Source organism: Electrona antarctica, assembly GCF_951216825.1.
Source record: "Electrona antarctica genome assembly, chromosome: 17".
NCBI lineage: Eukaryota > Metazoa > Chordata > Actinopteri > Myctophiformes > Myctophidae > Electrona > Electrona antarctica.
Genome location: NC_136798.1, coordinates 10,377,872 through 10,497,871, shown reverse-complemented (window position 1 = coordinate 10,497,871; position 120,000 = coordinate 10,377,872). Strand labels below are relative to the sequence as shown.

The window sequence follows — 120,000 nt, the reverse complement described above, 5'->3', positions numbered from 1 at the left end:
TATTTTGTCGTAATCGAGTACGTGTCTCTTGGTTACCTCTGTTGCAACTGTTACCTGTCTTGTCTAACCAGTAACCAGACTGTGATTTTGCCAGCAGTTTCCACCTGTGTCCTCTTAAGTCCTCCAGCCTTTCCCAGTGTTGATTGTCAGTTGTGTTCACCTGTGTCCAGTTAGCCCTTGTCTATTTATATGCCCTTGTGTTTTCAGTTCTCCGTTGGTTCATTGTCACTGTGAGTTTATGTTAGTATTTGTTCTTGACTCCTCGTTGCCTTGTATTTAGACCTATGGCCCTCATTTATCAATCGAGTGTAAAATCTGCCCCAAATTCGAGTGTAGGATTCGTAGTACACCCACGTCGGGTCGGCATTTACAAAGTGATCGCAGACAGCTGTTTCTTCCTTAATTTCGTTCCGACGTTAATAAATGTGACGGCTGAAATCTATCTGGCACGCCCTATAAAATCTAGCCTCGCCCTCGTTTTTGCGACATGAACAACTGCAATACGACCTGGAAACCATGGTTACAGGGGAAAAAAAGTTTCACCTGTCAAACGAAGTGCACTTTCTGACAATGCGCAGGATTCGTTTGAATCACAGCAAAGCTTTCTGGTGTGAATGTCACCTAAGTTGCCTTGCTGCCCCCTCCCATACACACACACAGACGCACGCAACTTGTTGTATCTTAAATAAATAAACCTGCATGAATTAAATAAAGCTGTAGGACTACCCTGTCTGTTTCTCCTCTCGCTTCGCTTCCCTTGCTTCCGCCTCACCGCACGCACGCATGCACGCACATATCGCAATTTGCAAGCAACTGTCACTGTGTTGTTAGTTGTATATTAAATTATTAAAGTCTTTATTCATTTAATATACAACAAGATATATTAGTGAACGAAAACCTGAACCTGTGAACCATGAATTATATAACAAATAGGCACGCACACACGCTGCAGTTTTGCAAGGTGCATCTCCTGTCCTGTAGTCTGTCTCTCTCTATCACGGTGGTCCGTCCGTGACACCGTGACCAATTGACCATGCACGTTCGACGACAGTCTATTTAAATTGCCTCGCTGTCAACTGTCAATTATATGAATATTGCAGCCAAAAACCATAGCCTCATGTGGCACTGGACAGTGGTGGGCTGCAGGCTGGCTTAGCCTATACTATCTCCGATGCGTTCCCACTTGCGCTGGCACGGCACATTTGGCATTCGAGCGACGCGAGGAGGAGATTGCGCATACTGTAACTCCAGAAAGACATCGGCCTGCTGTAGATTAGGCTACAGTAGGCTACCCATGTTGGGACTCTCCGCGCTGCAGCAGTGCACTATAGGCTACTCTCCAACGTCCCGTCATGGAAATATTTCAGCACAGACAGCCCAAATCCTCACATGTATGCGCTCATGCAAAACACTGTTTAAATGGCTTACGCATCTAACTTGCAACATTGTTTTTAAATGCGCGATTTTAATTGCTTGCTTGTAAAGTTGGAAATCTCCTACTAATTTCATATGACACAAAGACACATCTTATATGTATTTAGCCCATATATACCTATACAGTTTTATATAAACATTTTAGGAGTGAATACATATGTTTAGATGCCTGTGACAGCCTCTCAGCTGGTCAAACAATGACAGAAAAACAGGTGAGGACAAAGCGTACGACAGCTCCCGACCAGACGTGGTTTTTGTCTTGGCTCAAGTTCAAAATCAAACGTTGGCGCAAATGGTAAATGCCGAAAATTGCGGTAATTTCGGCGTACACCCATATTTTGGCGTACGCACGGTTGATAAATGAGCTAGTATTTTCCCTTTGTTTTTGTTTTTTTCCTTCGTTGTGTTCTTTCTGACTGCCTATAAGTGTTTTGACTTTTGCAGCTGTACCTGGACTTTGATTGCTGCCTACTCCTCTTGGTTGGTGAAATAAATACTTTAATTTGAACTGTCTGTCTGTCTTGACTCCAACCGTGACACTCCAAATATTGTAGGCTACTTTTACTCCACTACATTTATTTGAAGACTTTAGTTACTAGTTACTTAGATTTTGATTAATACAAAACATTAACCACTTCATTTAACCGTTGAGTTTGTAGATGTGCTATTTTCAAAAGATTTTTGAGTGGTGCAACCACTCCATTATGGAGCTTTGTGTGTCCCTGGCTGGGTCTGCCCTAGCACGAAAATAGCGTTTGGTTGGTTTTCACAACCAAGTGTCACACGCGCACACACACACACTTTTGGGTCTGACTGTACAGTACAGTGACGGTACAGTACAGGGACCCCCTGGGGACCCCCACACGGTAACTCTGTAATTTCTTGACCGTTTGGGACGCGGGGCAGCTCGCCGGAATCGGGCCGGCGCCCTGGGAGCGTTCCTGTGGGTCTGGAAGTTCCGGGGACCCCCCGGGGACACCCACCCTGAGCACCACTCACTTCAAACGGGTGTGATTTTATACATTTGAAAACTTGAAACAGGACATTCTGCATAATGAGTAGCCTACTTTTGGAAGTACATTTTGATACCAATACTTTACTCAAGCACTTATTTTTACTCAAGTACATTTTTGAATTCTGGGCTTTTACTTGTAAGTATTTCTATATTGCAGTATTGATACTTTTACCTAAGTAAAGAATTTGAGTACTTTTTCCACCACTGATTACAAGGTATACGTTGACTAGGCTAGACTGGATAGAATATACTGTAAAGACTATTACAGTATAATATACTGTATAAATATTATTTTATTTGTCATGTCTCCCGTCCCCTTAAAAAGGTTTTTTGTTTCATGCTTTTTACAGATATGCATTCAGTGCAGATACTGTCAGTTTATGCATTTTCGGTCAATAAAAACCTCAATCAACGATCCAAATAATATAATGGAGGGCTCCCAAGATGCTATAATTACCCACAATTTTAACAGTAGGCTATAGCCGCCCACGTTGTAGGCCTATCTGCTTTAGCCCAGTGGTTCTCAAATGTATTCATGTCAAGGATCCCCAAAATGATATGTATTTGGCTGCAGACCCCCATCTAAAAAACATTATAAATATACATTTTCAAGATTTTTCAGAAATAGCTCATCGCTGCACAAAGTGACGTATGATCTTCTAGATCTGCTATTTTTTAATAGCCAAAGTATAAAATATGGTTAGAGTGGTTAAAATGATTATATTAGCTCATTTCGCTGGGGACCCCCAAGGTTTGAGAACCATTTCTTACTGACTCTGTCCAACAGTGACTCTGCAAAATGTGTCCTGAATACAGCCAGAGGTTCTCATTGTGCTCGACTCCACATTTAATCTACAGCTACATCATCTCTACGTTTTCTCTACTGTCACATAATGCAGACAACGTTATGTCTAAGATGGCACGTCCTGTTTTTTGAAGGCTTCTATCGATTTATTCAAATATAGGTCGATGGAGGGACACAGGAAAGCAAAGTCACAGAGGAGGAGCAGACAACCAACACGGGGGACTCTACTGACGACGTTGCACTCCGGTAAGCCCCTTCTCAAATGTTCTCTATTTGTATTGCTAGCGTGCAACAATTGCCAACAAACGTGTGTGAACCCATGCCCCCTCAAAACAATGTGAGTACCATTATGCTCAAAAGAAGTGCTGGCTAAATCAACTCTGTTGATGGGAAACAGCTAGGAGATCGTGCTCAACAAGTCAATCTAAACTTTCCTTCCTTTTTTTTAAGCCAGTAAAGCTTGTTCTCCTATTCAGAGAGATGAAAGACACGTCAAACTGTTCAAAAGGGCCTTTTAAGTTGGAGCATTAGCCTATACCCGTGCGTGCGTGCGTGCGAGCGCTCGCACATTCACGCGTGTGTGCGCCTGGGTGTATTTTGAGTCTGTCTGGCTGTGCAGTGTGCATGCATGAAGACATCCGTTCATGCATTAACGTGCGCGCAGGCGTGCACATATCACCTTGACAAAGAGTGCGTGCAAGAGAGAGAGAGAGCTTCTCGCCTGGCGGTCAAGGAGACAAAAAATCTCAGCGAGTGGAGGAGATTAGACACATGCATTATCAAGTCTGGATGAGACAAGCCGTGCACCCACTGATCTCTCTTCACTTCACTCCTAATTAACTACACAGGGCTGGCAGAGCAGACAGGCTGAGGGGAACAGGGGAGGGAGGGTTTGACAGGCTGACGCGTGAAAGAATGACGAAGCAGACAGAGGGGAAAAGGTGGGAAAGACTGAGAGTGAAGGGGAGGGTGTCTACCGTCTAGGGAATACTCAGATCTACAGAGAGAGGGGGCTACTGGCTGGAGAGAGCAAGAGTGTCTGTGTAGGTGGTCGGATGCGTGCATGCGTGTGGAGGGGGTAGAGAGACAGAGTGGGGACACAAAACAGAAACGACGAGAAATATGGCGCGAGAGAGGGTGAGACATATGGAGACAGAAAGATGGAGAGCGAGAAAGAGACATAGACAGAGAGGGAGGGAGAGAGATGGAAACGGGGACAGGAGTGATATATGTGGACGTTTAATTTGTCATGGGGGAGGGTGTCGCCAGTTGGTGTGACTCAGCATAAAAATCTCAGTTTCTCTCTTTCCCTCCATCTCTCTCTCTCCCTGTCTTTTCTCAACCTTCTAATAAGTCTTAACTCTTAAGTCATCCTACCAAACACGTGACGCACGCTATTAGAATGTTTTGTCGTTGCTCTGAAATCTTGTCATGACACAGCGCTAGTCTGTATCATTAGCCTGTTATCGGCAATGAACGTGTGATTGAATATACAGTCTCATAAGATAAGTTATCCTCAATAGGAATTAGTCATGATTATCTGTTCATAGATCTGTAAAGAAAAACGTGAACTCATCATCATGTACTGTAAAACGACAGACATGACAAGGCCATTCACAAATAGCACAACTTCTTCTGTAGCTTGCCCTTAACATTCTGGGTTCGTTTCATCCCACTCTGGTCATGTTCACGTACGGCACCGGGCCGTTGTTTGTCTGTGTTCAGGGGCAAGCCCTGTGGAAAGAGTCATATCCAATCTGTTGAGGTATTGATTGATTGGAAGCTGTGGCGACATGAATAAGCGTCGTGCCGAAGGTTTTGTGTCCAGGGATGAAGGTGGCTGTCGGAGGCAACATCGATCCACATTGATCCAGAATACTCAATGGACTCTGATTGCTCTTCTTCTGTCTTAGCTTTATTTGAATCTTTTTAATACGTTGTTAAGCCACAGAGAGACAAAGATCATTTCAGGAATACAGGAGGATTGTTGGACACACGTGAACACAATATACAGGTCCGAATATACACTTCTATATAGCCAAAAATAGGAAATCATCATTTCCTCAATCAATCAGGTAAAAAGGGAGAAAAGAAATACAGTGAGGGGGAAAAGGGGTGGGTGGGGCATTCAGATTTTACGGGGGCCAGTTTCGAATTGCAGCCGTCCCTAAGTGCCCTTTGAGAGCAGTTTTGAAGGAGTCAAGGGATTTGCATGTCTTAATGACTGTTGGTAGGGCGTTCCACATTTTGGTGGCAAAGGAGCGAAATTAATTTTGTCCCTTGTTTATGCAACACTTTTTAATACTTGTGAGTCATCCTCCTCCCCAAGCCCCGCAGCTCCCTGTATTTACACTCTGTTGTTTGGAATATCAGAGTGTCAGGGCAGTTGCAGCAGAGCCAGATGGTGAAGAGAAGGGGGGAAATAAAAGATGTAAAATGTAGTAAATATTTAACAGGCTGGCCGGGGGGTAATTGCAATTATAAGACATATGGTGCAAATATTCACATTTGTGAGCAGAGCGCTTGTAGGCCGGCCAACATATGATTCCAATTTGATTGAAATGATTGGACGTTTCGTACTTGATATATGCTGTTTTTCTGTCATAGTTCTAGTCGGCGAAATCAACACTGCTTGGGATCACTGGAACAGAATCCAAATTGCCTCCTGGCTATAGCTGTACTGGAGCAACACACAACAACCTGAACAACAAAATCTGAATATTTTGTTTTGTGCGCACTCTTGGCTGTTTGCCCTGCTGCATGACTACCTCTAATGTGCCTGGTGAGCAGAGAAATGCAAAGAGATCTCATTCAAAACAGGAAAGGGAAACACGCTTTTAATGACAATTCCAGGGGCTAATCTATCAGACTACATACATGTATTGGACTATAAGAAGAACAAGTGATGGTTAATATAAAATGTTCAATTAGATAGATAGATAGATAGATAGATAGATAGATAGATAGATGGATGGACGTACGGATGGCTATAAGATACAGTAGATGGTGTAGTTTGATAGTACTGTACGAAGCCCCCTTTCTCTGCTCCCATGCTCTGTCCTGTATAGCACCCTTTTTTCTCCCCTGTCCTCCACTCCTTCTCCTCATCAGAATGTGTGTCAGACTCTGTGTTGTCCTATGAGATGAGGTTATAGCCAGGTCAGGGTTGGCCAATCAAGTCTGCTACATAACTAATGACAGCCCTTTCGCTCCTCGGTGTGCGTGTGCCTGTGTGTGTGTGTGTGTGTGTGTGTGTGTGTGTGTGTGTGTGTCCCAATATCTTTGTTTTGGGTGTCTGTGTTCAAACATGTGTGCGCAGGTGCCTGTGCACACCAGCGCGCGTGTGCACATGTATCAGTGTTGGTCACAGTAGAGTAATCTGTCTTTGTCTTTGTGGTAGCTCATTTACGTGTGTGTGTGTGAGTGCATGACGGTGCATGTGCGTGAGTGTGTGTGTGTGCGCGTGTGCATGCAAATGTTTCATCTCAGCAGATCGAACACTAGATTAGCTGCCAGTATCTTGCACCTGCCTGTTGCTATGGAAACTGGGTATCCTCTGTGCGTCACCTGTGTCCATGTTTGGTCTGTCTTCCTGCTACTACCCCCCGTCTTTCTCTCTCTCCTCCTCCCCCTCACTCTTTTTTACTCCATCCCTTCCTCTCTCTCTCTCACTCACTCTCTCTCTCTCTCTCTCTCTCTCTCTCTCTCTCTCTCTCTCTCTCTCTCTCTCTTTACACCTCGTTGCTAACAGACACACACAGTTGCAGCACAATTTATTGTACTTAATAGAGCATACATGCAATTATATTGTGCACGCACGCACGCACACTCTGAGGGAAAAAGTGAGATACTGTAATGACCATGTATAGGATGTGAAGGGTAATTAGGGTGGTTAGCAGGGCGGACGTGAGGGGTTGGACATCAGGTACTGTAGCCTTTATATTTCCAGTGCTTGGGGGGATCTTTGTTCGTCTGCATCTGCTGAGAGAGGTGGTTGGAATACTGCTCTTCTCTGTATAGTTAATATAGTTAAAGCCTGTACTATAGGTTATGTCCAGTAAGAGCATGTCCAGTAAGAGCAATAACATGTTATTGTCATTGTTGACTCGTTACTGGTGCAAACGCGGCAATACTACGATACTAGTAAGCTTTGACTTTTTACTGGGACCAGTTTTGAATTGCAGCCACCTGTAAGTGCTCTTTTAGAGCACTTACAGAGATTAAGAATTCATACTTCTTTATGACTGTTGGTATGGGTATTCCACATATTTGTGGAATGTGTGTGGAATGCATAAAGTGGACACGATTCCCACCATGTGAATGTGAATTTAATTTAATTAGGTAAGCTTTGATGAGAGGTTGTCTGTGATTCAAAAAACAAATGTGTTGTCAGCCATGATTATGCACCATCGTCTCTGGGGCTTTAGAACACGACAAAGCCAGCAATCGTGACACGGTGCAATTTGTGGCTGGCTGGTGCATAGCCCAAAAATGTGCATGCACAACACACTCACTCAGGGATGCCTGCAGGACAGATTCGTTTGGGACAATAGGGCGCCGGCTATCCCAGATCAGAGACACTGTCTGGGAGTGAAGTAAGGAGAGAGGGGTTGTGGGTGGTACGCAGAGAAAGAGAGAGGAGAGGAGAAGAGACAGACAGACAGACAGACAGAGAACAGTAGACAGAAATTTATACCGGTATACAAAAAAGACAATTAGAGACAAGGAGAGTGAAAGACAATTTTCTAAATGTGATGATTGCGCGCGCACGCACGCACGCATGCACGCACACCAGTTACAAAGACTGCAATAAGATGGGTATAGTTCTCCTCTCCTCTATCCCCTCATTTCATTGATTTAGTGGTGCAGCACTTCAACAGGCAACTCTGGCAAAAACAACTCCACCTCTGCAGTGGCAGGCTGGTTTTGGGAAATACCCTCCCACACGGCGTGCTCCCAACGACCCCGCCCACCCCCTCCTTACTTCCCTTACATCTCATCTGAACATCCTTCCCCTCTAGCTCACTCTCTCTCTGACTCGCTCGCTTTTGATGCACATGAAACCATATGCCTGTCACTTCTACACTTCTCCGTGGAGCATTGGACGTGACATCTATATCATAGATTCTATGATGTGTTCTAGGGCTGCAACTATCTATGATCTTATTAGCGATTATTACATCGATTTTTAAAAATAAAAATGGCCAACATACAAAATTTTATCGATAATGAATCGGTTATTTATAGATTAGCTTTAATTGTTTTATAATCGATTTGGTAGATTAGTTTGTGTGTGTGTGTGTGTGTGTGTGTGTGTGTGTGTGTGTGTGTGTGTGTGTGTGTGTGTGTGTGTGTGTGTGTGTGTGTGTGTGTGTGTGTGTGTGTGTGTGTGTGTGTGTGTGTGTGTGTGTGTGTGTGTGTGTGTGTGTGTGTGTGTGTGTGTGTGTGTGTGTGTGTGTGTGTGTGTGAGAGAGTGTGTGTGCATCTCTTCTCCACTCACCTTTAAGCTCTTTCTTTGCCCTTCATCATTAACAACTTGCAATACAATGCTACCACCTCCCACCCACCCACCCCATGCTGCTCTCTCCCTCATGATGTGTGCTCCTCCTCTCTCCTCCCCCGCTCTCCTCCTCCTCTCTCCTCCCCCTCTCTCCTCCCCCTCCTCTCTCCTCCCCCTCTCTCCTCCCCCTCTCTCCTCCTCCTCTCTTCCCCTCCTCTCTTTCCTCTAGTTGCACATTTAGGCTCCTTCACCTTCCTTACAACAGTGATGTGATACTATAGGTACATGTGTATGAATATTGGGCAGGATTAGGATACTGTAATGCACTGTGTTGTTTGGTTCTGTGCAGTGCAGGGCAGGCTATACTGTTGTATACTATATTATTCATTATTGATGCTGCTTTTTGTGATGTTATTCTTTGTCTGTCAAGGCAGAATATAGCTGTGCCATTCCACTGAACACTCTGACACTGAAATCACAAAGGAAACATTTGCTGTAAGAAAGCAAGAGTGTAACGACAGAAATATGCCCCAAATTCTGAGTCCTCATCTGAGCCCTTGATTATCTTTATTTGATTATCTTTATTCTATATTCTCAATAGTACATGATCGAAATAATGGGGTGGCAGTGGCTCAGGGGTAGACTGGCCGGTAAAGTGTCCGAATGGGAGGTTCCCAGTTCGATCCCGGCTCACCCAGAGTTAGTGTTGAATTGTCCTTGAGCATCTGAACAGTGAACACTCGGTTACAATAATACGGTAAAATGTCCCTTGTTCATTTGCTGTCACTCCTTGATGATTGAAATGTGGCGTGATGATTCAAACAGCCAATTACTCTCTCTCCCTCTCTCCGTCACTCTACCTCTTTTACATAACATTCATCTGTATTATTTATAGGCTTATCAGAAAGCTTCCACAGTTGCACACATAGCGTTTATATTTTATGACTGTGTTTTCTACTTGAAGTTTGATTAAAAGTGTCTGTCTCGCTCTAGGGTCCAACTACCATTGAGATATTGGCTACACGACTGAGGGTGAAAGAGTGCATGCAAGCATACGTGCGGGTGTGCGTTCATGTTTGTTCCCGCGCGCACATGCGCGCGCGCGCGCGCGTGTGTGCGTGTGTGTGTGTGTGTGTGTGTGTGTGTGTGTGTATTTGCTTGTAGTGTGTTGTGTGACTGTGTCTCTTATGTCTCATCTTCAGATACAAGTATTGTTTAGGTAGTTTAAAGCTGACACTGCAGTAAACAGCCAAATTCAAATTGGGAACAAAAGCTGGAGCAAAAAACATATTTTTCCACTGTCAGTGGTCTCATCATTATTATAAAAGGATCTGCCTTTGCAATGCAAATTGCCTCAGACATATATTAGTATGGCTATGTGAGGCTAGTAAATGGATATACCATAGCATTTTCAATCAAAAATAAACAACTTGTGCCACTGTTGAAGATACACTGGCATTTGGAACATCTTTCTGTTATCTTGTGCTTGGCATTTTGGTTAGAAGGAAAGTGTCTGTTTTGGCTTTCCAGGCTTTCCAGGCACCGCTCGGTTGGACTGGACTCTTGATATGGCTTTCTTCCACCGGGAACGTTCCATGACCACCTTGTGGTCGATGCGCTTTCATGTCAGCCAACATCTCGTCTGCCAGGTATTCTTAGGCCGGCCACTGGGTCTTGTCCCCTCTAAGTTAATCCACATACAGTATACTTTCTTCACCCAATCTACGTGTCCGTACCATCGCAGTCTGCCTCTCCTCACCACTATGGCCTATGGCTATCTACTGTATAAGACACTGTAAGACGTTTACTGGGCATACTGTACAAACACAGATGATGATTTTTCACAATTAAAGTCCCTTTGTACTCCATTTGTAATGAAAAACAACACTTCAATTTTCTCTTTTGTGCGGACAAAATAGTCAATGAAATGCCTGATTTATACTTGGTAGCACAGCACCGAAAATAGTAGATCTACAAGCTCACAACGCGCTGCATTGTGACACTTTATGGTCTTGTCAATAAACTATTGGCGCGCAACTAAGTAAAAAATCATTCTAAAAGGCGCAGTTGCAACCAAACCTGTAGAATACTTTTTTTTGGGTAAGTATTGGCAGGGGTGGAAAAAGTACTCACATTTCTTACTCAAGTAAAAGTATCATTACTGAAATGTAGAAATACTCTGTTACAAATGAAAAGTCTAGAATTCAACTCGCTATGCAGAATGTCCCATTCCACAAGTTTTCAAATGTATATTTTTTTTGTGTGAAAATAGCAGATATAGGGTAGATAAGGTAGTTAATGTACTGTATGTTTTGTAATAATAATCAAAATCTACAATGTAACTATAGTTATAAAGTTTTCAAATAATTGTATTTGTGTGTGTGTGTGTGTGTGTGTGTGTGTGTGTGTGTGTGTGTGTGTGTGTGTGTGTGTGTGTGTGTGTGTGTGTGTGTGTGTGTGTGTGTGTGTGTGTGTGTGTGTGTGTGTGTGTGTGTGTGTGTGTGTGTGTGTGTGTGTGTGTGTGTGTGTGTGTGTGTTAGGCTGCGCAACAGTGACACTTGGTGGTGAAAAGAACGCTATTTCCGTGCTCGGACAGACCAGCCAGGGACACACATTGCAATGGAGTGGCTGCACCACTCAAAAACCATACCTTAAAACTGTATTTAGGTACAGTACTTGAGTAAATTAACTTAGTTACTTTACAGTTTACACCACCGAGTATTGGTCTGTTTTTCTGAGCCAAGTTCCAACTATTCTATTCTGCCTCTGACTGTGAAATTCAAATCAATATCCTCATAATAAAAGTCTCAGGCCTGCAGCAAATTGGAATCTATAGCTAAGGAGATCTATGACACTGCCAGGGCTGCACTAATGAATGATGAATCACAGCAATGCACAGTAACTCCTCAGACACAAACACCCTCAAATGACCACACACACATAGTATAATATCACCACTGTCGGGCAGAAACTTTGTATCTACATATATATCTTTATGTTTTTTTTTTTCATGAATGAATGGCCTAATTTGTGTAGTATGACATTTTCACCCATAATGACATGCCCAAAATAGGTTGTTGAAAGTGGTTAAATATGTCTGAAATGAAAGCATTAACAAAAGCTTGTGAAAATTGAATGAGGAAAAAATAATAATAATAATGATTTAATCATTCGGTCTATTTTTCAATTTCCCGTTTTTTTTTTTTTAGCAACACACACATGTGCACAAATACATTCGAACGCACATGCGCATAGATTTGAAGAACATCGTATCTTACTCGACCCAAGCACACGTGCATGCACATGCACACGTTTGCATGATATACAGTTTGTGAAAAAGCTTGTGAAAATAATAATAATAATAATAATGATTTAATCATTCGGTCTATTTTTCAATTTCCCGTTTTCTTTTTTTTAGCAACACACACGTGCACAAATACATTCGAACGCACATGCGCATAGATTTGAAGAACATCGTATCTTACTCGACCAAAGCACACGTGCATGCACATGCACACGTTTGCATGATATACAGTTGGGTGCCACCGATAGTGTCCCTTATCATTTGACCCATTTAGGCCTGACCGCAACATTTTAAAAAATCCTTCTAAATCCTCCAGTTTTCTGAAATAAATATTTTCACGATTTAAAAAAAATAAAGACCTACAAGCTCGTAGCGCGCCACTCGGTGGCGCGCTTTGAGCTTGTAGATCTGCTATTTTTCAATAGCTAAATTATAACAATGTTTAAAACACCAAAAGGGGTTCCCGCCCAAAATGGGTTAACTGTCCTTTTGCGCAGATCACGCAAACCTCAGCAAAAAGAAAAGGACAATATCGATGGCCTCCAACTGTACATTCAGTCAGTCATGCCAGCCATTCATCTACCCCGATGCAGCACTACCATATCCTGCCTACTGTATTTAATGACATTGCCCCTTTGAGGCAATTATACACTGGAAACGCATGCAATTAACTTGCATTGCGAGTGGATTTCCTTCAAAAGACTGAAGATAAAGAAACTTTGCAATACTTGACCTGACATTCAGCCATGAGATCATTTTTCTGAACTAAAGCTCTGACATCAGCAAAAATAACAAGAGTTTCTGGTTTTGATTTTTTTATTGACCTAAATGTAAATGAAAGCAGACTTGGTGGTGGTGGGTTGGCACAATGGGGCAGAGCCAGGGGCTTGTTTTGGGGAGTGCTTGTTTGGAGAGCCTGAGTGCTGAGTAATCAATGCTGGCAAATTTTTTGATGACATGTACAGTCGGCTCAATGAATGAGAGGAAAGATTGAAAAAAATATTTGATTTAATTATTTATTTCAAGTGTAGTTTGAATTTAGGTAAGCAAGGTGGTTAAACTATACATTTATTGTTATAGTTACTGTACTCTACTGTGCTCTGTACTGTATTGTAGTGTACTGTGCGGGGGTCTCCGGAACATCCAGCCCCCCTGGAACGCGCCCAGGGGGGCAGTCCGGTTCCAGCGAGCAGCCGTGCGTCCGAAACGGTCGAGAAATGACAGAGTTACTATGTGGGGGTCCCCGGGGGGTCCGTGTGGGCGTCCCTGGAACGGCCCAGGGCTCGTACTGTAGTGTATTCTGTGCCACTTTACTCTGTGCTGTACTCTTATGTTCTCTTCCTCCCACTAGCTTTGCCTCTCATCAGTCCATCACACCCATCCTCTGAGTCACTCCTCCCCTGCTCTCTCTCTTTCTCTCTCTCGCCATCCACCCCTATATACTCAGCTCTTAACTCTCCTCTCATCCTTCCTCCTTCCCTTCTCTCCATTCCAGTCGCTCTCCTGTTCCCTGCTCCGAGTCTGGGTGTAGTTATAATAATGAATGTCTAGTCTCTCTGGGGTTGGTTGGCTATTTGTCTCTCTTTCACTGTACAATGTCCCTTTTGCTGCGTTTACACGGGCAGATCATGCAAAAGATACAAAGCTACACAGTGTATTTGTAGCTTTTGCAGCAGCTACAAACGTCTGATGCATGATCTTTGCATCTTCATGTCGCTGGCTTCCATTGACAATGAATGGTAGACTGTAGCTTTTTGTGTTCCCTCCTCCTTTCCTCCTGCCTCTCTCATTGCTCTCATATCCTCAGCCATGCATCACCTCTCCCATCAATCCATGGCGTGGTCGTGGTTACATGTACCTATATTTACAGATCTCCTGTATTTTTGATTGTAAGTGTGTCCTGCACAGACCTCGAGGACACTGCAATCTAATTGTATCTGCCAGTGGTGGTGCTGATAAGCGCACGTGTCAGCGCAGTGTCGGGACATGTTATCCGGTATTGTGTGTTCCATGTGTTGTTAACCCATTTACACTCTCTCTAGGTCGTCCTCAGACGAGCCCTCCATCGTCGCTTCCAGTCGTCCCGGTTCTCCATAAATCTGGCCAGCTCGTTGGTGCTTTGCGCTCCTGCGTCTTTCTTGAGTACGTCCTCTTGATCGATGCCCATGTGTTGGTTCCCACAGCACTACTTTGCTGGCTGGCAGTTCTTGATGTCTCTGGCATTGTCCTGCTAGTCTCATTCTCCTGGCTGCTACTTTCTGGCTCACGCTTGGTATTCCCTCATACAGGGTATTGTTGGTAACATGTACGCTCTTGCTGATGTTATACTGCATGCAGCATTCTGGTGTAGCACCCGTCTAGAGACTTCTGCAGGGTTGGCTTCAGGGTCCAGTATTCGCTGCCATGTAGGAGAACAGATTCCACCGTTACATAGAAGAAGCTGAGTTTGATTTGTCAGGGGAGATTGAAGTTCCATACACTGGTCATGCCATTCAGGGCCCTCCATGCAAGTGCCTTCCTCACTTTCAGATCCTCCTCGGTTGAGTTGACCCATGAGCCCAGTAAATCATGACAGTTTTCTGAAAAACCTATGTTTCTGTATCAGTGGTTCTCAACCTATTTCATGTCAAGGACCCCCATCTGAAAATATGTTGTTCCAGGGACCCCCCAGAAGCAAATATTTGAGTTAAAAACATTCGCTGTATTGAGTATTGAGTATATTCAAAGATTTGCACACATTTTCACTAAAAATAGCTACAAGCTTGTATATCTGCTATTTTTCAATAGCTAAAGTATAACATAATGGCGCTTAAATCACCAAAAGAGATTCCCGTCCTGTATGGGTTAAGTCACTCCCTCTAAAGGCACAGGTGTAAACAGTGGATTGAGTAAACAGTGAAAACGCCAGGACGTGATTCCTCTGTTAATTTGGTTTAACCGTAGGCCTACAGTCGATTCAGTAGTGCATCGGTTCAAATTACAAACTCATTATCATTAATGTAATGTAATGAGATGGGATGTAATGTAATGGGTGGCAGCGGCCTTGACATGTAATCTAAGAACGGGCCAGCATGCACAGGTGCCATATTGAAGCTCCCTCTTTTAAGTTTTCACCGACTGCACCCACCACCCCATCCATTAGTACATCAACAAACCAAAACACTGCAATGTAAAGTTTACTAAACAGCACCACCCCGTGGTTCCATTGAAGAACTGCAACTGCTCGGACAGCCATAATTTTACAGGAGCAGCTTGGCATTTTTGCACTGGTTTTCAGGAACACAGGGATGACAGTTGACACACAGACAAATAAAAGTCTCAGGCCTGCAGCAAATTGGAATCTATAGCTGGGAAAGCTAAGAAGATCTATGACACTGCCAGGGCTGCACTAATGAATGATGAAATCACTGCAATGCACAGTAACTCCTCAGACACAAACACCCTCAAATTACCACATACACAGTATAATATCACCACTGTCGGGCAGAAACTTTGTATCTACATATATATCTTTATGGTTTTTTTTTCATGAATGAATGGCCTAATTTGTGTAGTATGACATTTTCACCCATAATGACATGCCCAAAATAGGTTGTTGAAAGTGGTTAAATGTGTCTGAAATGAAAGCATTAACAAAAGCTTGTGAAAATAATAATAATAATGATTTAATCATTCGGTCTATTTTTCAATTTCCTGTTTTCTTTTTTTTAGCAACACACACATGTGTACAAATACAGTACACACATTCAAACACACATGCGCATAGATTTCAAGAACATCGTATCTTACTCGACCCAAGCACACGTGCATGCACATGCACACGTTTGCATGATATACAGTTGGGTGCCACCGATAGTGTCCCTTATCATTTGACCCATTTAGGCCTGACCGCAAAATTTTAAAAAAATCCTTCTAAATCCTCCAGTTTTCTGAAATAAATATTTTCACGATTTTTCAAAAATAGCAGACCTACAAGCTCGTAGCGCGCCACTCGGTGGCGCGCTATGAGCTTGTAGATCTGCTATTTTTCAATAGCTAAATTATAACAATGTTTAAAACACCAAAAGGGGTTCCCGCCCAAAATGGGTTAACTGTCCTTTTGCGCAGATCACGCAAACCTCAGCAAAAAGAAAAGGACAATATCGATGGCCTCCAACTGTACATTCAGTCAGTCATGCCAGCCATTCATCTACCCCGATGCAGCACTACCATATCCTGCCTACTGTATTTAATGACATTGCCCCTTTGAGGCAATTATACCCTGGAAACGCATGCAATTAACTTGCATTGCGAGTGGATTTCCTTCAAAAGACTGAAGAACCGTTGCAATACTTGACCTGACATTCAGCCATGAGATCATTTTTCTGAACTAAAGCTCTGACATCAGCAAAAATAACAAGAGTTTCTGGTTTGGATTTTTTTATTGACCTAAATGTAAATGAAAGCAGACTTGGTGGTGGTGGGTTGGCACAATGGGGCAGACCCAGGGGCTTGTTTTGGGGAGTGCTTGTTTGGAGAGCCCTGAGTGCTGAGTAATCAATGCTGGCAAAATGTTGATGTAATGCCAAGCCTTGACTTCTGTTTTATTGTGTTGTGATAGTTTGTAAAAACTTCAATAAAATACTTTGAAATGCAACACACAGTGAGTGAGAAGAGGAGAGGATTTATTTAGCTTTAGTTACTAGTTTTCGACATGTCAATGAATGAGAGGAAAGATTGAAAAAAAGATTTGATTTAATTATTTATTTCAAGTGTAGTTTGAATTTAGGTAAGCGAGGTGGTTAAACTATACATTTATTGTTATAGTTACTGTACTCTACTGTGCTCTGTACTGTATTGTAGTGTACTGTGCGGGGGTCTCCGGAACATCCAGACCCCCAGGAACGCGCCCAGGGGGGCAGTCCGGTTCCAGCGAGCAGCCGTGCGTCCGAAACGGTCGAGAAATGACAGAGTTACTATGTGGGGGTCCCCGGGGGGTCCGTGTGGGCGTCCCTGGAACGGCCCAGGGCTCGTACTGTAGTGTATTCTGTGCTGTACTCTTATGTTTTCTTCCTCCCACTAGCTTTGCCTCTCATCAGTCCATCACACCCATCCTCTGAGTCACTCCTCCCCTGCTCTCTCTCTCTTTCGCTCTAGTCTAGTCTCTCTGGGGTTGGTTGGCTATTTGTCTCTCTTTCACTGAACAATGTCCCTTTTGCTGCGTTTACACGGGCAGATCATGCAAAAGATACAAAGCTACACAGTGTATTTGTAGCTTTTGCAGCAGCTACAAACGTCTGATGCATGATCTTTGCATCTTCATGTCGCTGGCTTCCATTGACAATGAATGGTAGACTGTAGCTTTTTGTGTTCCCTCCTCCTTTCCTCCTGCCTCTCTCATTGCTCTCATATCCTCAGCCATGCATCACCTCTCCCATCAATCCATGGCGTGGTCGTGGTTACATGTACCTATATATTTACAGATCTCCTGTATATTTGATTGTAAGTGTGTCCCCACAGACCTCGAGGACACTGCAATCTAATTGTATCTGCCAGTGGTGGTGCTGATAAGCGCACGTGTCAACGCAGTGTCGGGACATGTTATCCGGTATTGTGTGTTCCATGTGTTGTTAACCCATTTACACTCTCTCTAGGTCGTCCTCAGACGAGCCCTCCATCGTCGCTTCCAGTCGTCCCGGTTCTCCATAAATCTGGCCAGCTCGTTGGTGCTTTGCGCTCCTGCGTCTTTCTTGAGTACGTCCACATATGTTAATGTGGGACGTCCTCTTGATCGATGCCCATGTGTTGGTTCCCACAGCACTACTTTGCTGGCTGGCAGTTCTTGATGTCTCTGGCATTGTCCTGCTAGTCTCATTCTCCTGGCTGCTACTTTCTGGCTCATGCTTGGTATAGGCCTATCTCACAGCCAGCACTGTTCTTTTGGCAAATCTAAGTGAGCAAATATAAGACTTCCGGGGGACGATCTCTTCAAAATAAGAGTACCCTCTAGAGTATTGAAAAAAAGATTAATTTGCACATTAAAACTATAAATTAAGCATTTAAACGATGCTATAGGACACACATTATGTTTCTGTGTAAAAATAAGTAATAAGTAATGTTTCTGTGTAAAGATAAGTAATTAAAAAGTTATCTAAATGGATAAATGCTATTCACTGGAGAGCATGGACTTTATAAAGTGGACGCTGGACAAAAATCCCTGCTATGTTTCGACTAGTGTGACATACGCACGCGTCCGGGGAGACCTCCTCTACAACACCACACTGTCCGCTAAGCAGCAGAGGTGTAAAACAAAAATTGGCACCAGGTCACAGGTCAAAAAATGTCCAAAAAAATCCCATTTCCAGACTACAGTGGACTAAAGTGGACGCTGGACAAAAATCCCTGCTATGTTTCGACTAGTGTGACATACGCACGCGTCCGGGGAGACCTCCTCTACAACACCACACTGTCCGCTAAGCAGCAGAGGTGTAAAACAAAAATTGGCACCAGGTCAGATGTAAAAAAACTTTAAAAAACTTCCCATTTTCAGGCTACAGTGGATTAAAGTGGACGCTGGACAAAAATCCCTGCTATGTTTCGACTAGTGTGACATATGCACGCGTCCGGGGAGACCTCCTCTACAACACCACACTGTCCGCTAAGCAGCAGAGGTGTAAAACAAAAATTGGCACCAGGTCAGATGTAAAAAAACTTAAAAAAACTTCCCATTTCCAGACTACAGTGGACTAAAGTGGACGCTGGACAAAAATCCCTGCTATGTTTCGACTAGTGTGACATACGCACGCGTCCGGGGAGACCTCCTCTACAACACCACACTGTCCGCTAAGCAGCAGAGGTGTAAAACAAAAATTGGCACCAGGTCAGATGTAAAAAAACTTTAAAAAACTTCCCATTTCCAGGCTACAGTGGATTAAAGTGGACGCTGGACTAAAATCCCTGCTATGTTTCGACTAGTGTGACATATGCACGCGTCCGGGGAGACCTCCTCTACAACACCACACTGTCCGCTAAGCAGCAGAGGTGTAAAACAAAAATTGGCACCAGGTCAGATGTAAAAAAACTTAAAAAAACTTCCCATTTCCAGACTACAGTGGACTAAAGTGGACGCTGGACAAAAATCCCTGCTATGTTTCGACTAGTGTGACATACGCACGCGTCCGGGGAGACCTCCTCTACAACACCACACTGTCCGCTAAGCAGCAGAGGTGTAAAACAAAAATTGGCACCAGGTCACAGGTCAAAAAATGTCAAAAAAAATCCCATTTCCAGACTACAGTGGACTAAAGTGGACGCTGGACAAAAATCCCTGCTATGTTTCGACTAGTGTGACATACGCACGCATCCGGGGAGACCTCCTCTACAACACCACACTGTCCGCTAAGCAGCAGAGGTGTAAAACAAAAATTGGCACCAGGTCACAGGTAAAAAAACATAAAAAAACATCCCATTTCAAGACTACAGTGGACTAAAGTGGACGCTGGACAAAAATCCCTGCTATGTTTCGACTAGTGTGACATACGCACGCGTCCGGGGAGACCTCCTCTACAACACCACACTGTCCGCTAAGCAGCAGAGGTGTAAAACAAAAATTGGCACCAGGTCAGATGTAAAAAAACTTAAAAAAACTTCCCATTTCCAGACTACAGTGGACTAAAGTGGACGCTGGACAAAAATCCCTGCTATGTTTCGACTAGTGTGACATACGCACGCGTCCGGGGAGACCTCCTCTACAACACCACACTGTCCGCTAAGCAGCAGAGGTGTAAAACAAAAATTGGCACCAGGTCAGATGTAAAAAAACTTTAAAAAACTTCCCATTTCCAGGCTACAGTGGATTAAAGTGGACGCTGGACTAAAATCCCTGCTATGTTTCGACTAGTGTGACATATGCACGCGTCCGGGGAGACCTCCTCTACAACACCACACTGTCCGCTAAGCAGCAGAGGTGTAAAACAAAAATTGGCACCAGGTCAGATGTAAAAAAACTTAAAAAAACTTCCCATTTCCAGACTACAGTGGACTAAAGTGGACGCTGGACAAAAATCCCTGCTATGTTTCGACTAGTGTGACATACGCACGCGTCCGGGGAGACCTCCTCTACAACACCACACTGTCCGCTAAGCAGCAGAGGTGTAAAACAAAAATTGGCACCAGGTCACAGGTAAAAAAACATAAAAAAACATCCCATTTCAAGACTACAGTGGACTAAAGTGGACGCTGGACAAAAATCCCTGCTATGTTTCGACTAGTGTGACATACGCACGCGTCCGGGGAGACCTCCTCTACAACACCACACTGTCCGCTAAGCAGCAGAGGTGTAAAACAAAAATTGGCACCAGGTCAGATGTAAAAAAACTTAAAAAAACTTCCCATTTCCAGACTACAGTGGACTAAAGTGGACGCTGGACAAAAATCCCTGCTATGTTTCGACTAGTGTGACATACGCACGCGTCCGGGGAGACCTCCTCTACAACACCACACTGTCCGCTAAGCAGCAGAGGTGTAAAACAAAAATTGGCACCAGGTCACAGGTCAAAAAATGTCAAAACAAATCCCATTTCCAGACTACAGTGGACTAAAGTGGACGCTGGACAAAAATCCCTGCTATGTTTCGACTAGTGTGACATACGCACGCATCCGGGGAGACCTCCTCTACAACACCACACTGTCCGCTAAGCAGCAGAGGTGTAAAACAAAAATTGGCACCAGGTCACAGGTAAAAAAACATAAAAAAACATCCCATTTCAAGACTACAGTGGACTAAAGTGGACGCTGGACAAAAATCCCTGCTATGTTTCGACTAGTGTGACATACGCACGCGTCCGGGGAGACCTCCTCTACAACACCACACTGTCCGCTAAGCAGCAGAGGTGTAAAACAAAAATTGGCACCAGGTCACAGGTCAAAAAACATAAAAAAACTTCCCATTTCCAGACTACAGTGGACTAAAGTGGACGCTGGACAAAAATCCCTGCTATGTTTCGACTAGTGTGACATACGCACGCGTCCGGGGAGACCTCCTCTACAACACCACACTGTCCGCTAAGCAGCAGAGGTGTAAAACAAAAATTGGCACCAGGTCAGATGTAAAAAAACTTTAAAAAACTTCCCATTTTCAGGCTACAGTGGATTAAAGTGGACGCTGGACAAAAATCCCTGCTATGTTTCGACTAGTGTGACATATGCACGCGTCCGGGGAGACCTCCTCTACAACACCACACTGTCCGCTAAGCAGCAGAGGTGTAAAACAAAAATTGGCACCAGGTCAGATGTAAAAAAACTTAAAAAAACTTCCCATTTCCAGACTACAGTGGACTAAAGTGGACGCTGGACAAAAATCCCTGCTATGTTTCCCATTTCCAGACTACAGTGGACTAAAGTGGACGCTGGACAAAAATCCCTGCTATGTTTCGACTAGTGTGACATACGCACGCATCCGGGGAGACCTCCTCTACAACACCACACTGTCCGCTAAGCAGCAGAGGTGTAAAACAAAAATTGGCACCAGGTCACAGGTAAAAAAACATAAAAAAACTTCCCATTTCAAGACTACAGTGGACTAAAGTGGACGCTGGACAAAAATCCCTGCTATGTTTCGACTAGTGTGACATACGCACGCGTCCGGGGAGACCTCCTCTACAACACCACACTGTCCGCTAAGCAGCAGAGGTGTAAAACAAAAATTGGCACCAGGTCACAGGTCAAAAAACATAAAAAAACTTCCCATTTCCAGACTACAGTGGACTAAAGTGGACGCTGGACAAAAATCCCTGCTATGTTTCGACTAGTGTGACATACGCACGCGTCCGGGGAGACCTCCTCTACAACACCACACTGTCCGCTAAGCAGCAGAGGTGTAAAACAAAAATTGGCACCAGGTCAGATGTAAAAAAACTTTAAAAAACTTCCCATTTTCAGGCTACAGTGGATTAAAGTGGACGCTGGACAAAAATCCCTGCTATGTTTCGACTAGTGTGACATATGCACGCGTCCGGGGAGACCTCCTCTACAACACCACACTGTCCGCTAAGCAGCAGAGGTGTAAAACAAAAATTGGCACCAGGTCAGATGTAAAAAAACTTAAAAAAACTTCCCATTTCCAGACTACAGTGGACTAAAGTGGACGCTGGACAAAAATCCCTGCTATGTTTCGACTAGTGTGACATACGCACGCGTCCGGGGAGACCTCCTCTACAACACCACACTGTCCGCTAAGCAGCAGAGGTGTAAAACAAAAATTGGCACCAGGTCAGATGTAAAAAAACTTAAAAAAACTTCCCATTTCCAGACTACAGTGGACTAAAGTGGACGCTGGACAAAAATCCCTGCTATGTTTCGACTAGTGTGACATACGCACGCGTCCGGGGAGACCTCCTCTACAACACCACACTGTCCGCTAAGCAGCAGAGGTGTAAAACAAAAATTGGCACCAGGTCAGATGTAAAAAAACTTTAAAAAACTTCCCATTTCCAGGCTACAGTGGATTAAAGTGGACGCTGGACTAAAATCCCTGCTATGTTTCGACTAGTGTGACATATGCACGCGTCCGGGGAGACCTCCTCTACAACACCACACTGTCCGCTAAGCAGCAGAGGTGTAAAACAAAAATTGGCACCAGGTCAGATGTAAAAAAACTTTAAAAAACTTCCCATTTCCAGACTACAGTGGACTAAAGTGGACGCTGGACAAAAATCCCTGCTATGTTTCGACTAGTGTGACATACGCACGCGTCCGGGGAGACCTCCTCTACAACACCACACTGTCCGCTAAGCAGCAGAGGTGTAAAACAAAAATTGGCACCAGGTCAGATGTAAAAAAACTTAAAAAAACTTCCCATTTCCAGACTACAGTGGACTAAAGTGGACGCTGGACAAAAATCCCTGCTATGTTTCGACTAGTGTGACATACGCACGCGTCCGGGGAGACCTCCTCTACAACACCACACTGTCCGCTAAGCAGCAGAGGTGTAAAACAAAAATTGGCACCAGGTCACAGGTAAAAAAACTTCCCATTTCCAGACTACAGTGGACTAAAGTGTTTTACACCTCTGCTGCTTAGCGGACAGTGTGGTGTTGTAGAGGAGGTCTCCCCGGACGCGTGCGTATGTCACACTAGTCGAAACATAGCAGGGATTTTTGTCCAGCGTCCACTTTAGTCCACTGTAGTCTGGAAATGGGAAGTTTTTTTATGTTTTTTGACCTGTGACCTGGTGCCAATTTTTGTTTTACACCTCTGCTGCTTAGCGGACAGTGTGGTGTTGTAGAGGAGGTCTCCCCGGACGCGTGCGTATGTCACACTAGTCGAAACATAGCAGGGATTTTTGTCCAGCGTCCACTTTAGTCCACTGTAGTCTGGAAATGGGAAGTTTTTTTATGTTTTTTGACCTGTGACCTGGTGCCAATTTTTGTTTTACACCTCTGCTGCTTAGCGGACAGTGTGGTGTTGTAGAGGAGGTCTCCCCGGACGCGTGCGTATGTCACACTAGTCGAAACATAGCAGGGATTTTTGTCCAGCGTCCACTTTAGTCCACTGTAGTCTTGAAATGGGAAGTTTTTTTTATGTTTTTTGACCTGTGACCTGGTGCCAATTTTTGTTTTACACCTCTGCTGCTTAGCGGACAGTGTGGTGTTGTAGAGGAGGTCTCCCCGGACGCGTGCGTATGTCACACTAGTCGAAACATAGCAGGGATTTTTGTCCAGCGTCCACTTTAGTCCACTGTAGTCTGGAAATGGGACGTTTTTTAAGTTTTTTTTACATCTGACCTGGTGCCAATTTTTGTTTTACACCTCTGCTGCTTAGCGGACAGTGTGGTGTTGTAGAGGAGGTCTCCCCGGACGCGTGCGTATGTCACACTAGTCGAAACATAGCAGGGATTTTTGTCCAGCGTCCACTTTAGTCCACTGTAGTCTGGAAATGGGAAGTTTTTTTATGTTTTTTTACCTGTGACCTGGTGCCAATTTTTGTTTTACACCTCTGCTGCTTAGCGGACAGTGTGGTGTTGTAGAGGAGGTCTCCCCGGACGCGTGCATATGTCACACTAGTCGAAACATAGCAGGGATTTTTGTCCAGCGTCCACTTTAGTCCACTGTAGTCTGGAAATGGGAAGTTTTTTTATGTTTTTTGACCTGTGACCTGGTGCCAATTTTTGTTTTACACCTCTGCTGCTTAGCGGACAGTGTGGTGTTGTAGAGGAGGTCTCCCCGGACGCGTGCGTATGTCACACTAGTCGAAACATAGCAGGGATTTTTGTCCAGCGTCCACTTTAGTCCACTGTAGTCTGGAAATGGGAAGTTTTTTTATGTTTTTTGACCTGTGACCTGGTGCCAATTTTTGTTTTACACCTCTGCTGCTTAGCGGACAGTGTGGTGTTGTAGAGGAGGTCTCCCCGGACGCGTGCGTATGTCACACTAGTCGAAACATAGCAGGGATTTTTGTCCAGCGTCCACTTTAGTCCACTGTAGTCTTGAAATGGGAATTTTTTTTATGTTTTTTTACCTGTGACCTGGTGCCAATTTTTGTTTTACACCTCTGCTGCTTAGCGGACAGTGTGGTGTTGTAGAGGAGGTCTCCCCGGACGCGTGCATATGTCACACTAGTCGAAACATAGCAGGGATTTTTGTCCAGCATCCACTTTAGTCCACTGTAGTCTGGAAATGGGACGTTTTTTTAAGTTTTTTTACATCTGACCTGGTGCCAATTTTTGTTTTACACCTCTGCTGCTTAGCGGACAGTGTGGTGTTGTAGAGGAGGTCTTCCCGGACGCGTGCGTATGTCACACTAGTCGAAACATAGCAGGGATTTTTGTCCAGCGTCCACTTTAGTCCACTGTAGTCTTGAAATGGGACGTTTTTTTATGTTTTTTGACCTGTGACCTGGTGCCAATTTTTGTTTTACACCTCTGCTGCTTAGCGGACAGTGTGGTGTTGTAGAGGAGGTCTCCCCGGACGCGTGCGTATGTCACACTAGTCGAAACATAGCAGGGATTTTTGTCCAGCGTCCACTTTAGTCCACTGTAGTCTGGAAATGGGAAGTTTTTTTATGTTTTTTTACCTGTGACCTGGTGCCAATTTTTGTTTTACACCTCTGCTGCTTAGCGGACAGTGTGGTGTTGTAGAGGAGGTCTCCCCGGACGCGTGCATATGTCACACTAGTCGAAACATAGCAGGGATTTTTGTCCAGCGTCCACTTTAGTCCACTGTAGTCTGGAAATGGGAAGTTTTTTTATGTTTTTTGACCTGTGACCTGGTGCCAATTTTTGTTTTACACCTCTGCTGCTTAGCGGACAGTGTGGTGTTGTAGAGGAGGTCTCCCCGGACGCGTGCGTATGTCACACTAGTCGAAACATAGCAGGGATTTTTGTCCAGCGTCCACTTTAGTCCACTGTAGTCTGGAAATGGGAAGTTTTTTTATGTTTTTTGACCTGTGACCTGGTGCCAATTTTTGTTTTACACCTCTGCTGCTTAGCGGACAGTGTGGTGTTGTAGAGGAGGTCTCCCCGGACGCGTGCGTATGTCACACTAGTCGAAACATAGCAGGGATTTTTGTCCAGCGTCCACTTTAGTCCACTGTAGTCTTGAAATGGGATTTTTTTTAATGTTTTTTTACCTGTGACCTGGTGCCAATTTTTGTTTTACACCTCTGCTGCTTAGCGGACAGTGTGGTGTTGTAGAGGAGGTCTTCCCGGACGCGTGCGTATGTCACACTAGTCGAAACATAGCAGGGATTTTTGTCCAGCGTCCACTTTAGTCCACTGTAGTCTTGAAATGGGACGTTTTTTTATGTTTTTTGACCTGTGACCTGGTGCCAATTTTTGTTTTACACCTCTGCTGCTTAGCGGACAGTGTGGTGTTGTAGAGGAGGTCTCCCCGGACGCGTGCGTATGTCACACTAGTCGAAACATAGCAGGGATTTTTGTCCAGCGTCCACTTTAGTCCACTGTAGTCTTGAAATGGGAAGTTTTTTTATGTTTTTTTACCTGTGACCTGGTGCCAATTTTTGTTTTACACCTCTGCTGCTTAGCGGACAGTGTGGTGTTGTAGAGGAGGTCTCCCCGGACGCGTGCATATGTCACACTAGTCGAAACATAGCAGGGATTTTTGTCCAGCATCCACTTTAGTCCACTGTAGTCTGGAAATGGGACGTTTTTTTAAGTTTTTTTACATCTGACCTGGTGCCAATTTTTGTTTTACACCTCTGCTGCTTAGCGGACAGTGTGGTGTTGTAGAGGAGGTCTTCCCGGACGCGTGCGTATGTCACACTAGTCGAAACATAGCAGGGATTTTTGTCCAGCGTCCACTTTAGTCCACTGTAGTCTGGAAATGGGAAGTTTTTTTATGTTTTTTGACCTGTGACCTGGTGCCAATTTTTGTTTTACACCTCTGCTGCTTAGCGGACAGTGTGGTGTTGTAGAGGAGGTCTCCCCGGACGCCTGCATATGTCACACTAGTCGAAACATAGCAGGGATTTTTGTCCAGTGTCCACTTTAGTCCACTGTAGTCTGGAAATGGGAAGTTTTTTAAAGTTTTTTTACATCTGACCTGGTGCCAATTTTTGTTTTACACCTCTGCTGCTTAGCGGACAGTGTGGTGTTGTAGAGGAGGTCTCCCCGGACGCGTGCATATGTCACACTAGTCGAAACATAGCAGGGATTTTGTCCAGCATCCACTTTATTAAGTCCATGCACTCCAGTGAATGGACTTGGGCACTCCAGTGCATGGACTTGGGCATTTATCCATTTAGATAACTTTTTTACGTTATTTAATTACTTATTTTTACACAGAAACATAATGTGTGTCTTCACAATAACTGTAATGTAATAACAATACTAATAATGTAATGTAATAATTATTTAATTAACCACGCTTTTATTCTGAAAGCAACCGGATGTCTTAAATTTGCTAGCTCTCTGGCAGGAAGTTCTAGATTTGCCAAAAGAACGGAGCCCTCACAGCCCGCTTTCCACGCCCACTTCCGGTAAATAGTGGTGTCATTTAACATTAGCATTTACACGTTTTTTTCTCTGGAGAATCTAAGTACATTTTCTAATGTAAAAATGTGACAGACCAATATTATTATGAAGCAAACAAGATGGTAAATCAGCTCGAACAGATAGAACAAACCTTACCTTGAGAAAACAAAAGTTGTAGACTTCTTAAATTAACTCTGTTAACATGTAGCGTCTATGGAGTGACGTCACGCTATCACCACTAACTCCGAAAGGGGGCGTATTAAGGGGGCGGGGAAATTCTGTGAGATAGGCTTATTCCCTCATACAGGGTATTGTTGGTAACATGTACGCTCTTGCTGATGTTATACTGCATGCAGCATTCTGGTGTAGCACCTGTCTAGAGACTTCTGCAGGGTTGGCTTCAGGGTCCAGCATTCGCTGCCATATAGGAGAACAGATTCCACCGTTGCATAGAAGAAGCTGAGTTTGATTTGTCAGGGGAGATTGGAGTTCCATACACTGGTCATGCCATTCAGGGCCCTCCATGCAAGTGCCTTCCTCACTTTCAGATCCTGCTCGGTTGAGTTGACCCATGAGCCCAGTAAATCATCACAGTTTTCTGAAAAACCTATGTTTCTGTATCAGTGGTTCTCAACCTATTTCATGTCAAGGACCCCCATCTGAAAATATGTTGTTCCAGGGACCCCCCAGAAGCAAATATTTGAGTTAAAAACATTCGCTGTGAAAGAGTATATTCAAAGATTTGCACACATTTTCACTAAAAATAGCTACAAGCTTGTATATCTGCTATTTTTCAATAGCTAAAGTATAACATAATGCTTAAATCACCAAAAGAGATTCCCGTCCTGAATGGGTTAAGTCACTCCCTCTAAAGGCACAGGTGTAAACAGTGGATTGAGTAAACAGTGAAAACGCCAGGACGTGATTCCTCTGTTCATTTGGTTTAACCGCACAGTCGATTCAGTAGTGCATTGGTTCAAATTACAAACTCATTATCATTAATGTAATGTAATGAGATGGGGTGTAATGTAATGATGGGTGGCAGCGGCCTTGGCATGCAATCTAAGAACGGGCCAGCATGCACAGGTGCCATATTGAAGCTCCCTCTTTTAAATTTTCACCGACTGCACTGCACCCACTAGTATCCATTAGTACATCAACAAACAAAACACTGCAATGTAAAGTTTACTAAACAGCACCACCCCGTGGTTCCATTGAAGAACTGCAACTGCACGGACAGCCATAATTTTACAGGAGCAGCTTGGCATTTTTGCACTGGTTTTCAGGAACACAGGGATGACAGTTGACACACAGACAAATGAACCCCCCACCCGCCCTCTCCACCCGCCCCCTCCCCCCAAAATAGCACAAGCCTGACATTTGCAGCTGTGTTTGTCTGTTTTATGTTTACATTTTGTCAGCAATCCAATCCATGCGTATATCCTCTTAGGGATCTATAAGATAGTTTCCCATTCTCAAAATGTAGTCCTGGGTCCCACAGGTGTCCTTGACGGGGGTTCCAGGGGGTCCCCAGCTAAATGATTCATAGTTAGGAACCAAATGGACCCTTGAAGATCTTTAACTCTGAGAGCGTACAAATGGAACCAAATGGACCCTTATGGGTCCATAATATATTCCTGTGTCTCTGTGGTCACTTGCAGATTGACTGTGTGTGATAAGTGTCAGAGATGAGCTGACACACCAGCATCAGGCTCCTCTGCTCCTAATTTACAGTCCGCCTAAATAGCCGATTCACAAGATCACAATGCATCGCAGCGCAGCGTGTTGTGAGCTTGTCGATCTTAGAGTAAGTATAAATTGGGCTTAAAAGCCTCAAGCTTCCTCACTCTCTTCACTCCTCTCACTGAAGAGGACAGGAAACCATATACTGGACCTAAAAAAAATAATACTGAAACTATGCCGAAACAGAAACTACATTCTGCCCAGTGTTGATCCTGTCAAAGTTTTGCTTGCAGTGTTTTGTATTTTTTTGTTTGTTTTTGTTCGGGTACTGTGCAATCATTGCAATGTCTTTCCTAGTTCTGTTGTGAGTTGTTGTTGGAGAGCATGTGACACCATGAGAACACAGTATTTTCATATTCTTAGAATGCTTTACACAGGGGAAAAAAAGGTCTACACATTATTTGTCTTGTATAAAGCTATAGCATAGCCCCTTTATTCCAAAGTCATTCTCCTTATTATTGTTATTCTCTACTAGTGATAATTAATTGATGACTTGTAGCTATGGCTATCTTCAATATACAATTGGCAAAAGACAAAGTTTACATTGTGGACAGACTAGACACTGTTGACAGCTTTGAATCTGTTATTCCTCTCTCCTGATCACTTGGAGACACACAAGTGGAATGTTACACATGGTGCCGAATGGCAATTCACTATAAAAATGTTGCCTAATGATGCCTAATAGAGCCCAGCGAGTAGCAGTAGCCACACGCTAGTTTATACTAGCCTGTGAAAGCAATTGGTTTCAATGGTAAATTAATGTGGCAATGCTATCAGGCTTCACTGGGAAAGCTGCAGTATGTTTCACAATGTGACACATACCTGGCAATTAACCCATTTTGACCTGAGATCAGATTCTAAAAATGTCTTCTACATCCTGACAGTTCTCTGAAAAAGCTATGTTTCTATGTCAGTCGATTTTTCAAAAATCCACTCGGCTCTATGAGCTTGTAGATCTGCTATTTTTCAATAGCTAAAGCATAACATAATGCTACACAAAAGGGGTTCCCGCCCAAAATGGGTTAAAAGCCATCAAACGGTCACCAAAATATCATCATCATCATCATCATTCTCACTCACAATGAACACGTCACTGCTTCTGCTCTAGTCTGTGGCCTCCGGCTGCTCCAGGGATTTCCTCTGGATGTTTCTGTTGAAAGGCATCGTCAGGTCATCAAAGTCCACCTCATAGGAGAGATGCTGTCTCCGAGTCTCCTTCTTGGCTATCAGCTGGCTGGTGGTGAGAGGTCTTCTCCACACCTGAGAGAACGAAGGAGGGAAGAATGAAGGAGGGGACGTTGACAAGGCGTTTTTGTTTCGTTTGATTGTTAACCACTTGGACCCCGGCATCCATATTCTGGGGGGAACATTAGCCAAGAATAGCTTGGTTATCTTTGGCAGAGAGATTTGTGTAGACTGAAAAAAGCTCCCTGGGATTCTAAACCAAAGGCAGCCCATGTTTTTTTCCCAGGCGACATATTGCACATACAGTATGAACATATAATGCTCTTAGAGTTACAAATGGATAAGGTACAGCAACACTACACTCAGTGTCCTTAACTTTAACATAATGATTGAAATGCATATTTCCTTCCCGTGGGATCTGTGTGTTGGATGATTACATACTAGTGTTGCTTAGGCGTTTATTTTTTATTATACATTAATATTACCTTTACAGTATGTGGGTTTGACAAGTCTGACAGACCGTAACTAACACATTCATCAGGTGAAGAAACCTGACTTGGTGAAGAAGCACCAGACTTTTCAAATATAAATGATTATTTGATTATTTTCACATGCATTGTTAATGGATTTGATTTGTAGATACAGTAGGAAATAGAAACCGTACAAATGTAACCAAATGTATCTGTATGGGTCCATGTGGTTACATTTATTACACATTTACAGTGTAGACTCTAGTGAAGACAACCCAAATGTCGTTGAGGCCTTACCGTCTTTGGCACAAAGGTGATGTCCACAGCGTTGGTTTTGCCACCGGTGATCCTGGTGTTGTGTGGTATGATGCTCTCCGACAGGGAGGCGACCCTGTCTGTCGTGGCAACGGCTGTGGTGGAAGGCACCGGCGCTGTGGTGGAGGGCACCGGCGTTTCTGTAGCAGCTCTCTGTAAGTGACGATGAGGCAAGGAGGACGATAGCAGAGATTGCAGTCATGAATCATAATTCTTTACAATACATAATTTTCGACAGCTTAATTCTTAATGGATTGATTTTGAGGAACACAAGAATTGAATCGAACATTTTAAATATAAGACAGTTTTGACTTGAGGTGCAACACAATATGTGTAATATTATTTTACAAACTCATGATGTTTCGTTACAGTATACTGTGTATATAGGTCACATAGTTAACACAGGTGATCAGCATCAATAATAATGAGCACGAGGTTGACAAGTGACAGGAAAGTATGTACGCTTAACCGTCATTGGTGTGATTTGACACTTCCTATCAACGAGGCCAAGGCTGAAACAGTTCAGAGGCGGAGGAGCATAACTATTGGGCTACTTGTTATAGAGTTTGAAATAAAAACAATATCCTTTGTCTGGTCTTCAGTTAGAGCAGGGGTTCCCAAACTGTGGTGCGTGCACCCCTTGTGGTGCGCGAAAGCCCTCTAGGGGGTGCGTGACATGAAAAGGGTAATGGCGGGTTTTATGGGATTATTTAACACAAACGGCAAGATCCTGTAAAACCCTGTTGTAAGGAGATGTATAGAGCAGCTGTGGGAGTATACAGCATCTGTATGTCTCTCAGTGCAGTGATATTCTGTCATTATTTGGCATAATCCTATTAAAAATGTATCATTTTCGGCGAGACTGAGCGTGGGGGGGTGCGTCAGCTAGGTCAGGAGGTAAGAGGGGGTGCATGGCCAAAATAGTTTGGGGAGTCGGGGACCGCTGAGTTAGAGGTACTACACTAGCCTGATTCAAAGTAATTTCCTTGTGTGAGCCTTCAACAGAATATACTTTTTTGAGAGATTCCACTGTGTGTCTGTATGTGGTTATTGATATCCCAAACATCAGCTTCTGTCAGCTGTAACACAACACATCTCGGCTAATTTGCTTACAAGTCGCTGAGGCTATAGAGTAACAACTGTGTATCTCTTTACGGGCTTGGATTTCTCTCATGGTGACAAGGGAAGACAATTATACACAGGTCGAGGCCGACTTTGAAATATGGGACTGGCTCAATGATTAATCTGATATAGTGTAGGGCTGGTGGTCGATGAAAACACTGCATTTATAATTTAGTGAAATAGACAACATTCCAAAACTGGATAATTTGTGTGTGTGTGTGTGTGTGTGTGTGTGTGTGTGTGTGTGTGTGTGTGTGTGTGTGTGTGTGTGTGTGTGTGTGTGTGTGTGTGTGTGTGTGTGTGTGTGTGTGTGTGTGTGTGTGTGTGTGTGTGTGTGTGTGTGTGTGTGTGTGTGTGTGTGTGTGTGTGTGTGTGTGTGTGTGTGTGTGTGTGTGTGGGGGGGGGGGGGGGGGGAATACTTTTATTCAACACCTTTTTAAAAGCTCTGCAGATATAATATAATTTTCTTATGTGTTTATATGAAAATGTTATCAACAGGTGAATGGGTTTAATTTGGTGTTGAGCTCTTTAGGGATCATGTGACATATGATGATAAAAGAAAATAACTTTACACAATTTTAGCACAATTCTAGCAGCAGTAGTACATTTTCAGTTAGAATAATTTGATACTGTTCGTCTATTCTCCTGTCATCACATCACCACATTTTCACCTCGGATGGCCATGGTGGGCATCAAACCCTAAGGCCGATGGCGTTCAGTACCTTTTCTTTAGTAGTGGCTGGTCTGACTTTGGCCTGCTGAGGTTTGACAAGTTTCCCCCTCTGGTTCTCCTTGGGTTTAGGCAGAGAATCCATCTTGTTTTTGACCAAGCTAATGATCCTGTGGTCTGCGTATACCCTGGCGATGTCCAGGCAGTTTTGCTCTGAGTGGAAATGCATTCAGTCTGTTTACAATTCATAATACATTCATTCTGATGCAGTCAGTGACTGTTAGTTTTCTGTATCTGTAATAATAATACATTACTAATAAGTTAATAAAGAATGGCATTACACTAAATGTATATTTTCCAGTGGACACCGTTTTGACATTTGCGATGTATTGCTGCCAACCTTTCTTGTTCTCGGCCGTGACCCTTGCCCCCGCCTTGATGAGGAAGTCCACACAGCAGGGTCGAGAGGTCTCAATGGCCCTCATGAGGGGCGTGGCTCCGTTGAGGGCGGGGGCGTCCACGGCAGCGCCGGCCTCCAATAGCAGTTGAACGATGTCCACTTGTCCCGCGTGGGCTGCGTGGTGGAGGGGCGTCCAGCGGAACTGGTCAGTTGCATTCACGTCTGCCCTGTGGTACACAATCACAGTCAGCATCAAGGTTAGCCTGATCTTGAGTCATTCAAAATGTCATCTAGGTTTAAGTTATTTGATTTTTGTATATAAAGTTTTAAGGTAAAATACTTGTGCATTTTCCTTTTTGAACTGTGCCAAAACAACCACAGACAATGTAAATACCACTCGGAAACGGATCTGCTTTGGATAATATTAGATTTAGCCAACGTTTTTAAACTGTAGTCCATGGTTTATAAAATATAATCTATGGCTCATGGTTTATTAAAACTATGCTTTCCTCAACCATAATTTAAAAAGCAAACCCAGGCTTTAAACCATTAAACACCCCCCAAAAAATACAGCAGTTCCCGTCTCACCCTCGTCCGAGGAGATACTCGGCCACCTCATAGCTGCCACTGGAGCAGGCCACCATTAGCGGGGTCTTGTAAAAGAGATCTTTAATGTCCACGGGGACATCCTGACTGAAGGCCAGGTCCAAAGACTCCAGGTCGCCCGACTTCACGCAGTAGTTGACGTTGATGTAGACCTTCTGTGGCTCGTCTATATACCAGGCCGAGTCGTCCTCTATGGGGTGCGACGGCGGGTGGTCGCGGTCGAACCGGCTGAGGTCGGTGTGTTGCTTGTACGTCTCGATCATGAAGTGGGGCGGCCCGCCATCCTGGCGCCGGTGGATGTGCTCAGGGGGGACGGTGCAGATGGGCAGAGGCAGGGTGAATTTCTTCTTTTTCTTCCCTCCCTTCTTCCCTCCTTTCTTCCCCCTCTTCTTCTTTGGGGCATAGGAGGAGATGAGGAAGGCTTTCTGGACGTACTTCACGCCCTTGAGGAAGTCGCTGATGTTGATGAAGCCCTCCCTCCGCCTGTCATGGGCCAGGAGGACCGTGTGGAAATGATCCGCGTCCAGTGGGGCCATCAGCTCCTCCATCACAGAAATAAACTTCTGTATGGAGACCATGTCAGACTTGTCGCCGAAGGCGTTGCGGAGGGCCGTCTCGTTCTCGTAGGACCAGTCGTGGAGGTTGAGGGCCCAGGCGGCAGTGCCACTGGGTTTACTGGTCTTCCACTGCAGCCTCTCAGATTTCCTCAGCTCCTTGGATGCAGCTTTGTGACCCGAGTCTTTAGCAATCTGACGCGGCAGCAAACCCTCATTGTTCTTCAATTTGGGGTTACAGCCTAAAACATGGAGCATGATTTGTCATGGATGAATAAATAAATTGGATAGATAGGAAAATATTTGAGTATCTGCTAATCTTTTGATTTATAATGTACATGTACTGTAAGATGTAATGAATACGATTCAAACTTGCAATATGCAACTCACATGATAGATGTGTATTAATGATAGAACAGAATGGAATAGGAAATTAACCCATTAAAAGCGGGAAAGCATCGGTGTAGTTTTATATTTTATGAGTGTAGTGTCACGATAAAATAAAATGGCAGATATACAAGTTTGTAGATCTGCTACTTTTGAAAAGTCGTGAAGATTTATGCTAATCTTTGAATACCAATATATATTTTAAAGCAAACATTTTTAACTGAAATATTTGCTTCTGGGGGTCCCTAGAACAAAAGGAAACTGGAAAAACAGAGGTCATAATGGGTTAAATGTGTCTGCATCACAGGCACATACAGAATACTGTAAGTGCAGCTCCTAGTGATCATAGAACACTTCACAGCATGGAGAACACTTTAAATTCACATTGAAATTCAGCACTGTACCTCTCTGGGCCAGGAACTTGCAGCAGTTTGCATGGCCTGCGGTGGCAGCATAATGGAGGGGTGTGTTGCCCTCTGCACTAATCACACCCATATCTGCTGAGTACGCAGATAGAACCTGAATCACCTGGAGCAAAAACAGCAGCACAGGGCAACGGTCAGCTAGAGGACGCTGGATTTGAACACAAGATCATATGACTTTGGGCGAAGGGGAAAAGGAGAGGTTCGATAAAAGCCTTTGAGGAAGGACAGAAAACTCTCAGGTCCCGGGCCAATAGAGTCAGTGTTATTACAAAATGTAGGATTCAATTCTTCATGTTGTCTGTTTATTCTACTTAAATTGCATGAAATCTCTGCCCGTGTGTAGGTCTGTAGGTCACGTATCTTGAGAACCATCCAACCAACCGACTTCAAACATGACCCGCTGCCTCGGGTCATGAGTCATGACCCGAGGGAGCGCGGTGTCAGCGTCAGGGCAGGGCATGCATTTGCTCCGTTCTACTCTTTTACGAAAACAAAAACATCATGTACAGTAGGGTTGAACTTTCTTTCTGTATACCGACCACCTGCACACCTCAAACAAGCCTCTCATGGCAGCGTAGTGTACGACACTGAGGCGCTTGTTGTCCAGGGTGTTGGGGTTTGCCCCTCTCTGCAGAAGGGCTCGGAGGAGCTGCACAGAGCCTGCCTTGGCTGCCTCCATCAGTGCAGTGACACCTGTGCTCTGGATTAACGACACACAGTAAAATGCACAGTTAATCACAGAGAGTGTACAAATGTAACCAAATGAACCCATAAATATGTTCTTTAATTTGTACAGTGTCTGCGCATAATTGGTAATTGTGCTTACTAGTGATTCTTAGAAGCATACTGTATGCTGAACAGATGATGTACTGATTGATTGATTGATTGAAGAATTTATTAACAGTTTGCAGAATTACAGTACATTTCAAGCACAAACTCAATACAAAGGCTGTTAACTGTGAGTGGACGACCCAATTAAGCATTACACTTGTTTCCAATAGGGTCCACCATGTTCAAATCATCAAAACATTTAGAGACGTACAAATAGACACTTCTATAGACAGAACAGGAATTCATCATAAAGGAGGTAAAAAGGGAAAAGAAACATATACAGTGAGGGGGAAAAAAAGGGGTGGGCGGTCGGGGGGATTCACGTTCAGTGTACATTCACTGTATACCCTGTACATTGAATAGGACTCACATACTGTGTGTAAGTGTAAGCAAACCTCAAAACACTAAATGTCGCATGATTGATTATTTTAAAATAAAAGTATTTTTGCAACAATTTGCCTTATTTTTGAGAAATGTTTTGGAAGGGATATGTATATATATCTCTGCAAGGCAGTTTACATTGAAGATTCCGTAAGATACACTTTTGGCAGCACATCTAACTGGAGGATTATAATAAAACAATCACACCACTGTGAAGTGAGGCGTGCTCTAATAAACATACGTCATCATACATCATCTCATTCTGGCCAATCACAATTTGCGTCCTCACTTTTGTCTTCAATGGTTGTGTTTACACAGACCCTCAAAGCTGGACCTACATAGGGGTAGGAGGGGCTAGTGCCCCTCAAAAAGAGGTGCATCGACAATACATTCAGCAGCATTAGTGCATTATTTACTGTACTAGAACGTTAACTGCATTACTTTATTTTATCCTCTGTGAATTCCTAATTCTCACTTAGTTTCCTACCAGAACATTATAAACCTATTCCCTCTTCTATCGCTGACATTTTCTCCACCAACAGAACAACATGATGTAGAGTGGCCGTCCTTGAGCCAGACACTGAACCCCTATCTGATCAGCGTGTGAATGTGTATGTGAATGTACATTGCAAAGCGCTTTTGGCGAAAGGCAATATAAAATGCATTACATTTACCATTTACCTTCATACTACATCTCCCATAAGCCTTCAGTGATCAACCCTGCAAACCTCAAACCTGATTGGTTGCGTTGGCGTCGGCTCCTTTGTCCAGCATGCTGAGGCACATGATGGTGCAGTCCAGAGCGTTTTCACACAGTAGTAGGAAGGCTGGTTTCCCCTCAGTTGACACATTGTTGACGTCTGCGCCGTTCTCCAACGCCACGTGGAGGCAGCGGGCATGACGCTTTGTGGGGTAGATGCAATAGAACAAGACCCCTGCAGAGAGAGGATGGAGGAAGTGAGGTACAAGGTGGGGAAAGGGAGAGCAAAACGGTGGGAGATCTTAAATCTGAAATAAGATATGGATGCAGCACAGCAGCGGGATCCCCTCCAGGGCAGATGGATTTTTTTAATAGAATAACTGAATGCTAAGATTCTCAAAATACCATCACCTGCCATTATTGGGAAAAGGGAGTGAGATGGGGTTTCTTTTTCGTACTGAGATATGGTGGGGCTGATATCATGTCATGATATTGATATTATGTCGATGTCATGATATGAGACCTTTCCTGGTTTTAATCACTTAATCATTTTTTTTAAAGTGATTAATTTAAAAAAATTGATATGATGGATATGGATATGATTGATAGGATATGGCCTGGGCTGGGCTTGAACGTACTAGGATGAACAACTTGGTTTTAATTTAATCTGAACCTACATGGTCTAAACCAGGGGTGCCCACACATTTATGACGTGAGATCTACTTTAAAAACGACCAGCTCAACAAGATCTACCCACTGAAAAAATAAGTGTACCATTGCTGAAAATAGTTTAAATATATAATGTACCTGGGGGGGCTTTGGAATAGGGAGAAATTATGACAGCAGTTTCTGCTGTCAAAATATGTCCCCCCCGTATTTAACTTAAACGCCCAATGCATTCTCAATGGCAATAGCACAAACTTTGGCATGCTACTAGTCCTACATACTTACACCTAGAAACCCCATTCAAACCTATTTAGGTTCATCTTACGGTGGACATGCCTGAAAAGAAATCTTTGAAATGTTTCATAGTTTTAGAAATATAGTGCTTTCAAATTTGAGAAATTCACAATGGGGCTCAATGGCAGATATTGGCACGTCAAAAAAGCACTTTCACCTAGAAACTCCATTCACACTTTTTATAATTCAGCTTACTGTGGAGACACATGCTGAAACTTTTTACTTTGAAATGATTTGTAGTTTCGGAGTTATTTAACTTAAACGCCCAATGCATTCTCAAACTCTAAACATACTGATTTTATGGTTGAGGCTGTGCCTACAAGTGGAAACAGATCAGTTTCAATACTGAGATTGAGACTTCCCTAAAGAAAACACCATGGTTTTACTTCTGAGAACATGTCAACAGACTATTGAGACTCAGCCTACAGGGGACAGAAACGTAGTGTGACTATTGAGAGTGGACCGAGTCAGCCACAATCGTATCGGGTTACCCAACTGGCTTCGTGGGAGGCGATGGGATTGCCGTCAGGGCCTGATCTGTAATTAGATGTATCCGAATGCCATGACATGTGCGTGCACACACAAACACTAGCCACATACTATACACACATTCACACCATAGAGCTCACCCATAGAGACACGGCACATGGCAACAGAAAAACACAAATTTGCCTACAAAACCCACCAAGCAACCAAACACGCGCAACAAAAGTGTGCAAGTACGGACAGTCGGACACAAATAGAATATTCAAGCTCACACACACCTCCTTCCTGTCTTTTGCTATGCTTCTTTCACTCATTTGCTTGTTCTCAAAATAGTCCCATGCGTTTGCTGTAATCGATGCCCTGGACAACGATGTAATTGAAGCAATTATCATAATTGGTTTAAAAGGGTTCCCGAAGAACTTTGGGCGAGCTGATGGGAGTTGCCAGGGGATACATCCCCCTCATCAATATCTAAACAGCGTAACAGACGCAGCATACATTTTCATGAGTTGTAAGACAAGGCAAGGCATTCAGCACAAGCCCTCCAGCCAGCTTATACTGAACTTGAGATGAGGCTCTGTGTAGGGGCCCCAAACTGCAGGATGAGAAAGTAATACTGGAATTAGAATATGTTAGTGGAGTTGAGGCTCGGAGCTGCCATTACCTCACATGCTCTGACTAAAATGCATTAGCTCCACTGACCTGTATTACACACGCTGCCATCTCCTCTGGCCTCCATGTTCTGTGTTTTGATTGGCGAAAAACTATTGTAATATTGTTGATTCGATTCCCCGGACCGGCAGAAAAATCTGCGTGGGGCAGTGAAGGGTCATCAATCACCCAACTCTGCTGAAGTGCCCTTGAGCAAGGCACTGACCCCCCCCCCCAACGTAACTGCTCAGTGGCCAACAGTGGCCAACAGTTAAGACTGTACTGTACTGGTTAGCTCCCAGGTTTTAATGTGTACAGTATGTCTGTCTTTGTGTTTATATACAAGGTGTTGCTGAAAATTAGCACTTGTGCTAAACCAACCATTTGCCTTAAGAGAAATGTGATCTTACATAGAAGGACCATTATTCCTTCTATGATGTATTTCTCTTTAGCCACTTACACCCTATAAACATACTTTGTTTCACCTCTTTTTCTTTTTATGCCTTATGTGAAGCATTTTGTGTGAAATGTGCTATAAAGAAAGTAATCTTGACTGGTCTCAAAACATTGCTCTCTGCAAACTGCAATGATATGTGGAAAAGGTTAGACACTTTTGTCCTTTTCTGAAAATATCACTTACGTTAACTTAAATTAACATGCAGGATTTTACTGTGTGTGTGTGTGCTATGCATGAGTGGAGAGCTTTCTTTTGCTCTTTCTACAATTAGCCTTTGGAGTATTCTACTCAAGTATTACCGCCATTTCTCCAGACCCTAAACACCTGCTAGTACTGCTATGTGGTCAGTCTGTGGCCTCTGACCTTTGCCCTCTGCGTCCAGCAGCGTCATGTCAGCGTGGTTCTTCGCCAGCAGGGCCACCAGTCCATCGTGACCCAACTCTGCCGCCAACATGACCGGGCTGCGGCCCCTGCTGTCCTGGATGTTGGGTTGTGCCCCCTGAGAGATTAGGAAGCTGACCATGTCTGTTTTGGCAGAAGGTTAGAGATGTTCATCAACTTTCTAAGAGGATAATATGCAACACAATTAAATTATTTAGAATAATTAGTTTAATTAGTATAATTTGTTTTGTTTTTAATTTGCTGAGAGGGAGGGAGACCCGCACACTGTCACTTGCTGGTTCAAGAGCTTTTTATTTAATGTCAAATACAACGTTTGGGTCTTTCGACCTTCCTCAGGCACGTTTTTAATTTGCTGACTTCTATGGACAGTATTGTTTTACTCTGATCAACAGTTGTGCCATCAACTGAAGGAAGTACTAGATTGTGATTCGTCTTTTTCATAACACATTCATCATTATTGCCAATTATTATACTGCCTGACCAAAAGATTCTAAAATCTTCGATTCAAATGTAAATGCCACTGCCAGCAAGAGTGAATTAAGTGAAGTGCCAAAGTAACCAACACGCATCTTACCCTGGTTGTTGGCCTCAGCGGCCAGGTGCAGCACCCCCGTGCCTTGCTGTGGTTCTGTCAGATTGATGAGATCTTCCACGCCTAGGTTGACCATCTTCTCTATCTGGACTTTGTCCCCTTCATGAACATACTGCAGTAGACGGTAGACCTGCAGGATCTGGAGGCGACCCTCTGCCACATGGCCTCTCATTCTACTTTTCTACATATATATAGGCTACTGTATATGAGAAGGTCCCATGCGGGGCATGGTGTGCATGATGTGCATTAGAGCTAGCAACTAGGCCTAATAGTAATAGTAGCCCACTCTTGCATGAAAAACTTCACTATAGAGCAGGCTATTGTCGACAACAGTATAAAGCAGAATAAAAACAAAATTAAATTAAAACTTTCGGGTATTCACTGCATGCCTGCATGGACTGGTACATCGATAGAAGACCTGATCTCTCTCTCTCTCTCTCTCTTCTTACCTTAATCAAAAGCTGAAAATTAATCTTGTGCCTTGTTATTATAGCTGCAAATAGTCATATGAATCATAGTAATCCCGTGAACTGACAGCAAACTCGACAGTTAAAAGTTAAAACTCGGAACATCAAATCAAACACAAAACGGTAAAACCTGACACTGCTTTTCAGCCGGGGAACAAACTTGACTTGTCTCCATGGCAACGGAACACGTGCGGTCAAATCCCTGGAAGGATGTGTTTCCTTTGAGGAAGTTGATTGCAGACGCTTTAAGTAGCTATAAGTACAGCGAGTGTGTGGATTATGTCTCTTATTATGTGAATCCTTTACATTCTTAAGTAGGTAGAATTACCGGTTCTTTCACTTGAGCGCCATTTGCCAGATCAATTTACACACACTCCTGTGAGTGGACTGTATGGGTGAGTGACAGAAGACTGAAGCCATTGAAGGGGTTATCTAGGGTCATGGGTTTACTATTGAGAAGGAATGAATGCGGGACGAATGCGATACCATATTGTTCGATGGACAAGGTCGCTTATCTTCAAGGTTGCTTGCTTTATTGCTGCTGGGACCCGCATGAACCCGGTAATGCATTAACATCCTACAACACTAGATGTCGCTATAATGTAAAGTAAAGTGTATTGCCTTTCTGTCGAGATGATTGAAATCAGGGCCCTTTCTCAATATGCGTTCTTGTCTGCACTTCTCGTGTGATAGATAGATAGATAAAGCAATTAACGCCAGTACTTTGAGTCAGCCTATTCCTGGTCAAATATTTCTCAGCTACTTAAATGAAAGTTGCTCAGTCAAATTTGCAATGTAATTGTACAGGCTTTAAAAACACCTGAGTATTCAAAAGTAGTACAATAGCCTACATTTTCTTGCCAATCTTATCAATGTATTTCTGTGTTGAAACTTTGCCACACAAAGAAAGTGGGTAGTCCTGGGGTTACTAAGGAGGCATGCAAATATCTAATAATAATGCAAAAATATTTAAGGAGGAAATGCAAAATAACAGTTTTAAGTGCCTTTAAACAGCTATTTTACAACTTTTTGTTTAGGCAAACTAACAAACAAATTGCATAAAATCGTACAGACGTGTTTCGGAGTACAAGAACTCCTCCTCAGGAATCGATGGTAAACGTGTGAAATCATAATCACTTGAAAATAGGCAGGTGTGGTAAGGGTGTGGTGTGGTCTGTGATAACTACATCAATCAGAGGGGTTAATTGTATCATTAAACATATTACCATTAAGCCAAACACTGGTCAATAACAATAACCTATTCATTCAGATAGTCCTATACAGTATACACATGCACACATACATGTATTTGACATGATTTCACATGCTTGTTTTAAGGCATTAAAAGTATTATATTTCATTATTCAGTGGTCTCCCTCCCTCCTCAATTGTTTTTGCACTGTTTAAAAAAGCTCACAACACGTTGCAATACATTGTGAACTTGTAGATCAGCTATTTTCACTATTATTTGAAATAAGACTCCTAATGTACGTTTTCCGTTCTTAGAAAATATCTGAAGTGAAAGTATCAAAAAATACAAATACTTAATAAACTAGAACTGCACTCTGTCGAGTGCCTACTTGCTTGTTGCACACAAGTAGGCCATAGATGGCCTACTAGTGCGCAAGCAGAGCGCGCAAGTACTGTCGACCGCTACAAACTGTCAAATCTACAGTACCTGGTTTTTGGAGGTAAAAAAGTAGTATTGTTAAGTATGGTAAGAGACGGCTTTCGATGGTGACGTATATGTCGATCAGTGTCGGGTGGATTAAAGGAAACGGCGACATGGACGAAAACTATTACTTGCGCGCTCTGCTTGTGCAAGTAATAAAGTACTCAAGTACATGTACTCCATTACTGTCCTCCACCACTGGTTTAAACCTACCGTAGATTATGTTGAATAAACACATGAGGTTAGACAAAAGAGGTGCCAAATAGCTGTGGTGTTTGCTTTATGACATCGATTGCATCGATTCGAGACCTATCCAACACATTAAAATTCCACAATGAAACCCATGCAGACAAAACACCCATGCTTAGATAAACGGTGTAAAAATCTGTATTTGAGGCACACATGTGGTAGAACATACAAAAACACATCCAGTACCTGACACAAAAATAGCGACTGGTAAGTTGTAAAAAACTTACTATGGCAAAAAAATATTTACATTCTATAGAGGTGAACAATGCATTCAAACGTGTGCTGGTTCAACGTTGACAGTATAAGACAGACCTATTGACAGACATATATGAGTGACGTAAAGGGTCTTTCTGTCACTGTAAAAGATATAGGGTAACAAAACCCAACTGTATTGATATTTGTAATTGTATTACAATAAAAAATAAAATCACTGTGATGTCATATATGACCCACTCTGCTCGATAAGTGCACTGTAGCACACACACAACATGACATGTGTGATGATGACACAGTTTAAAGTTATTTGTCTCTGCTCTGAACCAAATCAGTCCAATAAACATTCTTCATACTGTACCATGGTTCATGGGTACAATAAGTGTCTCATTTGACCTCACTGCATTTTAATTAGACCTGAATGAAGCGCGTGCGCGTGTGTAGTGTGTGTGTGTGTGTGTGTGTGTGTGTGTGTGTGTGCGCGCGCGCGTGCGTGTGTGTGTGTGTGTGTGTGTGTGTAAAAAGAGGGAATCTTGGCCCCGATACAAGGGCATGTGCAGCCTCATTACTCGCTATCTATAATGTAGCTCTAAATAGAAATACCACTGTCAGAGAGACGGATAGTAACAGCCACAACTTTAAAGCTTGATCCTCTGCAGAAGTTTAGATGACCCTTGTTAGAGTATGAAAGACTCCTCATTCCTCCTTGTATTGTTTTACGTCCCTCCTCCATGTCCTTAGAAGGTACTCGGTAATGGAATGTTCCAGAAATTATCCTTTTCATTGTTTGGTGAAATCCTGTGGTTTGTTATCGAGTGCACCACCAAGTTCATTGTCCTTCTCTAAAAGAATAGTGGTTTGGACTTTGCTCCCCCAAATGCATTTATTTATTTTTGGTTGTTGTAAAGGAAAATGACCTCTGTCGACATGACATTTTGGGCAGCGTGCTTGTGGTCACGAAGAAAATAAACTGCGTGCTAAAGGTCGGAAATGACAATCAACTGGAACAAATATTCCATACTGATATTGTGCGAGTATTATAAAGGGAAAAAATACCATTCATTTGACTTCAACTTTTGATGAATAAGTGAGAGCTGACTGCTGGCTTACAATAATTACATTATATAACATTCAAGTTTATACTGTGACATTAAACTATTTCATTATGAGAGAACCCTGCAGTGGCATTTCTTTCCAAAGGCAACTGAATGTCAAAGAGTAAAAAAAAAAATGAATAGCTCTTTGCTCCGATTAATATTTTCCTTAAAGCTGTGAAACACAAAGAAATCATTGTGATTGAAAATGTTCTTCCTTCATCGCACTAGTCTTCCCCGCAGAAATACACATTTCCGTCCACCCAACAGTCTAGCCAATGGCTTTATTGCAGACAGGCTGGCAGACCAATCATAATTTCAGATACTGATGGTCTGCCTCCCACAGACCAATCGCACTGCGATTGCATCCAATCAGACAGTCTCATATAGCAGCATTCCACTGAAGATGGTCAAAGGTTCTGAGGAGTGTGCCAACTTTCCAGTGACGAGGTCAATGCAAACTGTGTCTCCTTGCTTCATGGGCAGGATGATGTTAAAGACAGACAGGGCCCCTGGGGTGTGCCGGGCCTCTGCCATGGGTTTCTCCAGACCCTCTGGCTGGTACCCAGCCGAGTCGCCGCGGGCCACGCCGATGTTGGACTTGGACAGCACCGCTTCAATTTTCACGTTCTTGTGGCCTGTCAGCGTAGCGCTGAAGAAGTACTTGCCACTAACTGGTGCTGTGAAATGCCCTGGAGGAAAGACATGAGTCACAAGGATGTCAGGGAGGTGCTTGAAGTTGCAGGAGTAGGTTGTTACGGACGGTTGTACTGTATGACATTGGCTTATAATCTAGAATGAGAGGCCATGTCACTGAGGGTCACCTGGCAGATCCTGCAGGTTTTCCGTCTACTGTATATAATCAGTTTTCTGGGTGTCTTTTAGTGTTAGATTTATATTTTGAATACCCCACTTTTCGTATAGAACATAATCTTAGGCCTTTCTAGAGACAAGCCTTTAAGGGTAATATATCAGTGGTTACTAGGAAAGCCATAAACAACTAAGCGACACAACAGAACACAAATCTATAAAGAATGCATGCACAATATTTGATTACTTCTATGACAAGTAATACAGTTCATGTGCTGGATTATAATCCCTGACATTAAGGGGCTGAGAAACTGGTGATGGCGGACATTCACAAGGACCTCCTTAAATATTCAATTGGGCCCAAACCTCACCTGTTCGTGGGTTATAGACATTATTTTCATTGACAAATATGTGGTTGAAGAGGATAGTTCCAGGGCTTCCCATGGGGCGAGTGAGGGCAGAAGAGAATGAGAGACGTGGCACGTGTGCGTCGGAACCTGCCGGACCTAATTCACAGGAAAACAGAAGTAGTGTAAGGGCAGAGGTTGATTTGACTTGAAAGAAATGAATGAAAGATCACCTGCTTCTTTTATCTTCAATTATAATAATAACACATACCTTCTTCGCCTCTGAGACCTGTAATGTAAGAGAGAGAGATAATATAAGAACTGTATCACTGAGAGATGCAAATTTAGTTTTATAATTCATATTGTGTCATCGCTCCTTGTGTTGAATTATCACAGAGCATAATCTTAAAGTAACTGAACCACAGAAGATTATGTTGAAATTATATAAGGTTTATCTAAAGCTCAAATGAGCAATATGGTTGATACCAACTTTGAATCAAATGACCTTTTCAAATGTTATTGTATTGAGAATCATTGAGAATCCTAAAATGTTTCAGCATCACAGCTCATTGTTTCCCTTTTCTCCATGGTGACGTAACCGTGCCAGTCAACATGACCATGACTGGTTTGTCAGAGCGGGAATAATGTGATTCAGACATTTCCTGTAAAGGGGGCCTCTGCCACTGAATACCGCATTGCAATTAAAGCAGCTTTGTTCATGAGCTGCTCAGCCAGTAACTTGCTATTGATACATGCATATTGAACAGGGAGGCCACACCGTTATTATTTTGGAGTTTATGCCAGTAACAGTCATACAACATTCTTCTAGTTTATTTGATCTTTACCTGGGGGTCCCACTGGTCCCCTCTTGCCTTCTCTGCCCTGAGGACCGTCTTTTCCTTGGGCCCCCCTCGGACCGACGGGACCTTGGTAGCCCCTTTCGCCCTTTGGGCCCGTCAAACCAGGCGGGCCTGTAATAGAAATAAAGCACCCCCTTGAGAATGTTTGTAGAGAGAGTACAGCTGGAACACAGCACACTGAATGACTGAAAGTCCACTTTGCTAAGACTGTCTTCTTTAGAAATACAATCAGCAGACCAAAGACATTTATGTCCAGAGACATCAGAGATTTAAGCTGGTGTGCCCTTCACCCACAACCTTACTGAAAGTCCTCTTTCAGACAGACTGCAGACTTAACAGACTTTTAAGTGAATGTTATGCGGGACAACACTTAATCACCAGGCAAGACATGTCGGATCCTTCCTTTGGTCTGTTTCTTCACATGGCCTGACCTTGCCTCCCATCTTGCAAATTCTCAAGCAGTGTCCCATGTCTTAAATTCAGATCCCATGCCCTTCTGTTACTGAGACTCACCCATGACATTCCGTTCAGATTCACCAGAACATTCACGTTTATCATGTGTGTAGACTACATATTTACTAAGTATTTTTAATTCATGCGCCCTGCCACAGATTGTTTTTCCCCACAAGTGAATAACTGTCAAACGATAATAACAAGAACATGCTGTCTCGGCCATCTCACCCGTGAAGTCCTGCTCAGTGAAACTGTGGAACTCTTTGACCACTTCCAGAACCGACGTGTTCAGCGTGTCTAGCCTGTAGTGGACGTTCTCCAGCTCGACGGTCTGGATAGTGTCAATGGCATCAGCGTGGGCCGTAACCGTGGCGTTGAGTCCATTAACGCAGACCCACAGGCCCGAAACATGGCGGTTCAGGCCCTCCCTAATCTTTTGCAGACTCTCAGAAACTGAGTCCAGCCGTCCACACACGCCCTCCATCTTGGAGATCCTTCTCTCCAGGCCGTCACTGGATCGCCGGCACTCGCCCACCTCCTTGACATAGTTGCTGGTGATGGTTTGTATCTCACCGCCCAGGCTGCCAAAGCGAAGCTCGGAGTTGTCGATGTGGTCCGTCAGCTCTCTCTGGATCTTGTCCACCTTTTGGGGGATATGCTTGTTAAATGTGCGTGAAATGTTATGTATACTGAATATAATCTAAGATGTACAGTACAGTTAAGAAAGCTCAGTGGGATTTTTCCTGTGGGAAATTAAAATATAAACATAATTTCTAAATACACATACATACGAAATAACCTCCTCCCCCCATCACTGGTGTTATTTATTTTGATGTGAAATGTTATGGAAGGGAAACTTATCCAAGGTAATTCAAGCTTGCCTTTCCGTGCCTTCGATATTTTCATATCTAAGGCTAAGATAATAATAATATTGTATTTCATCGTGAAAACCAACATTGTAGACAATATACTGTACACATATGATATATGACAGAATAACGAAAGCTTGCTACATCATGTACTTTTATTTATCACTATTATTATCAGTAGCAGCAGACTAGCAGTAGTGTAGCATTTAGCTATATTATAATAATCATCTCGTGACCCTCACCTGAGAGATAATGTTGTCCTTTTTGCGGGTCAGATCCGTCAGGGTGTTGCCATGTCGATGTACGGTCCTTCCCAGCCCCTTCAGTGTGTCATTTATGGAGTTGAAGGTAACCGTGACCCCTGACAACTGTCCCTGGAGGGACTTCAGTTCCCCTCCTAACCTCCCATTGTGGACACTGTGACCCTCCAGTTGCTTATTCAGGTCGTTGATGTTTTTCTTACACTGCCCAGTGCACTCCTCCACTTCCTCTCGGAGTCTCCCTACTTCCTCTTGAAGGTTGGAGCATACCTGAGAGCAGACGGACTCGTCCGAGTCGACTCTCCTGCGCAGGTCCGTGAGCTCCGTCTGGCACTTGCCCAGGGCGCTGTTGGTGGAGTTGGTAAACGCTCGCAAGTCTTCTTCTATGCCGCTGCATATCGAGCAGTCGTCGACGTCACGGCCCAGCGTTTCCACCTCGGTGACGATCCGGTTGAAGTGTTCACCGTCCTCTCCCGTCACGGCCTTTATCTTCCTGATGTCTTCTGCCAGGTTGATCACTCTGTCTATCAGTGAGTCCCCGGAGACGGACAGGTCCTTCAACCTGGTGTCGAACTTCTGGATGTCCTCTTGGTTGGTGACAACCCTCCATTCTAATGTTTTGACCGTGTCTTCAGTCTTGCGGCCTTTGCCGTTGGGCCCGCAGGTCTCCGAGCACATTTTAGTGACCGACGTTAACCTTTCGTCGAGGACGGTTGTGACGTTCTCCAGCTGGCCCAAGCGCCTGCTGTGGTCCGTGACCGTGTCTCCCAGAACGGCCACGTCCAGCTCCACCTTTCCTATCTTGAAGCTGTGGTCGTCCAGCCGGGTGAGCACCATGTTGCGCATCTGAGTGACCTCTCTCTGCACGCTGTCCTTCACGTTGTTCCCGGTGTTGGCGCACCGCTGCTCCGCCTTCCTCATCGTGTTGTTCAGCCTCTTCTCCACTTCTCTCAGCCTGCCGTTCAACTTGTCCTCCGTCACTCTTCCCTTTCCGCCCCCGCCTCCCGTCCCGGTCAGCTCCTTGTCCAGGCGCCCTTTGATGATGTCGAAGCCGCTTGACGTGGAACCAACGCGGACTTCCAGGTCGGTCAGTTTCTTCTGGAGCTGAGTGACCGTGCTGCAGCATTGCTGCGAGCGCTCCGTCTCTCTGCGGCTGATCTCTAGGCCTTGTCTTAAGTGCTGGTCCATGGAGCTCAGCAGCTTCTCCAGGGCTCTGATCCTCTCCCTGTCCTCCTGCTGCTGACGCCTCAGGTCCTCCACACCTGCCTGAGACCAAGCACATATTAATGGCATATTTTTATTATTATTATTTGTGCAAAAAAGGCAGAACATACTGTAGAGGCAAGGAAATAAAAAGTGAGCTAAAAGGAAACGTCAAGGGCCCGGACGGCTGGCGCACCTGACAGCGTGTCGCGCGTTCGACTCCCCATCTCTCTCTCCCCGTTTCCTGTCAGTCTACTATTTCTATCAATGAAGGCGAAGCCCTCAAAAATATCTTTACAGCTTCAAAAGCATAAAACATAAAATGTGTCAAATTACTCCTTTTTACAAAGGATATTTTCTTGACAAACATTGGGAAGTGTTAGGCCTATGTTGGATTTTCAAGAAAGACAGGAGAAAAGCTTCCAGTAGAATATTTTACGCCTGCAAGTAGATATACATGTTGATCCATAGCTGTTAAACAGTAGGCCTATAACACAAGTGGATCCACACACACACACACACACACACACACACACACACACACACACACACACACACACACACACACACACACACACACACACACACACACTAAATAATTTGAGCTATTGAGGCTGACCTGGCAGGCAGAGCAGGACAGAGACACCCTGGACTCCAGCTCTCTGAGTATGTCCTCCTTCAGAGTGTGGATCTGACCTCCACCCTTGGCCACTCCATCCAGCTCATTGCCCCCTCCATTCCCATTACCCAGGTGGTTGTTGATGTTCACCAGGGTCTGGTCATGGACCTGACGGATGGAGCGGAAACTGAGTGAGTGAATGAGTGAGTGAATGATTGAATGATTGCCGTACATGTTTTATTTTTTATCATAGATGGTAGGTAGATACTGTACTGTAGGTAGATAAACACATGTAGTAGCTTGACTGACTGACTGACTGACTGACTGACTGATCGATTGGTTTTTTACCTGTGTTGTGTTGTAGAGCTGGTCTAGTCTGGTCTGGATGCTGTTTATTGTCTCTTTCATGTGTGGCTGTGCTGCGTCTGAAGGCACACTGGCTCCATTCAGGCTGGGCCTAAACACAAGGGGAGGGATTGAAGGGGGAATAGAAGAGAGAGAGAAGGGGGGGGGGGGGGGGGGGGGCTTAATTGTTTTTCCTAACATTGACTGAGCTCTACGGTAAACATGTGGGGTGTATTTAACACTTTGTGCCAACAACAGGGGATTGTGGGTAAGTAAATGGTTGCCATCCCTCTGAAATTGGAAAAAAGCAAGAAAAAACAGGGAATGTTATTTGAGAAGGAAGTATGAGGACCTGATAAGAATCTGTAGGGATTAGAGAAATTGGATTTTGAGGTGTGGAGAAAAAATATATGTTCCTCAACTGAGCAAAACTCCCAGGACACTGAGTGTTTTTACTCTGCAGTATACATACACACAAAACCCAGGAGTGTACAGTATACCCCTGTCTTACATAAGGGTTGATGATGCTTTAAGCAGTGGTGGACAAAGTACTGAACTCCAGTACTTGAGTATAATGTGTAGACACTCTTGGTCAAATATTACTCTAAGTGAAAGTTGCTCTGTCAAATTTGAGTAAAGTATCGCATCGAGACATGTTGTGAGCTTGTAGATCTGCCATAAGCTTAAAGGACCACTTCACCACTTTTCAACTTCTCTTCCTGTAATTGGGCCTCACTAATGTTCATGATAAAATACCACCATCTTTTCCTACTCAGTCTGTGTCTCATAGGAGGGCTGTGGGCAGTTCAGAAACCCGTCCACCAGTGACATCATCGATGGTGAACTTAGCTAATAGAAACGGCAGGCTTTCTTTTCCTGAAAAGTTGCAATGCAAAAGTTGAAGCCATCGTTCTCACGATAATAAAAATCTAAATATATTTTAAAACAAATCTTGTTTAAAAAAAAATATGCCTAATGATGATGTCACTGGTGGACGGGTGTCCGAACTGCCCAAAGCCCTCCTATGAGACACAGACTGAGTAGGGAAAAAATGGTGGAGTTTTATCATGAACATTCGTGAGGACCAATTATATGAAGAGATGTTGAAAAGTGGTGAAGTGGTCCTTTAAGTGGTTAATTCACCAAGTACAGATAATACAAAAAAATACTTGAAAGTACAGCACTCAAGTAAATGATTATGCATCATATGCAATAATACGTTAATAATATATTATTCATATGCTCATCACAAATGCCCCTATGGAATGAACAGAAGATGCTGATCATGGAAAATGGCCTCGCGCTGACTGGTGAAAAGCAACAGTAAGCAGGAAAACGGCATGTGCATACTGAAATGCTCCACTGTCCGCATAATGTCAGTGTATCCCAGCCAGAATGGATTCTTTCTTCATAATAGAAGATGGGGAGAGGATTAGGTGGAAGGATCAGATGCAGAGTAAATGTAGTGTTTGAATGTCCTTCATATAATAATAGTATTAAAAAGAAAATGGATAACATTACAGCAACGGAAAATTGGTGCACCTACAGTCTGTCATTGATGCCATGTATGGTTGTCTGCATGGTGTGGAGATCTTTGGTTAGACCCCGGATCTTCTCCTCCAGCTGTCTTATCTTCTCATTGTCACCTTGAGAAAAGAGAAGTGTTAGGGTTACCTTCACCATTCAGTCTCTTCCAAGTAACAGCCAATGACACAACGCAGCTGGCTGAATTCTCTCTGACTGTAATCTAGGCATATCCACCGCATATTTATTTAAACATCATTATCTTGTACATTTATTTCGTACTTCCATAAAAGAACTAGGGACACTTTTTTGGAGATGTTTAGGTGACTCACTGGATACATTGAGTACGTCTTGATTGGTTGGGAAACATTTCAATCGTTATGTGAATTCTCAGTACACAGCATGCAAGAGTGTGTGTAATAAGCGCATTAGACTTTATATCATGGACTGTTCCAGATTTTCACACTGGAACAATAGACTGTGTTGTTTCTCAATGTACTCAGCATTCAGGAGAGCAACTCAATAACCCATTAAGGGTCTTATTAAAGATCAATTGTTAGTAATATCCATTCTTCATATCACCGCAGATCCACTTACGCAATAATTAACACAGTATTAAAATAAAATAACTTATTAACTTCATTCAGACGGGTAAATTAAACCAACATCTTGTTTATTTTTTCATCCTAAAGCCATATTAGAGTATATTATTATTATTGTTTGAATGTTCCCACAGTACCTCCTGCTCCCCCGTGTCCTCTCTGTCCGTCCCCTCCTGTGTTGTAGCCAGTGTGCGTGACACGGGGTCTCCCGGCGTCCACCTGGGCGTCCCCCGTGATGCCCGTCCGCGGCCCGTCGTGGCAGTCATCGCCCGAGTAGCCGTGGCAACACTTCCACTCCATCTCCGTCACCATCTTGTACGCCACCTTGTACCTGGGCCTCCTGTAGGTCCGGTACCTGGGGAAGCACAGACGACAGTGAACACGTATCCCATGTTGTCTATAATGCTTTAGAAACATAATGCATTATAAACCACAGGTCATATAAAAGCAATCTGATGAATCTTTATACTTACTTTCTTTACTATAAGTACGTCTACTCTAATGCAATCATAACAGAATATAAAGCCTTTATATAATTTGCGGCAGGGAAGACTCACTCCTCCCTTTTATAATAATAATAATAATAATATGTGGGATTTATATAGCTCAATGACGCTTTACATGAGTGGGGGGGGGGGGGGGGGCAGGGGAGAAAACGAATTTATTAGGAAAAAAAGTAAAGTAGAAGAGTAAATAAAGAGGTAGAACATAAAAAGTTAATTGTTAAAACTTCGTCCTGGGCGTTCGGAGTGTTAACAATTAACGGTTGCTCTCAACAGCCTAGGTACGGTGAATGGAACGTTGGATAGATTTTCCTGTTACAGTAAGATCATACATCTACAAGTATCATCAACATTGACCGTAAGTGAGAAACTCTAAGAGGGTGAGAAGAAGTGAGTGTTGAGGCACAGCTGCGTTGTGTACAGTATGTGATATGCCAATACCAGCAGGAGTTCTTACTAGTGATACTGATTCACCTGCCATGTTATGAAATCGATCAGCATCAGGTCTGATGAAGACCCGCTAGGGTTGAAACGTTAACACACAAAAAAGCTTAACGCCAGTGAAAATGAAGAGGTATTTCCACACCAAACATGGGTGGCCACTGGCTACTGGAGCTGCGAGAAGAGGTGCCAGTTTCCTCTCAGATGCACAGTACAAGTGTAATATTACTCCTCTTAGCAAAACCTTGCCGTGCATATTTTAATTGGCCTAGCAGTATGCGTGCAGCGATTGCAGCTGTGCACACGCGTGTTTGGTAAGTGTGTGACTACACGCACACTTGTTTGTTCAGTGCGTGTACTATATGTTGTTAGGTCAGTGAGTCATGCACGACGGGGGTTGTATGACTTGGTCAAGTTTTTGGGAGGCAGGTCGCCAGCCCAGAAAGTTGAGAACCCCTGGTGTTGAGGATGCATGGCAAGGAAGGAAGGAAGGAAGGAAGGAAGGAAGGAAGGAAGGAAGGAAGGAAGGAAGGGAGGGAGGGAGGGAGGAAGGAAGGAAGGAAGGAAGGAAGGAAGGAAGGAAGGAAGGAAGGAAGGAAGGAAGGAAGGAAGGAAGGAAGGAAGGAAGGAAGGAAGGAAGGAAGGAAGGAAGGAAGGAAGGAAGGAAGGAAGGAAGGAAGGAAGGAAGGAAGGAAGGAAGGAAGGAAGGAAGGAAGGGAGGGAGGGAGGGAGGGAGGGAGGGAGGGAGGGGTGTATAAACAGCGCATTGCAGCACAGAGGAAGCAGTGATCATCTACTGATGTGAGTGGCGGGTGAGGTTTAGTTCATATGACTTCTGCCATCTTTAAAATATTATTCCTGATATGTTATCCAAAAGTCAGTCCATTAAAAACATTTCACTTGGCGGTTCAGGACAGGTTCGTGATCGCTTCTTTTAATGTGTTATCCAGCTCTGTGGCCGAACAGACGCACGCTTAAAGTAACAATGCAATAAAGTGCCTGTGGTCGGAAGTCTTAATGAAGATTCATAGCAAATTCCTAGGCACGTTAACAAGTGCTATAAACTAAGTTCTGCAAGGCAGTAATGTCCTGAGTTTGAATTTAACTCTGAAATTGTATTATGGTCCATTTTTATACTTTCATAACACTCCACATTTTGCTGTGAACCCAACCACACGCAACATTTGAGGCACACTCCATCTCCTTTGTTGTGCCACAGAAAATACTCTGACTGACTTCCAAGCTTGCGAGCGTGTGAAAAAGTGAGCCAGCTTCCTCCGAAGAGGAGGCCAAATCTAGCCAAACATAGCGTGGAAGAGAACGCAGAGAAGGGGGATAGTAAGAAGAAAGAAACACTGAAGCAAAATCGAAAGAGAAGCAGAGGTTGTTTTGACAGGAGTGGGGCGGCTAGACTGTGGTGCCTGGAACCCCTGATGTGTCCATTCTTAACATAGCCCAGGTTTATGCCAAGGCCCCCTGCTCTGGTTGAAGGGGGATCAACATGGCAGACGTGGCTAAAACACTACAAACGTTGTAAATAACCTATAGAAGAAAAAGGGTGCCTGGTGGCTCAGCCAGATATTGCACAGACCATGTGCTCCTAGAAAGTGTGAGGACCAAGGGGCCAGTGAGGCACTCCAACGTTGAAGCACTGGGCCCTAGTGGTAAGAGGAGGGACTACAGGCGGACCCGTGGATTCATGACCGGGAAACCCTGTGTAGCTGGGCTTTAACATTGAGCGCTCGGTTGCACTTCCGCATTTGACCACCAAAATGTGGTGGTCAAATGTGGAAGTAGACGTTTTGAGACGGTCCTTCCGGGTGCTTCAAAGCGCCACTGAGCAACTTCCACTGACATGAATAGCGGAGGGGGCGGAGCTTCGCGCCAGATCAGTCTCTATCCTTTTAATACTCTATGGTGAGGACCCAGGTTTGACTCGGACCCCCTTCTCTTGTCTCGCATGTCTCTCCTGTCTCTCTGCATGTCACTCTCTACACTCTATACTTGGACCGTGGCCCTTGGGGGCCCGACAGGGGATGACACTGTCATCACTGTTGTCAGACACAACAGAAGCCGTCACTGCAGCCGCAGCGGCCATTGGGAGCCCTTACCAACTAAGTTTGAGTGAGTCACGGAACTGTTACCACACTGACATCATATGGAACTCATATTTGGGTACAACTTAGAACTCCATATATGGAGCTGGCTGATAGGCCTACATCTAAGTCTGATAAAAGGGACTCCAGTGGATTCATATTCAGGCATGGCTGCCCTGCTGATTGGCTATGATTGACTTCCACAGTTTATGGGGGAGAGGCCAAGCAACCAGTGCCAAAGATTATTTGACAAGAGTCCAGACTGGGACATCAGTCATAAAAAGGCAGCCATCTATGACGTGTCTATGGCAAATTTGGTATGGCAATGTTTCAGCGCAGTCACAGCCCATTAACTTTCCATTATGAAATTAAAGCTAAATATTTCTAAAAATGTAAAACAGTTGTGGAACCTCTAGATGAGACGAGATTAATTTGATTAGATAGCCAGAAATCCCTTGTTCTGTATATTGTTTGAGAGAGAGAGAGAGAGAGAGAGAGAGAGAGAGAGAGAGAGAGAGAGAGGATTGGAAAGGAGGAGAAATAAATTGTTATTAAGGCAGAGAGGAAGGAAAGACGACTTAATTCAGAGGGTGGAGAAAGACAGATTAAACTGGAGAGAGAGAATTTCCTCTGCCATGGCGTGCGTGCGTGCGTGCGTGCGTGCGTGCGTGCGTGTGCATACTTACGCCACTCTGGGACACTGTCCCCAGGCACAGCGCTGGTAGTCAGGCTTCACGTACGTCTCCACTCCGTCCTCCATCACACAGCTGATGGTGCGTGTCACCACGTACGCACACCAGTTCCTGTCAAAGCAGCACGCACACGCGCGCACACACACACACACACACACACACACACACACACACACACACACACACACACACACACACACACACAGAATGTTACAATGCTCTGTCATTTTTAAACATAAGCTTTAGTTATGACCTTGCAGTGCACTTTGCAGAGCAGTGGTTCTCAATCTTTTTAGTCTCAGGTCACCCCTGTAAATAACCTTTTCATCCAAGGCACCGCTGTTACTTCATAGATAGAACCTTACATTCATGTCATATTACAGTAGGGTGGATATGTCGTAAATCTTTCGCCCCTAAGATATGTATGAAGGTACACTTAAGAGTAGTTTCATATTGAAAATAACTTCATATACTTGACATTTAACCCCACTTGAACTACTACTACCACTACTATTTTTTTTGAGGCCCCTGGAGGCTCGAGGCTCGTTTCCATTGAAACGATTAATTTGAAACATGTATAAGGCCGCCACTGTGCGTCGCACGCACGCACGTGCGCACACACATTATGTAACCAGCTGAAGATGATAGATGAGTCATAGTATTACTATTGGCAGTTGAGTCGTATTCCAAAATAGCTCAATAATAATAATCACATTCAGGTCAGTTCACTCAGGTTACAGTCCACTCAGGTTCACATGTGGGAAAAGGCAAACATACTGTAACAGCCCACACACACACACGCACATGCACACGCAAACGCACGTGCGCACACACACACACACGCATGCGCACGCGCGCGCACACACGCATGCGCACGCGCGCGCACACACACACACACACGTGCTTGCACACAATCACACAGCAGCACTCTGCCGCTGTTTCTATAACACACACAATGGTCTTTAGTTTTAGTAATTTGCTGAGTCTCAATGACCCATTCAAGTGTGCACGCAGCCAGCCACACACACAAGCGTGCACACACACACACGCACACACACGTGCACACACACACACACACACACACACACACACACACACACACACACACACACACACACACACACACACACACACACACACACACACACATACACACACACACACCCTTTCTCGCCTGATTTATTCTAAATTGTGTGCCTGTGCCTCGCACCAAAAATAGCAGATTTACAAGCTCACTGTAATGAGTCCTGCTGCACAGGCGGGGAATAAATCAGGCTCGCTGCTGCACTTTGAGCTCAGAGATCAGTGTTGATGGCAGTCCAGATAGACTCAAGACAAAGGCGTCCTTCTGTCTTTGGCCCCGGACAAGACAGTCGTCCTCCATCATCATTTTCATATCGTCAAACTATTCACCCCCCCACCCCACTCGACCACTATTTCCCTGCTGGTTATTACAGCCAATTAGTGTCAGCCCAGGGTTCAGCCAAACAGAACTCCTCTGGAGGGATCAGAGATTTCAGATGGAATGCACCAGAGCTTCATTCATATACGCAGGAGTTTCCATCAGCAACTTCCCTTCCGTCTGTCCGTCCGTCCGTGTCCCCCTCGATGTCTGTCTGTCTGTCTGTCTGTCTGTCTGTCTGTCTGTCTGTCTGTCTGTCTGTCTGTCTGTCTTCCTGTGCTCTCTCTTTATAAGTTCCTGTATCACACTTTCACACTCATTCTATCATCTGTCTCCCTCTGAATCTATCTCTCTCTTTCTCTCACACATGTGCACGCACGCTAGCCTGGTTAATAAACCAGACCGAGTTGGCAATCAGCCGTTGGCAAAAAAAAATTGCCTGCCAGCGACAGTGTTGTGTGATATTAGTCTGGCTTATTAGCCAGGCTACACGCACGCACGCACACACAGTCACACACACACACACACACACACACACACACGCACACACACACACACACAAAGCCTCTCCCTAGACGTTAATCGCCGTACTTCATTCCAGGGCTTGTCTGACTGACACATTGAGTTCATCATGGTTTCTCCTCTCCTCCCTGTGACCTACCTCATCCCGTGGCTACTGTGCTGTACTGTACATGGCCGGGAATATGAACATGACCAAGTATCTGTCACACTCCATCATAAAAGTCCTTTATTGAGCTTGGGGGAATTTCTACTCATAAAGTGGGGGAAAGAAATGTACAGTGAATATTAGTGAGTCCAACGTATTCGTTCTCCCACAATTAATAGAGTTTAATTTGTACCAGTTCGCTCTTAAAGGCCAAATTATATTCACATAGATTCTTACAAACGTTTGATTAGTGGGTGGAAAATTTTATATTTGGGTCAATCTAGGTCAGTATTAAAACCAGACAATGCAGCAAACACGGTTTAACTTAAGAAATACACATTTTATAAGTTATATAATTTTAAGTATAAAATATAAGAAAATATTGGCACTCTGATCGTGCTGCTGATGTATTTGGCTGGACCCCCATTTGGAAATATTTTCTACCAGGGACCGCATAAGAGATTTGTCAACATTTGTCAAAGCGTTTCTAAAAGAGAATCAAAATAAAATAAGGCTTATAAGTGTTTAAACTGTTCCTCATGCTGGAACCCCCTCAGGGACCCCTGTGGGTCCTTGAGGGGAACCAGTGTTATATTTATACAATAGGGTATGCTTCTACTCTCATATGATAAATACATTATTATACTTTCACAATCCTAAGTGATGTCGTGGTCCTGTATGGTTTGTAGGCAAAGAGTTTGTGGCAAAATCTCTGTTGAATACTTATGTTCTCAACATATCCTGTTACTTACGATATACTTGAAGCTCATTCAAAATTTCTGTGGGTTTGAGTCGAACTCAACCCAACATTGGTTTGGATGTGAGCAGACATCTTGGCCCGGACCAGTCTTGGTGCATCCAATCAGTGCCCTGTTCCAATAACAATTGCATTGCAGTGTGCTTGAGCTTTGCTGTGCTTTGTTGCACCGAGGGACTGCCATGTTGTACTGATCTCATCTGTGAAGTGAAGTGCTTTGATCTGGTGTGTTATGCGGGGGACTTTGGGGGGGGGGGGATTCAGAGCATAACTCTGAGCCACAATACATCTTCGATTAACTGGTGTTGATGAATCGAAACAGTGCTGCCTTTGTCCTCCTGTGCTCATCATCCACAGTGCCTGTTCAAGCCATTATTGCAGCTACATTAGTGTGTTGCATAGTGTTGTGTTGTTATTTGTACTATGGGTACAAGACTTGAGTGATTTGGTGTTACACTGTGTTTACATGTCGTGCTACAGTATGTTGCACCGTTATGCTGTTTTATACTTCATGTGTAAGTGAGGTACTTAAAGGGACTTTTCAGTCACCGCTGGAAGAAACTGCAGTCACTCAATGTTAATAGTATTTTTAGTTGTACTAGGCTAGATAACAGTAACACAATTTGAAATTTGCACCCTAAGGCCAGACAAATAATGAAGTCTGTGTTTTTGACAGTTGACTAGGGTTTGACTGGATTGCTGTATTACTACAATGACCTTTGGTGCACTACCCCTCCTTGTGGAGGCTGGGTGGAGGTGTGACTTGTAGTCCAGGAAGGAAGTGAGATCACATTTTCATGACACAATTTGGTCATGAACATGGCACCATTACTATAATATCTAAAGACACAAAGTTTTTAAAATCCCCAGGAAAGTGTTTCTTGTGTCCTAATTAAACATAATTAAAATAAGATCTGGTTGCACAAGGGGTGAAGTGGCGCTTTAACTTTAACTTTAGGATTTTCACTGCATTTTGCTATGTGACCATGCGTTACACAGTGTTGTACTGTCGTGTTGTGTTACATGTTTACTGGACAACTTTGATACTGAGGATTGAAACATGACGTACTAGCCGCGATATTCCAAGGTTTTCAGCGCTGTCTCTTGACTTTGTTTTTCCAGTGATTAATGCGTTGCAATCACATGCGTTGTGTGACCACACTGTCACAATGGATGTGTCTCAATGTTGCGTTGTTGTGTTATGTATATCATTTTACTGTCATGTTGTGGTACTCTGAGTGATGATGCACTCAATGGAACTCAGCTCTTAACATCAGGACGTCTGAACTTGAACTCGGACTTGAGAACTGAGACCCGGGAATGCGACCAAGGCCACAGCAAAGTATGCATCTTAATCCCTCGGCTGTGATATATGAACCCAATCGGTGCTCGGTTCTTCCCATTGTGTTAACAGTATACAGTATTTTTAGTGTGACAAGTGGGTTCAGAGATTCCCCCGTTCGAGCCATCCATTATCCTCGCCCGACAGAGACTCGGGGTCGTAGAGACGCCCCAGGTGAAGCATTAAGCTGCTAACGTTGACACCCTATCTGTCTATGACAGAGACCAGACGCTGCTCTTCATATAAACAAACTGAACCACCGCTGCCTTTAACTGCTGAGCAGACACAGATGTACATAGACAGAGGTACACACACATACAGTATGCACGCACGCACGCACGCACGCACGCACGCACGCACGCAAGGCACGCACGCACGCACGCACGCACGCACGCACGCACGCACGCACGCACGCACGCACGCACGCACGCACGCACGCACGCACACACGCACACACACTACTACTCTACTCCCTCGGAGTCCCTCCATCTCCACAGCTTTCCATACCGCCCCCTCCCTTCTCTCCGTCTTTCCGTCAGGAAAGCCAGTTGGTTTTACCCTCCAGTGAAATACATGAGAGAGCTCTTTATTTGACAGGATGACTTAAGTGTGAACCTACGTCAAAATAGGAGTATACTCTATGACTGTAACAGTGTTCTTTGTGAAAAGGGGTGTGACTACTGTGTGTGTGTGTGTGTGTGTGTGTGTGTGTGTGTGTGTGTGTGTGTGTGTGTGTGTGTGTGTGTGTGTGTGTGTGTGTGTGTGTGTGTGTGTGTGTGTGTGTGTGTGTGTGTGTGTGTGAGACGTGCGTGTGAGACGTGCGTGTAAGTAGGTAGGTCTGTGACCTACACACTAGGCCAGGGCATTAACCAAAACTCAACCAAATCATTGACGCGTCGACGTGTCAATGTTTGGTTAATGCCCTAGTGTGTGTGTGTGTGTGTGTGTGTGTGTGTGTGTGTGTGTGTGTGTGTGTGTGTGTGTTCTCACCATGCATAGTAGCTCTGCTATAGGTATTTAGGGAGACATGCCTGCATGCACGCATGTCTGTGCGGTTGAGCGCTTTCCACCATCATACACACGTGGTTAACAGATCAATTGTTTGAAAGCCCCAAAGCTTTTTTTTTAACCGCTCAAGATGAAGTTAAGCATTCATAAGTATAATCCAATAATGTCCCATTACTGTAGTCCAAATGGCCGAGGTCAAAATACTGGCATGAAACTCCATGATACTCCACAAGTAGCAAAAACACACACACACACGCACGCGCACGCACACGCACGCGCACACGCACACCCAAGTACTCATCAAGTACACATCAAAGACATGGAATCAGTGGACTTATTATCCACACATTTAAAAACAACACAAACTGCTGCCACTATAAACACCGAACTTCTCTGTATCTGTAAGCTTAGCAGAAAATGATTTAGAGAGAGAGGGGGGTGAGGAGGTGAGAAAAAGCACTGGGGAAAGAGAATGAGACAGAAAGGGAGCAATGGAGAGAGAAAGAGACTTGCGTGCGTGCGTGCGTGCGTGCGTGCGTGCGTGCGTGCGTGCGTGCATGTGCGTGCGCGCATGTGTGTGCGGTTTTATCAATGTGTGTTTGTGCAATCTGTTCACTATCCTGGTTTCCCTGTGTTATCCAGTAGCTATTCCAAATAATAGCCTACAATGTAAGCCCTGTGCTTCTGTAGCATGGCCATTGCAAGTGCAACCACTGAAATGCATTACAGGGAAACTCATCAATTTAACTTTACATTCTCATATCTATGTTCTGAGGCAGCATTGTGTATTCATTCAAAGGTCGTTTTGTCCAAGATGATAGATAAATTATTTTGGAAATAGATGACAGGTTATTGCCTCCCAATGTGTTCCAAGATTTCCAGAGAGACTGAACAGCGCATTATTGTCATCATCTAATATTGTCCCCGAATGCTCGACAAAACTGCACAACATAGTAACCGCATGAAAGTTTCTCTCTAGTGAATTGTTCTTCCTGTTTTCCCCCCCCTAATTTCTCATGAAACCACGCATGAGGTTGTGGTTTGAAATTGTGTGTCACGCTTTAGCAACTGCTGTAGCATCCAGGCGTAGTGCAGTACTAGTGCTGTAGCATCCAGGCGTACTAGCCAGATGATCCGATCAGGGTCGGTTCAAAGTGGCTGTGTCACCGGTCACAATGGTACAATTACCATTAATGACTTTTACCAGAATAAAATAATGTGGGAAAGGTTTCAATGGACTTCCATTATAAAAATGAAAGTTAAATATTTGTAAAAGGATAAGTATATCGTTTATGTGAAAAGAAATGTGTGGCGACGGGCGTGGATGTAATAAGTTGGCCCACTGGGGCAGTGTGCAGAAGAAATGTGGCGCTGATCGTTCCAGTGGTTTGCAAGGTCAGCTCCGGACAGACAGACACACACACACACACACACACACACACACACACACACACACACACACACACACACACACACACACACACACACACACACACACACACACACACACAAATTGTTACCATTTTGCCAGGCGTGACACAATGAAAGTTCCTCGCCTCCCTAACTTTTGTGTTATTTATCTTTATAAAGCCGTAACTCAGTGTGTGGAGAGGTTTTGCACCTGCCAGAGTATCTCTTTATCGCCCAGTAAAACATTCACCTCCTTATAAACCGCTTGGCAAAAAGTCAACACAATCAACAAAGAAATCTGGTAAATCTCTTTCTACCTTCTGCATGCTATAGTGCACAGAGTCCCCTAGTGCTATAGAGTAAGAGAGCAAATATGAAGGAAATGTCAATAGAGAGACAGACAGAGTGATTGACAGAATAACCCTGTCAAAGAGTGAGAGACAGAGGGAGAAAGACAAAGAGTGTTTGGAGCGGAGATTTTAATCCCTGCAACAAAGAAGTCACTTAGCGGCCTCCATTGTTGCATCACCTTCCATTTATACTTCAAGGGACTGAGGCTCTGAATGACTTCCATGGACGGGGTGAGGTGCAGAATTTGACCTTTGACCCCAGAGGGTCAAGCAACCCACCAGTGTCCTTGTAAAGGCATAGCCCTGTCAACACATAGGGACACACAAACAGACATGGACATCACACACAGACACACACACGCGCGTTGCGCGAGCGCGCGCACACACACACACACACACACTTGAGCACAGGAAGCAGTACATGTGTGTGGGTGCACGTGCATGCTTTCTGTTCGTGCAGAGTTCTGCACACGGATGCATAAGAGCGGCCATGCACACACAGCCACCGAGATGCAGATAGGCTGCACGCACGCACGCACGCACGCACGCACGCACGCACGCACGCACGCACGCACGCACACACACACACACACACACACACACACAAGCATCACAAACGCCTTGCTCCATCATCAGTGCACAGCATGCCTGTGTAAACTACTTCTCAGACTGTTTAACCTGCACAGTCTCTAAGATATACAGAGAATGTGTAATGTGTAATGTTAACCTCTGTTTGCTGTTAACTAAGTTATTTTATCTACGCTAAAAGCTCACATGCATGCATGGGGATTTGGGTCATCTGAATTCGTGGCCATTTATGGATGCTAATGTCTTTCAAACTCAATAACACCCATGTAGCAGACTTCAGGAATGTATTACACTAGCTATTCTTCTCTCACCTGAACAGCTCCCACGTAGCCATTTGTTCTATCTACACAATAAAGTCCTCATAGCCTAGTAGCCAAAAAGTGAACCCGGACATGTTGAGTACACCAACGTTTTATGTTAGAAATGTTTAGTATGGGTCCCCAGCATGTAGAAACTGCCGGATGCTAACTTGCATATGTTGAGCAATTTTCATAATTGGCATAATATGTGCCTTCTATAGGTTGTAATTGGTATGGTCACATATTATGTCAATTATGAAAATTGGTCGCACAGAGCTGGCTGGTCGCTGTAGCATCATATGCTTGGCTGGATCCAACCCCCCCCCCCCTGTCTTGCTTCCATCTTTCCGGTTTCCGTCTCAATTGCCTTTAGAAAACTAATATAGACTTCTAAGCTGCTTTTCTCTGCCCTCCACTATTTTTCATCAAGTCAACATGACATCTGGAACTCATATTGTGTTCTGTGATGCAGCTAATTCCTGCTGGCCCGCAGTGGCATGGTGGTAGGGCCGGAGGTCGCACACAGCCAAGGACACGCATGCGTGCGTGCGTGCGTGCGTGCGTGCGTGCGTGCGTGCGTGCGTGCGTGCGTGCGTGCGTGCGTGCGTGCGTGTGTGTGTGTGTGTGCATTTGTGCGCTGGCCGCACACACGTGAGCAGTGTGCAGGAGGTCTGAGTACAGAGGAAGTGACGGCAGTAGACCAGTAGTGTTGTTACAACTACAGGGATCTTCTTCTCCTCTATACTGTACTCACACAAAGAACCATGTAATTGTAATGTGAACAGAGAGAAGGCTCCGTCCGCGTCCCGCTCCACCTGCATAGAACACTGTAACGTTCACACTAGACTCCGCCTCCCCTCCCCCTCTGTTTCTCTTTCAAGTCGACGATGATGTGTAGCGCCGGGGTTCTGGCACGAGATGTGTCGGATAGTGGCGGGGGGCCTGACTGAGACCCTCCTCCTACGATGACTCTCTTGGACGTCTCTAAGTCATTCAAACAGCCTCCACCACTTATGGAATACTTCACACATCTGTCAAAACAAATCAATTGAGTTCAAACAGATGTTGGAGGGTTGCGCAGTAGCACCACGGGCCAGCGCCTTCCCCCACGCTCTCCTGGTGCATCACTGTGTGTGCGTGCGAGTGCGTGCACTTGTGCGTGTGTGTGTGCGCATGTGCGTGCATGTGTGCGTGTGTGCGTGTGAAGGTGTGAAGGTGTGAGAGAGAGTATACATCACAGCCCAGCAGAGCTGACTTCTTCATAACCTATTGCTTTTAGCAGAGGGACCGACATTTAAGGACTCTCCTCCAGTCAGTCTCTCTTTTCTCTGTTGTCTTCTCTCGTGTCATGCTTGCTCACTCTCATTGTCTCTTTTGAGGTCTTTTGTATTCACTCTTTCATGACCGTTTCCCTCTCTTTTGTGTTTTTAGTCCAACTCCCTCAGTTACCCTCAGTCTTGTTTTGCTTAATCCCCTTGTCCGTCTGTTTCTCTCTCTCTTCATCTCTGTCTCTTTCTCTTTCTCAATGAATTATCATCCCCTCGTCTCTTTCTCTTATAACTTTTATTCTCAGTCTCTTCTTTTGCTTTATTGTGGTCTCTCATTTCTCTGCTTCACTCCCTCTGCCCCTTCTTTTTCATCCTCTTTCACATTCTCGGTTATTGCCATTGCCTCATTCTCCTCTCTATCTTTAGCACTGCCAGCGGCAGAGCTCTAAGGATGGTGATGTAATTCCATCCGTCTGTCTGTCTGTCCATCACTTTGGACCCAAACAAGATATCTGAAAAATGACTCGCTGGATTACCGTGGAATTTGCTCTGCACCTCATGAACCCCAGAGGTTGAACCATACCATACTTTCTCTCTCGTCCTCTCACATCTCTCACATTACTGTTTTTCTCTGTCTCCTGCTCTCCAGATGCCCTCTCTCTCTCTCTCTCTCTCTCTCTCTCTCTAGCGCGCGTGCTCGCGCTCTCTCTCCCTCTCTTTCGCGGCCTCACAGTAGCTGGAGGTCTGGCTTCAATATACACAAGAAGAGACCAACCTCTACATCTCAGCGCCCATGCAGCCACAGTAGCAGCCAGTCAGTAACCAGGCCTGTGATGTGGAGTCACACGTCATGCAGGCTCATATTGGAAGAGCTTAAACTCCCAGCAGCCAAGGCTGTCTTACACACACATGCACACATATGATAAAGTGTAAACATATGTGGGCGCTATAGACACACACCATATGGCAATATAGAAAGGCAGGCACGCACAGACACGTGGAAACACACACACACACACACACACACACACACACACACACACACACACACACACACACACCCTAGCATGATGTACTTTCTCATTCGTCACCCAATCACTCTTTCTTCACCCATATTTAAACACACATGTGTGCGTGCACACACACAAATCTTTTTAAGGGACCATGCGAGGTGAGAGGTGGTGTGCGCCACATGGGCCCCCTAAAGCAGGAGCACCGTTACACGCATGCTGACAACAGGCAGCAACATGACAATAAACACTCGTGTGTGTGTGTTCACTGGTGGTGACATCAGCATGTTTCTCCACCATTGACGCCCAATCACCCGACACTGCATGCATGGTACATGAATCAAAGGGTAGACTATACCCAAGTGAAAATATTTAGGCTAAGTGTCTGACGGTGCCCAGGGAGCCAAGGGTTCAAGTGTGTGTGTGTGTGTGTGTGTGTGTGTGTGTGTGTGTGTGTGTGTGTGTGTGTGTGTGTGTGTGTGTGTGTGTGTGTGTGTGTGTGTGTGTGTGTGTGTGTGTGTGTGTGTGTGTTCCAAAGACGTACAGTAAGGTACAGTAGAGGCTATTATTCACAACGCCCACTCACTCATGGGAGACTGACAGAACGATCATCATCATTATAACAGTTTTTACATTAATTGACAAAAAATGTGACACTTAAAGCCAGTGGTTCATGTGTCATGTGGTTCATGGTCATGTCAAGTAAACTTATAAGTACCCCAACAAAACTGATGTGAATTTGGCCGCGGACCACCATCTGAAAGGACTTTGTGCCCGGGACGCCCAAAAGAGAAGATTTGTTTTATTCTTTTATTTTAATTTTGTTTTAATGTTAAAGATTTTTCAAAATGTCCATCTACAAGCTGGAGTGCATCACAAAGTTATGCATTGCGATCTTGTAGATCTTTTTTTATTTTTTTATAGCCAACAATATATAAAATATGCTTTAAGTTATTGCGAATGTGATGCAATAAGTAGGCTAGCCTATACAATGTTTTACCGGGAACCCCTGGTTCCCCACTCGTTCCAGGAAAGGAGGGGGGGGGGTCACCAAAGGATCACCATTATAAACAAACTTAAACCCTCAGCTATTAGAAAAAACACCTTGGTATGGGGTCCCTGGCCCAAAATATTTTCAGGTGGGGTTCCGTGTGGTCAAATAGGCTACTTTTGGGGTCCCTGACATGAAAACAGTTTGAGATCCAGAGAGCAAATTAGCAAAAAGTGATTGGACAACTTGACACAGTCAGATGAGCAGTTTCCATCTTATTCATTGACCTACCTGTGCCTGCTAGCCGGTCTCCCAAAATTCTGCGCACTGCTGGCGAGAGCCGTCTGGAGACTCCCTGCTGAGGGGTCCGTATATCCCAGACCCCAACTCAATGCGGGCAACTGCAGCAACCAAAACACCAGGTAACCAATCGACGTTTCCATCCTAAAGTTCGATGGCAAAACACGTTGTGTGTGCGTCAAATAAATATAAATGTAATTTGGTTCCAAACGTTTGTCTTTAAAAGGAAACAGTTGTCCCCGCGTGAGTGACGCTCAAAAAATTAGGCTACCGCGAGCGCGGCGGTGGGTTCATAAAGTTATGTGGTGAAGAACGTGCGTAGTTTCATCCCGTCTGACGCGCTTTCAAAAAGAACCATCATTTCCATTCAGTAGCCTACACGTGGGGGGAAAAAGCGAATCCACCAGAAGCCAATTTGGTCAAGTTCACTTCAAAGGAGCCGCGTAGTCAAATAGGTGCGCCGATGTCATTTATCTTGAGTCTGCCAGGCTGCCGTTATCCCGAAACGCCAACTCAAAGTAGCCTTCATTTCCCTCACAAGTCATCATCCCAGATTCCCAGTGCAGCGCGCACTTGGGTTCGTCCGTGCGTGCAGTGCGCCCCCCCCCCCTTCCCTCCCTCCCCCCCCCCCCCCCCCCCTCTCTCTCTCTCTCTCTCGTGTCCCTTCGGTCCCGCCTTCAAACACAGTCTATTTTAGTCCATAACTTTTATCAAATATCCATTTAAATGTTTTGTCCCCTGCCCTGTCTGATTCATGATCTGACGAGTTCATTAGAGGGTGCTGTCATGTTTGATCAGTTAAGACTTAAGAGCTGGTATTTCACCAAAGTTTTGTCAAAGTAGCTTTACATCACTGATGATTATTAGATTCTAAACCAAATATTGCTCCATATTTGTACACAGGGACAAAATTGGTCATAAACTGTACATTATAACAAAGAATAAGATGTCTAAATGATTATTGTATACTAGATGATAGAACGCTATGTGTCATTTGTTATCTCCTTCTTTCTTGAAAAAGTTGGAGAGGTTTGGTGGACAAGGCTACATAATTGACCAACCCACCCGTCTCTCTCTCTCTCTCTCTCTCTCTCTCTCTCTCTCTCTCTAATCACAGCTAATCTAAGCGCCACCGGCCAGTCCGGCCTGGCTGCAGCCCCTACTGGCCCCATTCCCTTTTGATCACTGTTGCAGAGTCCAATCTGATACTGTGTGCGGATGGCATCTAATAACTATACCCTGGGGATACAAGCAAACACACATGAGTGAGCATGCACACGCACGCACGCACGCGCACACGCACACACGCACGCACGCACGCACGCACGCACGCACGCACGCACGCACGCACGCACGCACACACACACACACACGCGTGCACATGCGCGGGCACATATGAACAGTTTGCACACACGTATGTACGCACAATCGCACATACACACAGACTCACAAAACATGCACGCATGCACATGCGAACACACACACACACGCGCACACGCACACGCACACACACGCACACGCACACACACACACACACACACACACACACACACACACAGCAGCCTCCTTATCCATGTCAAGATGATATAGAGTGCCCTTGGGATAGCAGGTCAGGGAGAGAAGTTTGTAGGTGCAGATACATTAGAATGCTGTGAGAACGGCACTGTGCAGCCAACACATGATTTCTCTCATATTTCATTGCATTCATTTCTATGCTATGCATGTATGTGTAGAGCATGCACATACATACATACATACATACATACATTCATACATACATACATACATACATTAGGTCCCGTGCCATCTCCTGTGGACTGTTAGGTATGCGGTCTAGTCTTGGACTCAGGGGGGTGGACGCCTCTGCCTTGCATAGTCCCCATGCAGTGAATAGGCAGGTTGCTATTCACTGGTAACCTAACTTTGGTTTTTAAATATCAGAAGGTGTTGTAGGCTTGGATTTTACTAAAAAGCCCCCCTTTTAAAATACATACATACATACATACATACATACATACAGTGTATACAGTACATACGCTTGGCCTTTACCAGGTATGCCATCTGGTGGCTAATGAACCAAATACAAATCTCAGAAGTTGAAGCAGTTTTTAAGGACCCACTTTTAGGCCAGTGCAATAGAGCATGTTTTTGCCTTTTTTTTTAAAACCTTACCCAATTTAACCAAATACATACATACATACGTACGTACGTACGTACGTACAATACATACTTACAGTACATACATACATACATACATACACAGAAATGCTGGATGTGTAATTGCTTTAACAACTTCGTTACAACCATAGCCACCACACTGGTTAGTGGTTAACACACTGCCCTCTCATTCTGGGCTTTATGACGTAAACTAACGCACATTCAAGCATTCTATGAAAATCTTGGTGTACGCAAAGACAACTGATGATGTGTCTAAAAAAACTGAGCGACCTACTATTGACATGTCAGACTATTTGGGTGCCGGACTATAGGCTGTTGGACTCTTAGTACATTGGCATGTCGGACTATTGGTTGTGGGACTGTTATTGGTTGTGGGACTGTCGGGGCAGTATTATGCATGTACAAGTACCAGGTCTTATTACTTAACTTAAGACCTGGAGGCGTGATCAATGCCATTTGGGTATTCTGAGTGGCCAAACAGCATTGACCACGCCTCCAGGTCTTAAGTTAAGTCATAGGACCTGGTACTTAAGACACGCATAATACTGCCCTCGGACTCTTAGTACACATGTCGGACTATTGGCATGTCGGACAATTGGCTGTCGGACTATGGACTCTGTACTGTAGTGTACTGTACTGTACTGCCTCTCATCTATCTTGCACCTGTGCACAGTGTGAAGATCAACAGCGCCACTTTGTCACTGTTGGTACCCTAAACAGACAGACATAGGGACACATTGCTGTTCCTTACTAAAAGAAAAACTCAGCTTCCCATATGCACCTGTGCGTGTGAAGCTCAACAGTGGTCACCTGTTGATACCCGACCTAAACGGACGGACGGACAGACAGACAGACAGACAGACAGACAGACAGACTGACTGTACATACTGTACATACTGTACATACATAGATACATGTTCCTTGGAGTGGCTGCACCACTCAAAAGGAAGCAAATTAGATGCAACCACCACCCTGTTTCTATTATATGTTCCATCTTCTCTGAGGTTATACAGAGGTTAGTATATGAACAGGTCAATAAATATCTCGTAGATAGAAAACAAACAATTTCCGATCTGGCTTCAGAACATCTCATTCCACTGACACATGCCTACTCTATTATACCGACTACATCAAACGTGAGGTGGACTCAGACAAATACTGTGGCATGGTCATGTTGAATCTCCAAATGGCATTTGACACTGTAAATAGATACTGATAGATAAATTGAAGACAATCAGTTTTGAAATCCTATCTGGAGGGGAGAGAACAGGTGGTGGATGTGAAGGGAACCCTGTCCTCCCCCCTCCCAGTGAGCTGTGGCGTTCCTCAAGGAAGCACACTGTGACTAGGGCCTTTACTGTTCCTAATTTACATAACGACATGACATCAGCTTGTGACTGCAATTTGGTCTTGTTCTCGGATGACACAGCACCCCTGGTGTCGGACAAATTGCAGGTTGAAAAAGCCCTTAGCTCTGAGCTCAGAGAAATCTTCACTTTTTGTAAACTGTTAAAGTAATTAAAGTATTCAATCAATCAAAACAAACACATCATACATACAGTACATAAAATACATACATACATACATACATACATACATACATACATACATACATACATACATACATACATACATACATACATACATACATACATACATACATGCATACATACATACATACATACATACAGAACATACATACAGAACATACATGTATACAGTATATGGGATGTCCTCTCCCATCAACCAACGGAAGGAGGTCCGCGATTCAGTTAGATAGTTGATCCTCTTGGTTCCCTGTGGTCAAACATTAGGCTTTGGCTATCTGCTTCCATCTGGTCCTATCCTGTGCAATAATGTGCCTCGCCTCAAATTAGGTTTGTCGTTTTCAATTCTAAGGTCACCGTTCTCCAGGCCAGGTTGTTTTTGGCATCCCTTGTTTCCTCTTACCAGATGGGATCCATCTCAAGGCTAACTTCAGGAATGCAGTCCTGGTCCATTCTTAGGACATATCTGAGTAATCACAGCCATATATTTAAGAAAAAAAAATCACACCCGTGTGAACTGAGTGGTGTAAGGTTTTATATAGCATGATCAGTTGTGGTCTGACGTAATGTCTGACGTAATGAAATCACAGCCGCGTGAACTGAGTGACCACTTTCCTAGATCTAGGCTATTGAGTTCAGTATTGAGCATCTCTGTTTCTCTGGTGGTTAGTTGAAAAAAAAATATGTTAAGTAAAAAAAAGCTATCATTTTTGATAAATGTATATAAAAAAAATATTAAAAAAATTTATATAAAAAAAATATATATCAGTTATTATAATCACATTTATTTATGTAAAGAATCAATTAACTTGCATTGTTTTTTATCGATTTTATTTATTTCTAATGCTGAGATACTTACATTTTTCTTTGTGTTATTTGTGTTTATTTTAATACTAATTCTAAACGAAACAATCTCTGATTTTAATTCATCTAAATGTTCAATAAACTTATTCCTATTATTAATATTCAATTCAATTAAATAATCTTCGGACTCACCCAACATTTTGGCAATAATATCATGTTGACAAGTTATCCATAGCTCTTCATTCTTCATTGCTATATCTTGTGTTTTTAAAATTATCTTTAATCCTGATTTACAGGTCACAGATTTGACATTGCATCCAAAACAAAAGTACTGTTTATTCTTCAATGCAATGACAGTATCATCACAACTTTTACATTTACCCATTGACGAATCTTCCAACTTAAAATCAGTAATCGTTCCAAAATAACTAATTAATATAACTGTTTCTAAGTTATGTTCACTGTTCATATTAAAAGAAAGATCTTTTAACTCTATTGGTTTCTCACTTAATATTTCTTCCTTACCTTCTTTTTCAAACCATAATCTTAATTCAACAACTTCTGGTATATCAAGGTCTCTGTATAATATAGTATCTGTATTTCCACTCAACTGTTTCTCTCTAAACATAGTTACGCTGGTTCTTTTTAAAATTAAAATAGGAAAAGGAGACATAGTATCCATTTCAGTTGAATCTCCCCAAGCTGTATATATAATCTTTTTTGATGAATCCATTAGTAGTAATTCTCTTTTCTTACGTTCTCCAAAACGTGTATTGCAAATTTCGACTTCTGAGAAATGAATGCAAACTCCCACTACATCTATAACATCCCTTACATTTAAAAATTCTATATCAGCAATCTTGGTGAAAGTAAAATTTGGTAGCTGAATATCTAAATTATCAGTAAATGGAATAATTGCTGTATTTGATGTCAGTGTAATTTCATATTCATCACTACCCTTATAAAATGTATGGTTTACACTTTTAAATTGTCCGTCAGAGATTAAATAGCTCTTGTCTTCTTCAATCAAATTAAAAAACTTTTTGCATTGTTGATCAAATGCTAATATCTTAATTCTTCCACTGTTGTCTGCAACTTGAAAATGGAAGTATATTCCATTTTTATATTTACGTTCTTGACTTTTACTAAGCACTTGTACCAAAATTGTCCAATTATTATGTTTTGATAATGAACTTAAATTCAATATGTTAGTTATCTCCTTACTGTTCTTTTTACTTCTTTTATTAGGAGATACATCTGTAGATAATTCCATTGTTTTAAGTATGTCTAGACTTTGACTATCTTATCTGTGACTATTTAGTCTGTTCAGGTACGTCTGTCAACAATATCGTCTTTCACTGTCTTTAAAGATATTTGGCTTCAAGAGTTTTGAAGACTAAAACTGTATTAAAGATTTTTGGTTCCTTGGCAGTAAATTCTCCAAGACTCAAGACCAAATGATCTCTCTGCAGGTATCTTATCTCTGAATATCTAGTGTGGTCAGGAAGGTCTATCTTGGTCCGTCTTGACACCGTCTTTAAAGATGTTCAACACCTTCTTAAAGATTTTTGGTTCCTGTGATGTAATATCCTCTATACTGGATTCAATAATCTTCAAGACTCTAAAATTCTATTAAAGATTTTTGGTTCCTTGGCAGCAAATTCTCCAAGACTCAAGACCAAATGATCTCTCTGCAGGTATCTTATCTCTGAATATCTAGTCTGGTCAGGAAGGTCTATCTTGGTCCGTCTTGACACCGTCTTTAAAGATGTTTAACACCTTCTTAAAGATTTTTGGTTCCTGTGATGTAATATCCTCTATCTTGGCTTCAATAATCTTCAAGACTTTAAAACTGTATTAAAGATTTTTGGTTCCTTGGCAGCAAATTCTCCAAGACTCAAGACCAAATGATCTCTCTGCAGGTATCTTATCTCTGAATATCTAGTGTGGTCAGGAAGGTCTATCTTGGTCCGTCTTGACACCGTCTTTAAAGATGTTCAACACCTTCTTAAAGATTTTTGGTTCCTGTGATGTAATATCCTCTATCCTATCTTCAATAATCTTCAAGACTCTAAAATTCTATTAAAGATTTTTGATTCCTTGACAGCAAATTCTCCAAGACTCAAGATCAAATGATCTCTCTGCAGGTATCTTATCTCTGAATATCTAGTCTGGTCAGGAGGTCTATCTTGGTCCGTCTTGACACCGTCTTTAAAGATGTTCCTTGGTTCCTTGGCTACAAATTCTCCTAGACTTAAGACCAAATGATCTTTTTGCAGGTGTCTTATCTCTGAATATGTAGTTTTGTCAGGAAGGTGTCTCTTGGCATCTATTTTGGCAAAGAGCAGCTCACTATGCGTTTATATAGTCTTATAAAATTTCTTACAAACAATATTAACATCTGGTGAAGAATAATGATAGACATTGCTTATAAGTTATTTTGAGATCACTCTGACGTGATGTCTGTGACGTCAATGAGGTCACACAATAACCATAGTAACCATGCTCTTCAGTATGTGTAACCAGTTACAGGTACATGCATATTCAGACAGTATGATGTAAGGTGGAGACGGCTTCAGTGGAACAGCGTAACTGAGGCGCCAACCTATACTGATCCCGGGTGCCGTGTACATTCCGGTACATAATTTCTATTCCATACCTTGAGTATTCGTGGTTGTCTTTAGTGTTATCAACAAAGCGTCATGGTCTTTGGCTGTGTAGTATGGACTGTACAAAGAGGGATGTGCAGTGACTTCTTTGTTATTGCGGAAATAGGCGTGGTCTATGTGTCCTCCATCATAATGGGTTGCTTCTTGTATGATTTGAGTGAAGCCTATTTTATGAAGTGATTGTGAAACATGATTGTTGCAGTTTTCAGCAAAGCATATGTTGAAGTCACCGCAGATCAGGGTTGTCTTCTCTGAGTTGATTAACTGTATCAAATGTTGAACCAAGGCGTTATTACCTTTGCTTTTGTAGACACTGATTATGTCTATGTCTGCAGAACTCATCATTGTGATTTGCATATTGTCATGGTTAAAATCTTTATGATGTTTAACTTTTTCTGGTTTGTAGTAAGTTGCTAATCCCTTGCCAGGTCCGATATTGTTTAGATGAAGTGAAAAGCCATTAATCTGCAAATATTGGTCATGGCTGTTGTTGTTTATGAGCCATGTTTCACTTAAACATATAATGTCAGCATAAGTCAGAATTGGGTCTACTTGAATTTCGGGCAGTTTTGGCAATAAGGAATGGCAGTTGAGAGCTGCTACTTTCATAGACCGTGCATGTGTCTTTTCCCATTCTGTAGGATTCATGTTAATGCAAACATTCTCCATTCTCTCTAGTTCCTGCAGGGCCTTTGTATCTGCACGTAGTTTTTCCTTTGGTAGAGAGTTGAGTATGTAGAGTTGTTCTAAGGATGGGACTCTGCTTAGCATGACATATCCCATGGCTGGCTGGAAGATTGTTCTTAAATCCATAACTGCTTTTTCGGGTTTTGGAATTTCTTGTCCTTGGAATTTATGACATGTTGTAGCATAGCAAACTACTACTGGGAATTGATAGACTGTTGCAATGCTGGATGCATGAGTTTGTTTTTTTGAGAGGCTGTATGTGAATTGAATTTTTTCTATTGGTGTACAGCCAGGGTACTTTGACTGGAGTGTTGCTTGTGTTATACACCTGTTTGCCCCTCGATATTCTTCATAGAATCTAACCATCAGTTTGATTACTCTTTGTTGTTCGTCTTTGATGACTGCAGCAAGGGTTCCTCTTGAACCATTGGTCAAACCATCAAGAGTATCCAGATTGTGAATGAGCATCACCGGAGCATCGATCTTGAGCCTCAAGGTTTGGAGAAACGCTGAATTCCCAACTGTTCCTTTTACATTGAGTTTAGGTTCAAAGTTTGGAATTGTTGGATGATGATTAATGGCTTCAATTTCTATCATTTCTGTTTTAAGTTCATTTAGTCTCAGATTATTTTGTTTGTTCACTGTTGCATTAGTAGCGCTAATGTATGTTGCACCAACTGTGTCGGAATGGCCTTCAGGTCTGATTCTGGTAGCTAGAACTATTAGATCTTCTTCAGTCTGGTGACCCACTCTGAGTCTGTTGAGAATATCAGCATATGTATGGTCATCTCCTTGTCTGTGATTCTCCTCTAATGTGATGATTTCAAACAGTTCCCAATGAGGTCGGATCTGAAAGGGTATTTTGTAGTCCTCACACTGGGGTTCATCAAAAATATACCTTGCTTGGCATGGTTTGAGCTGCATTATATCACCGAAGAAGAACATTGCAAGACCTCCAAATATCTTTTCGGGTTGCAGCATGATTTCACGAAGTCGAAAATCAAGCATGTAGAGCATATCTGCTTTGACCATGGAAATTTCATCCACAATGATCGCCTTAAGGTTCTTAAGCTCTATCCTTGTGTTGTCGCGTTTCTTATCACTCAATGGATAGTACTGATTACCGAAGTTGAACCCAAACGTTGTGTGTAGTGTTTGACCTCTGATTTTAGAGGCTGCTGTTCCAGTTGGGGCAGTGATCAACACATGTGGGTATTCTGGGTTGTCACCAGTCTTATGTAGAATCTGATGAAGCCATTGTTTCAGGATATTGATGACAGTAGATTTTCCACAACCTGCCCCACCATTTACCATCAGCATTGGAGATTTTGGTAGAGGATTTTTCTCTTTTAATGCCTTAACAAGATCTCTTGCATATTTTATGCCCTTTTCCACAACCTTCCTCTGATGATAGTCAAGGTTTCTTGTTTTTGTCCAAAGGATGTCTATAGCGTCTATTTCAATAGGTCGAAATACTTTTTCCGATTGATTACATTCTTGTGGTAGTGCATGATTATCAGGATCAAGGTGATGAAAATCTGGATGAGGTAGAGGACCTAGCAGATTACAGTCAAGAATGTCTTGCTCCCCTTCTGGATTTAACATGGCCTCCACCTCTGTATTTCGTGAAGACTCTTGTACTGCCAGCCTTGCTTCTTCCACGCTGTTTAGGTGTTCCATGACATGTCTCTTAACCATTATTATCTCTTGCTGTAGCTTTGTGTATTCTGCATTTTTGTCATTTTCATCTAAAATACTATCAATTCTTCGAAATATCTTGTCAATGTCTTCCTCTTGTCTGTATGGTCTATATAGGAGCAGTTCTGAAAACCAATATGAGTGTGTATCTGTGATTTTCTTGAACTTGTGAAGTCTCATTACAGCAGGTTTGCTCCTCATGTATGGTGGTTCATCTGGATGTATGTGTGTTAATGGGAAAATTGGTGGAAGGGGTTTATCAGATATTCCTTCCCGGGAAGTGATGAAGAAATGTAGCTTATCTTTAGGATTGGCAGATGATGGAGAAATTCGTTGTGGATGCTTTTCGTCTGCTGCGAATTTCCAAGCAGTACTGTACATTTTGGCAAATTGGGCCAAGCAAATATCTTCCATATCTACTGCCCTTCTTTCATATTTGGACACAATGTCATGTTTCTCTACATATTCCCCTTCCTTTCCTGGAATATTAACCTTTGGAATGTGAGTGTACTGTGGATCATCGTCAACTCTAATGAGAAACTTGTATCTTTCTTCTCTGCGATTTGTGGGAACAAAGACTGAAATTATATTGGAGTCTCTAAAATGGAAGTCTGGGAATAACTTATAGACTGCTTCTGCTTCTCCCATTTGTCGATGTAAAATGAAGGTATTCATGAGTGTTAACATCTTTTCTTTTAGAGTACTTGATTGTGTTTCTTTTAAGGCATCAAGGAGAAACTTCATTGTTCCAGTGTCATCCTTTGTGTAATATTCAGAGATGTAGGTTATCACAGCATGGTAGTCCAATGTAATTTGCAGATCAGTGTTACCATTCCAGGCTTCAGTCCACTCAGGATTGTAATTATTGACAAAGATTTCGTCTATGTCCCTTGCCATAATGAGAGAGTAGCCTCCTGTACTTGTCTTCAAAGCTTCGAGATAGGAATCAAAGTTGGTATCATTTAGACCGGCCATTTTGAGGACTTCCTTAATCCTCTTCTCTCGTTTTGTTTCATATTCCTGTTTGTCATGTGGATTGATGGTGGGAAATTGCATAAAGATTTTGGACACAACCTTGTCATCAAGCAATATTTCCTTCACTGCTTCAAGTAAGTCTTTGCGTTTCTTTCTGTTTATTGTATCTGCTTTGAATGCATCACCTATCATTTTACAGGGTGAAGCTATCACTGTGGTCCATACAGGGAATTTCGGGAAAGAGAATCTGCAGGTGGTGTTATATTTTCTGCAGGCTTTTGTGTGTTTGTGGCAGTTTACTGCTTTTACAATTTTAGATACTTTTTCTCCGACAACAGCAGGACTGAGGGTGACGGAAGTAAACGTGTTAGCAAAGTTGATAACGGCTCTTTCCTCATATTCGTGTAAGTCATCGAGGGTTTGAAATTTCTTGAAAGCCGACTTCAGGCCAAAGAATTTGAAAGTGTTGAGAAGATCTTCTGAGGTCAAAGTGGTTAAGTGAAGTTTATTAAGAATATGAATCAAAGTTTGTCTCTTATCTTCTTCTACACTGTCCTTCTTAACAATGACAGTGTGAAGAAGTTCTTTGATTATTATATGGATGTCCACAGTTTCATTCTTCGTAAACACATCTTCAATGTCACGAATATGTATTCCATTATGGATTTTCATTTCCATTTTCTCCATATCCACCCAGATAACTCCATGATTATGACCTGCTCCCCTGCCTTGGAACTCCAGCTTGGTTGAGTAGTATTCCACGGACATTGGATTATGAGGATTTAGCATAATCTCTCTAATGAAGGCCTGCACTCTATGCTTGTAGTTTCTTGTGGCAGTGACAACATTGTTTCGAAGAATCTCATGGATTGACTGTCCTTCTTCTGTTTGTAGATACTCATACAAAGGAAGAGAAGACTGACCTCCATTGAAATGGACAATAGTTATTTCTTCTTCCTCTTCTTCTCCATCACTCTCTTTGATTTTCTTTTGCAGTATATATTCAATCCTCAAACCCCTTTCTCTTAGAATAGGAGTGATATTTTCTTCCCAGCGCATATCTGCACAACTCAAAGTGAAGAAGAATTGGAATGGACCAAGATTATCCAATCTGGCCATCATTTCATATTTGCCTTTCTTGTGGTAACTAGGAGTGTTGGAGATACTGTCAAACACTGAGAAAGCATTCTCAAGGTTATACATAGTTTCTCCCGATGTTGAGATGGACTTCTTTCCTCTCATGAAGGAAATATTTATGTTTCTCTGAAGCTGTTTCTTTTCAATATAAGAAAGAGCTGCAAAAAGGTAGCTGGGATCATCTCTGAATCTTGAATCCATATTTCTCAATCTTTGAATAAAGTAATATTGATCAGTGAGTTTAACTTCTCTTGGATAGTGTAAGTTGAATTTTCCATCTGGATACTTCATTGGAAAAGCCATGGAATCCCAGTCTTTACTATATAGGATATTTTCTGGAATTTTTCCTTCACCAGGCGCAAATACAAGCACATTTGAATCTCTCTGCTGGTTTTCATCGTGAAATGCCTCTGGACATCTTGCCGTTACACAGACTGAATCGTCATAATCAATTTGAAACTTTCTGATCGGGTCATTCTCTCTGTATTCTGCTTCTTCTTTCTCTTCATCATTTTGTATTTCATTTGTCTCTACCGAGTCTGCTGTATCAACATCCTGCCCATTGGTGTCCCTACTGTTTTGCGATACGTGTTGTTGAATGATGGATATGTCATCAATATCATCGGAGATAATTATATCATTAACCTCATCAAGACTTTCATCCATAATTGCATCTTCATTTATGTAGAGAAGGTGTGATCCTAGAAGGTCCCTCTGTTCACATTTCTTTCGGAAGATGGAAGGATCTTAGTAGAATTGATAATGAGGGTTTGCACTGTCCTTCAAAAACTGCATTGCTTCGAACAGTTGTACAGGATTTATAGTTGTGTGATGAACATAATTCTCGTATGTCTTCTTGCGCTTCAGCTTCACATCAATGATAATTATACCAGCGTCAGATGGAGTCCTGGGAAGAGTTTGCAAAGTGTTCATCACATCATCGTCTCCTATGGGAATGTTAATAAGTCTGTCTTTCACAGCTGGCATCAACGAAACTGGAAGTCTGAATATTTTCTGAAACAAGATCTTCTTGGAAATAAGATTATTTGACAATTCTGACAGTTGGAGATGGCTCGGTACAAAGATAACCTTCAGACCATTAGCAGCTGACATGGGTGGCATTTCTCCTTTATAAAGATATTTCTTACAAGTGTGACAGAGATACCAGTTTGTGTTAAGATCAATGTAGACACTGAATTTAGGATTCTTCAATTTCTTTTCAAAAATGTCTTCAAATAAATTGACAATTTTGTCATTGCATGTTCTTTCAATAGAACTAATGATATTGTCATCAATGATGGTAACTCCATTTTCAAACATCATTTGTTCACAACAACAGCACGGGAAGACCGGACCATATTTGACATACCTTCTGAAATTTTCTAGCCTGTCTTGTCGTGTTTGCCCTTTCTGCATCCTGGCTTGTTTCCTGTGTGTTGCAATGTTTTCTTTTTGTTGAGGTGTTCTTTTAGTCCTTCCAAGTGTCATCCTTTCTTTGTTTTTCTTTCTAACCTCTTTCTGTGTAATTTTTTTCTTCTTTGGTCTTTCTTTTTCTACTCTTGTTATTGAATTTTGTAACTGCCGAATTTGACATTTTTCTTCGTCACTTCTGTCTGTAGTTTTAATTTGGAGCAGAGTGGTTTTCATATGTGTTACAATGTTTTTGTTTTCAAGTTCTTTGTGTTGAGGTGTTCTTTTAGGTCTTCCAAGTATTTTCCTTTTAGTTCTTCCGAGTGTCGTCCTTTCTCTGTTTTTCTTTCTAACCTCTTTCTGTGTCATTTTTTTCTTCTTTGGTCTTTCTTTTTCTACTCTTCTTATTGAATTTCGTAATCGCTGAATTTGACGTTTTTCTTCGTCACTTCTGTCTGTAGTTTTAATTTGGAGCAGAGTGGCTTTTTTTTTAATATCAATTTTATGTTGTTTCATTTTATGTGAATGGAAAGTATCGTCTTCTGATATTCTTTTCCTTGAAAATGATCTGTGACCATGCAGTTGATTCAACTGGGGTGTTTGTCAGCCTAATCAGCTATGAACTGTGGTCTGGTCAGGAGGGTCTGGCTGGGGTCTGGTCAGGAGGGTCTATCTTGGCAAAAAGCAGCCGTCTTGTCTATTGGGCTCCCACCGTCTTTAAAGATCGGGTCTGGTCAGGAGGGTCTGTCTCGGCAATATCTTTCGCTAGGTAGACTCGGTGGTAGACTCGTCAGCCTAATCAGCTATGAACTGTGGTCTGGTCAGGAGGGTCTGGCTGGGGTCTGGTCAGGAGGGTCTATCTTGGCAAAAAGCAGCCGTCTTGTCTATTGGGCTCCCACCGTTTTTAAAGATCGGGTCTGGTCAGGAGGGTCTGTCTCGGCAATATCTTTCGCTAGGTAGACTCGGTGGTAGACTCGTCAGCCTAATCAGCTATGAACTGTGGTCTGGTCAGGAGGGTCTGGCTGGGGTCTGGTCAGGAGGGTCTATCTTGGCAAAAAGCAGCCGTCTTGTCTATTGGGCTCCCACCGTCTTTAAAGATCGGGTCTGGTCAGGAGGGTCTGTCCCGGCAAAAAGCAGCCGTCTCGTCTATTGGCCTTGTTTGATTCTGATAGGGTCGTCTTCGGGTCTGGTCAGGAGGGTCTGTCTCGGTAATATCTTTCGCTAAGTAGACTCGTAGGTAGACTCGTCTTCTGATGTGATGATTTGTGAACATGAAGTTGATTCACCTGGAGTTTTTGTCCGATGTGAAGTATTATATAAGGTAAGGTATTATATACCCTGATCAGCTCCGATCTGACGTAATGAAATCACACAAAATATGTTAAGTAAAAAAAGCTATCATTTTTGATAAATGTATGTATCACACCCGGATGTGATTTCACAACTGGCTGTTTTTGCGCAGAGAAAATGACCACGGTTGCTACGGTCATCCAGTTCACCCGGGTGTGATTTAATTACGTCAGAAATTATTTTGAACATAGCAACCATGCTCATTTTTTTCTGCACACAAAAGCCAGTTGTAGGAGTGGTTTACACCACTCAACAAAAAACCAAATTGTGACAGTTTGTCTTATTGGCCAAACATCTAATTAATTTTGATTGAGATGTGATGTGATGTCCTAATGATGTCTCAAAAAACACGTCTAAATTTAGCATGGGGTTTCACCTGTATATTTACCGGTAAGCACTATTTTCACTGGGCGGAACTATACATTTAACCAGCCCACTGAACATTCTTCTTTTTCCTCAAGGGAAGTTGTACAGTAGATTTATCTCCACCACTGCCACTGTGGAATGTCCAGCTCAGCAGTCCTCCCCATCAGGTTCTTAATGAATCCAGCTCTCCCTGTTGGTCAATCATTGACAGGGTGACTCCCTTCTGAGAGACAGACCAGACATACTACTGTACAGCTACCACTACTATACTACAAGTAATGATAATATATTTGTATACATTGAGTTCAACAAAAAAAAAGATAACTATTAAATAAAAACTATTAAGTCCAAATAAATAATTTGCCGCAGTCTGAAAACTCACCTCTTCAGACTACACCTCATAACTCATTTTTTTATCTGCACTAATTGCCTATTTAGATTGATGCTAATTATGTTAATCAGATGTATGTTGTTTACTTGCTGACATACAGTATATGTACATTATTTAGGTACAGTATGGCTGTTTTCTTGTCCACAGATGCTACCGTATGTGCACTTTGTAGCACTTCTTGGTACTCTATTTCAGTGCCATGACCCTCCCAAAATGAAAACATTTGAACTGGGGACCCCCCACCCTGATAATCACTTGGAAATAGCAGATCTACAAGCTCACAACGCCTCGCAATTCGGCCAATGTTTGACCAGTTGTTACATGGAATTTCAACAGGTGGTTCATGGACCACTGGTGGTCCGTGAAGGTATTACATGTGGTCCCTGACCATGCATTTAGTAATGTAGGAAAGTGAAGATTTGTATTTTAAATGTATTGTATTGACCACAAGTTGAGAAACAATGCAGTAAATGACGTGGTGACATATGACGACGTGTCGATGTTGTCAGTTACTGGGAAGTCGGACGTCAAGAACTTCCACAGAAAAGGGAGTTCATTGCCTGGTTGAGTCATCATTATAAGGAAATGTGCCCATAATTAATTGCATGTGTCTGCTCGCTCATACATACAGTAAGTTACAATGAACAGCAACATGATTTTAATATGGAAGGTTAATTTTCCCCCCACACTACGCCCATATCCCCCCCTCCCAACACAGCAGTGGTCCCCAGGTTGATGCTCAGTCAGGGTGGTGGTCCCTGGTTCATAATCAGTTGAAAACCCTATAGGTTATTGATTACTTTTGCCGCAGTAATGATCCCTTTCTTTCTTTTTGCGGTATTACTAAATTGTAATAAAAATCAAATACAATCTGTTTCACCCAAAGATCAAGCATCATTAGCGTGTACTGTACTACAGTAGTTCTCTCGTAAAGGCCTATGGAGACTCATCAGAAACGGGCCCATAAACCCGTACTTTTGGAACTGAGCTCCCACTGTGGTTTCAGGAAACTCTCATGATGAATTGGAAAATCTACGAAGCCAAATTAAGTAATTAGCTGAGATTCTAAAGCAAGCAGCTCAATGTCACTATAAGAGTGAAAAAATAATATGTTATGATGTAAAACAGCACAAAAACAAATCCTTCTGACAAACTACTCGGAGTTAGGAGTATTAGGACCACCGGGAATGATGCAAAACATTTTGCAAAAAGACATGTACTAGGCTAGCTCACAATGCACTGCGTGGTGACGAATTATGAGCTTGTAGATTGGCTATTTTGCTAAAGAGTATCTAGAAGGGGAGCTTATAGGGACCCCGGGGGACTTTGGTCAACTAAGTATAGGGTTCAAGTGGTTTTTAAGCCTCATGTAAATGCCAAATATTTCAGATGGTGTAATCCATCCACGATTCATGTAGAATAATAAACATTCAAACAAACGAACGATGGCTATGTTATAACACATACATGTATATACACAGTAGAATCCGGAGTGTTAATTTAACCCCCAGAGATAAATATTAGCCTAACATTCCCGTTTTTTGCCGTGTATCACAAGTTCAAAACACATAAAGGGGTCTAGTGAGGACGAATCACGACGTTCCCTTCAGAATCCACAAACTATCACATTCTACATCCTGCCATTTTTTTTAAACACACATGAGAGCAAAGAACAATTCACCTTCCCACGGTTTCCACCGTGTGTAATTCCAACAAAATTCACGAGTCCACTTCCAGAATGAAACTGGAGCCTTTCCAAATCAGTTAGTAGGAAATCGCAACTGCTGCTGCTCAGCTAAGTGTGTACATTATGAGCTTATGCATCATTTAGATACAGGCGTCAGCAGCTTATCTGCATTTTAAATGACCGGCAGGTCATTCAACTACTGTGCTCCGTGTCCTGCGCAGCTCATGCTCACTGTCAAGGGGCATGCTGATGGATCGGAGGGATGACTCTTTGAACTTTGCAGGTGTATCCGTTGTGGAAATTCTTCTTAACCACTTTAACCCTGGCATCATAATTTTGGGGGCATGTCATTACAGGCGAGAATTTGAAAGAGAAGTTGCGGTGCGACCCATTGTGAGCTTGCAGATGGGCCGTGTTAAAAATAATGTTGTGGTTCATTTTGATGTCGAATATTAAATGGAATGGCCGATTTGATGATTGGTTGGCAGATTGTAAGATATTTTGTTGCAATAGTCTATTCTGTCATACAGTATATCATTCACAAAATAATTGCCAACACTACTCAGACTCACAAGTCAATCTCTAATCGCTTTGCTCAACTCAAGTCTGATGGCAATCTCCCAGCGTTTGTTGCTAAAATTAGGTGGAAAGATTTTGAGAGTAAAAAAAAACAACAGAAACAGAAAAAGACAAGGAAACTGTAATTCAACATTGCGTGAATGCAGTGAAAGACAAATCTGACACAAACCTGTGTCTCCTATTAGTTTCCCTGCAGACTAATCAACTTGACCCCGCCACCCCCCCCACCCCCCCCCCCCCCATCCCCCCCACACACGCACGCACTCACGCACGCAGGCAGGCAGGCAGGCAGGCAGGCAGGCAGGCACGCACGCACGCACGCACGCACGCACGCACACACACACAATCTTTAGTCCCCAAGCCCTGATAACAGTTAAGGTTACCGTGACCCAGACCCTTGTGTCCACGGGGAGCCCTTTTACGTTTATTAACAACGTGACAGGCTATTATTTTCACTTTTACGTGCTGTTGTGTAACTTTTATTTTCTCATAAGAACTTGCCGGGTGGAAATTGCCATGGAGTGAAGTGTCTCTGCTGCTTCCTCGGCTTCCATTCACTGGAATTACTGGAGTTTTTGTTGGTTTGTGTGGCTGAGCTCTAAGTCTCCCTGCAGCAAACACAACAGGACAGCGTTCCTTTCCTGTGGCCTTTACTCTATTGCCACTTCCTCAAACTGCGGTAGCCTATAACAGCCAATTTACCGCAATGATGTAGTAGGATTGACCCCTTCAAGGCATATAGGCTTGGCCGGTCCCACTGGACTCTTGACCAAAGCCCTGAGGAGATCAACATTCCTAGGGGGAAACTGTTGCCTTGCCATAATAAACAAGGAGCCTTATTCCCTTCATACACAACAAAACAAACAACAAGGCTTTCTGTTGCTAAGCGGACTTGGGCCGGGACAAGAGTAGCCTACTCTCTGTAGTTATACAGCATTTGGCTGGGTGTATTTCTCTTACAAACAGGCAAAAATCATTTCATGTGCGGCAGTCCAAGCAGACTATTTGCCAACTCCAGTGGTGTCTGCAAATGCATCACATTGCAATGTGTTGATCTGCTATTTTCACAATGAACATTTCAAGTAGACTATTCCAGTACTCCAGAAACTCAAGTACAAATTTGACAGAGCAACTTGTAGTTGAGTAATATTTCACCGGGAGTAGTATAGCTATACTTTGACTCAAGTACTTTGTCCATGCACCACTGACGAACTCTATTCTAGTCTAATACATTATATTCTATTTCATTTTATTCTATTTTACTTGGACTGCTACTGCTACAACTTGCTCTATTGTATGGTTTATCGACTTCATCTCCAGTGTAGTTGCTGTGCGGTTGCCAAGCACATGTTTCTGATGCTGTGCACTGGGCTTGTTGACATTCTTCCGCTCTTGGCCTGCATTTCACACTTGTGAGGGGTCAGGGTGTGCTGTTTGCTTTAACTATAATGGGACCCCCCACCCCCCCTACCCATTTGTTATTTCGCACTTTGGAGGAACTTTTAAAATGCTCTGCTGCTCTGCATTGTTGTGGTACGTTATGCATCGTGGAAATAAACTTCTCCTTTGTCCTGCAACAACTTAAAGGACCACTTCACCACTTCTTCATATAGGTCCTCACAAAAAATCATGATAAAATGGCACAGTTTTTTTCTACTCAGTCTGTGTCTCATAGGAGGGCTGTGGGCAGTTCAGAAACCCGTCCACCAGTGACATCATCGTTAGGCAATTATTTTTTTAAACAAGGTTTTTTTACAAAAATGTTTAGATTTGTATTATCGTGAGAACGATGGCTTCCATTTTCGCATTGCAACTTTTCAGGACTAGAAAGCCTGCAGTTTCTATTAGCTTGGATTCCCCATCGATGATGTCACTGGTGGACGGGTTTCTGAACTGCCCACAGCCCTCCTAAGAGACACAGACTGAGTAGAAGAAAATGGTGGTGTTTTAGCATGAACATTAGTGAGGACCAATTGTATGAAGAGATGTTGAAAAGTGGTGAAGTGGTCCTTTAAGTCTCTAGTTGTTGTTAGCACGGTAAGTACTCATAATGAGAGTACTCATATCATGAGTAGCACTTGTGAGTCAATGGCTGACATTGCATGATGAGTAATACTTTCGTTTTAACTGCAGAGTGAATAAGTTAGAGTACCGGTAAACTGCTAGTGTTGCGTTCCAACTGGCATTCCATACAAAGTTAACATAAACATTCAATCATGAGACGATGACAGAAGCTCTCCCAGGAAGAACGCAAGTCCATTAACCTTCATTACGGGATCCACATTTTCACATCCAAAAATAATTTGGGTGTCTCTGTTATGACAGGATTTGGGTTGTTCTTTATGTTGCTGTGACAGGCCGTAAGACTCATGTCGCCTGCCTCCTTTCCACATGCTCATTAAAGTCATCCTAGGCTGTACAGTTTGATGGATTGTTTGGCAGCGATCAAGCCGTTATTGTGCTATTAGCATGACTAATACCATGCTTCAATAGCTTTATCCTGCTCAATTCATCCACGGTGGTTAGACATTGTGTGGCACTGCCTAGTGCCTAGCACTGAAATTCAATGTGCAAAGTTCTGATTCAACGTAACAGGCAAGAGCACAAGTCCGAATACACACACATACTGTATACACAAGTACGCATTCACATGTGCGCATGCACGTATGCACACGCATACACACACACACACACACACACACACACACACACACACACACACACACACACACACACACACACACACACACACACACACACACACACACAAACAGAGGTCTCCCTGTCTCTCCAGCTCTTTAGTAAACAGAAAATAAATTTTCAGGTATAGGTGACAAACTTTCAGCCAATCAGGAGAGAGTAGCTATTTATGAGCATAATCTTTTATAGTGTTCCATTTCCAATTGTGTCTGCTCATTTCTTTGTGCCATCACTTACAATTCCACTTGTTTAATCTGTATCCTGACTGCGTTCTCTATCCTGATTGGATAAAATTGGTATAATATTGGTTTCAGTTTCTGAAAATGCATTTTCTATTTAATAAAAAGCTGGAGAGACATGGATACTCCTGTCACTGAGCAAACACTATATCAACGAGTACTATCACAATATACAGCTTTTTAACAATTATTTTAACCAAAGAAAATCACTTACAGTACACTACCTTTAAACGCAATCCACAAAGTAGAGTGTTACAAACAACAATGACAATAGTATAGATCAGCGGTGGGCAACTTTGACAATGGAGAGGGCCATTATATTTCAACACTCACTCCCTAGGGCCATATATTACGGTTGTCGCAAAAATAGCCGATCTACAAGCTCAAAACGCGTCGCGCTGCGACACGTTTTGAGCTTGTAGATCGGCTATTTTTGCTATATTCGAATTGAAATCTTGAATTTTTGCTATTTTTTAATCAGAATCCTGAAAATTAACATTTTTATGTCATTTCAAATGCCTTTAATTATACTTGTGTTGAAGCATTGAGCTACTAATTTAGACTGAAGTAATTAAAGCGGGTCATGTTTGCATGTTGTGGAATTGTAATCAGCTGAAACCAATATTATATCAGAATTCTGACATTAACCTGAGGGCCGCATTAAGTGAAGGTGGGGGCCGCATGTGGCCCCCGGGCCGCCAGTTGCCCACCCCTGGTATAGATAAAAATGAAAAAGAAAATCTAATTAAAAAAAAAAAAGCATAGAAATGTGCAATAAGGCAATAAAAACATGTATATAGGCCTATGGTAGGCCTATGTTAAGCAAAGACCCTTATACTAAAGCAGCAATAGTTATAATAGCAACTTGTTTGGAGCTGATTTCAGCACAATCCCTAGGCAATGCAGTATGTGTTTAAGAACCTCAAATCATGAACTTCATGAACTTGGTGTAGCAATGAGCAACAGAGACCAGTGGAAGCAGCTTGTGTCGCAGATCTCGAGGGCACTCGGAGGATGATGATGATATATTCACAAAATAATGGACGTATAGTGGAAACTGCAATAACGTGTTTAGACCCAAGACTGATCTGTACTGTTTAATTAAGAAGGGACATATTTTGTTTGGTTTAGTTTGCTGTGCTCCTTCCCACTCCCAGGTGTTATGCATGATCATAAATCAACGATTTCTGTATATATTTGTTCTCTTTTCTGTCATTATAATATTTGCCTGACGTCGACCTAGTGGGTCGAAACGTTGCAATTCCTTGACTATAATAAAGTAAGTCTTGTTTCCTCTTCTTTGATGTCTTCCTTTTTTGCACACTGTTAATAAAGTATTCAATCAATCAATCAATCAAGTTATATTGTCAGAAAAGTAGATGCATATCTAAAACACACACACTAAATAAAGGCTGAAATGCCTAAAATCCTCACTTTAAATGCTTGCGTCATCTAATCCCTTCAAACAGCGACACAGGCACGCTTCAATTAAAATGTTCCCAAGATAACGCCGACTCATCAGCCTTCTCAGACGGACATTCCCGGTTTCCATCTAATTTGTTGAAACTTTGGTGTCCCAATAGTGGCGAGACAAAGATTCTGGGTGGGGTAAAACCAGCGAACAGGAAGTGATTTCTCTGTCATTATAGTCATTATCCTGACCTCTTATCACCACGGATGTTTGTCAAAAAACAACCCCGATCCTACAGCAGTTGTTCTTGTGCATGAGGATGAGGAGAGTGTTGACTCTCGTGGGGGAAGAAGATGTTAATAACTGCTAAAGTTGGGCGTCCCCAAACCGAGTGGTTAGTGCACGTATACCACATAGGCCTGACAGCGAGTCAGCGATTCCTGGTCAGACCATTAGCTGCATGTTACTCCCCAACTCTCAGAGTTTTTCCTCTCTCTCTTCTAGTGTTTACAGAAAAACCTGCATTTCGTGTCAGTCAGTCCGTCACGCCTCGTGACACGCTCCTGTCATTCAGTCCGTCACGCCTCGTGACAAGCTCCATATATGGCCGTCTCCGTATATGAAGATCACGACACTGACCTCAATCAAACCCTGGATAGCCATACATGGAGAAGTCTGGATCATCACCTAGATCTACATATATGGAGCCGGCCAGCACGACACTGACCTCAATCAAACCCTGGATAGCCATACATGGAGAAGACTGGATCATCACCTAGATCTGCATATATGGAGCCGGCCAGCAACCCAGCAATAGTTTAACTCCTGCTTCTTAACTGTGCCGTATTAAGAAGCTCTGCTGTTTCAGTGCGACCTTGCCCTTTAGGGAGAGGCCGTTTCTCGCCCTCAGAGCGTTTTACTGGTGGTAATAGTTGCGACTGTAGGTCGCAGTTTACTATGATGCCTGCCCCCGCTGCCACCCTTAAATCTCCATATATGGAGCTGACCTGTTCTGACATTCCATATGTTGATCTGACCTCATCAAACCCTGTACCCTCAAGACACGCTCCATATATGGTCGGAACAGAATTCCTTCCATGCCAAAGCGCCAGCGCTCGCCCAAGCAGTCTGCCGTCACCCAGGCTGATGCGTTCACGCGACCTTGCCCTAAACGCTTCTTTCCCACATGGGGCGTCTTACTGGTAGTAATACTAGTATCACTGTTTGGTGAATGCCACAGACGAATAACAGTCTAAGTCCACACTATTGATCCATAATGTATAAATGATAGATAAGGGTTCAGGACAACGAGGCCTTTTCGTGGAGGGGTCAGAATGAAATTTGGACTTAGACAGTTTTTCGTCTGTGGTACTCAAAGACTCTTTGACAAAAGGTTGAAAGAACGACGAAGTACTTTTGCAGAGTGATTTGTTGAAATTGTACTGTCTGCAAATGTGCCTTTATATATATATTAGCGTTAGCATGATCATACAGTGTGAATAAGGTGATTGGTTTAGTGATTCCGCTGAGCGCTCATGTGTGGGCTTTGGTTAAGAAGCTGGAGCTCATAAACAAACCAGCAGAGAGCTGCAGCAGGATGTTTATGAGGATGTAAGGTAGAATGAATTGGGAGCCACAGGAGATTTAAACACCAAGGGCCTTGTCACGCACGCACGCACGCGCACACACACACACACACACACACATGCATGCACCACAGACACACGCACATGAATGCACGCACACAGGCACAAGCACACGTACGTTAATATATTGTGTGAATACACACTCCCACAAGGGCATACGCTCTCATGCATGTATGTATACAACCAAATATACGCACAAGCGCATAAACACGCAATGAGAACACACACACACACACACACACACACACACACACACACACACACACACACACACACACACACACACACACACACACACACACACAGCAAGCAATCAGGAGACACCAGAGACCTACTAGAGTTATGTGCATCCTGCATCAACTCCACCATCTCAAGGCATCCTGCAGAGACACATTAAAACTGAACCACCACACCGCTATACCTTCTGTAGCTATACTTCAACTTATTACCACTGTTTTCAACATTGTTAAATAACTTTAACTACAGTTGCTTAATTAATAATAAAGCAAGCACTGTGACTGGGCCGTAAAAGACATTTTCTCACACAGCCTTGGGGCAAGAGGGGGGGGGGGATAAGTGTTTTCGTGTGTATGTGATTGATTGTGTTTGTGTGGATGTTTGAGAGAGATGAAACGGCAGACAGAGAAATGAAAGAGGAACAGACAGAGAGACAGAGACGGTACAACAGAGAGAGAGTGAAGAAATTGAGAGAAAGATAGAAACAGAGAGAGAGAGAGAGAGAGAGAGAGAGAGAGAGAGTGAGAGAACTGGTACAGTACCCATCTGCAAAGTTTTAAGCCTAAATCAAAGCCAGAAGTGTAAACCTCAGCAGACTCTCTCCCCAAAACACAGCTAACATAACACACACACACGCACGCACGCACGCACGCACGCACGCAAGCACATGCACACGCTGGATTACACCGCATAGACAAACACATTCACACAATTTCTACTATTTATGAGTGTTCCACTTGCTCCTAAATGCCTGTCAGCTGGCCAGGACCGTCGCACGCATTTCATGGTGGCCAGTTTGTTCCCTCCCGTGGGAAAAACTCTCAAAACAAGTCTTTTTATTTTTGTTTTGTCCATCTAGGCTGCTTTTTAGCATAAGATGCCTCCTCCCCCATGTGGTCGTGAGAAGATGTTAAGTTACAGCGGCAGCTCTAAAGTGCACTTTGAAGCACAAGTCAAGGGCAGATATCTGCGTACAAGTTTTAATTTATATGCACTGTGCTGGGGAGCAAAGGCACTATGGGGACAATGTCATAGATGTGGAGCCACTAAACCTTTTTACTGGTATTGTTGTGTGCGGATGTCATCATCATGCACCACAAATTGCCAATCTATGAGCTGTGAACATGTGAGCTTATAGATCTGATATTGTCTATATAATAAATTAGGCTTTAAAAGTTCAACGTTCAGCGACTCTTGAAAAGACATGCCACCCTCTAATAAATTCTCTCTCTCCCTCTCCCTGTTGCTTTGTCTCTCTGCCTCTCTCTCACTCTCTCTCGCTCTTCCTCTTGGCCCCTCTCTTCGTCCAATTACATAATTATATCATTGTTATTATTATTACTAGAGCGGTGCCCGGGGGGCCAGTGCCCGTGGGAGCCTGGCCAGGGGCCCTGCCCATGACAGAGGACTTTTGTGGCGGTTCTGGACAACAGTGAGTGACTCAACAGCTTCTTTGTCAGGCATGCCCAAATATGGAGTCTATGCAGATGTCAGAATGATGTCAGAACCCGAATTTAGGCATGCCCAAATATGGAGTCTGGCCCGGGCAGAGGCCTTGTGATGTCTGCTGTGGCCCGGGCAGAGGCCTTTTGTGGCGGTTCTGGACAACCGTGGGTCCGACCGACTCGACACCGAGCACTGCACTCCCTGTGGGGGTGTTGAACGCGTGTGTTGAATTTGAAGTATAGGTGGGGCGAACGTTTCTCGAGTGGATTACAGACGTACAGACGTACACACAGAGACAAGGTCACGTCCAGTTCTTGCCTGTACTGCATTGTGTCTGTCTGTCTGTGTGTGTGGGGGGGGGGGGGGGGGGGGGGGGGGGTGAATAAGGGGGGGCTTGGTTCAACCTGACCACTCAACTGTCAGATTTTCTCATGTAGCAGTTTGACCACTGCAGCAGAGCACAGGGCTTTAATGAGACTGAGAGTTAAGAAAGCAAAAATGGTTTGAGTGAAGAAAGCCCACCTTTGTGTGTGTGTGTGTGTGTGTGTGTGTGTGTGTGTGTGTGTGTGTGTGTGTGTGTGTGTGTGTGTGTGTGTGTGTGTGTGTGTGTGTGTGTGTGTGTGTGTGTGTGTGAGTGCGCGTGCGTGCGTGCGTGTGTGCGTGCGTGCGCGCGTAATGCGCACCGCATGCGTGTGTGTACTCACACGTGATAGCATGTATATGCAGAATGTGTGTGTGTGTGCGTGCATGCGTGCGACTGTAATGCGCACCGCATGCGTGTGTGTACTCACGCGTGATAGCATGTATATGCAGTGTGTGTGTGTGTGTGTGTGTGTGTGTGTGTGTGTGTGTGTGTGTGTGTGTGTGTGTGTGTGTGTGTGTGTGTGTGTGTGTGTGTGTGTGTGTGTGTGTGTGTGTGTGTGTGTGTGTGTGTGTGTGTGTGTGCGTCTCATAAACAACTACTAAAACCCCCAGCCCTTCCCAGACGCCCCCCCCCCCCCCCCCCCCCCCCCCACCCTCCAACAAGCCGCGGGTTCAAGTGGGACCCCACTGAAACCCCATCCAATCCAAACACGGCTCTCTACCTCAGCTTCCCTTTGGAATCTCTCTCTCCGTGGAATTTGTGTGTTCTAAAAGGCCCCCTTTGTCCCCAGGTTGAAGTGTATTGATCTGGTTGGACATGCAGGAGTCCGACCCCATTTAGGAGCCGGCCCTGGAGGGCTGTTGGGCTGTAAGAGATACGGGCCACCTGAACGTATATATGTGCTGCCGATTAGCAGCAAAGTTGATTATTGGGCCCTCGCACTGTAAGACTTTCCGCTGCTCCCCACGTCTACCTGAGGTACCCCTTCCTTCCTGTAAAGCTCCAAAAAGGCCCAGGGGTTCTGCACATGGAGCAAAGGAACACTGCCATATTTACATCAACATCTCATAACTCCTATTTTGGGGCTGTTTCACGATTTTCTTTTCTTTTTTTTACGTGAAGTGAACATTTGCTAGCTCCGTTCTGTGCTGGGTAATTGGAATGTGGGCCCAGTGAAACCTTTAAAAAAGCAATAAGTGTCGGTCTGGAAACGAGACAGCTCTCAAGTCTCTTTATTTCTAAATTAAAGTGTTTTTGGAAGGTGTTTTTTATACGATAGAGGTAAGGGGAAACCCCAGGCTACACCCCACCCCTAACCCCTCCACACTGAAAATAGTGGTGCAGATCACAGCCCACACAGAGGCAGGTTTACAAAGCCCTGCATTCATTCGCTCACCCACCATCTCCCACTACACCCACTTCTGAATTCTGTCGAATACTAATAACGGAATTCAACGGCTGGCAAGACGCAATGAGAAAACTATAAATTGATATGTCATGTAAAGGAAAGAAAATAGAATAGCATTGAATGATAAAGTCTCCCCCCCCCCCCCCCCCCCCGGGCACCACCCAATTGAGTTTTGCCTTTGAGTTCTATAGGGCCAGTGTTGTATAAGACAAAATGCCAGTGTTCCAATCCCCGCTATATGTTTTATCTTGAAGAAAAGTAAAGCTCTAACTGTGTTATTGTATCCCACTGATGAAAAGAGTGCTTGAAAGTTATTTCTACAGTAGAGAAAGGCATGGAGGAAGAAAAAAAACAGACAGTACGTTATGCAGCAAGATGGTTATTTATACACAGGGGATGGTGGCTTAAAGGAGCTGAAAGGGTCTTAAAGGCTGACTGTGTTCCATACATCAAATGTGAGCTGTTGTGTGAGCTGTTGTGTGTGTGCAGTGGCTGTGAGGCATTCAGTACTGTAGAATGTACAATGAGTGTTAAGATTATGTATGGATGGGGAAATGTTCAGTTTTATAACCACTTAAATACATTTTGGGTATGTTATGTCATTATAGGCAAGCAACACTGTCATACAACAAATTAACAAAAGTATATAAATCAGGTTTAAGTGGTTAAATAAGTATAATCCTTTGCCAAAAACTGCAGTCAGTGAGTTATGTGTGTGGGCAAATGCAGCTCATGATATTCAATTGGCAAATGTTTTGTTTTTTGTTTTGTTTTTTTCAGCAAAGCGCCATTACGCGTTATTTTTCTTTTTGCTTGGGCCTGGGCTGTTGAGGTCACGGACAACTCAATCTCAAGGCTAGAAATCAGAGAGGCAAAACTCATCTGTGACTGTGGTAGCCTACAGTCAACATGTAGGCTACAGTACAAGAAAACCTGTCTGAAGGCAGGCAAGGAATGCAAATCTGATTCAGCAGCATTAATATCTAAAAAATACCTTTCCTAAAACATCAAAAGGTTAACACAAATAGATGACATTTTTAAAAAAAAATCTTAATTAAGCATATACAAAAGTGCTTTACAGAACATTAAAAAGTCATAAGTGTATTTTAAAATAACAGCATATTCTAATCTAATTTCTAAGTGGAAATGAAATGCTGCTCTTAACTGCATTTTAAAACCACAAAATTCTAATCTAAATTAATCAATTGAATTCTCTTAAGATGCATTATATAACCACAATAAATTATATTTACAACAGGTAGTTTTGAGGAAGCAATCTGGTTGAAATAGCCATGCTACCCCAGAGCCATAGAGTAAGACACAGAGTTGCGACATCGAGGGGGCAGAACACAACGTGGTTCATGTAACTCGTTTGTCACTGTAAAGCCTATAGACTCCAATGCATTCCGTAAACTTCCGGTTCAGGCCTTTGTCACTATTCGTGTCTTTTTTTTTATCCCTTAGTCATTGTTTAGACATGGGTTAAGGCTAGGTTTAGGTGTGCTGCCCCGTGGGTTAGGGTTTGAGATAGGTTGTAGTTGTAGGACTAATTACTGGTCTAACCAATGACTAGTCTAAACCAAATACTGTCTAAACTAAGTACTGCACCCGAATTTTGATTAAATGAAATTTGTATTGAATATCTTATATATACTGAAATGTATTTGACATGGGGTATTTTTTAAGGGTAACTGTTGTTTAATCACAACTGTTGTGTAATCTACTCTGCCTATCGGATCGTTCCTGCAGCAAGGCAGGCTTACCATTAATGATGGTAAAGCACACCCTCTTGTGTAACATTGCTTAATTGTGTATTAGCGCAGAACATCTGCACTATTCTCCTTTATGTCGAATCACCTTTTCTTCAAACATAAGGACCATACCAGTGGTCTAGCATGTTTAGCCCATTGACAATGAGACACAGTATACAGTACTTTACAATACTGCTGACCAGACTTGATTGAGATAGGTAATGCAATACTGAAAATTCTGTGCATGTTATTTTCTTAAAGTTAGGTTATCATTGCATTTTCTTTCTTTTCAAAATCTTTTTATTTTGGTTTTATAACAGTATGGATGTCAAGTCACAGGTTCATAGAATTTTTTTTTAAAACATCAGATTTTAGTGTCAGTGACTCAGAGGTAACAAACGTATAAATCACAGAGATCATGGGCAATTCCAATTCCCCAGCCTCTCTACAAGTACTCCATCTCTGCTAACCCCCACAATCAGTCATTGGGAGGGTGAAGAATATCATTGCATTTTAACCACAAGCAGCTTCTCTCCCTATTCTAGGGAAACATTCAGTGAAAATATCTACAAAATTGGCTTGTAGATTGGCTATTTGCAGGGGAAGAAAGATTTTGAGAAAAATGTACAAGTACAGTATGGAGTCCTGGGGGATCAGGGTCATATTATATGGTTTACTGTAAGTGGTTAATGCTTTGAATGAGCAGATCAATTTGACAAGTCTAGGCGAAAATAGTCCCAGAACATTTATGAACGAAATTCAAACGTTGACAACTTCAGAACTTCTTAAAGGACCACTTCACCACTTTTCACTTATCTTCATATAATAGGTCCTCACTAATAATCATGATAAAATGACACAATTTTTTCCTACTCAGTCTGTGTCTCATACGAGGGCTGTGGGCAGTTCAGAGACCCGTCCTCCAGTGACATCATCGTTAGGCAGATATTTTTTTAAACATTTGTTTTACAAACATTTTTAGATTTTTATTATCGTGAGAACGATGGCTTTCATTTTCGCATTGCAACTTTTCAGGACTAGAAAGCCTGCAGTTTCTATTAGCTTGGATTCCCCATCGATGATGTCACTGGAGGACGGGTCTCTGAACTGCCCACAGCCCTCCTATGAGACACAGACTGAGTAGAAAGAAATGGTGCCATTTTATCATGATTATTACTGAGGACCAATTATATGAAGATAGGTTGAAAAGTGGTGAAGTGGTCCTTTAACAGCAACAGAAATGTCAGATAGAGAATTTTCAAGTAGGGTTATCATCTTAAGGGTTGATTTTACATAATAGCAAAATCTGGTCATTATTCCACAATAAAGGAATGGGAGTATGCTTTGTAAAATGGTTGGCATCAATTTGATCAATGGGTTTAACTTGCCAGACTGCCGGTATGGTCATTTAAACTATCTCCCTTTGTTCCTGACTGCCTGTTCTTTCATTATTATATCCCAAGAACAGTGTTCTCTTCTCTGTGTGTCTGGACAGCAGCTTAAGGAAGTGTTGGTGTGTGTGCCAGGTGCTCTGGCCAGCACTGATGGGCACACCGTGCCAGCTGCATGCAGAGGGCAGTCACCCTGACCACAGCAGCAAGCTGCACGGATCTCACTGGCCCGTGAATGGGATTTCTTTTCATCTGTGGAAGCTGGCAAGGGAGTGTGGTCGGCCTTATCTGGGGCCAGCGGCAGTGTTCCATTACATCACCCCGCAGCCATCCCAGCAGGCAAACAACAGGTGTTTGCTATCAGTACCCCAGGTGAGGAGACACCACTATTGTAGCTTTAGCCATGGGGGAGCATTCATGATAAGTATTCATTCAGGATCCAATCAGGATTATTTTTTTCCGTAGGGGATCCCACCTTAGACTTAAAGATTAAGGGCCCTATTGTTTGGCAGGTGGCTGAACCATGGCTTAATCTGCTAAAATAGAAAAAACTAGAAAAAGTGCCCTTCTGGGCACAGGTCTCCACCAGGAGGATAGGACTGTGTGAGATGTTTGGCAAAATGTTTAGGATGAATATAAACATGTTTTTGAGGCATTTTGTTCCAAAAATGTGTTTTTCAAAAATCAACCTGTTGGTGGCGCTATAACAGGCCAATGTGAAAAGGGTGGGATATATTCCTCAGCCTAGTAAGAAAATGTGTGAAAGATTTCACGTAAATTGCATGCTGCGTTCATGATTTGAGGCTTTTGTTCAAAACGGGGCAATCTTGCAAACTGTGAAAGCTAATTATAGCCAATTAGGATGGAATATGAAATATCGGACAGATCCGACTTGAGCACATGACCATAGAGATAGTGTGTAACGATTTGTGAGATTTTTGGACAGAATCTGGAGGAGTAATATCAAAAAATGTGTTTTACAAAAGTCGGGCCTCCTGGTGGCGCTATAAAAGGCAGATGCGGAAAATGCAGGTCAACGGTTTGTCCTTGGCCTCTAGGGAGTGTGCATGCAACGTTTCACGCAGATCGGTGCAGTTTTAGGTAAAACATGTGAAAAGCTGCCTCATGGTGGCGCTATAACAGGCCGTTCGGGAAAATGTGGGGCAGAGGTTCATCGTTGGCATCCAGGGAGCGTGTGTGCAAAGTTTGGCATCGACCGGGTTAACGGTGCCGGAGATTAGCTGGTAACGGACGGACGGAAGGACACACACACGGACGGACACACGAACGGACACACGGACGGAGTGCAAAACATACTCTCTCCCCATGCCTTCGGCCTGGTGGAGACAATAATTACAAATAAATAACAGGAAGCAGGCATGTGTATGGATGGATAGTCCAGTGGACCATGGACTTTTGCCTTTCATAGTCCAGTGGCAGTGTACTGGAATTCTGGAAGTATATAAAGAATCATTTCTCATGTACAAGTCACATGACAGGTACACATTGATTGATTGATTGATTGATTGATTGATTGATTGATTGATTGATTGATTGAAATATTTATTAACAGTTTGCAGAATTACAGTACATTTCAAGCACAACTCAATACAAAGACTGTTAACTGTGAGTGGACGACCCAATAAAGCTTTCCACTTGTTTACAAGAGGGTCCACCTTATTCAATTCATCAAAACATTTAGAGACGTACAAATAGACACTTCTATATAGTCAAAGAACAGAACAGGAATTCATCATAAAGGAGGTAAAAAGGGAAAAGAAACATATACAGTGAGGGGAAAAAGGGGTGGGGGGGGATTCCGATTTTACGGGGGGCCAGTTTCGAATTGCAGCCGTCCGTAGGTGCCTTTTGAGAGCGGTTTTGAAGGAGTCAAGGGATTCGCATGTCTTAATGACTGTTGGTAGGGCGTTCCACATTTTGGTGGCATAGGAGCGAAAATAATTTAGTCCCTTTGTTTGTGCCGAATCTGTAAAGGAATCTTGTTCTTTGGTTGACTTTTTTGATTACGTTGGTGGCCATTTTATCACCGGAAAGATTAGCCTCCAGGATGGAACCTAGGTAGGTTCGCTCCATTGTATGGTGGGGTACCACACACACACACACACACACACACATAAACACACGCACACGCACATGCGCGCACACACACACACACACACACACACACACACACACACACACACACACACACACACACACACACACACACACACACACACACACACACACACACACAATGCCATGACCTCGTAGCCATTCATTGTGCAGCTCCCATGCTGCTTTCTGTGTGAAAAGGGAGATTCCCAAAGCGCGGTTTGAAATAAGAGAAAAGAAATAAGCTAATGTGAAAGGAATGTTTGACCATAAATTTGGGTCCATGCAGGGAAGGAGCTGCTGATTCTGTGTGTGTGTGTGTGTGTGTGTGTGTGTGTGTGTGTGTGTGTGTGTGTGTGTGTGTGTGTGTGTGTGTGTGTGTGTGTGTGTGTGTGTGTGTGTGTGTGTGTGTGTGCGCGTGCGTGCGTGCGTGTGTGTGTGCGCGCGCGTATTACTTGTGAGGACGTCCTGACAACTATAGCTTCTGAGAAATAGACATTGTGAGGACCATTTAAGAGAAATGCTTGTTTTATGGTTAAAAAAGATTAGAGGTTAGGCTTGGGGGTTATTGTTGGAGTAGTCTCTCAAGACAGACTGTTGACTCGCGTTCAAGGAAAAGAGGGCGCTGTTTTTCCTTTATTTTTGGACGATGAGTTCTCAGATTGGGGTTGGAGTTATGCCTGATTTTAGTTGTATATGCGGCTGCGTTGTGCACTGAAAATAGCCGATCTACAAGCTCACAAGGCGTCACAACAACACGTTGTGACTAATGTTGTTGTCTTCACATGTCTAGTTATACAAACGTGAGTGTGTGAGTGTGTGAGTGTGTGAGTGTGTGCGTGCGTGCGTGCGTGCGTGCGTGCGTGCGTGCGTGCGTGCGTGCGTGCGTGCGTGCGTGCGTGCGTGCGTGCGTGCGGTATCAATTACAGAGACACTAATAGAACTCTAGAGGGCCAGAATGTGCACCAGTAGTCGTGGCAGACCCACACTATCAGCAGGTGGGCAACAATAGACTCTGTTTGGACAGCTAAAGGAATCCGGCTAACTTGTTTGCTTAACCCAACCCTCCCATCAGTCACTATATGTCTAGTGAGGTCACTTGGATGAGAATTCGATGCTCACGTTAATAAGTCGGGCCAATGTCATTGTTGCTCATATAGCCTAGTGTGCAGTATAGTGTTACCTTCATTTCGGGGGATGTGGAGAGAACCCATTTATTCTTTGCTGACAATTAAGCAGTTAAATAAGAAAATAAGATTCAGAAGAAACTAGAAAAAGTGCCCTTCTGGGCACAGGTCTCCACCAGGAGGATAGGAGTGTGTGTGTGTGTGTGTGTGTGTGTGTGTGTGTGTGTGTGTGTGTGTGTGTGTGTGTGTGTGTGTGTGTGTGTGTGTGTGTGTGTGTGTGTGTGTGTGTGTGTGTGTGTGTGTGTGTGTGTGTGTGTGTGTGTGTGTGTGGCGGCTTGGCCTGTTGTAGCGCCACCATGAGGCTGATTTGAAAACTGTCAAGTGGCATTTCTTCCAAAGCCTAGTGGGAATATGCATGCACAGTTTCACCACAATCGGACGCTGCGTTGAGTAGTTGTGGCGATTTGTACAAAACGGGTACAAAGCGGGCTACTCCTGAAAAGTTTAGAAGCCAATTGTAGCCAATGAGAGTGGATTATGAGAAATCAAACAAACCCGTCTTGATCACATGACTATGGAGAGCATGTGTACCGATTTGCATGAAATTTTTATAAAATCTGAAGGAGTAATATTAGAAAATGTCTTTTACATATGTCGGCCTCCTGGTGGCGCTATAAAGAGCAGATGTGAAAAATTCCAGGCAAAGGTTTTTCCTTGGCCTCTAGGGAGTTGGCATACAAAGTTATCCACAGATCCGTGCAGTTAGAGGTAAAAACACTTTTCGGCCAGTTATAGCGTCACCATGAGGCTGAGTTGAAAATATTCATGTGGCATTTCTTCCTCGGCCTAGTGGGAATGTGCTTGCACAATTTCACGGAAATCACACGATGTGTTCATGATTTGCAGCATTTTGTTTGAAACTGAGCACTCCTGTGAACTTTGGAAGCCAATCTTAGCCAATCAGGATGGAGTCTGAGAAATCTGAAAGACCCGTTTCGTTGAATGGCTCTAGAGAGACTGTGTACCAATTTGCGTGATGTTTGGACAAAATCTGTAGGTGTACTGTCCAAAAACTTGTTTTGCACAAAGCGGCCTCCTGGTGGAGCTATAACAGGCCGTTCTGGGAGTGTGTGTGCAAAATTTGGCATCGACCGGGTTAACGGTGCCGGAGATTAGCTGTTCACAGACGGAAGGACGGACGGACACACGGACGGACGGACGGACGGACGGACGGAGTGCAAAACATACTCTCTCCCCATGCCTTCGGCCTGGTGGAGACAATAAATAGGTGGATATATAAAGATGAATAGAGGAGAAAAAAAGAGACTAATGTAGAGCCCCATACAATGCACACCATTTTGTGCAAAAGTGCCTTTATAATGGCACAGTGTTATGAAGTTCTGCACATTAGAATCAGTGTTGATTTATGGAAATGGGACCAAATGGACCCTTTTGGACACATAGGGGTGTACAAAAGGAACTTGTTCCAACTGTGTGGGGAAACCATACTAAAAACCACAGAGGCTATTTTGTATGTAGCCTTTTATCTATGTAGTTTATGTGTATTAGTATTACAATATTATGTATACGTGTTAATAAATGTATAGTTGCTGCTGCAGCTACTGTCTGACAGACTGTGCTGCCTAAATCAACAGCACCTGCCATAACATATTAGCTCATCAGGTCTTAAGGCCTGGATGGAGTCTCTCAGGAGGACTGACTGACAGATATGTACATATACTGTAGCGTGGCTCTGCTTTCACTACTCCCTGTCAAGGCTGTCTGTCTAAGTCAAGATAATATGTTATGTTAGAACAGAAAGTGAACTATTGGGTTCCACTCGCCGCTCACAGTATACATATTGCACACGCTGAGGTTTTCTCTAAAATGCAGAGGTCAAGGACTATGAACATGAATTTGGTCAGGTTCTGGCCGCTATCCTGGTTTGTTCTTAAGTCTGAATAGTAGCTGTCCAACCCTGCTGAACTCTGCTGGACAAGGGCACAGCAGTCAGAGGCCATAGGTAACAGAGGTCACCGAAAAGCTGCCGCTAGACTCATGCTTAACGCTTAATTTATACTCTGTCGTTCGACAAAATATAAATCAGGCTTCAGACTTATTAGTGTCATTTAGTGGACAATACAGGTGCAGACATAATTGATGTCTCACGTATTTTCCTGTCCTGTTTTATCTATCAAAATACAATATTCACATGAGTGTTTGTGCCCCTAACCACGGGAACCCTATGGCATCCCTATACTGGTTATGTCACAACACGCCAACAACACATCGCAATGGAACTCGTTGTATATATGTGCCAAAGAAATAGAGAAGGAAAGGGAGGGTATCAACTAAAGACCCCTGGGAGACCCTGTTGAATGAAATATATAGGGTTTGACACAAGCCCTATTGATGCCCTCCATAAGTATATTTGAGACATTAATGCTTGGATGGCTCAGGAAGTCCTTCAGCTCAACCAGAACAAAACAGGGTTACTCATCATCGGAGCAGAAGCACAGAGAGGAAAACAGAGTTTAAATGAAAACTACAGGTCAAAGGTTTGTCCTTGGCCTCTAGGGAGTGTGCAACTGTGCATGCAGCGTTTCACGCAGATGGGTTCAGTTATACTGTAGGTAGAAAATGTGAAAAGCTGCCTCATGGTGGCGCTATAACAGGCTGTTCTGAAAAATTCTGGAGGTTCATCGTTGACATCCAGGGAGTGTGTGTGCAAAGTTTGGCATCGACCGGGTTAACGGTGCCAGAGATTAGCTGGTAACGGACTGACGGGAGGACGGACGGAAGGACACACACGGACGGAGTGTAAAACATACTCTCGTTTCTCTAACAGGCCAATACAAAGAGACTAGTGAGCTGGGAAATTCAGCTGCCTGTGTGTAAGCACACATTGCACATTTTACAATCACAGCACTGGCTACCTGTATAGTTTTACAATTGATTTTAAGATCGTTTTATTGGTCTATAAATCCTTACTGCTCATAACATGGTAATAAGACACAGACCCATTAGGTACTCTGGTAGTAGTCACCTGGTTGATCCGGTCTAAATCCCGTGACGAGGCTGCTTTTAGCAACTATGGCCCCAACTTGTGGAAGGAGGCTTGTCAGAGGATTTAAAGATGTCTTGCACGTTTACCATTTCTTAGTTTTTTATTCGTTTTATTGTATTGTATATGGTATTTTGTTTATTCCACCAGGGGGTTCCCAGCAAAATGTGTTAATATACAGCATCTGTAGAAACAAACTTTCGCACACCTAGAGATAAGGCGTATGGACAGGTGCGTATAGGCCAGTAATGATAAGGAAAAAGATACGCCCGCACACTGATTATCTGCTCGGTACATGAGTTAATTAATATACTGCATCAAAATCAGTTTACTGGTAACCACTTTTATCACTTTAAACTGTACATCAGAGCATCGCCAATCTAAAAGTTCACAACATCACACATTTTGGGGATCGTTTGGGGATCCTTGACATGAAGATGTTTGAGAACCACTTTTCTAAAGTACCACAGCCAGAGTTCTGCAACGACGCTTAATGACAGACGAGCCTGCAGAGCCTGTCCAGACGGACAGCCTTTGAATTGAAGTTGTGTGACTGCAGCCCTGGTAGCTGCTGATCCCTGCTGAGCGGAGCAGAGGCTGCCTGCTGATCTGGGCTTTCAGAAGCTGGGAGTCTGGAGCTGTGAAGGTCAGCAGGAATACTGTGGGGCTGTCATAAACATTTAGCCCCAAGGGGGAGTGGATGGCAGGGGAGTTAATTTACAAGCGTGTGCACGCACTCACACACACACACACACACACACACACACACACACACACACACACACACACACACACACACACACACACACACACACACACACAAGCGCACCCCACCAGGCCTCAGTACACTAATGAAAAAAAACATGATGCTTAGACACCCCCACCCACACACTGACCCCCATCCCCACACCCCCTCATTGGGCTTTAACAGCATTCTGCAATTACACAGAACTGCCAACTCTATTTTGAGATATGGTCAAATAATGAAGGCCACAAGAGAAATAACAGTAGAGGTTTTACATTTACAGAAATAATAATAAACACAGGACCACAGCCAGGGGGCCGGCCCGGTTCCGACGAGCCGCCCCAAGTCCGAAACTGTAGAGAAATGAGAGAGTTACCATGTGGGGGTCCCTCTACTGTACCGTCTACTGTACTGTACTGTCACTGTACTGTACTGGCACACCCAAAATCATCATATATACAGTTAATATGTGCGTGTGTGTTTGTGTGTTTGTGTTAGGTTGCACACAGGTGGTGAAAAACAACCATGCTATTTTCGTGCTCATACCCACCCACCCAGCCAGCCAGCCACCCACCCATCCAGCCACCCAGCCACACACATAGCTCCGTAAGGGAGTGGTTGCACCACTCAAAAACTCCCTACATAATCATGTAGAGTTGTAGACTGTGTAGAGAGTGAATAGTCCCTTTTTTCAGTGAGCCAATGTATAGTCTAAAATCTATGAATATAAGTACATGAAATAGTGGGTCTAGAGATCCATATCCTTAAGTACATTAAATAGTGGGTCTAGAGATCCATATTCTTTAGTTGACCATTTATTTAAAAAGCTTTATCCTCACAACTATGTACACTCCAACACTTCTCAACAACTCAACAACATTGATTGACAAAGCGACGCATCGACTACTGTTTCAGGCAGCCGAGTAACTGGGGATGCTGTTTTTTCTTGGGATATAACCCAACCCCGCCAAAACACCTCAGAGACGACCTTGGCTGTTTACACATGAAATAACAGAGACTATATTGAAGCTGTGAAAGCTCCCAGTGTCCTCCACGGCTCGGCTCGTCTCGCCGGACCGCACACCTCTGTTATTGTTGGACCGAAACAATCCTACCATCGCATTTCCAGAATGACGTCAAAGCTGAAATTAAATTTTCCACAGGGATGTGCTCAGAGATTTGGTGCATGTGCCCCTCGCTCCTTAACAACTACAAGTACCTCAGGATGTAATCACGAGCGAAGCCCATTAAACTGGATGTACAGTAATGGATGTACAGTAATTCAATTTAACTTCATTCAAGCAATGAGTTATGTAAATTAATGTGACTCTCAAGACAACATGTAGACATACTTATAGACATAACTACAGGACCTTTTGCAGAACTATACCAAGCCACTTGCAGTATATATAAAGCTTTACGGTACGTCAAATAACCAAACAAACAACCTGTAGAGTGCATTTCAACGCTCAGTTTGTTGATTCATACTTGTGCACATATTTATACAGCACTATAGGTAGTAGGTGCTGTATATGTATCAATTCAATCCATGTACCATGTGTATATTACATGAATACATATTCAAACAAACAAAGAAGTGGAAATGTTTTTCTGGGATGAAATATGGTACTGATTTTTGTAGTTGTACACAGGGTTCAGGAATGACGAAAATGCAGCATTCAATCCACGGGAACCATGCAGCATTCATTTAAAATACTATAACTGCCTTAATCCATTCCAGAAGAGAGCTATGAACTAACATAACTCGTATCTCCATTCATGGGGATGATTTACATGTGCAATACCAATAAAATGTCACCTTCTTTAAATCATGGTTCTTGTAGTTGTTTCCAATTGGACTTATAACCCATATTAAACCTTCCGTCTTGTTTCATGTCTGTACGCCTGTCACTCTCTCTGTAGTCTCCTACATTATAGCAGGTGTCTGAAGTCTACCCAACCCCATAAACACACACACGCACACGCAAAGGCCGTGCACACACACACATGCACGCGCACACGCAAACTAACTCACACACACACACACACACACACACACACACACACACACACACACACACACACACACATGACACACACACACACACACACACACACACACACACACGCACAGTCGCACACCTGCACACGCACACACACACACACACACCCCTCCACTGCTCCTGCATTTACTGTACATCACCATATCATCAGCCTACACACACACACACACACACACACACACACACACACACACACACACACACACACACACACACACACACACACACACACACACACACACACACACACACTGCATGAAAGCATATTTGTTTGGCCCAAATCTAAAACATGCATAATCTGTAAAAACAATAGGTGTTGCAATCATAATTTATAAACCATAAAAGATAATGATATAATAGCACACAGAAACTATTGTAGCGTCCCGGGGTGTTAGTACAGTACGTTATTGTTCTATTATTGTCTTATTATTTGCCCACGGGAACATAACTGAATGGGGGGAGTTATGTGTCTATTGTGTTTCATTAATATTGGTTTATGATCACATAATCATGTAGGCCTTTTTAATGTGTATACTGTATGCTTTGGGGTTAAATAGTGACTGTTATGGTAGCTGTGTGTGGGACACCTCCAACCGCCCACCATTGCTTTGTAGTTTTGTGTCCTGATCGCCAAGTAAAAGAGTGTTCCTATCGAGAAAGGTTACCACGCTGTATTGAACCCACAGTTCATTTCACTATTTGAAAGACAGGCAAATGGCTTCCTCACATTTGCCCTTTACCCCCTGTTTGTGCGCTTGGTAGTTGGTAGTACTGTATGTGTGTCTGTGTTTGTGCGCTTGGTAGTACTGTATGTACAGTATGTGTGTCTGTGGTGGGCGGGTGGGGTGGTGTAACGTGCATGAGGAAGTTAGTTCAGGGCATCTATCCATCCATGATCCATCCTTCCTTCATTTATCCATCGCTAGCTGTCCTGTCTGGCCTCTTATCCCCGTGCAGGGATCGCCAGCGTCCTTCCTGCCTTTCATGCATGTCGGGATGGACATGTTTTATGTTCCCCTCTGTCCCCTGCAGGTCCCTGCGGTGTGATTTACGGCATCGGGAGAAGGCAAGAACAAGAGCAAGGGGTCGTGGACCGAAGAATCTCCCTCCTTCCTGGTCTAAAATGGAAACATGACGGATAACCTGCCGGGAAGGACCTTCAAAAGGTAGCAAAGAACCTTCTGATCTTGGTTACACGGGCGAGAAATCAGGCCAGACCATGTTGGACTGTGTAACACACACGCGCGCGCACACACACACACACACACACACACACACACACACACACACACACACACACACACACACACACACACACACACACACACACACACACACACACACACACAGGTGTAGGTTCAATTTAGTTCATTGGGACATGAACTTTTTAAGAGCATCAATAAAATCTGAGATATCCACCATTTAAAGAAAACATGAAAAAAGAAGAAATATAAGATCAGCGTCTTGGAAATAAGCCATTTCGAATGATTTGTTGACTTGAGTGCATTCACTTTTAGTCCACTCTACAGAGATTGGTCAACAAATCTCTCTTGGTCAACACATCTCAACAATACATCGCATTGCGCCAACTTGTGAGTATGTAGGCCTACTGTAGATCAGCTTTCTTTGCTGCTTTTCGTCATACAAAGTATACAATTGTATAAATAGCATGGGTAGCAGTTTACATATAAAATAAGAATTTATGTAAAAACATGAAAGGAACGAAATATGTATGTGTTCACGAAGGACCACTGACTGACGCGCAAAAAAATGCATGTGGAATTTTGGAAGAATGTCAGATGCTTCTGTTAAGCATGAGCGATCCTTTAAAGTAGTGATGGATGCGAGGCAGGTCTTTATGGAGCTTTAAGGTGATCAAAGGTGCGCCAGAGGTCTGCTGAGATTTTATGGGACTGTGGTGGTCCGTCAGCAGCAGTCCAGGGAAACAGGAGGAGGGACAGCGAGGGGGGGCTAATTCACTTTTCCACAAACACGCATCTGTGGTTTTTACCCCCTCCCACTGAATTACCTGAACTAATGGAGAATGGTCCATTCAGACCTGTCCCTCTCTCTTTGTAAAATATTCAAGAACGTCTTGGATTTCCTGTGGAAGGGAAAGGTTGTGTATAAAACAGGGGTCATTAGCAGTTTTAACTCATGTTTACAGGTCCATGTACAGTATGCATGCATTATGATCACTATCTTGCACCGTCTATGAAATATTGTATGTTTACATGTTTTGCTTTTCGGATTGATTTACGTTGTATATCTCCGTAATTGTCTGACTTCGTCCAGGCATCAGTAAATGTTTACACATGGGAGACCATTTAATCTGCCAATTATAGGCTACCAACAGCAACAAAGAATATACGGTAGTTGAAAATGGAGATGTAATGTTCCTATAGCACACTGGTTATATGTTACAATATGCCTCATCCTTTACGTTCTGTGCCTATTTCACTTAAGTCAACATCGCCACTTAGCCTGATCACTAGATATAATAACAATCCATTCTTTTCTCAGAAGCTAAAGCCGAGGGATTTCAGGTGGAATGGCTGTAAAATCATTTAAGGCGCAGAGAGAGACGTCAAGATATGATACAACATGACATGTGATATGTTATTGTACCATGATGTTATTAGTTGGCATATCCCATTTAGCCACTGCAGTGGGAGCATGTTTAATTGAAACCACATGTCAGAAAATTGAAATACTCCATACGGCATGTGGAAAAAGAAGTCGATATATATTAGTTGATTCTGGCAGATGTTGTGTTTAATTTTTAACCGAGCCGGTTGACTGATTGAAATTTACAACAGAGCGGAGACCCCTTACTGATGAAGACTACGGTTAGAGCTGTGTACAGTTCCAAATATTCTACATTCCTACATTAAGGATATAACCACATGAACCCTAGCGTCACTATTCTAGGCATGACATACTGTAATGGGTGAACATTTGGCAAAAATAGGCAAACAAATTCAACACAAATTGCAGCACCAATTGCATCACAATGAGAATTGGTGGAGGAAAAAAGAGGGTACTAGCCAAGTACAAGAAGAAGAAAATCACACCCGTGTGAAGTGAGTGGTGCAACCCGTGTGGGGGTCCCGGGGGGGGGGTCCCCGGAAGTTCCAGACCCACAGGAACGCACCCAGGGTTCCGGCCCGGTTTCGGCGAGCCATCCCGCGTCCGAAACGGTAGAGAAATGACATAGTTACCGCATGTGGGGGTCCCCGGAACGCGCCCAGGGGGCCGGGGCGGTTCCGGCGTGCCGCCCCGCGTCCGAAACGGTATTGTACTGTCACTGTACTGTAGCCTACTGGCACACCCGAAATCATCATATACAGTTAATATGTGCGTCTGTGTTTGTGTGTGTGTGTTAGGTTGCGCACAGGTGGTGAAAAACAACCATGCTGTTTTCGTGCTCAGACCCAGGCAGCCACCCAGCCAGCCACACACATAGCTCCGTAAGGGAGTGGTTTCACCACTCAAAAATGGGAAATTTTATACTCTGCGGCAGTTATGTGGAATGGCGTCTCTAATCGACTTAAGGCTTGCAGGTTACCTGTAAGCCTTAAGTCGATTAGCTCCATTGTTAACTTCAAGTCCTCCATAAAGAGCTGGCTGAATAGCAGCTGGTCCTAAGTTGTAACAGGTTTCAGGTTCCATTTACAGTACCCATGCTATTTTAGTTGTCTACTACAATTAATTATATTATATATTTTATTTTTATCCCACGATTTTGTAACCCATTTTTTCACCCGGTGCCAATGCCTAAGCTGTAATACTGGGCTCTACTCTCCCTCTGCCAACCTGGGGAGAGCCCCAAACTGAGCTCATGCTTCCTTCATGAGGAGTCACCTGACAGGCAGAGTTTTCCTGGTAGCGTGTGGAAGGAATACGTTATTCCAACCAGTTCCTTCAGGCGATGGAATCATGGTCTCTCCATCAGAGACCAGGATTATGTATTTTGTGAGCGTACCTACCCTAGGGGACACGGGGAGAACATGCAAACTCCACACAGAAAGGCCCTTTCGGCACTCAGTTTACACTCAACATGTTGTACTCAAAGGACCACAATGGAAATATATTTTCTTTTTTATCCTTTTGACAGATATGTAGTATGTAGGTAATATTATGTTCGTGTACAGTATATGCATTTTTGACAATAATATGTCAATCCAAAAACTCACTGCATGGGTGTTTAAGAGAAGAAATATTACAATCACTTCTCTCCCGCTTATCTATATCCACTTTAGTATACTTTTGCACACCCCCCGCCCCCGTTCTATCTCTCTTTCTGTGGTTAGAGAGATGGGGTCACTAAGGACAACAGATTCCATGTCTGATTTACTGCTAGTAGTTGTGTAGTATCCCATTACAGGGAGGCCAGAGGTAAATCAATATCAACGTAACACTCTCTTCATCTACCAATTGCAAGCAATAGAGGGTATGCGCATGCTTAAAGTGAATGGCACATCGAGTGGCAAATCGAGTGGCAAAGCAACAGGCAAAGTGAGTTAAACATGGTTTAATGTTGTTTAATGCAATCAGATATGACTTTTCTGTGTGGATGTATGGGCTGTCAAGGCCAGAAAGTAGTTTTTTGCCACTCAGTAGGCGTTCCTGCATAACTTCCTGGTTTGATGATGATGTCACACGCATACTCTCTATACAGCCTCTTAATATTAAAAGCAATCAGCAACAAAAAGTATGCTATATGGCAAGTACTAATATAATGGAATACATTTCAGCACGGATGTGACTGGAGTGCGGGTATCAAAAAGATAACATATTTATTTTAAAAAGTGCAATGTCTGGGGTAAATGAGGACAGGGAGGGTCTTTTTGCTAAGGCCCGACTCACACCTTTACATCTATAGCATACAACATTGATGCATGCTTGTTGTATGAGATGTATAGCTGGTGCAAGCTCGCAATGCATTTCCAATGGGAGTCACATGGTTTGACACAACATTTGTGTTGTATGGCTTTCGGCTGTGTTTCAACTGCCCCCCTCCCCCTCATACAACACAAATGTTGTGTCAAACCATGTGACTCCCATTGGAAATGCATTGCGAGCTTGCATCAGCTATACATCTCATACAACAAGCATACATCAATCTGTTGCGAAGGTGTGAGTCAGGCCTTAGGCTGGGTGTTATGGACAAAAGCAAATATCTATCTGTATTTTAGGTATTTCTGACCAAATACTTAAATATCGATATTGTGATGATAATAACGATATTGTGAAGATAACATTGCATTGCGATCATAATATCCTGTAAATGAATACATGCATTGCAAATACAGTATGAACATGTGACGGAGCCTACAAACAAGGGCCCACAGGGTCAGTGGTGGAAAAAGTACTCACATACTTAAGTAAAAGTATCAATACTGCAATGTGGAAATACTCTAAAAGTATTAAGTACTAAAAGTATTGGCATAAAACGATCTACATGAAGTACAAAAAGTAAGAAAGTAGGCCTACTCATTGTGCAGAATGTCCCATGGGAGAAATATAGTGGGTAATGTATGTTTTGTAATAATAATCAAAATCTACAAAGTAACTAGTAACTAAAGTTTTCAAATTGTTGTGAAGTAAGTACAATATTTGCCTCTGAGATGTAGTGGAGTAGAAGTGAAAGTACTGAAAATTGGAAATAATAGTAAAATATTACCTCAAAATTGCAATATTTGAGTACATGTACTTTAGTTACTTTAGTTTACACCACTGCACACGGTTGACTCTGAACAATTCTAAGGTTGTGGTGACCGATGTTGCTCTCGCCAATCATTCCTGACTGTGTATTTGAGAGTGTTCTGTCATGCACACAAATGTTCAAACTGTGGTAATTGCAAAATGTGAAATATGTATTCAGACTTTCTCCTTCACACTCTCTTGCATGGGTCTCAGTCAAAGGGCTTGTACTTAATTTCAGTTCTAAAATAACAAATGTCACTTCCATTTTCCAAACATCTGAACGCAGGTTGCTAAAATCAAATCTCCATGTTCATTATGACATCTATAAAGAGGGAACTTCCACTTTTATCATTTGGAACCGAAAAATGTAACGCGGTCCTTCTCCTCCGACATCTTTGCAAAAACAATACTATAATGCACGTGCCTTGTTTGCTATACTGTCAACAGGCTAACACCTGTGTCAATCTAGCCTCTGAAGTTGAACTTCTGTTCTATCCAACACAGTGCCGAGATGTAATTAATTCGAACACCAGGAGTCAGGACACAATTTTATCCGAAAGAATTCCTAGCATGTATCTTCTCTCAGGTTTCTTCCCACAGGCCCTGAAAACTGGCATCATCAAGCCGCGCTTAAAAAAGAATAGTCTAGAGTAGACACCTTACTAATAAAGAATTAGGCCTATAACAAAGAAGGCCTATATTTTAAGAATAACATTGAAATAACATTTTTTTTTCAACAAACGTTTTTCAACAACTGTAACTGAACAATTTCTTGGCAATGAATAAATGCTATGATGTCTACCAGTCAGGATTTCAACCACACCACAGCACTGAGACTGCTTTTGTTACGGTGTTAAAAACAGGCAAGTGGCAGCATTTCAGTCTTAGCATTACTGGATCTTAGTGCTGTATTCAAGGCTGAATCGCCTTATTGCTCAAATGTGCTATACAAATACAAGACTTGCCTTGCCTTACATAAATTATTGAAGCAATGGATTTGTTTCCATAAATGGTACTGGAATTTCCAGTACCATTTATGGAAACAAATCCATTGCTTCAAATAACGGCAAAAATGTTCAGCACTTACTTCAAACTAACGTCAAAAAGAAGACGGGACAAACCTCCATTACACCAGGATTTATCTGGCCATGTACAGTTGAATAAATGCTAACATCTTCACCTAATCAACATTTAAGTTGCAAACCTTCATGAATGGATCACGTATCTGTCTACCAGAATCAAGGAGGACACCCATATAGTTCAGAGTCAGCGTTGTCTGTGGTTATTTGGGGCACTCCAGTGCAGTGCCCCAAATAACTCTCACATATTGCTCACTGTTCTGGGTATAGAGGCTACTGTATGCGCATGCATAAAGTGAGTGTCAAATCGAGTGGCAGAGTGAGTGGTAAAGTGAATTTAACGTAGTTGTAGTTGTTTAATGTAATTAAATAGGAATTTTCTGACGTTCCTGCATAACCTCCAGGTATGATGATGATGATTGTGCGTGCGTGCGTGCGTGCGTGCGTGCGTGCGTGCGTGCGTGCGTGCGTGTCACACTGACACATGTGGGCACTGGGCAGTAAGTAAACAGTTTATAACTGTGTTCCCATCCCCCAGAAACCATACTAATATGTATTGGGTCATACAGGAACCACAGACTAAAGTATTCTCCAGAGACTGGATCAAGAAAATGTTACACTATTATAACACTATTAGGACAATTCTAGTTAAATGATATACTGTACAGTGTGTAGGCTAACTACCGGCATGTAATCTTATCACAGCATACATCCGGCCCAGACCCCCAACCCCAGCATCACAGGAAGGACAGAGGCAAAGCTTGAATAATGTTAGTCGAACATTTAGGGTAAATTATGTTAGATGAGCCATGAAAATTGCCCACAAAATCATTCTGACACTCAAGGAAAATTCTTGTGGGTCCCGGGAGGAAATGTTAACCCCATTTCCAGGGGTCAAAGGTGAACCAGCTTGCTCCTTACTCTTGTGTTTGTTCAGTGGGTCACCACCTGGATCTGGTTCTAATTGTAGACGCTGACGTGAAATATGCAACTTTACAGTAGTGGAGGATGTGGCTGTTTATTACACTGCTCACGTGGATTTAATGGGGCAGCGTGCATACTGTATGTGTGTGTGTGTGTGTGTGCGCGTGCGTGCGTCCGTGCGTGCGTCCGTCCGTGCGTGCGTGCGTGCGTGCGTGCTCGACTGTACTTGTGTGTGTGTTCATACATCAATTTGGGGAGGGGAGAACAGATTGTGAAATGCGACGTGCCAAAAAAGGAACTTTATCCTTTAAATGTGACTGCGGTGTTTATTTTACTTTGAGGTTGCTCTGAGGCTGCATAGTGTCAGCTGTTAAGTCTGTTCTCACTGCTGCATATATTCTTTTCAACATTCCCCACTTTATCGCTACAACACAGAAACCTTCAACTCTGGGAAATCTCTCTTCTTTTTTTTTTAAGTTTACATTTTCAAAGTTTATAATAACAGATGGTGTTTCACTGCAATGGGTGCTGTAGCCTTACCTATAGTGTTAGAGTCTAACACAAATGTAAAGGGTGTCAAACTCATTTTGGGGTAGAGGTAACATTGGTCAAACAGTGATTTGATCTGGGCCGTAGTTAGACTCATACAGACTTATACATTGTAAACACAATGTGACATCAATTGTATATTTTAGAAATTACAATCAATCTCAAAACTCTAGTAAATTAAATTCCATTATTAATCAAACTAATTTAAAATGGCATGTTAAAAAGAAAGACGTAATCACCACCAGGTTCAGACAAAATGCTGAAATGGTTTAAAAATCAAACTCAGGAAAGGACATGACACATTACTCTCAGGAGAGTATGACTACAACATAAACCATATGCCTGTAATGCATTGCATACCATGACTATAGATAGAGTGCAAACTTGTGATTCATAATATCTATGAGTTAAGCAGGGACTGGGGAAGTGGGCCTCATACTATTTCCTAGCACCAGAGGGCAACAGGGAGCTGATTCTATTCAATACACAACCACCAAACAAGGGAGGAAATACTAAACAAACAATGTTGCTGGCATTAAAGCAAAGCATTTTATGGGTTACTGTCAAAGTGTCAACTGTGTCAAGTTCAGTTGTAGGTCGTCTGTCTGTCTGTCTGTCTGTCTGTCTGTCTGTCTGTCTGTCTGTCTGTCTGTCTGTCTGTCTGAAAACATCGCTCACCATAATGACAATGCTAATTTGCAGACACTTGCACCTACATTAGTTAGGCCTCACAGAGGGTGACAGGTACATGTTTGATGTGTTCCTTCAAGACCATCACATGAACATTCTCCCTCTCGGTGCCTTTTGGGACGGGCTTTACACTCCTCACAGTCGCTGACCTGGTGGTGAGGTCGACACTCAGGAGGGTCATAAGTGTCACGTTGGCCCGTCATTGGGAAGCACTCGCGTTACACCTCTGACCTCTGATACACCAGGGCGTATGCATGTAAACAGGTGTGCGCGCACACACACACACAACTACGCACGCACGCACGCACGCACGCACGCACGCACGCACACAGACACACACACACACACACACACACACACACACACACACACACACACACACACACACACACACACACACACACACACAGCAGTTATGGAAAAAGTACTCACAATTTTTTGTAAGTTTAAGTCCGGAATTCAAAATGTACTTGAATAAAAAGTACAAAAGTATTGGCATCAAAATGTATTTAAAGTACCAAAAGTAAAAGTACTCGAATGTCCTGTTTCAAATATTTAAAAATATTTTGGAAATAGCGGATCTACAAGCTCACAATTAATGCTTCGCATTGCGATGCATGGTGAGCTTGTAGAGTTACTATTTTCAAATGGTTGAAATGAAGTGGTTAATGTATGTTTTGTAATGAAAATCTACAAAGTAACTAGTGGCTAAAGTTTTGAAATAAATGCAGTGCAGTAAAAGTACAATAATTTGGATCCGAGAGTAGAATAAAAGTATTGGAAATTGTTAATACTTGTAAATACCACCACTGCAGACAAGTACACATGCACACACAGACACATGCAAGCATAACTTACCATACTCATGCGCGCGCACGCACACACACACACACACACACACACACACACACACACACACACACACACACACACACACACACACACACACACACACACACACACACACACAAATTAAATTCCCCTATATACAGTATATTCAGAAGATTCAGAAATAATACATTCATATATTCAGGGTCTCAGAGATCCATTGCGTATATCTTTAGAATCTCATCTATATTATTTGAACTTATTTTATATGTATCTCGTTTTGTATATGTTTCTGTAAGTTTTGGGATTGTCTGTATATGTACTTCCATCCCATTCTCATGAACACAATATCTCAGGAACATCTGGAGGAATTTCATTCCAAACATCTGCTTGTACTCAAGGATGAACTGATTCTTATTTAGTGGTCAACGGTACAAGGTCACTGTGACCTCCCAGAGCTATTTTCTGGCCGTAACTCTTGAATTCATACACTAATTATGACCGAACTTCACACAAATGTCTAATAGCATGAAATGATTGTGTGACCTTGGTGGTCAAAGGTCCAGGTCACTGCTGGGCCTCACAAAACACATGTCAGTATAGTGATAATTTACATTCACGTTTTACACATATCAGTATAGTGATAATAATTTACAATTTGTCAAAAGAATACACTTGGTTGAAGTATGGACAGATATAGATGTAAACTGTAAATTACAACAGTTTAGCAGAGGCACACTGATTTGATTTGATTTCTCTGCAGGGATCAGCGCCGCCGACTATGTGGGTGCGATGGTGCTTGAGCACCCATGAAGAAAATAGGAACACAAATTAGCACCCCTGAGCTTCCCTCCCCATGACTGTAGTTTTGTCACGTAGTCACACCTTTACGGGGGTGGTGGGGGGCTGGGGCCACTGGAGGGTGGGCGTTGCCTGTCCCCTTTTACGCATAAAGAGACCATCTTTACCGAAACAAAGAAACATTCCCCGCCGATTCCACACTGGAGGTGCTCCTTCACACGTCGTCGTAAAAAACCCAAAAAAACATGTTTTTTTACCCGCTGCGGGGGGGGGGGGGGGCTTACCCATGACAGTTATAAGAAGTATTCGCCTCTGGCAGGGATCAACAAAGGTTTATCTTATCTTATCTTATCTTCAACAAATTCTAAAACAGATTAGAAAACAGAACTGCTATCTCCCTGCATCAACATCATCTCTCTCTCTCTCTCTCTCTCTCTCTCTCTCTCCCTCAGTCTTTAATGCCCCCTGCAGCCAGTGGACAGACCGGGGCATTCAACCACAGAGGAAGTGCGCTCCACATCTGGTGAAGGTGTTGGTTTAGATCCCGGTGGACGGGCGAGAGCCAGGAAGGGACACGCCAGGGAGGCTAAAGCTCATGAGCAAACATATATATTTTCTAACACATAGAGGTGCAGGGGGTTACACACTATGTATCTGAGCTGTCAGCGGAGGCCGGAGGCATCCAAGGTCAGGGGCCGTTTACAACCACTGTGGTTGTAAACAGAATTCACCACCAAAAACAAGTCTGGAGTGGTCATTCCTAACGGCGCTGCCCTACCTTAACCCAGTGGTTCTCAACGTTTGAAGCTCCACATCACAAGCATATTAGTCTCACGTTGCGACTGTTGCCTCTCGCAATTTCCAAATGCTTCCGTCATACAGTCTGGAGCAACGGAAGCTCTATCATGAGTAAAATATAAAGCGGAAGTGGAGCCTCATCCCCACTTCTGTTTCGTCTTTACAGTTGCGCAGATTTATCCTAATATAAATTCAAATCATCCAAGTATATATAAGCTTGCTGCTGAGCAGAAATGGAAATAACAAATAAGCTCTAAAGATATTTTAAAATATATTTTCGTGAATGGAAATGACAAACAGATTACTCAGATTTCGTGAGGTGTAGTTCCAGACTATATAGCATTCGGATTCGGAGATTGTGGAATAGTTGTCTGGCTACGGGAGACTACAAGCATATCCACTACCATAGCATAAAGATCCTCAAGGACAATCCCACCCCACCTCTCCACAACAATAATATATGAGCAGAATCTCTGTATGTCTGTACGTCCGTCCGTCTGTAGTTCACAAATCATATTCAAACAACCATGACTTAGTTATTATCCATGCAATTATGTTGAGCCAACACTGACTCAATTATTCAGGTATATGGTCAATGATCCTTTGATTACTTTGGAGGAAATGTGGACAAACTCTCAAAATCTAAAATTAAAGCCATTAACTGTAAAATGGTCTATGTTTATATACTGTATGATATGGTCAAAGCTGTGAATAGACAATGATATTCACACCGGTGCTGTTGTGTATCTTTGCTCAGGGACACTTCTGCATTATTTCTGTAGGACAGTAGGAGGTATTGGCAGGGAGTGAATCAGCAACACTTTGACTACTCAGAGTCAGCATGCCTCACAAACCTCACAGATAAAAAAACACACATCTTTGGCTACATCACTACACTAGAGCAGGGGTTCTCAACCTGGGGGTCGCGACCCCGCAGGGGGTCGCCAAATTATTTGAGGGGGGTCCCATTATTTAAAAAAAGGAAAAGATTATTATTTATTTATTTTGCAACTGAATGGCTGGAAAATGGAAATGAAGAGTTTACATAGCACACATAGTACATGCATACATTTCCTTAATGATTAAATCTGGTTTCAGTATTTATTTATGATGTATTTTCTCTATTATTAAGGTTATTGTAGCGGTCAATTTGTATTGAGGGGGCGGGGCAGGGGGTTGAGACATGGCCAAAGCATTGCAGGGGGTCCCCAGCCAAAAACGTTGAGAACCCCTGCACTAGAGTACCAAATACAGTCTCGCATTCCAGATCTCTCTATCTCTATTTTCTCTGGTGTGTATGCTGAACTCTACTTCTTTTCTCTGGTGTGTATGCTGAACTCTACTTCTTTTCTCTGGTGTGTATGCTGAACTCTACTTCTTTTCTCTGTATGTTGAAATCTACAGTACTTCTTTTCTCTGGTGTGTATGCTGAAATCTACTTATTTTCTCTGGTGTGTATGCTGAAATCTACTTATTTTCTCTGGTGTGTATGCTGAAATCTACTTATTTTCTCTGGTGTGTATGCTGAGGTCTACTTATTTTCTCTGGTGTGTATGCTGAAATCTACTTATTTTCTCTGGTGTGTATGCTGAGGTCTACTTATTTTCTCTGGTGTGTATGCTGAAATCTACTTATTTTCTCTGGTGTGTATGCTGAGGTCTACTTATTTTCTCTGGTGTGTATGCTGAAATCTACTTATTTTCTCTGGTGTGTATGCTGAAATCTACTTATTTTCTCTGGTGTGTATGCTGAAATCTACTTATTTTCTCTGGTGTGTATGCTGAGGTCTACTTATTTTCTCTGGTGTGTATGCTGAAATCTACTTATTTTCTCTGGTGTGTATGCTGAGGTCTACTTATTTTCTCTGGTGTGTATGTTGAAATCTACTTATTTTCTCTGGTGTGTAGCCGTGTAGGTTGAAATCTACTTATTTTCTCTGGTGTGTATGTTGAAATCTACTTATTTTCTCTGGTGTGTATGTTGAAATCTACTTATTTTCTCTGGTGTGTATGTTGAAATCTACTTATTTTCTCTGGTGTGTATATGCTGAAGTCTACTTGCTTAGTTTTGTCTTGAGGCCACGCCCCTCTATGGGACACGCCCTGGCCATCAATATCAATGCTGGGAAAAGCCTTTCATTCTTTATCAGATTATTCAGTACAGTATAGGCTATTTTACCTGTAATCAAATTACACTACACTGGCAGAAGCACATGCCGTATGTGTGTGTGTGTGTGTGTGTGTGTGTGTGTGTGTGTGTGTGTGTGTGTGTGTGTGTGTGTGTGTGTGTGTGTGTGTGTGTGTGTGTGTGTGTGTGTGTGTGTGTGTGTGTGTGTGTGTGTGTGTGTGTGTGTGTGTTACAAT

At 43.2% G+C, this 120,000-nt stretch overlaps 2 protein-coding genes and 1 long non-coding RNA gene across 3 annotated transcripts in view; 1 reads left to right on the top strand and 2 right to left on the bottom strand.

Moving 5' to 3' along the window:
- The window catches only part of LOC306941496, a 30,966-nt gene extending 27,475 nt beyond the window's left edge, over positions 1-3,491 (top strand). Inside the window, exon 3 of the long non-coding RNA XR_013792166.1 lies at positions 3,415-3,491. This is a non-coding gene — a long non-coding RNA (uncharacterized lncRNA). The remainder of the gene's footprint in view (positions 1-3,414) is intronic.
- Positions 3,492-29,873: 26,382 nt separating this feature from the next.
- Positions 29,874-40,535, bottom strand: ankef1a (ankyrin repeat and EF-hand domain containing 1a; the record flags this gene model as incomplete). The annotated part of the gene is made up of 10 exons (XM_079525747.1): positions 29,874-30,029; positions 30,722-30,892; positions 32,584-32,744; positions 32,932-33,158; positions 33,520-34,333; positions 34,883-35,006; positions 35,454-35,603; positions 36,851-37,050; positions 39,733-39,894; positions 40,346-40,535. 10 exons carry the CDS (start codon positions 40,533-40,535, stop codon positions 29,874-29,876), a joined length of 2,355 nt encoding a protein of 784 aa, XP_079381873.1.
- A 2,338-nt stretch (positions 40,536-42,873) lies between these two features.
- emilin1a (elastin microfibril interfacer 1a) lies at positions 42,874-67,602 on the bottom strand. Its single transcript, XM_079526042.1, has 12 exons — positions 67,066-67,602; positions 55,677-55,793; positions 52,088-52,305; positions 51,371-51,470; positions 49,828-49,936; positions 49,480-49,647; positions 47,640-48,923; positions 46,757-47,171; positions 46,061-46,186; positions 45,487-45,504; positions 45,240-45,374; positions 42,874-44,750 (listed from the first exon to the last, which is right to left on the bottom strand). Exons 1-12 carry the CDS (start codon positions 67,215-67,217, stop codon positions 44,431-44,433), a joined length of 3,162 nt encoding a protein of 1,053 aa, XP_079382168.1. The 5' UTR covers positions 67,218-67,602; the 3' UTR covers positions 42,874-44,430.
- Positions 67,603-120,000: the final 52,398 nt, after the last annotated feature.

What these genes read in the sequence shown, in the direction of transcription:
- emilin1a (XM_079526042.1), bottom strand. Translation starts at nt 67,217, where the DNA reads ATGGAAACGTCGATTGGTTACCTGGTGTTTTGGTTGCTGCAGTTGCCC. An exon ending in TGTCCTGCTCTGCCTGCCAG is followed by an intron (nt 48,924 to 49,479) that starts GTCAGCCTCAAT and finishes GCTTGGTCTCAG; the next exon opens with GCAGGTGTGGAGGACCTGAG. An exon ending in TGTCTATAACCCACGAACAG is followed by an intron (nt 44,751 to 45,239) that starts GTGAGGTTTGGG and finishes TCTTTCCTCCAG; the next exon opens with GGCATTTCACAGCACCAGTT.